Source organism: Sycon ciliatum, chromosome 2 (genome assembly GCF_964019385.1).
Source record: "Sycon ciliatum chromosome 2, ocSycCili1.1, whole genome shotgun sequence".
Lineage (NCBI taxonomy): Eukaryota > Metazoa > Porifera > Calcarea > Leucosolenida > Sycettidae > Sycon > Sycon ciliatum.
In genome coordinates, this window is record NC_088644.1 from 13,818,080 (window position 1) to 13,937,831 (window position 119,752).

Below are 119,752 nucleotides of genomic sequence, written 5' to 3' on the forward strand. Positions count from 1 at the left end.
ATGTTCAAGAGCCTGAAGTGTGTCCTACTTCTAAGTATCAAAGATCACCAGGGTTCCAGTGGTCCGAAGGTTGCACACCTGGCTCATGATTTTGGTGGTCTGACACTGGATGACGATGTAAAGGAGATCTGATGCATGCCTCAGTGCTGCTCAATAAAATACGATCGGTGTGAGTCAAGCCAGTACAATGTAGTTTGTGCCCTGCACCAGTGCATGCAAAGCTCAGTGCTCACAGCCAGTCTGGGTCTGGCTGCATAGGGTCCGGCACTGATGTCACATCGACTCCCGTGATCGGATAATCATGTCATCAAGCAGCACAGAAATCCTGTACAGGACTTGCAAAGCATTGATACCGGTCTGAATGCCACTATCCAGTCATGTACTTCAAGACAGTTCAAGTTGAAAAAGGAAAACAAAACAAGTTTGCAATTGATGATCTTTAGTGTACAAAACAGAGTTGAAGACCATAAGTCAGAAAAAAAGAAGAAAAATGCCCCCCCCCCCCCCCCATTTACTCTACACATAAGGGTTGCTATCCCATACACTGATTCTCTGGATAGCGGGTAGAGCAAACTGGTGAGGGGATCGTAGCGGATGCCTCAAATATCATGTGCAGTCCACACACTGTAGCTGTCCCAGTAACTGTATAAACTAGATTTCAGGCCAAGCAAGTGCATCACAAGTGCATGGAGTCAAGACAATTGGCGCAACCAACATGCAGTAGTATCAAATGGCATAATCAAACCTCAAGTCCCCGCAACAGGGAAGATGCTTTGTGACGGTTTTGCACTACCGGCCGAAGAATACGTTGTGCATTCCCCAGACGACTCCTTTCTGAACTACTTGATTCACTACTTCGATTCATCTTCATCCTCTTCATCATCCAGCTCCTCAATTTTACTGTTGGTTGACTTCTTTGCTGACGTGCCGAGACGCGATGCTGGGGCACTCTTGCTGCGCGCTCGTTTTGGTGCAAGGATAGATGGTGGCATGGGACGAGGGTCTGATGGTGTGTAGTGGCCAGGTCCAGGCACGGCCTGTACATGCACACAAATACACATTAGCATGCATGCACGTACTCGCACACACCCGCCCGTCCGCACGCGCACACGCGCACACACACACACACACACACACACACACACAAACACACTCGCACACACTCGCACACACACACACACACACACACACACACACACACACACACACACACACATACACACACACATACACACACATACACACACACACACACTCGCACATGCACACACCGGCACCACACTCACACACACACACACACACACACACACACACACACACACACACACACACACACACAAATGGGCATATACACACACGCATGCACACGCACAAGCGTGCACCGAAACGAACAAGTCAGGCAAATCCCCAAGGCACTCAGGATAACAAAGTGCAGTAGCCATCCCTAAGCCGCAGAACTGTAGCTATGCTGATAACAAATTAACTATGCAGGGTATCGGTTGCAGCTTAACTTCACTTTCCAGCCTGACCAGGGTTGACTCCATTCCAAGAACATTCAGTGCAACTGGACCGTTGAACTGTCCATGGCTCACTACAATAAGGCCAAAACAAAAAAATAGGCTTGTTTCGGGTCGGCAACCCCTCAAAAAGGAGACTCGGTCGGCCGGAATGAGACTTTTTTCGGATACTTTTTTTGGTTCATCAATCGTTGTGTTATTGATGAACAAGAGCACCTACACATGTACAAGTACACATGTTCAGGTATCATGGTAGGGATCAATGTCACAGTTGACTGACTGGTCTTGTAAAGCCATATTCCTGTCGTCCGAGACCCTGAGAAATCAAGCAAAGCGTTCGAGTGCTTGCAGTTCCGTTACACAAGCTCATATCGACCCCTTGGAGCCGACAGCTGAGAATCTCTGCTGTCTCATAAGTAGTTTGATTTTTGAATTCGTTTGAGATTTGACAGAGTTGTGACTCGTTGAGTGCACTTGCACACATGGCATTGGCACCTTCCGTATACATTTGGGACCAAAACAAGTTTCAGAATTTGGGGAAAAATGGCCCGGTCGGCCGACCCGAAACAAGGTCATTATTTGTTTTGGCCAAGTAGTAATATTACTATCGATACTACATGTATTATGTGCACCTGAGCAGTCCTGCACACCACGGTCCGTGACCTGGAGGTCATCGGACAGTTGGTGAGTGCGTACGGATCGCTATCGGTCGTTTTTATTATTCAGTATGTATTGCCTTTTGTTGCAGATGAACTCGTTTTTTGAAGGAGCCTATTCTATTTTGGTAAGGGGATTCTATGACAACTGATTTCCGTTCACAGCAGAGTTTACAAAGTGGTGATGCAATCCGAACCACAACTGTGTGCAGGGTAGAGCAACATGCTATGGCTTCTCCTGTGTTCATACCCCCCCCCCCTCCCCTCCCCACCCTTCTACACTTGACCGCCTGTGTATATGGGGAGCCACCTGCTGTTCAGCTTACCGTGTGTCGAGAGGGCAGCCGGGACACACCGGACATGAACGAAGATGTTCCGCTGTGTCGGGCACCAGAACTACCCAGTGGTAAGGAAAGGTCCCGGGTTGCCGGAGATGGTCCAACTTTCTGTAGACAAAGCGACGCGGCAAGAGCACCTTAAATGCACCATTGTGAAATCAGAAAACTGTTGAGCTAATTGAACAGATCTGTGAAACGAATATGTAATACATATTCGTGAGTTGAAGGAATGGAAATGAGAACTTTTACTGTAGCACTTTGAAAGTGTAAAGGAGTGGCTACCTCTAACATTTACGAGCTTGTGCTTCTTGCAGACTTTCCAAACTTGGCCTGCAAGAAATTTAAGCACCTCTACTTGCTCATCACACCGTGTTTCGGGGAAATTCCCCCTCATCAGTTGACTTTGACTAGGCTAATGCCATGATGTGCTCCAAGAGCATGCCTATAGAGCTACCTCAGCCCAAACATCACTACAGTACTACTGTCGGTCGCCGAAGAACTGGGGGGGGGGGGGGGGGTCGGCCTCCTAGCCTAGACCGTTCTCATTTCCATAGATTACAGTCTACGCACAGTTGAGTCACCGTGTATACATTGGTATGCTGTGCGAGGGTGAAATTTTAGCCTGGCCCGGTTCTTGGGCGCTCCGTTCTTGGGCACCTGACAGAACTGTAGCGAGTATACCCACTTGCAATGATGCTCCGTTTCCAGCACAACAAACACCTCATGGGGCACCAAAAAGTAGCGTGAGCCAGTAACTAGTTGGAAAAGCATAATAAAAACAACATGTTTTCAGTGATGGGTAGCCCGGGTATCGGAAATACACCAGAATACATGCACATATACTCATACCACCATATAAAGCGGAATGTGTGAAAGTCTTGTGTAATTGAGCTTCTATGCTATCTGATCCTGCAACTGCTGGATGGGAGCAGAACTCACCGGAACAAACGGTCCAGATGAGTGCCGTTTATACTTGGATTTGAAGGCAGAGTTTCTGCAATAAAAATAGGCATGCATTGAAGCAAAGCACATCAAAAGGCATACAACATTACAGCAGTACGACCCACACTTTACTACACTACATTTTGAAGGACCTACATTGTACACCACAGCACAGCACACATTCCACCTTGGACATAGAGTGACTTGGATGTAAAGCACAGATCTTTGCAGTCATCGGAGGTACACGATTACGCCTATACTAAAGTGTCACCGTATGCACGAATAGCAACTGAATGGAGTAGCTGTGCAGTGACACTTGTCTTTCCCTAGATCATATTTTTGTATAGGTACATCAGTCTATAACGGACCACCGGAAGCAGTTTTCGATTCGTCCAGTCATAACACAGCCTTCCATACTCCGACGGTGTATGATATAGTGCTTGCACATAACCTCTTCAAATGTAAACAAACGTTAGTGGCCAACAAGTTGGTCTGGTAATGACCTGACCAACCAGACCGATTGGTTCGGCGGGCCTGCTATAGTGAAGCCATGGTACTCCCTGCACCCAGTGATTTCAGAACATCTCAAACACAACCTTGACCCAGTTAAATTCGTCCTGTTAGAAATGTTGCATAGAAGCAAACGTACATAAACAGTTAGTGTGCGGTTGGTAGAAGTGAACGGGGAGAAGTCTGCACACTCTCTCTTGACTTACGTGCGCTCCGCTCTAGCTTCGGGCAGGAAGTTGACAGTGCGGTACATCGTTGGATCCAGATTTGCTAGGTGCTACAGATAAGTTACACGGTGATGAGAGACAAGAAAAAGGCAGCACCACGGTACGCACAGATGGTTAAACCGATACAAATATGGAAATTTCCTGGGGAACGTAATTTAATCTACATGTAGTTGAAAGTGCTACCTACGCCACTGCCAAGCCGGAGTCCTGACCAAACTGACTTTGGATCAAGAATTTCGGCCAAGAATCTTCCATGGATGATACCTAAACCTACTGAAGGTCTAGATGCAGCATGTTGTACACAAACGTGACCCACACACACCATTGACATTACCATTGACATTCACAGGATCAAGTTTCAATAGATGCACAAACATTCGAAAAGTGCATTGACACACAAGCCTTGTTTCGAATCGAATGACAGTATGCCAGTCTGAACATCGCCGAACCTATACGCCCATCATAAATCCATTTTCTATGCTGCTTTTCAGACTTTTCAAAATACACTCGACACGACTCAGTGCATAACGATTTAAAAATGTCAGCCAGTAAAGTACTGTAGAGGCAGAAAATTTCGTCGGTCAATAATTTCGTCCAACTCCAAAGAAAAGGAGTTCGTCCGGTTGAAAATTTCGTCCATGGATCATAAGAGTGCATAGAAAAGCTGGACAAATCGATATTCGCCCTACATTTAATTTCGTCCAAAAGCTCCTTGGACGAAAAAGACGAAATTAAATTCCAGACGAATATTTCTGCTTATACAGTATGCAGCATCTACCCTCTACTACAAACAACAGTACTTCGGAAGGAGTGGATTTACAGTCAACTTCGCTAATAACGACTGCGGATATAACGACAATTTGCGAATAACGACGGAATGTCCATGCCCAGAGCAAAGTCCCATCTAACTGTATACATTTTTAACTTCAGATACAACGACTATCTGAATAATGACAATTCGCGAATAGCGACATGCTTTTAGTGCCCCGAGGTCACATTCACTGCTTAAATAACGACTTTCCGGGCTTTTGACAGCTATTTCAAGTACCTGCCATGCAGAAGTACCAGAACCCATGGCCATGGCGATGGATAAAGGCGCATATGCAAGAAGATGCAGCCAAGGGGGGGGGGAGTCTTTTCTATTTTGCTTCAAAATACATGTAGTTGAAGTGATCATGTATATCAGCACAACTACAGTCATGTACTAGTACAGTAAAATCCCGCTGCCAGAGTGCCCCGTCTCTCCCATCCGCCCCTCCCTGACTTCTTGTCAGGGAAGATTGATTGTATCCTCGTATGACTCCGTGATGCCGTACTGTACTGCAGACTGGTGCTCGATCCGGTTGGAAATGTACGCAACAGTGCCCACCCTCTTGACCAGGGATCGCACAAACCCTGTAGTTTTGACGGGTCTGTACGACTCCTGGCTCTTGACCTTTGGTCGGTGTACGAGATGCACGAGCAGTTTTCGTAGGGTGAGTACTTTTTCATGTAGTACTGAATGCGGCAAGTAGGACTCGCCCATCCGCGCCTCCCCAACAAACGTCAAGGAGGTAGGGGCGCTCTGGCGGGATTTCACGGTAGTTGTACATGATTGTACAGTAATCATCACTACGTGTATATGTCCTGTAGATGGCTCCAAAAGGCTTATTTTTCAATCTATTTCCCTTGCATATTGACTTTATAGTTCCTCAAGTTTCAATTGTACAGTAGGTATCGGTTATAGCGTGGGTGTTTGAAAAACGACTTTCTATTCTTATTTCCGATATTTCTCACACACGATGCATCAAGTGTGACATATCATATGCATGTGCGCAGGGGCAGGAAGATCATCGTACGTGCAACGTAGTGCTGCTGTGCATGCGGCTGGTCATAGTCCCATCGGCTTACCATGTGGCTATCCAACATGAGTTACATGACCACAACAGGTGAACCTGCAGCACTACGACGCAACGCGAGTCAGATCAGAACTGCATGGGACAGATGTTATTACTACTTGCGATACACTTTGTACTAATCTGGCATGTTTCGCTACACAAAGTCCATTCTTAGGACCGATATATTATACTATGCGATAAAATTGCTTGTAAGAATAAAAGTGCACTTGAAACCGATTTTATGATTATGAAAACATGAGAGTTCATTCTTGTAGGCAGTATATTCTTTTACACGAGCACGCTATAACCGATACGCACTGTAATATGAAAATAAAGTACACATTGACATAGAGCATGAAAAGAGCTTCATTTTGATATGCATGTCATACTATACAAAAATATGGGTTCACATATACATTCAAATGGGACTTCGGGTATAAGGACACTTCGCGAATAAGGGCTGTTCTGATGCCCCGCCGATTGTCGTTATTCGCAAAGTTGACTGTACAAGTACTTGTGAACGGCAGCAGAAATATAGTGGTGAAAGGTAACCTCCAGCCTTGTAAATGTATCAGTCCTAGGGATACACAACCCCGCAACCGATACCCACACTGGGTTGTGCAGGGAGCATGGGTCGGCTTTGTTCACAAGGATTCCATTTGGCACAACAACAGACGACTCTGAGTGATAGGGCGACCACCTGTCCCAGGCAACCACCACAATTTGCACCGGCAAGGGATAAGATTTAAAGTCAAATGAGCCTAGATAAGAAAACCACCTGTACGGCACGAGGACCATACTTGTAAGGTCCTTTGAGCGGTTGGCTTTAGACAAGTGTTACCGTAGTGTGGATACACTGGCACTATTACATCCTACTCCCTGACAGATACTAGTGTGTCTTCTGTACATCGATCTTCTAACTGCTACGTCACCCAGTACTATTATCTCAGACTTACTTTGTCGCCAAAGCCATCACCAATCTTGGGTGCTTGATCACGCTCGGTGACCTTGAAGCCGTACGTCAACTTCTTGGCATTTGTCTCAGCTAAGAACGACTTGTGATCGTATCTGTACGGGTCAAGCAGTTCTCCGGACTTGCCAGGATCGGCAAGCTGGCACTCCCTCTCCGGTGCGCTGAAGCGATACGTAGAAGGCTTCTTGTCAATGTCAACGAGAAAGTCAGGCAAGTTGTACGCTCCAGGCTTGGGTGTGTCCTATTGACATATTGTGTGTGCATGCCAACATTCGAAAACATTATGAATGCATGCATCCACATTCAAGTATCATTGTTTAGTTCGATTGGTTTTGCAGCAAGACATGCAGATCCACTTTTATCCCCACAATCTTCCCTGAGCACTGTCCATTCAACACCACGGGCCATCATTTCCCACCGTAGGCTGCAGTGTTCCAGTTTCCTGTTTGTTTTAATGATAGTATTGTACAGCGTCTTTCCTGAAAGACAAGAAGTTCATCTGGAAGGATGCAAGCTAATCACATGTTTTATGTGCTTGAAATCATCCGATTCTGAAATGATGCATTTCCCGGAATTGTCTCTGAAACGGTCTCATTCACTGCAAATACAGTTCAAGAACATAATCAACTAGTTCCGGTCATATTCGCAATTGCAGCCCGTTGAACTCATACCTGTGATGGACAAGAGCCTGAAGCTTGTTCTATTTCCCAGTCATATGTCTGATTGCAGTTCTGTCTCCAAAACACCATTCATCTCTTTTCCAGTCCCTTTTCACTACAGCCTGGAGTGAACCGTTCCTGTACAGTGGTCCATCTCGCCATTGCTTACCACAACATCACGTCTCCACCATCCCTCTCGGCCCGTCTTTGGTCGGTCATAGTTCATCCACTTGTCAGGACCAGCCGCCTGCACGATGTGACAAGGAACAAGGCATCACACCATCATCATCATGCAACCAGAGCAACGGCCGGATTCAAACAACTTTGTCGAGTCAAACCAGCTTATAATTTCAACAAGCTATAGCAGACCAGGCCCGCCAGAAACGGTCCGGTCCTGTTGGTCAGGTTATCACCGGACCAACTTTTTGGCCACCAACACGGCGGGCATGTGCATCCACCATATCGATACACAAAGTATGAAAGGCCACTATACTACCGGACCAATCAAAGCTGCTGCTTCCTGGAGTCCTGCAGACATCGGATGGATAGCAGTAAGCTGGCCCACGCCACACAAAGGGCCTGGATGTTAAGCTAGGCTAGATGCAGGACAGTGGTACTCTCCATACACCCATTGGATTGGAGATTAGGCTTTCCCCCTGCCGACTTGCAGCTGTTCATTCAGCTGCAGCAGGAACAAAAACCACCTCCCCCCTCCCAATATTCTTGCTTTGCCATGTAATGTTAGTGAATTTCTGACCGTTTACACTCTGATGCCTTTCTCTAAACCCCAGTAAAGCACATATGGCAGAGTCTACAATTATGTACCCACTGCCGGTAATAATCTTGGCCTAAAGGTAAGATCTTGAGAGTGATTGACCACTGACATGCCTGCTGCTTGCTAGTAGTAGTGCCACTGACCCGGCTACTACAGTCAGTGACTGTAGTAGCCTTGGCACTGACTGTAGTAGCCTTGGCTGGGGTACTATGCTTACCCATCATGGTGCCTGGCGCTGACTGTCCTGAGAGCTTAGAGGTAGGATTGAGGACGTCTAATCTAATGGACATTGAGACACGTGCTGGGAGAGCCTGTGCTAAGGGAGCATGTGAATCATATTGCACCATATGTACAGCCTGGGAGTACGGTCAGCTTTGATGAAAAAGTAACTGGTTTCGTGGTGAACCTTTGGGCACGGTTATGTACTCCTGATGTCAGTGATTAGTTCTGTTACTGTAGTGTAGGGGCAGTGTAGCATCATGCAGCCTGCGCCAGTCATACTTCTGTGTGATACAGTACAGGCAGCTGTTGCTTGTGTAGATCTGGTAAACCAACGCAGGGAGGGGAAATATTCCCGGCGTAGTAACTACAGGCTCATGTTGATCTACATGTAATGCGGAGTTGTATTGAGGTTTTTCTACTAAGGCACCTTTACAGATACTAGCATTCTGCACGTTATCATTATTATTGTTCCTACTGGTAGCTACACTCAAACCACCTGGTCATATGCAACAGCCTATGTTTCTAGCAGGATGATAATTGTTCCTACTGGTAGCTACACTCAAACCACCTGGTCATATGCAACAGCCTATGTTTCTAGCAGGATGATCCTGCTTTGCCCGTAAAAGAGGCCTGTAATAATATTATTATTATGATCCTGCGTTCTTGGTCTGCCCCCCCCCCCCCTTTAGTATTTTGACTGACTTGAATATTTTGTACCTTCATGGCAGAGTAGGTCCTGGCTTCAACGCGGACCGATGGCCGATTGCTGCTGACACGTGCGCTGAACGTTCGCTGCCGTCGCGAGAACTTCGAGACGTCCATCGGATCGGTGGGCATGTATGCGCCAGTCGCTGGGAAGGCACTCATGGCACGACGCTGCGGAGGAGCCGCAATGCCAAACTCCGAAGCGGAGCCGTCGACACTCATCTTTTCTGTCTGCTCTAGAGATAAATCTGGTGCTGGCTGCCTCAAACGCAGGGACGGCACTATCCACTGCTCCACTAACTTCAGATGACGCCGCGATGATGCCGACAATGAAGCCGCTGACAAGTACAGTTTAGCCAAACAGTGATTCTTTCACGACCTATCAGTCGAGCTACAAGCTCATGCTGTAGATCTACGCGGTCTGTGAGCTCGAAGTCCGGGCAAATCAGCGACTACTCAGCGCTCCTTGCGCTACGAAGACGGAGGAGTGTTCGCCACGAACTTTCGCTGTGCAAGTGCTGCGCAAGACAGCAGAATAGTCATAGATGTGACAGCACCCCCAAACGGGCCAAAGCAGAAGGATAAGTCACAGGCAAAAAGAAGTACGACGCGTCGATCTACGCAAGCAGAAACGCGATGAGTGGTAACAATTATTTACATGGTGTTGTAACTAATACTTGTAGACCGGCGTATCGCGTAGTGGCGTAGACTAGCCCTCTAGGCTCTACTCTAGCTCTGGCAGGCTCTGCTTTCTTGTTTACTCACCAAACAAAACCATGACTGCACTGCATGAGAACTGAGTCTGTTCGTGTTGCGTCGGTCGGTGTCACGAGACCCATTCGTAAAGTGTCGCCGTTTACGGTTTAGGTCTTTGCGTGACATGCGCGTCCGCCTAACGACAGTACTTCACTGGGCGTAGTAAGCCCGCTGTGTCCTCGGCAAAAACGAAAGGAGACACCGGCATCTGGACAAGACTTGTAGCCCACCCTCTCACTGAGTCTCAGTAGAGCCTTACTCCCACGATCATGGTGACCGGCGTAGTACTAGTAGTCTTTTACTTTTACAACAAACCTTCTTCAGACACTCGTCAGCGGCCTGAATGTTTTACTGTATGTAATTGTTAGGCAGACGACTCTGAGACTGAGGTCATGTCAATGGCACCATGTAACCATCCATGCCATGGTCCCGGTACTCTTGATGATTGTCTACATAACCGTACCCTCAGGGCCTAGGGCTTCAGGCTCAGCAGTTACTAGCCCAGTGATTATGACTTTGTCCATGTCCATGACGACCAGGCACCGGCACGCGGCAGATTATACTCGAAAAGGTGGCAGGTTCTGCTCGAAAAGCAGTGAAATTCAAATTGGCAGAACCATACAAACCCTATGGCGGGCAATTCCTCGAATTCTGCTCCATTTCTTTATCCACATACCAAACATGCATGAAACTTACCTGAAAAAGTACTGAATTCTGCCAATTTTTCTGCCGGCATAATCCGCCGGTGCCTAATGACGACTGACTCTGCGCAGTGGTTGGTTGACCTTGTCCTACTCTGTATCCTTCGACAAGTTATTATTACTTATATTCAAGGCAAGAGGGTGCATGGAGGGTGCCTGGGGCGGGGCTCTTGACTTTATACCCATACAGAGCCATCCGGACCTGGGGAAGACTCCGGACCTTCGGAAGACTTTTGAAAGCACCTCTAATGGCCCCATCACCTGATCACTACAGTCTATGGGTCTGGGCTTGGCTCTACACAAGCTACCAGTAGCTAGCTAGCGGTGTATGCCACAGTCAACAAAACAGGGAATACTGACCATTGGCATTGGCGTTGTTGTAGTGTAACACTACAACAACGCCAATGGCAATGGTCAGTATTCCCTGTTATGTTGACTGTTTTGCATTCAACAAAACAAGGAATACTGAAAATGATAATAAACAGGCTGCATACAAAATCAGGACCCGCTGCACAGTACAAGGTAGTCTTTACTTGAAATCCAGAGCTAGGGAGTAATGAAATACACTAAAATCATTGAAATGCACTGGACCTAGACCTATTTCACTACTCCCTGGCAGATCTGCATCGCCAATAGGTGTGCCGGATCCGGCGTCATTCGCATGCCGGATGTAGTTGGCAAGGAGGCACTCCACGTACCCCATAATAAGCCACACACCTTTCCAGTTAGGATCTAGGAAAGCATGTTCTTGTGTCTATGTACACATATTTCACGAGTCATGCACAAGGGAGCGTTAAAAAATTAATAATGTACTCTTGGCACTAGCGATACGTCACACAATCTTGGTCCCAGGCCTGATTGACTGATTGAGTGTATGGACCGTGGAGGAGCACAATACAGTGAAACCTGTCTAGCTAAGCCGACCGCTCAAGGGACCTTCGAAATGTGGTTCCCGTGTACAGGCGGTCTCCTAATCCAGGATCTTTGACTGGAAACTACACCCATGGTACTAGTTGTAGTGGTCCTCTAGGACAGGTGGTCGCCGTATCAGAGTGGTTGCATTGACAAGTTTTACTGTATTCTTGTAATATGCCTTGTTGTGGACTGCGTGCTATTCTCAGGTCCCAGTCAACATCAGTTCAAACAGCGTGCAGTGTTGTACAGCTTGCACTGACACACACGCTGAGTGCATTGCATCACGGATCAATACAGAGGGCCTCGTGCAGTGTTGTACAGCTTGCACTGACACACACGCTGAGTGCATTGCATCACGGATCAATACAGAGGGCCTGCCTCACCTAACTGCAATGTCGACGAAAATCACCCAGTGATGGTTGAGAAGGCTAGCGTATCAGCGATAGTCCAGAAGCTTGCAATAGCAAATATGCAGCAACACCTATAAGGAAGAAAATAGTTTAAAGTTTTAAAAAAAGTAGAGGAGGAAAGTGGGTCCACCACTACATGTTGAGTCCAGCAACCAATAATTGCCTATGCACCCCAAGTGTCGTCGTCATCATCAAGACCATCAAGCTCATCTGCAGACAATTCGCACAGAAAGAAGACCAAGCACATACAATTGTGTTTTGCTTCCTTTCTTCTTCTTTTTCCAAACTGACACACAAACATACGCCAAGGAAGCAGGCAAAAGACACCCATAGGCCTGGCTTGCAGCATATGGACAAGAGCATGACAGGATAGGACAGGAGCTCTGCGCTGAACACCCAGGCTGACGCTAGATGTTGTGCAAGGCTCGGGGCACACATGATTACAGGGGGGGGGGGGGGGGGGCATAGCTGAACAATCTGTCACAGTGGTCGAAATCACCCATGCCATTACAGTATCACTCAGACAGTGTAGGGACAAAAGGGCAGGGCACATTTAGCCTGGTATGTTCTTGCTCCTTGCCAATCCGCGTTACAGAGCAATGTTGACATTTGGAATGAACACAGCCTGACTGTTCTTCAGCATGCCGTTCTTTGGCACATCATTGTAGTTCGGGTCCAAATTCGAAACAATCTCAAGGAATAAAATTAATATGAAAATCAGAACGAGACTTACCATACACATCCACAACGTCTAGCAATGCCTCCAGCTCCGGTGCAAGCTCTCCATTATCGTCATCATCATAGTCGTCGTCCATACCACCGGTCACAGCACCACCGGTTGTGGCCGACGCTGACGCAGATGGTCGTGATGCACCTCCACGACCATGCGCTGACTGGCGACCAGCACCGCGTGACGCTGCTGCTGCTGAATAACGACCACGGCCACGTCCAGTCATGAAAGGCTGCCGGAAGAACTTGTGCAGACGATTTGCCTGATAAGAGAGAAAACACCCATAATTCAAGATCACTGTTGACCAGCAACAACCTCTACGGCACCATAGACACACCATTGCACACTGCAGTGCTGTCACACTCAATACACATTTCGGGAACGAAATGCTCCCTGTCTTGCAGTGTAAAGTACTCGTATTTACAGTACACGGAGACCTACATAAAGACGCTTTCACTCATACCTTATTGGCACCAAAACCAGGACAAAGCGCCAGCGCTTGTGGTGAGGCATGGATGACCTTTTCCAGTGAGCCGAAGGATGAGGACAGCGTCGATACATTGGCCTTATTGATGAACCGAAGAGTTGTTAGGCAATCTGTAAGCTGAGTACAGGAAAAAAAAAGAAGAAGAAGAAAATGAGCATTACCTTTCCGGAGAATGCCGCAGTCCAATCAACAAAATACAAATATTGCATTTTCTGAAGTTTGGGCTGATCTTTACTACCGCCTGTCTCAAATAAACACCAAATCATTTCAAGGCTTTTGTATGGATATAACTAGGGGTCAAAGGGGTGTTCCGGGTACTCGGGTACCCGCCCGTTAATCTCTGGTACCGTTAGTAAAAGGGTACCCGTTTGGATTTCGATGATCCAGTCAGTACGGAACAACACCGCTGGGATCGCGCATTCCCGGCGGGAGTCAATTATTTACAACTCCACCCTTGATGTCTGCATTGTTGTTGCATTTTCGCACCTAGTAGGTCTGCCTCTGCAACTATCAGACACAAATCAATCCGCGAATCACAATGTGATATCAAAATGCATCCGGAGACCAGATACAAATGTAAATTAAAATCATTATTTATGTAAAAATGCGCAAAAATTAAACATGGCTGCTAAAGGGTACCCGTTAACCCGCCCGGTAAGAAAATTACCCGTTCGTTAGTTAAAGGTACACCCGTTTGACCCCTAGATATAACGAGACCAACGCATATGGCCGATTGGAATCATGAGGTCCCGAGTTCGAGACCCGCGCTGGCAGCAGGGAGCGTGTAAAAAGACATTTTACGAGTGTTGAACCGCGCCGACACCCACGGTCAACTGGGTACTCACAGCTCGAGTGAGGATAACAAGGATGCAGTTTACAGGGTTATGGGCCGTTACACGCCCGATTGGTTGAGAGACTCACCTCCTCTCCCCTGACTCACTTGTGAGGTCTGCATTCGCCACTAAGGTGTAAAGGCATAGTGGTGGCCTGCGGAAGCGAAGGCTATAGCTTGTGTGTTTCTGAACATTCAAGTGATGCTAACGCGGATCCCGCGAATATTATATAACGATTTTTCCATGGAATTGGGTGAAAAATCTGGGCTCGCAAACTACTGATTGCCTCGACAATTATTCATGAGTGACAGTATGGTGTAGGGACTTTTGCTTCAGCCACATCTGCCCCGGGGGGGGGGGGGGAATATGCTCAAATTTCAACAGAATTCATGGATTCAAGGAATCTGAGTGAGGTCAAACAATAGTATACGTTCTGCGCAGTTTCGCAATCTCCGCAATTTCGAATTTGTGCTGCGCAGTTTCGAAATCGAGCGATTGCGAGATTGCGCAGTACAATTTCGAAATTGGATGCTCAGCAGTCTCGCAATCTGATCCTGTTTTCATTCTTCATCTCATGTTTGCCTTGCACGTGCTGTTTTCAGTTTTTCTGCCTAACTGTTTTAACTGTTTTTGGTCGTGGTTTTCGTAACTGAAGAATGGGTTTGTGTACCGCCAGGACAGCACCGACAGATTCATCTAACCTTAGACGCATAGTCTCCCGCCACACGCTCCTTTAGCAAGTCAGCCGGCTTCTTCTCATATGCCTTGTAGGTCTCCAGATACCGCGCTGCCTCCGCATACCTGCCGGCATTGGAAACATGTCAGCAAAAAGAAGATTTTCAAATCCTCTTCTGTTATGGTTTTCCCCAAGTAATTCTCGCCTTGCTCCCTCTTATGTTCAGGCTGCCTGTTTTGGAGCCATCAGTCTCTCTCTCTCTCTCTCTCTCTCTCTCTCTCTCTCTCTCTCTCTCTCTCTCTCTCTCTCTCTCTCTCTCTCTCTCTCTCTCTCTCTCTCTCTCTCTCTCTCTCTCTCTCTCTCTTCCATTGCCCTCATCACACCCTTCCTATGCGCCTTTCATTAAGCGCGGCAACATATTTCCATGCAAAGAAAGAGAGAGAGAAGGGGGGGGGGGCTGGATTCTTGCTACTAGAAGAAACCGCAGTGCTGCTCGGTGAAATCCGATCAAGCGAGTCAAGTACGTGCTGCGAGCTGTGCAGCCCCAGGCCTGCGAACAATGGGCTGCTACATTGTGCAAGGCACAAACTTGACTCACGCGATCGAATTTCATTGAGCAGCACTACTATAACAATGGCCTTAATGGACAGTATAATTCCGAGCACTTACGACCATGCAAGGATGAGTGTGCACTCGGCAAGGATCGATATGGATGTTAGCTGCTGGAGACATGACTGAGAGTCTTTCTGTCAACAAGAAAAGAGATAGGTACCATACAACAAGACATAGAAAGCAGATCATCAACGGTGGGAAATAGGATTTCTTTCTTGCCGTCACACAAAAGGCAAAACGTAGGTGAGAACTCTAACACAAGACACAGGTAGACTAAGGACGCGTTCGAATTGTCTTCATCAACTGTTCAAACAAATTTTATAAAGAGATTAGTTGAAGTGTCCCATTAGAACAGCTTCTATCATTTTAGAGTTTTTCAGTGGAACTGTCATGCGATGATGACGTCCGATCAGTTTGACCATCTCCACGTAGAACGTGACGTAGCTATTCCAAACTCTCGAAACTAATCCACCTCTCCCATCGGATGAGGTTGTGGAGTTTCGTTTTTCTGAAGAGGCACCTCTTCAGAAAAACGGAACTCCTCGAAAAGTCGAAGAGTGACAATTCGAACGCGCAAAACCAATACATCATGACTTTGTGTCGATCAACATATTATACTACAACAAAACATTTATTGAGTATATTCAGAGATTCCCAAAGTACACTGCATTGCATACAATGTACACTTGTCCCCAGCATGATCAGATAGTGAATGTCTATATCAGACTATTGGTCTGTGACAATATCACAGCTGGTCAGATATTTACTGTCCACCTTGCAAATAGCAACCCTCGGTCTGGCACGGGAAGTGCTGTTATTCGTGAGTTGTCGTTATTCATGAGCTATTGTTACAGACAAGGTTGTTATTCAGGGGGTTGACTGTACAACCAAATATCAAAATACTGTATTCGAAATATTTGAGCAACAAACTTGGACAATGACTCAGGATTTCACACACACACACACACACACACACACACACACGCACACACATACATACACACAAACATGCACAAACACACATACATTACACACAAACACTCACAAACACACATACATACGCACAAACAGACACGCATGCATGCAACCCATACACAAGCATGCATGCACACACAAACGCACACACAAACGCACACACACACACGCACAAATGCACACACACACACACACACACACACACACACACACACACACACAAAAACACACACACACACAAACGCACACACAAACGCACACACAAACGCACACACAAACGCACACACACACACAAACGCACACACACACATACACACAAACGCACACACACACACGCACACACACACACACACACACACACATACACGAGATAGGATGCTGCTTTGCTGTGACTTCAAGTTTCATGCACGGAAGCAATCACCAGGCAGCATTGACATTGTGCATTGTTCCTCTCCTGGCCAGGATTTTACGTTATATTCTACATACAGATGGTTTTTCACCCTGGGAAATGCAAAAATGTGAGCACGCCAAAATACTGACAATAACTGACAATGACAACGGCAAACAAGAACAATAACAATAACCGATGACAACAACAACGGTGCTCACTCCCTTACCACATCCACATGGACAAGTATTACTCGCAGATCGTATCTGCGTCCCAGACTTTTCAAACGGTCGTAAATATACTCCGGGTGAAGCAGGTGATATCGCAAACTAAGGAAAGAGAAATAAAAGCATAAGCAAATCGCACAAGCGTGAACTCTGAGTTGCAATACAGTTCTGCTCCACCTTACTTGTAAGCAAAATAAGGAGATGAACAACAACTTCCTTAGCCTATTAGAGATTTGCTACATGCCAGCCAGAAAGAGATCAAAGATCATTATTACTGCCACTGAAGAAGACGACCAAGGTGAAGAGAAATCGTCAGAAAAGCACCACCACCCAAAGACGTTAAGTTATAGTTGAATACCATTCAGCAAAGCAATGATGGCCGTGGCACAGACGCCCTGCTTGCAGACATGCCGTGATTTCTGTCATCAACTGCCTAACCCCCCCCCCCCCCCCCCAACACAGTCTACAGTAGTACACAATGAAGATTGTGAATCAGAAAGAAGTCACATCACTAATGTATGGCCTTGCTATCAGGACTGCAATGCAGGAACAGGTTACAGAGCAATGCAGACACAGCCCTGGCCAGGGCCAGCGGCTGACACTACACAGTCACATAGACTGGTGCAGGCTGCACATTACATACATATGCAGGCACACACATACACCCACAATTATATGCACATGTGTGCACGAGTACGCACATGCACACACACACACACACCTCAGACCTGCCCATCGCGGAAGCGATGATAGCGAACAGCTATGTTAGACATAGCAACTTGTGCTGGGATTACACCATTCAACAGCTTGCAAGGCTGATGAATGGACCGCCACTAATTTTTAGCCTGGTATCCACCACACAGCTGATTGAAGTGGCTTTATCTGGCCAGTGAATCCCTATTTTTCATTAACGCACTCTCCACATACAGGCATGCACCCGGCTCAGAACACATTGTTTTCTGGTTGGCATATCAGGGATATTGGGCGGAGCAGCTGGCGTGCATGAGAAAGACAGGTCGGCCTGCTCTGCGCAGGAGCTGTGACCCGGTGCACACATAGTGTGTGTGAGAGAGAGAGAGACAGACAGGTCGGCCTGCTCTGCGCAGGAGCTGTGACCTGGAGCACACAGAGTGTGAACGAGAGACGGTCGGCCTGCCGTGGGCAGGAGCTGTGACCGGTAGTGATTGAAATGAGCCAGCTGCGGAGATAGACTGCCCTCACCCGATATAAGTATATTGACAAGAGTTATACTGACACTGTTATTGAGGAAATTATGGTGACAGTGACGGAGAGATAGTGATCCCCAGTCGAATGGGGTTGGGAGGGAAGGGGAAATTGACAACTGACGGACAAACCAGTGAACAGTCAAGTCGTCGGAAAGCAAAAGTGACAAAGGAGTCTCTCTTTTCTCCTTCTCTCTCTCTAAAGCAAGATTTGGAATGCACGCGTGGGAGAGTGGCGCGCGCTGCGCATGCGCATGTATAGCAATGACATCATAATCAGATGCATGATCATCAGACTAAGTATGAGTGGTAGATGTTCCACGTTCGTTAACAGGGCTTAGCGCACACGCTAAACCACCATTAACGCACTCTCCACATACAGGCATGCACCCGGCTCAGAACACATTGCTTTCTGGTTGGCATATCAGGGATATTGGGCGGAGCAGCTGGCGTGCATGAGAAAGACAGGTCGGCCTGCTCTGCGCAGGAGCTGTGACCCGGTGCACACATAGTGTGTGTGAGAGAGAGAGAGAGACAAACAGGTCGGCCTGCTCTGCGCAGGAGCTGTGACCTGGAGCACACAGAGTGTGAACGAGAGACGGTCGGCCTGCCGTGGGCAGGAGCTGCGACCGGTAGTGATTGAAATGAGCCAGCTGCGGAGATAGACTGCCCGTTCCCAATATCCCCAATATGGCATGAGAGTAATAATGAAATACGACTGGTGTATTGTGCTGTACTGACAGCAGCAATGTAAAGCTAAAGCTAAGCAGTTCAGGCATGATGTGGTCACTACCATTGATGACTTTGAACTGCAGCTAATTGACGTGACACTCGCAGGGTGTCAGCTGTAGCAGCCCGGATGTAGCGGTGGACCGCATCACTGCGCCATCTACCCATGATACGGATGATGTGTTCGGGGACACCTGCCATGGCCGCTGATGTTGCGGCGCCAATCCGGAAAGAGTGACTGGCATATGCACTCGGGTCCGTGACCCCACAGAGTGGCAGCAGGTTGCGCAGTTCAGAGGACACTGCATTTCTTGTAAGCGGCTGGCCATTAGCATAAGTGAACAGATGGTCGCCGCCGGGGCGAAACTCCAGGTAGTTTGCCATGGCCTGCACTGGGCAGATCAGTGCGTCCGTGCTGGCTCCAACCAATACTGTGTGGCCCGTGCTGTCGGGGTCCGTCTTAGATGAGCGCACGTTTACCGATAACGACCGCTGGTCAGTACTGATCGTCACATCACATCGCCTCAGGCCAGCAGTCAGTTCTCTACAACGGAAGAACCCATGAAACGCCAAGGAAAAAGCTGCCCTTAGCATGGCCTTGTCGTGAGGGTGCCGCATGCGTGGAACGGCAACATGCCGGCAGATCTCCCTGAGAAGTGGAGTGGTTATCGGCAGACGATGACGCTGTGTCGATGACGACCTGTCGATGCCCCGCAGGACCCTAGCGAGGAGAGTTGTTGGGCCCGACGGGTAAGCAAAGCCAAGTTCCACATGAAGGTTGCGGATTGCCGACATGTAGACACGTACAGATCGAGGCTGAAGAGTCCTGAACAACTCGGCAGCAAAATAGCACAAAGTAAAGTCGTCGCCCGGCAATGGGTTGCAGGCATGCACTTGGCAGAACTGGAAGTAGCGGGTCTCGGCGGTAGAATACGTCCGGCGGGAGGATGGTGCTATTGCCAGTGCTGCTAGCTGTAGCACGGAGTCTGTCAACGGAGAGTTGGCAAGACTGGCTGATCTGGCTCGGCTGCTGCTTCCGGGGCCTGGTGCCTGAATACCTGCAGCAAATTGCGAGACAATGCATCGGCGACAGTGTTAGTGACACCAGGAATGTGGACAGCTGACACCAAGAAGTCATGCTCAATACACAGCAGATACAATGCCCGGATAAGTGTCATGACTGGCGGTGAACGGCAGGTACCGGAGCGTATACAGTCCACCACGGCCTTGTTGTCACACTGAAACTGAATGCGTCGCCTGCTCCACTCCGAACCCCAGGTCGCGCAGGCAACTATGATAGCATACATTTCTTTGAACTCAATGTTCTCGTTCTCGTTCTGGGCTGTCCACTCTCCTCTCAGCCACCGGCCGTTGTAGAAGGCACCATAACCGTGAGTGCCGCTGGCATCAGTCTGTAGTTGCATGTCGGTGGCTGGCGTCCACTCATCCACCAGGAAGAATGACTTCCCATTCCATATGGTCAGGGCCTCTGCCCACCACAACAGGTCTGCCATTGCCGATGCCGAAATGCGTAGCCATTGGTGCAATGGTGTTGCTCGAGTTGCTCTGTCCAGGTCGTACAGGCGTCTCAGGAATGTGCGACCAGCTGGTACAGCTCTGGACGCGAACGAGAGTTTGCCCAATACGGAGGCGAGGTCGCGTTTCTGAACCCGGCCGGATTGGACGAGGGCCGACACGGTGGTAGATAGCTTAGTCAGCTTTGAGGGTGGAAGGCGGATCTCCAGAGCCATTGTGTCCAGCTCTAAGCCCAGGAAGGTGAGAACCGTAGAGGGGCCGTCAACCTTCTCAGGTGCAACTGGGACCTGTAAATATGCAAACAGGTCGAGCAGTAGTGACTTCTGGTGCTGGGCAAGAGGAGGACTGGGAGGCGATACATTCAGGAAGTCATCCAGATAATGAATGAGATGGGGAAGGCGGCATGTGTCCTCCAGAACCCAATGAAGGGCAGATGCAAACTTGTCAAATATGTACGGAGCTGACCGAAGGCCGAACGGGAGGACTTTTTCGAAATAGTAACGACCATCCCAAGAGATACCCAACAAGTGCCAGTCAGAGGGGGCAACAGGGCATAATCGGAAGGCGTTTCGAATGTCCACTTTGGTCAGGTAGCAACCACGGCCTAACTTCATGATATAGGAGATAGCCGAATCGACAGTGTCATACTCCAAGCTGAATGACTCCCGGGAAATACCATCATTGACACTGCGGCCAGTGGGGGAGGATAGGTCATGGATGAGGCGAAATTTGCCATTGGATTTTGGGATCAGGCCAAAACCCGAGGTTTGAAACAGCTGATATGGCAGCTCAGCAAACGGACCAGCTGTTTCCCCAGCATCGCAACAAGACTGTAGGTACAGGGTGACAAATTGTTTATTGCAGAGACTAGACGGATGATTGACAGATTGAATGCATGATACCAGAGGAGTGGTGTGACCAATCGAGAAGCCGTTAAACATGCCAGCACAATACATAATCACGAAACAGGGCATCAGGGTGAGCAGCTAGCGGTGCAGTTAGCCGAGGCACGTTGACTGGAGTGACGACGTCACTGGGAAGACTGAGAGGCCGCTCGGGTGCAAGGCTTCTTTGGGTGTTTGCCGCGGCATGACAGACAGACATGGGTCCGTATGCAGGACGGGTATGTGCAGGCGCCGTTGTTGTAATTCCGGCAGATCTGGCGGCCGTCGTGACGAGGAGCTGGGCTGGTGGCTGACTGGCTCCCGCCTGCGTGCTGCGCAAGAGGGAGCCCTCCACGAAAGGGGCAATGCGGGGCTGGAGATGGGTGCACGAGAGAACAACGCGAGCAGATAGGGCGCCCGCGGCTCGTGAAGCAGGACTGCCAGAGGTTAGGGTCCAGTTGCCGCCAGGAATACAGGTGCGGCATGGCAGCAAGACCAGCACGGAAACGACGGTCATAGGTCAGCCACGCGTCGGCCAGATAATTGTTGTTGGCCTCGATGATGTTGGCTTGGTACGCCAGCAAATCTGGAGCTTGGTCCGGCGACGCATCGACCAGGACTCTGGTGAACAAGGTGAAGGCCTCTAACCACGTCGCCAAGTCATGGACTCGGCGCTTGGAGGGCTGGGGAGTGGACGAGCTCTGCACCAGCTCAACGGACCTGCCGTTCACCAACGACAACTGCAGGACATCACTACTGCCGGACATGGCTTCAGGCAACAAGTCCCCAAATTCGACAAACTCACCTCGTGTGATACGTTCCTGTAGCCGTGGAGGGATGACGGGGAGTCCTGGAGAGCCGGCTGCGCAAGCCAAGTGCATCGGGGAAGGCTGCCCCAGCGGGAGAGGAGCTGATGCTGGTGCTGGTGCGGCAATGGGCGAGGTGGTAGGGGCGACGACGTTGGATTCCAAGCGCTCCACGCGCTCCAGGAGGGGCTGGATAACACCAGTCAGGTCGCTCAGGGTGAGAGGAGCTGGTTGTGACGGCGCAGGAGAAGTCACCTGGTCCGCATTGGCTGAAATGTGCCCATGAGCATGGATCACACGGGACCTCGCTCTCCGATGGTCTTGAGAATTCGCAGAATTCACAGCCCGCTGCGGATACGGGTAGAGAGCTGAAATTGACAACTGACGGACAAACCAGTGAACAGTCAAGTCGTCGGAAAGCAAAAGTGACAAAGGAGTCTCTCTTTTCTCCTTCTCTCTCTCTAAAGCAAGGTTTGGAATGCACGCGTGGGAGAGTGGCGCGCGCTGCGCATGCGCATGTATAGCAATGACATCATAATCAGATGCATGATCATCAGACTAAGTATGAGTGGTAGATGTTCCACGTTCGTTAACAGAGCTTAGCGCACACGCTAAACCACCATTTTTTTCCTTTTTTTCATTCCTTTTTTTTTACACACACACGCCACATCACATACTCCGGCATACACTGGCTGTTGGTAACCACCCAGGAGAATGAATGAAGAGCTAGGAGAATGAGGAAGAGAAGAAAGACGTGTGCGACCATAATCGTCGGGAATTGAACCCACAACCTCTCGATTGGAAATCGACTGCACATACCACTGCACCATATGGGACACACACACACACACACACACACACACACACACACACACACACACACACACACACACACGCACGCACGCACACCACCACATCAGAATACTTGAAGTACAGTACACGCTATGGTAAATATACACCTGGCAATATGGCTGTAAATATACGCCTGTCCACACATGCTCTCTAGGCTGCAAAGTTATTCTGGCGCAGAGCTCTCCTTCTCATCTCCACCATCATCAGTTCGCGTCCATTTGCGTGTATCAGTATTAGTTTGTGTGTATTTACCACGATACGAGTCAACCATAAGTACAGCTGCAGTGGAGTCTTCAAATTCTACAGTACGCGCTAAATCCACTAACCTCAGAAAAAGAGCACATGCCCTTTCACCGATGACGTAGTCAGGTATAATAGAGTCGTCAAATTCATGCGGGACGTTACGGATTAACGGTAGAATAGGGTTGCCTTTCTACAAACAGTTCACAGCAACAACAAGCAACAGGAAAACAACTGGATATGTATTTCACTGATGTGCCACACACCAGTGACCAGCATTTACTAGCTTGTTCTGACTCTGCACAATCACCTCCACAACTCAACAATGAGGGGAGAGACCGGGAGACAAACGACTACCGTATTTCCCCGATTATAAGTCGCACTTGATTATAAGTCGCAGCCCATTCTCACGTCCGAACCAAATCGTCTCAATGCATTCACATAAGTAAGAAGTCACACTCGATTGTAAGTTGCACCCCCTTCTTTGCCCTTGAAGTTAAGTGTAAAAAGGTGCGACTTACAATCGGGGAAATACGGTACATGATGGAACAAGACTGCGGCAAGAGAGAGGGAGAGAGAGAGAGAGAGAGAGAGAGAGAGAGAGAGAGAGAGAGAGAGAGAGAGAGAGAGAGAGAGAGAGAGAGAGAGAGAGAGAGAGAGAGAGAGAGAGAGAGAGAGAGAGAGAGAGAGAGAGAGAGGGAGAGAGAGAGAAGCGAGCAGACCAGTTGCCTCGGCCACTGCTCTCAGTGATCTAACACAATGCAATGATTTTAGGGCTGCTAGTGATAGACTTGAATGATGTCTCTTACCTGGACAGGATTGACAAGGATGGATAGCGATGATTTGGTCTTGTTCACTACAGCAGGAGCAGCAGCAGCAGAAGCAACAGCAGCAGGCACGGCTCTCTCTTTGCCTTGCTGCTTCTCCGAGGATACTGTTGCTTTAGCAGCTCCCTCCAGGCTAGCACTAGACGTCACCGTCGTCGTTGCGGATTTCGTGCCAGCTACTGCAGACGTAGATGACGCTGATGCTACCCTAGGTATGGCAGCAGTCGCGGCGGTGTCTGCCCTACTGGCTTTACCGACAGGTGCTGCACGTGCGCTATTGGCTGGCTTAGGTGATGTGCCAGACAATACCTCTTCTTCGTCATTATCAGCATCATCATCACTACTAGTAACTAGAGTGACTTGCGTAGTGCTTCCCGATGGACTGACTTTGCTTGTGCCTATTGCTGAAACAGAGGTTGCCGACGTTGAGGGTGTAGGTCTTCCTTGAACAGCAGAAGCTGCTGGAGCAGCCAAGTGTGCTCTTCCATGCGCTCCAGTTCCTACTGAAGACGACGTGCTAGCATGGAAAAGCATGCATATGCACACACACACATGCACACACACACCCACACACACGTACACACACCGGCGCACACACACCCACACGCGTGCGCGCGCACACACACACACACGCACACATGCGGTATCAAGGTCTGGGGATGTTAGCTAAGAGCCTACAACTTGATGCGGAGTAGAGTTCCCAAAAGTTCTTGTGATCAATATTTCGGCGCTTGAGGTGGGCACCTTGAGTATTTTTTGCAAGTAAACTAACGTGTTACTTGACAGTGCCACCATGCTGTTCCCTAACCTCAGCCAAGCTCCATATTTTTTTACAGTCTGGCTACCAAAGCAGTATGCATCAGGTGATGTGCCGAAAGGTCACACAGTGGCTGCCAGCCCACCGTCTTTTCTTCCCCACTCTTGGACCGAAATGTAACAAAACTCCTGCAGTCGTGGCCAGTGAGTTAATTTAACAGTGTGATCAGTACCTTGTATCACATGTAGATGCGGCAGCAGACGCTCTGCCAAACAGAAGTGTTCCTCTTTTCCCCTGAGCAGTACCAATTGCGTTTTGTTGAGAAAGGACAGGTACGACAAACCGGCGCTTTGCTGGCGGAGAATTCTCGTCTGAACCGTCTTCCATACTATTACTAGGGGTTATTCCGAGATTCGACGAGACGTCTCTATTGAAACCAGCGAAGGAGGTACATACTTGCACAGTCAGTTAGACTTAGAGTTAGACTTTTACTTTTAGTGGTCGAAAAACGATTGTATTTTTCGAAATGTGTAGTGCAATCGTTTTCAAGCTGACATCACCATTATTTTATACATGATCACGTGCATGCATGACGTCGATATCGCGCGATATAATGACATGACGCAGTTTTGTGTGGGAAAAACGTGCTTTGACTGTTTGAGTTTGAGTACGGTGTTTTTGAGTTTGACTTGTGAGTTGGCTGTGCCTTGTGAAGTAAGTTGTGTAGTGAACATAAAGTCATTGCTTCAACTTTTCAAGGGTGTTCCAGCTGTGAAGACAGATGAGAAACAAACACTTTGTTTTCATAGGGTTCGGGGAGAGAAATACTTCTCCTACAGTGAGCAGATGTCTTCTGGGATTATCTTCTTTCCATTAGCTTGCTTTGAATAACTTGCAATCACCTGAACATTCACACATTTGAAATTGATTTTGTCATCATGTATTAGAATAACAAATATTCGTAGATTCAAACACGATGAGTGGTGCTACAGATCCTCAACCAATTCCAAGCGATGGAAGGGGCCGCACTGCTACAGTTGGCTCCACAACTGCTTCGAGTGAAAGCACTGGCGCGATGCGCGCGGGCGATGTAAACAAGCTGGTCCTCAATCCGGCCATGTCTAAAGTGCAGAACATTGCTGTGTATGGGACGAAAACGGTGAGCTGCTCTCTGTGCAGTGTGCTGAGACATGTTACCTGTGTTAGGCAGCTTTGTAATATGTTAGGCAGCTTTGTAACATGTAGGCAGCTTTGTAATATGTTAGGCAGCTTTGTAGTATGTTAGGCAGCTTTGTAATATGTGTTAATCTTGTTGGTACCAGCTATCTCTATCTGAGGAACCTCGGGTTTTGTCACTTGCGCATGGCATTACAGAATGCAGTACAGTACTAGTTTCCTGATTTACAATAACAGCAAGCTATACAATATCATCAAGAGTCCATAAACAAGGCCTAGAGTATACGACTGTGGGAACGGGTTAGTGCGTGGCACGCTGCCTTCATATCATATAAGTACTGACACTGCATTATGGCATTGTGATGAGGGCAGCGCCCACACACCGAATAAAAGTCAACACCAACAACAACATCTTGCCCATAGAAAAGGGATCACAGTTGTATACGATGCGATGGGCGCGAAACCGGGAAATCCCCAAATCGCAGCCGTCTCGTAGCTCACGCAACTGCCGCAACTGGGCCAAGCTCAACTTTTGTGATGCGACAAGCGATGTGGCGTACGATTTTGACCTTTTCTGCAGCAAAGTTGTACAAAGGTTCAAGAGTTGCTTGTAGATTTGTACAAGTTGTACCAAGCCGCGCGATTACCATGGTGACGTACTCACCGCCATTGAACTTCGCGCCAAATCAGCAAGGCAACGTCGCATCGCTGACTTCTTCTGTGAATGGTATATTGCGAGTTCGCATCGCCCATTGCATCGCCAAAAAAGCTTCTGTGAATCTCGCTTAACCTTTGAACCCCTCAGTGGTATGATTGTAGGGTGTGGCGGGTGGAACATCGCTCCTCAGTTCTGTTCACGGCAACCCTGGGTCAGTTAGTCCTTTCATACTTGCAAAGCATAGAACCGGCACCACATGCCCAAATACATGTACCGCCTAGTATTATGGCTTGCACGAGTGCATTGGTCTCTATCCGCCTACTAGTACTTCGTTCGTGATACATCTATGCCCATTGTGCGAGTATTCGGTTTGGGGGGGGGGGGGGGAGCTTCGAAGGGGGTCTGGGACGAAATGAACACATTTTGTAAATTATGAAGAATTGGAAGAACATCAAGTTCGATGTGAACAGTCAGGGGAGTGAACTCTCAGAAAAGCGAGAAAAATGCCAACCCCTCCAGGATTCAACATGAGACCTTGCTTGTCATGTGTTATGGCTTCTGCTCTAACCATCTGAGCTATGGCCCAGTATGGGACCAGGCCGAACCCAAAAGATGCTGACAACTGTTTCACTCCACAGGCAGCCCACAACATGTGCCACACATACAGATGGCACTTGGGTCCTTCTCCCTCCCCCGGGGACCAACTACGAAATCATAATCATCGGTATTTACGGATGGCCCCTTTAATAACACACGAGGAAAAAGTGACCATTTAGTGGGCACCTGGAAAGGGTGTCCGATATGGGCTGGAAATTGGTAAGCAACACTGCATACGAAAATAGAATTCTTGTGCGCATACATGCTGACACAAATGTATTTGATTTTGAAAACCTCGGTCCACACACTCCTGCGGGAGCACTTGGGCATGCAGTTTACAGCCAGTAACTCAGTCAGCATGTTTTTCTTTCATGACGACGAGCCCATATGCTAAGGGTTACACCATACAAGCAGTTATTTGCATTGGCATTTGCTAGCTTCTGAACTTGGCAGCTGCTGTCCAGATGGCAGCTCTGCCAGCCATGGCGCATCCTTCCTGTTTAAAAAATGTACTTTGACAGTGAGTGTGCCTGTGGTACTAAAGCAAGAGGAGACATAGATGCATTGATGCTGTGCACACAGACCAGCAGCCCAGTATGTATCACACGGTGGAAAGTATGTGAACAGTGCTGCATCACCTCAACAGGAGGTCGCCTCTATTCATTGTGCATGTTGAGCCGCCACTTCCGGTGTGGATCCACACGAACGAAGCGCTATCAAGACGACAGACTGCTATTGCCCAGTCTGTAGTACTCTTTGCGTGTGTGTGTGTGGGGGGGGGGGGGGGTGAAAATGCCTTTCCTGATAGAAGTATCTACACGTTGTCAACTTTTTACTTTGTTTGTGGCCCTGTGCAGCGATTTTACTTGATTGGTTCCAACAACACCGAAACTGTATTCCGAGTGTTGAAAATCGACCGGACGGAGCCACGCGAACTTGTAATCATTGATGACAAGGTAAGAGACACTACAAGAAAGCCAAACCAAGCAATGTACTTACTTCAACACATACACAAAGTAACACAATGTAACTAGAGTGTATCCATGGCCATCCACGCCCATGCCATGTACACATGTATGTGCGAGCGCGCACTTACAGGAAGGAGGAGCCACTTTTATGAATATGCTTTCATTTGATGGCTTTTCTTGGTCGCCACCTGCGGTACTGGTGTGGTTGTCCTATAGTAAGCTAGTTGTGACCCTGGCCCAGGTGTCTGCATTTGAGCAATTATGTACATGGATGTGTTTGTGCAATGTACATGGATGTGTTTGTGCAATGTACATGGATGTATTTGAGCAATGTACATGGATGCATTTGAGCAATGTACATGGATGTATTTGAGCAATGTTGTATGGTATTGTACTGCTTATTCTGTTTGTAGATCAAGTACACAATGCGGCAGATCCGAAACTTGTTGACTATGATCGATAGTGGAAACAAACAGCAGCCAGGAAGAGCGTACTCCAAATCAGGTGGCCTTCAAAAGACTGCGTCGGGCTTCGGACTTCTTGGTAAGTTTCCTACTCCATATTATCATCCAAAATTATAAACCCTTTTTCATTTGAAACTCCCTGAAACGGAGGTGTTTTCTACCTTTGCTTTATCTCTAATACTTGTAGTTCCTTCATAGTAACTTCAATGAACTCTCCCTTTCTTCTTTATTTTTGAGATTTCGGCTTGTAATGGTTTGAAGGCTCTACATGCAACTCTATGCAGTCTCTAAAATTGCGGTCAACACATACCATCCGAACATCGCACGCTCTTTCTAGCTTCAAACAATGTTCTTTCACATCTTGCAAATCCATACCGTCTCCCCTTACCTTTACCATCAGTTTGCGCCTGGTTGATGGGTGGCAATATCTGCCTTGGCAGGCTGGTGCATCAGTTCGCATATGGCGCATAGTCGATGACATGACAACGGCTTCCTGGATTGCGACTCAAGTTTTGTCCCTCCTGGACTCATCTGGCAATGCCAGTTGAGCGATCTTCCATTGTCATGGGCATTGTTTGGCTGTTACATGCATGCTGTTGTTGTGTGATTATGTGTTGTCAATATGTCATCTGGCTTGTGTAGGATTTGTTCGTTTCCTTGAAGGCTACTACCTGATTCTCATCACCAAGAAAACATGGTAGGTGGATGGCTCGTGGTTGATCTCCTGTGCTGCACTCAACACGATTGCCTTGTAGACCCAGGTGCTCGAAGTCCGGACATGGTATCCTAAGTTCGTACGCCCATAATTTCGTGTTCTGTTATTGTATTCGACTCAAATATTTTATGGAGGGGACAGTGTGGTATGTTCTCCTCGCGTAGCAAGTTTCAGGGATCGACGATACGCAGAAGTCCCATACCACGCGAGTGGGTTTTCGAGTGTCCATACGAAATACAAATTGGGTTACATTTCATGCAAAAATCAACTTTGCCAAGACCGATTTCGAACGGACACAGCGTCAAACAGACCTTCACTCAATCATCAAGAGCCAGCTTAGAGCTGAGAATGGCCAAAGGAGAAGAATTTACAGAGAACCACCAATCCTTGCAGAAAGGTTGGCACTCCTGGCATCTCCACCACTGTTTTCCCGCGGTTTTCACAGCGCAGCTGCTTCTTCTCTGAGCCGACTAAAAACAGCTTGCATTTCGGCAACATACTACGCTTTTGCAAGAAATACTGGTGGAGGCACATGCCAAACATATCGCTTCGGTGATTTCGTCGTAACCGAGGGATTGCAAGTTACCAATCAGCAGAAATATGTGTGTATTTCGAGTCACCTCTGAGCAGTATGAACTTAGAGCACCCTCTGCGACACCAAAATTTGATATGAAAAATCAGCGAACTCCAGAGAAACAGATCGGATCGAAAGATGGCCTGGTTCCATCGAGCCTGGCCTCAGAACAAACTTGGACAGGATACCTTCCATCCACGAGCAGGATTCTGGCAAGTAATCATTGCTAGTGTGAGTTTCAGCTCGGCAAACACACACTGTAAAAGTGTCCGGACTTCGAGCACCTGGGTCTACAGTGGAGCTTGACGATTACCTACTCTGATAAGACGTACACTTGCTTAGTTTGAACATTGTCCGGGGCATGGATGCATTGCGCTTGATTGAAGTATATTCGGATAAGAAGTACTAGTACTCGAAGTGCCTCGGATACTAAGTCCTCTGTTCCACATTCTTGTAGGGGTATGTCTTTTCGGAGTTCCACTTTAATTGCTATTACCTTGAACTTAGATTATCAGACAATGAATGTCATCAGTCATGTGTGATGTGTGATTAACTGTCCCCCGTCCAACTCCTTCCCTTCACAGCACGCCATTATTGCTGTCTTGTATGTGTTTGTGTGTGTGTGTGTGTGTGTGTGTGTGTGTGTGTGTGTGTGTGTGTGTGTGTGTGTGTGTGTGTGTGTGTTCAGTGCTGCGTTGATCGGTGGACATGCCATACACAAAGTAGAAGACACCCAGCTGATATACATTCCGCATGAAGGTCGCGGCAGACATGATCCGAACGAGGCCAAGTAAGCCGAAACAATAACTACATGTATCTGTGAGTTCTGGTCAACATTTGGTATGTTACGAGCGATTTGTGTTCTTTGTTATGCTAGGACACCCCCTTACAACGCACATTCCAGTGTTGATTCCTGACCCATGCTCAACATCTCACTTTGACATGTGTGTGTTTGTGTGTGTGTGTGTGTGTGTGTGTTTGTGTGTGTGTGTGTGTGTGTGTGTGCACATATGTGTGTGTGTGTGTGTGTGCGTGTGTGCCTCGCAGATATGCACAGGTCTTTCAGAATGTGGATCTGTCGAGTTCCTTCTACTTTAGGTAAGGCACAGAACGCTGTGTGTAGTAGTAGTAGTACAGTCAGACCTCGCTTAACCGCACACATCTGTTTTCCACAAAAATATGCGGATAGGCGAGGTAACCGGATAACTGAACACATATACTGTATATGCATGTGGCATGTCAAAAGCAGTGACATCGTACATACATGTAGATGGGTCCTATGCAGTACAACTAGCGTGCACAGTATGTAAAACAAGCGAGAAGAATGACAAGTGCATGCAACTGAGTGCTGTCCACATGTACCCAGCAGGTCAAGGACCTCATTTGGCTGTACAAGTCCCTGATTCTAGCTTCTGCAAGGCACATGCAACCGGATACGACGAAGCTTTTTGTACACGTTTCAACCAGTTTGTACACAAAATCATGCACCGGTATGCGGATCGCGAGGTCCGGTTATGTTGTATGCATAACATATGCTGCACATCGGTAACCAGCGATTTTCTTCCGGATGGCGAGGGATCCGGATAAGCGAGGTCTGACTGTAGTTTTTTTTCGCATTTTGGTGGTGTCAACATGTGGCTGAGCCATCCATCATACATACTACTTTGTTTGCCCAATAGGTTTGAATGAGTGATGTCGGTTGGCACAGCCCATGACATAGTGTGCAAAGTGTCGACTTTTGTGAAAATGTCGCAGCACTTGTAGCATCGCAAGAAGTTGAAACTTAGGAAATAGAGAGATTTTCGCTCCGCCTGACTTTCTTCTTTCCTGGAGATCTGAGTACGGGTGTTTCCCATGCTGACTGCTGGTCTGTGCTCTGTTTAGTTACTCTTACGACATCACACATCCGCTACAGCATAACATGCGTACACGCGGCTTCTGGGAGCGTGTGCAGCGTTCCAAGTCACCGGCAATACCCTGGCGGCCGTGCTCCAAGTTTGTCTGGAATGAGTACCTGCTGGAGAGCGCACACTGCACCATGTCTGACGAATGGGTGCTGGTAGCCACGCAGGGCTTCATCAGCCAAGCCAGTATCCTCCTCAATATTGGGCAGGCCTTCCATCGGCCATATTTCTGTTTGCGCGATTGTGCTGACTTGTTCTAAATGGTAGTACACACATCGCAGTTCAGCAGGTACGATTCCCGATGTACAGTTCACCCCGCTCTCTGGTCCATCTCTTAGGGGAGAAAGAGGGGATCCACGTGGCCACTATTCCTTTGGCAGTTGTTAGATGTGTATTAGTGGAATTGTACTGATACAGCTCTGTCCGAAACTGGCATTTACATTGGAGATCAATACCATGATTCAGGAGACAGTACAAAAATACGGTAAACACTCACACACTCACTTTGACTCCATGATTGCCATCGCCATGTATGTACATGCTGAACCTAGGTTGGCCTTTTAGGGGTGCATCTGCCCCTGCCCCCCCCCCCCCCCCGACATACCAGTACACATGAGCTACCCACACCTAGGTGAAGACCAAGAACAATAAAGAGTGGGACGAGCAGCAAAGTAGAAGAGGGCTTAATGCTCGCGTGTTATTATTGCCCTTGATCAGCACTCTGTCTTCAGATATCTCCGTGTACGGCCGGCCTATTTACATCAGCCTAATAGCGCGGCGCTCCAAGGAGTACGCTGGCTGTCGTTTTCTCAAGCGTGGAACGAACGATGTGGTAGGGTGACCTTGTACTGGCGAAGTTTTCTTCAGGATCTGGTATCATTTGTCTTTCTGTATCAATCTCTCCAGTTCTTTAGTTCTTTGTGTATGACTGTCACTGAGTGTGGCTATATTATCCATCTACAGTGCTACCTGCTAGGTGTGTGTTGTTGTTTCTTTATTTGTGTGTGTGTGGGGGGGGGGGGGGGAGCATTCCGTCCTCGCCACATCGATCACGATATTATCGGTGTGGACGACTGACCAATAGGACTGTTTTTTCTTCTTCTTTTCTTTTGCTTCCTGTTGAGCAGGGTCACGTTGCCAATGAAGTGGAAACGGAGCAGATTGTGCATGATGCTGCCCATCTCTCGCACAACACAGGTCGCTTTACGTCGTTCGTTCAAGTTCGCGGTTCCGTTCCTTTATTCTGGTCACAGGTAAATCTACGGTTTCTGTCTCGTAGAATAGGATTGTAGCTGTTATGATCCAGTAAAGTTTTGTTCAATTGCTTGACAAGATCTTGACTACTCTTGAAAGCTATTATAACCTTTCTGTATGTTGTACAATCATTGTTATTTTGAATCATTTTGTTTTCGACCATGTCTGGACAGCATGTACATAACTTTCATGGTTGAATGTGTGTGTGTGTGCGTGCATGTGCGTGCGTGCGTGTGTGTGTGTGTGTGTGTGTGTACCCACGGGTGTGTATGGGTGTGTGTGTGTGTCTGTCTGTCTGTCTGTCTGTGTCTGTGTGTGTTTATGTCCATGGGTGTGCAGGATCCATCTGGCATGACTCCCAAGCCTCCCATCGGTAGTAAGTACTATGCTCAGTTGTGGCTGATCACATTTTGGTATTGTCCTCAGGTCCAGGACCTGTGTGTCCAGGACCTGTGTACTGTAGTCTAGTTGCAGCGTGCATGTGTGATAGCTAAACTAGAGTTGCTGTTATTGCAGCACCATACTCCAGGATGATCCCGTGTGCCTCCGGCCACTACCACACTAAGTCATGTGTTCAGCTGTTCATGTCTCATTTTCGCTGTGCTGTATGATGGCAATGTGGTGGGTGTGCTCTATTTCTGCCACACCGCCTGCAGAATACTAGTATTAGAGAGGTTCCGCATAACGTAATTACGTTAGTAAAAAACATAGTCGATCTACGGAAAGTCTTACATAAACTGCGTACGGGTCTGTGTTTTGCCATACGGAGTTTTCAAATCACTTAGCTGCCCTTGGCAACTCCGAACGCGGCAGTGTACGACCGGATCGACCTGGGGAGAGAGTCATAAATTCGTACCCCAATCCACTTACGGAGCACCTACGTTATCAGAGCCCTATGTAGACAACTCTACGTAGACAACTTTCCGTAAGTGGAGTGCAAACTCGCGAATTCACTGGTTTTTCCCGCCCACTAACGTAAAGTTGCTCAACTTAACGTAGTGCGGAACCTCTCTATTGGAGTTCAGAGTCGTCACTGTCATTCTTTGAGTTGTGAATTGCCAGAAAAGGGTGATTGTATAGCCATTTGACAACTTGGCTTTTTGCTCTAGCTCTCCTGTAATGGTAGCTGTGTTATTTTTAAATGTTTCCCCTTTTCAACTCCCTCAACTAATTAATGCTATTTGTCTACTGGCATTTTGTACATCAGTCAGTGCATTCACTGCAGGACAAGCAATCTCCCAGATGTGTTCTAACAGCTCAAGTGTGTTTGTGTCCTTTTTCTCTGCTTGCCCAGTTGATAGGAACGACCCGTACTTCTCGTCCGCTGCCATGCACTTCAACAGTCTTTTCGAGCGCTATGGCACACCAGTGTTTGTGCTGAACCTGGTTAAGGTGAGTTGGCATGGTACACATGCTTTGAGTGTACTGTAGGCAGGGGCGTCACAGGGTGGCTGGGAGTGGTACGACCGGGGGGTCCGGGGGTGTCCCCCGGAGAAAAAAATAAGGATTTTTCGGCTAACAGACCACGTTTTAGCACTCTACAGCCGCAAAGGAGGGTTCCCCTAGCACTTATTCGACAACCCCACTCCAGCTCCAAAAACATACTTCTCATGGATTTTTGGTATTTTCTGTACATCGTAGGTAGCCAAGCAAGGCAAATGGAACCCATTGATTCAATGATTCAGGGCCATTGCCCTCGAAAAAATCGCAAAATCCGAAGTACCAGCGTGCTGAGCGTTCTAGCGCCAGCGGCTATGCAAAAACGTACATGTATGTCGTGTCCTCCAAAAGTCTGCCGCGTCGCGTACACTATGCACACGTCCGGCCTGGACAGTCGCAAACAATTTTAGTTGTTTTTAGAGAGAGAAGAAGATCCTTTGTTTTTGTTCGGTGGGATTGAAAGATCTGCCAGTGGACCGGAGAGCTACAACAATGGAAGCAGAAGAAAGCGCTTGCGGAATCTTCTCTGTCTTCGTGGCAACAGGACTTTAGTTTGCGAGAGACTTTCATCCTGTCGTCGCGGACGAAATTCTTGTTGCTGCTACCGGAAAACTCGGGGAACGAAACGATCGTAAATCGTTATAATATAGGTGAAGCGGGTCGTGTCGGTGAACAGCTGCAGAATATTCTGCCGCCGTGGAGCAGCAGTCCAAACACTTTTCAGCTTCGGAGAATGAAGCGCTTCCCTTTTCCGTTGACAAGCGCTGCGTTCGCGGGTGTAATGCATTTTCGAATCCGCTTGCAGTAGATCGTCAGGAGCCAGAGGTACTAGGTAGGTGTCGTTGTGGAAAGAATATAATTATTATGTTGTAGCTGACAAGTGACATACATGTAGTGTCTCTTGACGTGCTGATCGCCATTGTAACATGGTAGATCTTGGAAATTTTTAGTTCTGGACCCAGTGATTGCCGCCAGCTCAGCTCTGTTTCCGTCAAGTTTGCAGTGAATGCGTCCGCGAGGAATCCATCGTCTGGTTGTCTCTAACCGTGACTCCAACCGCCTATCGTAATGGATAGCCACCTGGAGTCTTGGGCAATAACTAGCTGCTAGTGCTAGGCATCAAGTCTGTATGCTCCTTGCAATGAAAGTAACAGTTGCGATGTTTTGTACAAGTCCGAAGATCCTTGAATTTTTTTATTGCTTTTTCGGATGAATTGGGTGGACCATCCTGGACGAAAAGTGGTACGACCATGGTCGTAGTGGTCGTACCGTGTGTGACGCCCCTGGTAGGTCTAGGTCCACATTGATTGAAGCAATGGCCTTTTAATGGTGATCACCAGCATGCTCAAGGAAGCCAAACTCCAAACTGCACGTTGCGAAGATGAGTTTGAATTTGTGTGCTAGAAGGTTTATGCTTTGGTAATGCCATGTAGCATGCAACCACCGAAAAAAAACCCTCCTTGTATCTTGCTGTTCTGTGTGCTTGTAGAAACGTGAGCGTCGACCTAGAGAGTCAATCTTGAGTGACAACATGCAGCTAGCGCTGAACTATCTGAATCAGTTTATTCCTCCCGAGCTGCACATTCAGTATGTTCACTTCGACATGGCACGCTACTCCAGAAGGTGAGCTGCGTGTATGTGTGTGGGGGGGGGGGGGCGGGGGTGCGTGTGTGTGTGTGTATGTGTGTGTGTGTGTGTGTGTGTGCATGTGTGTGTGTGTGTGTGTGTGTGTGTGTGTGTGTGTGTGTGTTTGTTTGTATTTGTGCATGTGCTTATGTACATAATTATGTTGTACTAGTTTTAGTTTGAACTCTTTTGTTAAAAGTTGTTTTGCTTACTTCATTACGGTGTCTGTGAACAAGAACAAAATGTGTTTTGTCTGCGTGCTGTGTGTGCGATGTCTGGTTGCCTATGCAGCAAAGACAGCAATGTACTGGACAAGTTGGATCAAATAGCAGAGAAGGTATGGCCTCTTTTTCACAGTCGCATCTGTTGCCATGGTCTCTTGTTTTAGTTGTTGCCTGTGATCGGACTGTTTTTTTTAAACAGTCCAATCACAGGCAAAAAAGTTCTGACTGGTACTAGACTTGGGGCTTGCTTTGCTCTCACATACCGATGTATGAGTGTAGTACTTTTCTCATTTTTGTTGACCTGAGGATCTGAGGATCTACAGGGTGCCATGTGGCCTTTTCTGAAGTTCCACGGTGCATTGTACCTATCTTTTGTGTCTGCTGCCGTCCACTCAGGCGTTTGCGGAGACCGGCTTTTTCCATGCTGGACCCGAGCTGCTGTGCAATCAACACTACCGTGGAGAATGGTATGTGACTGGTTAGGCTTGACGTACTTGGACGTACATATGTGTGCATGAACCGACTGTGTTCACAGTGCTTTTATGATCGTCCTATGTCACGATTTGTGAATAGTGTTCTCTTTGCTGCTTTGTTGTCCCTGGAAATCACTTCTCTTTGCTGCTTTGTTGTCCCTGGAAATCACTTCTCTTTGCTGCTTTGTTGTCCCTGGAAGTCACTTCTCTTTGCTGCTTTGTTGTCCCTGGAAATCACTTCTCTTTGCTGCTTTGTTGTCCCTAGAAATCACTTCTCTTTGCTGCTTTGTTGTCCCTGGAAATCACTTCTCTTTGCTGCTTTGTTGTCCCTGGAAATCACTTCTCTTTGCTGCTTTGTTGTCCCTGGAAATCACTTCTCTTTGCTGCTTTGTTGTCCCTGGAAATCACTTCTCTTTGCTGCTTTGTTGTCCCTGGAAATCACTTCTCTTTGCTGTAGAGTAGGGTCACAGGTCACAAGGCTGTTGTGTCCAGGTGTATGATAATGATCTGGCGCATTGTATGCGAAAGGGATGGGAGCTGCGTAATGGTCTAGTTCTAAGAATGCAGGCCAAACAGCGTGTGCTTTGGGTCTTTCTAGACGTTTATGACTGACACTGAGTGCTGATCAGTTTCTTCTCTGTACCTTGGTATGAGGATTATGTCAGATGCTTGCTGTTGTTCGTGTCTGTGTGCATATTATGTGCCTGCATGATATATTATGCCATTGTGATGTGTTTGTGCATGTTTGTGCGTGTGCTGTACCGTGCTGGCCATCTAGCTACAAGAGAATAGGTGGTGTTGGATACCGGCCAGGACAGCCCTTCCGCCTGCAGGTAATGTGTGTTAGAATGAGTGTGCTTGTCCGACAGCTGTAAATTCTTATAGCAGTTGCCATTGTAAACTGCTCCACCAACTAGACACTCGACGGAGTAGTCACTGGCAGGGTGTACAACAAGTCTGCTAACTTGCACCAGGGTTCCGCTAGGTATCTAAACTATACTGGTCGGCGAAACCATCTCCGTGAATTCTGCTCCACATGAAACTGACAAACTTCTCTCCAGGGAAGAAGATCGCTCTCTGTGACTTACTAGATATCGTCTCAAATGGTCGGTTGTTATTTGGGCGCCTTCACTAAACTCGGAACCAACACCTTCCTTTTTTGCTTAGCTAGCCATAACTACAGAGAAGGGACCAACGCCAGGAAAACTACTCGACAAAAGATCTAAAATCGATCTCGCCCCTGATGTATACATGTACACGTGCTGTCATGCTGTGTCCACTTTGCTATCCGACCCCAAGCAGAAGATGGTGTGCTCGGCACTGTCACCAGCCAATGACGCGAGCAACCCACTGTCCTGTCTTGTTCTCTAAGATTCTGCTGCTGTTGCATCTGTTGTTGGTGTTGGTGTGGTTGTATCTTTGTCGTAGACTGGTGTGGTGCGCGTCAACTGCGTGGACTGCCTGGACCGGACGAACACGGCGCAGTTTGTTGTCGGAAAGCGTGCACTGGGATTCCAGGTATGGACCAGCATTTGTAGCCCGTTTTCCAGCAAAGATAGGCGGGTGGCAACGTGTGTGCATTGTTGTACAAATCTGCATCGCTCTACACATGGAGTAGAACAGGATAGTAGTGTGGAGTAGAGCAGGATAGTAGTGTGGAGTAGAGCTGCAGGATAGTAGTGTAGTTCTATTGTTAGTTTTAGCATGGAGCTGGCGCACTGGTCTACACAGTAGTGCCTGCATGCATGCATGCAATGCAATGCACCTGCATAGGGAGAACAGGGGTGTTGAACAGTCAAATCAAGCATTGTACAGTGGGGCTTTTGGGTAAGAGAAGGCGAGGGAGAGAAAGAGGGCGGCCAAAGCTTGAAGGAGGGTGCGGAAAGAGGGCGGCCAAAGCTTGAAGGAGGGCGCAGAACCATGTTGTTTCGCTTTGGTTACAATCCTTGGTGGACACCAGTGCACACACACACACACGCTAGTGCACACACGTCATATGTCCAGTACTAGTGGCACCCTTTCCGGATGGAATCTGCCCAGAATGTCGAATAATATCCCTGTGTGTGCACATGTACTTTGTTCTTGCCGTGTAGTTGTTTGCTCTCGGCGTTGTGGATGATCCCATTTTGGAGCTGGACACCGACTGCATGCGGTAAGGCTGTGACACGCTTATACCGTACCACCGTGCTTACACTCGCCTTGATGGCATTCACAAGTTTCACATTCAAACACCCTACAATGTTGCGGAGTGCAATGTAGGGAATACCAAGTAAATATGCATGTAGATGATTATGACTTCTGAAGTACTGAGCGCATGATGAGTGTACTGACACATGACAGAGCAGTGGTTGTGATTACAGTACCAAGTACTGTAAGACCAGTAATGTTAACGAACATTTAATTCCAACAATTTAACGAATTTAAAAAATCGCTAATATTTGAAGTCAATATGTTCAACACGATATGTACATGTACAGTTATTTGCCGGTTTGGGGACGGAATTCGTTAGAATATCACCTCGCTAACCCACAAAAACCCGGAGATCGTTAACTTTAATTTGACGTTAAAAAATATCTGGTCTTACGGTAACTCCTGTAAGGAGAAGGAAGTGTATAGAACAGCGGAGGTAGGGCTCCATTCTATTTTTTTTCTACAATGGTGTTCCATTGTAGAAATTGTAGAAATTGTAGAATTATGGACTGCTCTTTTGTGGCTTTCAGAGTACCATTGCTTTATTTACCTGATAATGGCTTCACTTATCTGTTGACGATAGCTTCATTTACCTGATGATGGCCGAGTGCCAGAAGAATGTTGTGAGCTAGAGGATCTGGTTTAGGTTTGCAGTGTTGGAGGAATGGCTATGTGTCCATGCAAGTCTATTCTTCTACAACGGAATAGTCTTTGAAAATTCCAGGCCTGTGTGGACGGTGTGTGCAGAATGCTGTCTGCATCTGTGCACTCACACCACTCCTGCGAGCAACCTCGTGGAAGTTTGTTGTAGAAATTCTTGAGTTTGTTGAAGATTTCCAATTTGCACTGTCCGCATTATGATCTGCGTGGACATGAGTGCATGTTTTTTAGAGTGGATTTGCGGGATAATTCCTCCTCTTTTTGTGTGTGTGTTGTGTGTGTGTGTGTGTGTGTGTGTGTGTGTGTGTGTGTGTGTGTGTGTGTTGGACTGTTGTAACAGGATGTTTGAAGGCCTGTATGAAGGTCATGGTGACATCATTGCACTGCAATATGGTGGCTCTCAGCTTGTGCACAGGTCAGTGAGCACCATTGTAACGTACGCACTAATACTAGCCATGCCTATTGGCTTGTCCGCATGCATTCACGAGGACCGTGATGCCCGCCTAGATACTAGAGTGAATTTGCTACAACTATCCACAAAACGATCTCAATAGTTGGGCTACCATAGAGCATCTCCATTGAAGGTTGGAATGATCAGTGTTGGAAGCTGTGCCTTTGGTTGTGAACTGTGGCAAGTGTCTCCGCTCATGGTTCTCACTGCAACCCGTGCAGCATGTGCTGCAGCTCCGCTGCCTGGTGGAAAGATGTAGATGTGTCCAGGGTCGTCAGTACTGTCACAGCGCCGTACACCCTACCGCAGAGTGGCTGACACTGGCGTCGACTGATCACCATCTCCGGTTGCACGGGTGATTCTGACGTTTGGGGTGCTGGGAAAGCAACCGGAGCTTACATTTACCTTGAAAGCAAATCGTCTTTCGCCCCCGACAACTGGTCTCCATGCTCTTTCAAGTACTTCCTGAGCATGCTAGCATTCCATTGACTGGTTGGCAGGTCGTCCAGTGCTCCATCACCACTGCTGCTCTCCTCCACACTGCCAGAGGACACAGGCAGCAACGCTACAGGAGCTGAGCGCCTGAGCCTTTGGTTCGACACTACATGTGCCATATGGGAGAGACAGTGCACGTCACCTTTGGTCCGACACGACACTACATGGGCTATATGGAAGAGACAGTGCACTTCGCCTTTGGTTCCACACTACATGGGCCATATGGGAGAGAGAGTGCGCTTCGCCTTCGGTTCGACACGACATGGGCCATATGGAAGAGACAGTGCTCTACAAGAACATGTAAACACAAGGAGATGTTTGGCTCGCCGAAATGTCGCTAGGCATTCCTAGGCCCATGCCAAGGCAAGAGATCAGACAGGCGAAACTTCCAGGCGAAATGGATTTATGCATTTTACTTACCGCTCGAGCAATTCATCTTTCCTCCCCAGCAGCCAACCTCCGCGTGCTCTTTCAAGTAGTTTTTTTTTGCTTTGGGACGATCCAGGTGCTATTCGGCAGATCAAGTGACTCCTCCAAACCACTAACACTAGCAGCAGCCTCCCCGCTTTGAGCAGCAAAGTCTCTCTCCTCCGCCATTACACGAATCAAATATATATCTATGTGCTACTTTGAATCAGCTTGCTTTGACTCGTGTCCCCTTTCTCGAACCCGAGCAATATTTTCGGAGGTGGGTTATCATTGGTGTTGGGGGTGACGGCAATGACACCGTCACACCGCAGTGAGGTGAAGGCTGACATATGTGGGTGTTGCACGGGACATGCCGGTCCCAATATCGGTGCGGCACCATCATATCCACTTGTGCTGGCTATTGAGGAAACGGACAATGTTCCAGGAAGTGATCGGGCGCGGGTATTGCCATAGTCAAGAGTATATACTCAGTAATTAAGTATGACGTGAGGCTGGACACAGAATTGTTAACATGTTCCACGCCTACAAGCCGCCCGGCTAGAACTCAGTACAAGGTCATAATATGAGCCTGGCCACGCGAAAAGGGCCCTAATGATGATTTTTGTCAAAATGAGTTTAGTGTCCAATATTATAGCTGAAGCTGTCAGGATTGCTGTGCAAAAAACCGTTCCAAAAAATGTCAATCCAAACCAGAGTTATAGTGATTTTTGTAACCTGCGTTTCAAGGTATTTTCTGAGTAAACGGCTGATAAATTAATGGAAACTAGATTATTGGACAGCGGTTCGTAATGGCAAGAATAACTCAGCTAAATTAATTAAAAAAAACCCATGACATTCAGTGAATCATAAGCTTGTTATATCCCTGTTTGTTCCTCAAGAGTCATGCAGATTCCTGTGTAAGTCAATCCGACATCTCGGCTTCTGCAGGTACGGGTTGTGGGCAGAGGTCGTCCTTGTACGGGTCAGCAACAAACGGACGGATCTCCTTGTACAAGTACTGCGCCCGGTCATCACTTATGCCACCAAGAGGAATGGCAGATGTCAGGGCATTGTGCGGCCGCCGTCCCGTGTTACGGTTGATGCGTGGCACAGGTCCGCAGTTTTTCAGGTGGTTGAGTATATTTTTCAATACTCTCTGCGACACGTCATAGATTTGCCTGAATGCTCCGGCGCATACAACCTCTCCGCGGAACGAATAATCAAATGCTGCACGTCTTCTCTTTCCTCGCTGAGCGTCAGAGCGCTACTCCGCCGACAACAGTACTCCCATCAACAGCATATCCTTTTTCTGCTTTTTCTAGTCCTCTCATCGTAAGTTGGACATCGTCCACTTCACTGGATGGGAACTTGCTGAGGCAGTTTTTGGTGCAGCCGCAGGACCTCGTTGGAGTGTCAGCTGCTGCTGCTGCTGCAGCAGCAGCCTGTCCCTCACCAGCATCAGCAACATGCACCTGAGCAGCAGCAGCAGCAGCAGCAGCCTGTCCCTCAGCAGCGCCACCAACCTGTTGCATAGGGGCAGCAGCAGCAGCCTGTTCCCCCACTGGTTCTTGATTTTCTTGAACCGAAAAAGCATTTCAGAACAAACTCATGGACGGCTGTGTCCGTGTCCACATCACCTTCCCAGTACTGAAGCGATCGCTCGTCACCGTCATCCTCACTGGGCAATCCTGGCGCATCACAGGGTTCTGAGCCATCTGGAACGTCACCATGAAGGCTGGTGGAGACACCAACGACAGCAGCGGAAAGTGGAACAGCTGATCGTGACACTCGAATTTCTTCTCCGTCAGAATCGTCATCACTCGCGCTAGTGTCGGCATTGGATTCAGATTCAGCGCTGGGCGCGAGATACTGATCCTCACTGGCGGTGAGGACCAGGCTCAGTGCTTCGTCAACAGTGAAATGTCGATAGATACTCATCTCGGCGGAGGAATAGCAAAACAAGAACAGCGATGGAAAATCGCACTCGAGAAATTTCCAAACTAGCGCAGCTCGCTCCCCGAAGCGCGACGCAAATTTTTTCGATCTCAGCCGTACATTGGCCGATTTGAAAAAGGGAAATACCCACGTAGAGCTGGGACCTTGGGCCATCGCACTGTGCTATCCTGTAGAGCCTAGCGCTTACCATACTCGCGTTGCGAGCGCACGAATACTGTGGTGTATGTGAACTATGACGTAATCGACCTGTCAACTTTCAAGTGCGTGTTACTGCACTGTACAGTGAACATCGTTAGGGCCCTTTTCGCACGGCCCGGCTCATATTATGATGTACACTTATCACGCATCAGAGAGGCAAGGATAGCAGCAGTATGTGCCGTCGGAACGGCTGCGTGTACTGTTAGGTTGCTATGGCACTGGAACGCTAAATCTTAGTACACAGAAATAGTTGAATAGTGCCGATGTGTGTGCACCATGCGGCGCTCACCGGTAGCACCCGTGCGTCTTACCTTTTAAACGGTGCGGGAGAGTGGGTAAACAATTACTGCGGCGGGCAGGTACAACAAGCAACTGGCGGGAATGTCTTTACTTGTTCCTGCCTTGCAAGGGTGGCCTTGGATGCGCCTGTGCCCAAGGCAGATAGGTGGTTTATGATGCGTTTTAGCATCTGCACAACAGATGAAAGTAGGGAATGCCAAGCAGTGGCACCGTAGAGAAAGATAGGAATAAGGTAACGTTCATAAAAAGAGACAAGTGCATTCTGGGGACAAGTGGGAGCAGTTAGACACTAGACAACCTACAGATTTGCTAACTTTTCTTGCACACAAAAATCTACCTGAGAATTCCAGAGGACAATTGCGAGGGGAAAGCGTATTTCTGTCTTCAAGATATTGGGTCTCAGATGCCAAGACACTACCCATTTATGAACTACATTGATTCCATGCTGAAGCTTCGTCCGCAGGCTTACAATGTCAGAGTCAAACTGAATGAGGGCTGCATCATACCGTGGTTGGCTATCACCCCTCTCTCGCACTTTGTGTGCCAATTGGTCATGTACCACGAGTTGAGTGAAATAAATTAAGTTAAAATATCATCAGCAAATACTACTAATGAAAACCCTTCTATACAGTCAGGTAGTCGTTTATATACAACAAAAATAGCAGCGGTCCCTGTATAGATCCCTGAGGGACTCCCGACTTCACAGGCAGTGGGTCTGAAAGTACCCCTTTGACTGACACTGCTTGAGTTCTATGTGTCAGGTAGTTCGTGATCCATGCAAGAGATGCTGGGGGGGGGGGTCAGGTTTCTAGCCTAGCCCGTTCTTATTTTTAGCGAACACAGCGGTTTCGTTCTTATTCGATGGTACAGTCTTACATGTACATTTATGCAGAGTAATACGTCTGAGTGTACATTATACATTACGGTTTCCGTTCTTATCTGGAAAAAATCCAGCCTAGACCGTTCTTAAAAATTGGTGAAATTCTAGCCTGGCCGTTCTTCGGCGCCCGACAGTGCTGTATTCAGCCAATCTTTGGACAACAAATGCTCTGGAGATTTGCTGTAGTTGAAGATTGTGTTGCTGCTTTGCATCCAGCATTTGGTTGTGATTAGTAAGTGATTTGATGTTCCTGTTTCCTTGGTCCTCTATCAGAATTCGCACGTATCGCAAGCTCTCTCAGTGGACCATCCACTCTCGTGAGATCATGAATACGATATCACGCTACTACAGCAACACATTCAACGATCATGACAAGCAATGTGCCATCAATGTGTTTCTCGGAAAGTACCAACCGGCGCGTAACCGTACTCCCATCTGGGACATGCCCACGGATTACTACCTGCATCACTTGGAGGCAGCAGGCTTCACGCCACTGCGAGAAAGGTACATGCATTCGTAGAGCGCTGCTGTTGATGCGTGCGGGCGTTCGTGTGTGTGCGTGTGTGTGTGTGCGTGCGTGTGTGTACTGTGTATGTGTGCAGTGAGTGTACAGAGATCGATGGTTTCTTGCACTGTATGAGCTACGCATTCAAGTACTGGTTTTACGCATTTGCACGAGTAGATGTACATTGAGCATTGAACTGATCAGTTTTGTGTATTTTGTCTGTGCTCAGTTACACAGCATGGCTTTCACAGCATCTCTACACATCCATTCCATTACCGTATCAAGGTAGGTTGGCATTCATAAATGTCACTTGTCTAATGTAAGACCTCGCTTGACCTGCACACATTTGTTTTGTCCTGAAGTACCCGAATGGGTGAGGGAACGGGATTTTCTCCATTTGCTGAACTCCTTCTTTGCCAGACATACAAGAACGCCTCAACCAACAGTAGCAACCTGCCAAATAGTCAGGAGGCATCTCCACATGCTTTCAGGATTTCAGTGAGCGCCACTATTATAAGCTCCTAATAGTGTGCAGCTCTGCGTATGGGGTCTATATTGGAGAAAACGAACATCACATGTTCCACTTCCGAATACGATTTGTACTGCGTACAGCAAAGGCCAGTGTGCGCACAGTCCGAATAGCTGTCATGATCGTATTGATGACTTGTACATGATGCTCAGCGGGGGTTTCTGTCAGGGACCCGGAGTGCTACCCTTATACTACTCCATGATCCACTGGGCAGGCTGGAAACGTACAACGGCAACACTACACCGCGTGACGTGAGTTTTCACCGTCTGCAGACCCCATAGAAAGAGTATCTCGAGTTGCACACTCTTGGGAGCTTGTTTACTCTTGTCTGCTCTCGCTACCTCAAGTATTGGTACAGTGAGTGCGTTCGATTGCGCACATGAATCGATTCATAAATGGAATCTCACCGTTCGATTTCTTGTCATGAGCCCTGGAATCGATTCGAAATCCATTCACCCTATTCACATGGGGTGATGTGAATAGCCAGGGACGATTCATGAATGGATTCATGAATCGATTCGCGGGCATAATAGGCGATTCAGACTACGGCCAAAATCACGTGTCAACTTGAATTTCCATGGTGATGCAGTCGTGTTTCAAAATGTTATGCACAATCGCGGATCAAATATGTCTGAATCGTAGAAACGTGGTCACCGTTGGCCGTAGTCTGAATAGCCTATAATCGAACGCGCTCACTGGTTCTGACTCTGTAGATGCCTGGTATGTTCTTGTTCCCCTGTCCATTGCTCAGAGCAAGTGGAGCTAGCGTCAGATGACAGTGACGTCTGCTCTTCGCCAGATCCAACTTCACCACTATCCACATCCCCACCATCCACATCCCCACCATCCACATCACTGCCACCGGCGTATGACTCGGCTTCTCGCCACAGTAGCCTCAGCCACAGCACCAGTCGCCACAGCACGGCCATATTTGGCGGTAAGACGGGCATGAGGTCGGGCACGTACCTGAAGCACACGTTCCTGGACCACTATCAGCCTTGGGAACTCTCTGGCTTTGAGGACTACGAGTTCTGCCACAGCATGCTTACCACACTACAGTGAGTACTACTAGCATGTTAGTCTACTCGTATGGCAACTACTGCCTGTTATGTAACATCACAAGCAACCACCAACCCACGCCTAGATTCCGTAGGCTACCTGAGCTTATAAGCAGTTTGCATGAATGTGTTCTTGCATGAAAAGCTGAAAACCCCCGCTGATTGCTTGTACGGGCACGACAAAATTATGCAAGCCCCTACGGATATTGTCACAATGTGGGTTCTTAAACTTCTTTCCCTAGTGGAGCACATTTTGTGCACACCAGGCGGATCCCTTGTCTGCACCTTTACTGTGTTCGTTTAGAAATAGGTCATATTTTCTTTCACCCCGAGTCGTATATATGGCACAGTTTTTGTTGTTGTCGTCGTCGCCATCGTCGTTGTTTTCAAATCTCCAGCTGGGCCCTTGATTATTCCAATTTTCGCCCAGCTGATCCTCACTTGTCTTGTCTCCCCTTCCTTCTGTGTTGAAACTATCTGCAATTGTTTTGGATCGGTTTTTTTTCTTTTCAGGTTCGTGCTTGCAGATAAAGCCAACCCAAGTCCTTTTGTGGTACGCAAGAAAGTCAAGAAGCACATGACGTAAGATGAGCCGTGAACGTGCGTTGCACGACCCTATTTGGCTTGGCCTGTGGGTGCTGTTGTGTATTCCTGTTCATAGGGTGGTTAGTTAACGACCATATTTGGCTTGGCCTGTGGGTGCTGTTGTGTATTCCTGTTCGTAGGGTGGTTAGTTAACGACCCTATATGGCTTGGCCTGTGGGTGCTGTTGTGTATTCCTGTTCGTAGGGTGGTTAGTTAACTTACCACAGTCCTCAACTTGCTCAAGGCTCATGTTGTTCAATTTCCACATGTTACTATGTGGTAGAGCATCGCCGGTCAAAAGCGAGTGTCCCTGGTTCGAGTCCTGGTGTTGACTTGACAGTCAATGTTTTCTTCAGAATGAGTGTGTGCTCACTCTGAGTGCTATGTAGAATTTCACTGGCAGAATCTTGTGATGAAAGCGTGTACAGATCAAGTCTTGATTGCACCAAAACCCCGAATAACTCGAGGCACACACACAGAATTTCTCGGAGAGGGGTCGGGGGGGGGGGGGGGGGGGGTACGATCATAATAATTCTTTGTGTGAAGATAGTAGATTGAACTACTAGATCTAGATTCTATGCACATTATTTGTGTATGCAAAGTTGCATGGCTGTACTTATATAGGTTATGGTATCAAAACTCCCTGACTAGTCCTGTGATTGGTGAAACTCTGATCAGACGTAGCCCAGGAGAACGTAGCGATAAGGTACAACCCTTACCTGAAGTATCAATGTACAGTGCACCTGCCCATGAACTACTTCATGAGTAGAGTAATTTGACCATGTGTGACAGTAACAGATCAAACTGAGAAACGAGACCGTACAAGACCCATGATGTAGCACTGAATGCATTCATTGTAGTCGCACTGTGACTGCTCCTTCACAGTTGATCTTCGACATGAGATATTCAACGATGCCGGGCTCGAACAGAAATGTCCGTTCATGCGAACCTCCTCGAGCCCCTGGGTACACACTTGAATTTCAACAACACAACCCGCTGGTACGAAATAGTGGTAGCGACTTCGGCGATAATTTTATAGCAAATGGTTTGCTCCCACACACTGGAGCTAACGCTTTTCAGGCGACTTGACTGACTCACGACTGACTCACGACTCGCGTCCTATGTCAAGTCGGCTGATAAGCACGAGCTTCAGTGTGTGGGGGAGCAAACCCTTTGCTGCAACCCACTGATGCCTGATGTATTGCTTTATGGCATACATGTGTGTGTGTTTGCTACACATGTCAGGCCTCAGGCCGGCGTTGGCCCACGGCGCATAGTGGCTGGCTCTCCGGCCGTGCACACCAACCAGTCGGGCAGCAGTACTGATGACGATGCTGACACTTCCGATGAAGAGCATGCGGTGGACGGTGCCTCCACTGGCCACGGTGATGATGCAGAAAAGGTGCGTGCTGTGTGTTCGTTCCGCTGTGGGCATGTGTGTGTGTGTGTGTGTGTGTGTGTGTGTGTATGTGTGTGTGTGTGTGTGTGTGTGTGTGTGTGTGTGTGTGTGTGTGTGTGTGTGTGTGTATGTGTGTGTGTTGTGCCTGAGTGTGTGCCCATGCGTGCGTGCTTGTGTATGTATGTGCATCTGTGAGTCCCGTTTGCTCGTATACCGTAAAGTCTTGTATAGAAGCTGCACTTGAATAGAAGCTGCAATTTTGGGCCCATCAAACCACACATAAGCCTGGTGTTAGTGTTGACATACATAGAAATACCTGCCGTGTATAGAAGCCTGTCTCATATAGAAGCCTGCAAAATTTCACCAAGAAAGTCATAGAAGCCGCGGCTTTTATACAAGACTTTACGGTATGTACTGTAAAACTGGAAAATTTCGGTGGAGATTTATTTTCGGTAACTTCAGTACAGGTAATTTTTCCTAAAATAAAACGTTTACCTAAAATTCAACAGTGCCATTCCACACATATGCACAGTGTGCAAAATGCATTTTTTGCCAATTTTTGGATCTGGAAATCTGATTTACCGAAATTTTCGCGCTACCGAAACGTTCTTTTTTGGGAAATACCGAAAGTATTACACTGTCCCCCGTGAATTCCGCGGCAGAATATCAGAAATTCCGTGCAGAATTCTGCGGCTGAAAACAGTAAATTCTGCGCTAATTCTGCAAATCCTTGTATATTCTGCGGCAATTCTGCAAGGAAAATGCGCGTAAAAACAGATCGAATTTCCGCAACCCCACCAAAGTTTGTTGTCCCCATAAATTCCGAACCAAAAATATGCGAAATCCTGGTCCAAAAGAATCGAAAACTCCACAATATACTGCAAGTTGATTTTAAAAGTCACAAGCAGGTTGGTTTGGCTGTGAAAACACATCGAAAATCTCCAGGAAAAGCAGTTTTTTTCTCTTTTCTGCAATATTCCGCGGGATTTTCTGAATTCTGCGGACACTACTGGATTCCGCGGAGATTCTGCAATCCACGGAATCGCGGAATTCACGGGGGACAGATTACACCACCAAAAATTCCCGGTTTTCAGTCTATGTATGGCCATTTGTAGGGTTTGGCCGCCCTTGGTATATTATGTGCAGTGGGAGCAATATCTTTCTGCTGAGACTAGTTTCATGGGTTTCCATCCATCTTGGTGTACATGATGTGTACTGTAATTGCTACATCAAGTTGTGTGTTTGGATGTTTTGTTGATTTCGTTGTTCTTGACTCTCCAGGTACCCACATTGCCTGGTGAACGTCGTGAGTTTGACCTGGCGTTTCCTAACAGTGGTGATTTCCAGCACTACATGAGGTGAGTGAATCTGCTGCTGCTGCTGCTGCTACTGCTGCTGCTGCTGCTGCTGCTGTTGCTGCTGCTGTTGTTGCTACTGCTACTGCTACTGCTGTTTGCAGTCTTTGCACCTTTCCAGAGTTCTCTACTTGCTATAAGTACATGATCATTGTACAGATGTAGGAATCCCCGTAGGTGTTTACATGCCCAGTTGTGTGTTCATTGGTGTGTTAGACATGCCCAGTTGACCAGTTTCGCCCAACGCTCAATGGCAGACTATTGCTTTTCCAGCTTCAACGCTTTCGAAAGAGCTAGTGACTAGCTCGATCTTCGTCCGAAAAACAAGGTTGTGGCATGAAATGCCTGCAGGGCACGTTTGGTTGTGTAAAATACAGATAACACAATACTATGACAATTGGGTCCTGTACATTCTGTCATTCAACTTCCAACCGGGTCTACGGGATCCTACAGGATTTCGTATGATTATGACGTTTATGTGCATAAGCATCATTGTGCAGTACTGCACATGCATACTTCAGGTAGCTGCCCAGAATCAATTTTATGAAACTTAGCTTCTTGCGAATTGGAGTTTTCAAGATTTACTACAAGTAAGGTTGTGTGAGTAGAGCTATTGTGGCTCCACCACCTGCGCTCTCTGGCCGACCTCATGTTTATTGGTAGACAGGCTGAAAGGTGCTGCTTACCGTTTTAGTAAGGTTGTATAATAATAACAATATTCATAAAACAGGTCGCGTGATGAAGCAGCATAACGATACATGTGCAAAATCATGACGCCTGGTCCGCTTCTGTCCTGGGTTCACTACCCCGTGCATTGCAGCCGGGAGCAAAACCAGCTCAGGCGGAGAGTTCCCTCCATGGTTGTATGCTTACAAAAATTAGATTAGTTGAGTAACAGTCCATTTTCTCTTTAGGAAAAACTCACTGATCAGCTGTGACACCGGATGATTTGTGTGTTTGGTTCTTTCCCTATGTAGGCATGCTGACCAGTTCACATCTGCTTCCGGGCCCAAGGAGCCAATGTCATCACCATTGTCTATGCTCAACGACAGTCTCTGGTGAGTGTGACTGTGTGTTTTAAACTTGTAAGGAGGCTCCAACCCATTGGGGAATACTATTCCCAATAACATGGAACAACCACAAGCATATGTGGGCGCGTGCACATTTGCCCATAATGATACATACGCTTACATGCACATACTCGCACTCACAAACAAGCATCCCGTGCACGCACCAGTGTGTCACACATGCGCACCGCAATAGCATACACACACCAAGTAAAAGGCATGCTCTTGAGTTTAGTCACCATATCCTGCTGTCCATGCACATACTCATGTGGAGGTTCGCATGAGGGGGGGGGGGGGGGGGGATGAAAGGAGGTCCTACACAACTACTATTACAGTGTATAGGTATAACATGCTGACAACTTGACATTGGTGGGTGGGAAGCTTGATTTGCTTGTTACTCAGAGTCTTGTTGCATTTAGCCAATCATCAGACAACATGCGAGGGCAACTTAGCTTCAACGCACTGTGTAATATGATTATAAGGATAGGATTTCTGACAGAAGCAAGTACAATGTAGGCTGCTCATTTTCCTGAACAGTACTCTGTGCCCTGAAGCAGTGCTTTTTCACGAAGCAAAACAAGACACCCCTCAGGTTCATGTTTATACGTGATCACTAGGCAAAGAGTTGCAGCGGAATATTCCTCTTTCCTTACTCTGTAGAATACTTTTGGGCTTGATTCAGCTAATTCCCCACCACCTCTGGGATAGGTTACTTACAAAATTACGTCACATGAGGTCTTAGGGTATGATCGATTGGACAAATCCCGAGCAAGTGCGCTCCGAGTGAGCGTGATCGTTGGCCGAATCAGGAGTAGGTGTACTTGGAGTGCAATCCGACCACACGGGCCCCCACAACGGGTGTGGCTGGAGTGGAAATGGAAAAAAATGTGATAGCTTTCACAGAATCTTTGTACGATATGCGTACCTTTTGCGTACTACACCCTTGCTTTGTTCGATTGGACCAATGTTGCTCGGACCACACCGCCTGCTTGCACTCAATCCTGATTCGCCGATCGATGACACCCTTAGCCAACTCTCAGTTCTGTGCTCTACCCCTACTTTTCACCAGCATACAAGATTCTCACTCTCTCTCTCTCTCTCTCTCTCTCTCTCTCTCTCTCTCTCTCTCTCTCTCTCTCTCTCCATCTCTCTCTCTCTCTCTCTCTATCTATCTATCTATCTATCTCTATTTATCTCTGCTTTGCAGGTGCACCTCTCCCGTTCGTCCATTCACAAGCACGAGCTATGAAGCCAATCAACCGATAGTGTCCATGAGTTCTTACGACACATATGCAGCGGCGGTGGATGTAGCACACCACGGCGCCCGCTACCCATCACATGAAGAGTATGAAGTGTACAAGGTGTTCTGCAAAGCTGCGTAGAGTATCAACACACTCTGTAGGTATTTCTTTGACGTGACGCTCCACTGTTTTAGTCACCAATCTTCCTTTGTACGTACATGCAGCATCTCCTGTTCAATTTTTTAAATGTATTCTATGGAAGATGTAGTTGTGTTTTGTACCGCTTTTTTTAACCAGTTTTATCAAATATGTTTCAACAATCTATTCTCCTTCAACCACCTGTGGGTGAGTGATCGTCCTGTTTCTCACCCTCTCTGCTTTGTTTCAAACTTTTTCTGATGGTGAACAATATGTACCTGTGAGCCCTGCTGTACCACAGGCTGCTACTGGCTCGCCGCTACATTATCTGCTACAATCCGCCAGCACAACATCTTCTGTGCTAATTGTGTTCCTTTTCACCCTGCAACTTACAATGGATGTGACTTTTTGCAACTCAAGCTGAGCATTAGGTAGTTAGGATTGGCGAAGTCTGTTTCCTTGCTCTTTGCCATGATTTATAATCGCTAGTGTATTTGTTATAATCTTACTCTTAGCTTTCCAGCTCCTCTAGCATTAGTAGAGTGTGATCTCGCGCACACTGCTGTACAAACCCTTGTGTACCTGGCTTTTGTCACTAGCCCGCTGATTGTATTCCACTTGTCTGCCCAACATGAAACACACAACCAACTGCTTTGGCATTTTTGCAGAATTATGTTCTTGGCCCGAGCCAGGCCTTTTTTGTTTGTAATTGTTGTATTCCCTCCCGGTGCAGTGCACTGGTATATATATTATGTCAGTTATTTGAACTTTCTCTTCATGATACAAATTTTAAAAATTTCACTTGCGGCATCATTGCCGTACAGTGTAACGGACAACCATGACATTATTTCAATCTGATACTTCAGTAAAATATTTTTCGATATATCCGTTTCAATGTGAATCATGCTATCTCTAAGCTGCTTGCTGTTGGCTGTCTGTCAAATGCTTTTTTCCCCATGATTCTCTTCCAAGAAACATCACTGTTTTGTCATGCGACTATGTTCTGCCGATCAGATTGCTTTGAACACGCGTGTGCATGTCCGGTACCCGTGCACTGATGCGGATGTGCACCAGCCCACTGACATTTCGACAGAGGGGATGGAATTTTTTAAATGTTATTATAATTATACATATATGACGCAAGCTGACACAGATGCTCTAGATCAGGCGGGCTGAAGAAAGAGAAAAGGCACTACACTTTTTGATGCAGAATACTGGGAGTTGGCCATGGCCATACCCAAAGTGTGCCATAAATCAATGATCGCAGTTGACCCCTTCCCCCTGTGTAAGTACATGTACATACTTAGTTGTTGGGTTGCTTGCAAATACATGTGCATGGACATGGGCATGGGGAGTAAGTAGATGTATTTATAAGATATTATCAAAAGTAAGATTCTGCTTCATTCTGTGCTGGAAATCAGTACATAAAGGGATAACCTGTGCTGTTACCGTTACTGCCAATACTGGGAACTGGGAGTGGGAGCAGGCGAAGCGCCAGCACCGAAAAAGAGCCCTAAAAGTTGCACTTTTATTTTCCAAATCCGACCCCAGGCCCGGGAAATTTGAAACTCAGCTCAATATCGCCAAAAAGAGACTATTTTATCCCTTGCTCACAAGAGCTTCCCTGGTGGTATCGTCTTGTTCCGAGGCAATGTTTGGGAAGGTGCGGGCATTAGCTGCCCTAAGTTTCGCGGAAAGCTCCAAGCGACATCATTTTCCTCGCTTTCTCGCCAGAGTTTTCAAGACCGACGCAACTCGTCGTCAAAAAGTACTCAGCGTGGATTTCGTGCCGAATTCCGCCCCAAACAATTTAGGCTGACCTCTCGCCACCAATCGAACCCACTGATATGTATCTACCTATACACGAGCAATGGTTTGAGCCCAAAGAAGGACAACTTCACAACGAGCACACTTTCTGAGGGTAATATTTTCTATGTATATCAGTATTAGAACACCACCAAGACGACAAATTGACCAGCAGAAAGACAGAAAGTTGCACTACAAATACATGCATACAGCAGCTGTATAAACATAAATAATTGAACAGAAAACTATGTAACTGGATCCCACCAAAAACAGTAAAGCATCCCAAATAGTATGCGCATACACATATACATGAAGGAAGGCTATGTTGCCACCATACACTGGCTACGCACACGGACATCATTCTGGAGAGCTGAGCATCAGCGTGCGCACACACCCACACACACATCTGCATGCACGCGCGCACACCCACATGCGCATGCACACGCGCGCGCGCGCACACACACCCACATATACACATGCACGCGTGTACACTCCTGCCCTGTGCTGTCGAGCCACTGCCACAAGGGTTGCGTGGGCCTCGAAGGCACCGGAGAGAGAATAGGAGAACGCAGTCCCATAGATACACACGCACACACACACACACATGTACACAACACGTGCAAGTACACACGTGGCAGCTTACTACAAGAGAACCACACAAGTTCACATGTGGGCGCGAACTGTATTCACAGTTGGTCATACTGTCTTGGGCATATGAGGGAGGAGCAGGAGAGTGAGTGATTGACTCAGACACAATGCGCTTCAACATGCTAGCACATGCACCGGTTTCGGACAGTGGCAGAACGTGACGGAGAGAGAGAGAGAGAGAGAGAGAGAGAGAGAGAGAGAGAGAGAGAGAGAGAGAGAGAGAGAGAGAGAGAGAGAGAGAGAGAGAGAGCACCAGCGTTCCAGCTCAAGCTCCAAATTTCTAGTTGCTTCTCCTGGTCACAGTAAACACAGAACAGGGCTCAGGCAGTGCCGAGGAAGTGCTTGTACTTGGTGCAGTGTCGTGAGCAGGATAAACTTCCAACATCTCTACACAGTGTAGCTCTTCAGGCGCACACGAAGACTCAGAAACCGGAATATACTTTACATGATGATTGAAAGTCCAGCAGCACAACAAAACTTCCAAGGACTGGTTTGGCACTAGCTTCCGTCTCATTGGCGTGCGCCCAGCCAGTTTTGGAAAGAAAGAGTAGACGTTCATTCCTCGTTCAACCTGCAATGAACTGGAGACAACACAAACCAACAAGACGACGATGGTTATCATCAGCTCATGTGTTCACCACCGCAGTGCTACCATTCACTTTCCTGCTCCAAATGCACTACCAGGCTGCATGGTACTACTGTCGTGGACATGGAAATCCGGTCGCACGTATAGCGGCCCCAGGGCGCTGGCCATGCAGCCGTAGCACGGTTTATCATGCGCTGCTGATGGTCGCATTGGATCAACATGTGCACTGCATGCAACGTTCTGTACGTGCTGAGGGTGCCGGCCCCGGTCAATCGACTGGATTTCCATGTCCGCGACAGTACGATGTGTCGATAATAGACCGTGATTTGCATTTTCCAATGATTAGGACTGGTATTATTTCTATTTTTCACACTTAGAAAGAAAACAAGGGGCAAGATTTGATCTGGATTATGTGGTTGTTGGCTATGTCAACATTTGAAAGAGGGTTGCAACCGTGATAGCACTGCAACATGAGTTTGCATGGTATACTCAACAGTTGGCGAGCAGAGAATTTCGTGCCGAATTCCGCCCCAAGGTTGTGCACAGCAAACAACTTGATATATCATTAGCCCTACCCTTGTGCTATACGTACCCGTTGTGCCGATCGAGCCTGAGCCCTCTACTCGACTCCACGGTCCAATGACATTCGGTCATCATGGCCAAATTCAAGTCACTCAAGTGTTGAGAAGTGTCTACGTCGTCGCACACAGCATGTGTCGACATACAAAAATATGTGTACGATAGAGAAAGAACTACTGAAGAGCAGCCAACTGGTATCAGCATTCTCCTTCAAAGGATAGGTCGGTGGCAGAGGGCCAAAGCCGGACAATAGTTGGAAATTCTCAGCGTTGAATTTCTACAGGCTGTAGATACCTGGAAAAGCTCGATTTCCCGCCACGGAAAATAAAAAAGTCTTGATTTGGGGTGCTGGGCCTGCTGGCGCTTCGCCTGGGAGCTCTATTTTCAGTTTCCCAATTTTTATTTTCGTTTTTTCTAGCCCACAGCTCGTACACTGACGTACAGTCTGTCAGTCAGACTGTCCAGAGAGTCGCAGAGACTGAGACTCAGGTCTGACCTGCCACGTGACCACTGTGCTCACGTGATTGGCTAATCCACGGTTCGGCCGACCCGCGACATTCAAAATCCGAAAATGTGTTCAAGGTTGGGATTATTATTTTTATTCGCGAAAGGCTAAAGGGACAAGCTTATCTATTTTTGCGGATTTTCTTTCATAAAAAATAAACGTCACAGGCTGCTCTTCGGAGGTGTCCGCGTCCCAGCGGTCCGGGCAAGCGACCGAATCTCAGTGGGACACTTGGCCGTGGCCTCTGTACTGGAATCTGTGGGAGAGCCTTTCCAGGGACTACAAACCTGGGTGTACCCGGGTATCGGGTATGGCTCCTTTTTTGTTCCTTTCCTTTTTATTTGTTTTTGCTGAGAAAGAAACGTTGCTGGATGGAAAGCTTTCTGTTCCCGCCATGCGCCAGCGCCTTTGCTCTAGTAAAACATTGCTGGCTGATAATGGTCATTGCTCGTGATGTCAACTTAGAAGGTGACGGGAAGCTGGGTTTCTTGCCATTTCCAACTTCCTGACTCTGAAAATGTAGCTTGAACTAAGAGCTCCAAATATTTCAGTTTTTCGATGTGCCAGACCTATTGTTACGACCTGCAGAGATGAGGAGCAAGTCAGGCGTTGGATTAATGCCAATAATGGTGTTTATGGCCCGGACGACGCCAGCGGTTTTCACTTGTCAGGAGGACAGCCGAGTTGGAGCAGGCAGATGACAGATTATTAACTTCGAGCATTTTTAGCCGAGTGGGTGGCTTGCCAAAGAGAATCGTCTCAGTTCCTCATGGTTACTAGTATCTGACAAATGCCTCTTATTGCTAGTCTGCACTAGAGCATTAGCAGAATTGATCATGTCACAAGTAGTGTCAAGACTTGATGTCCTACGATTATACTCAGATCATGTTGCTACTTCAAGGAATATTCGTCCTGCCACTGTACACTCTTCCAGAATTGCATGCAGAAGTCACATGCCTGTCACAGTGTGCAACTTTGCAAGGGACACCGCGTTTGCACTGCTTACGGATTCAAGCGGATGGAGTGCAGGCCAGATAAGAAGACATAATCCGTCTTTTCAAATAGCTTGGGCTGCTATTAATTGGCTAGACTCCTGGAAACATGGACAAGAATCTAAACCAGTCCACGGAAACAATATCACGCCACACAGGAAGCTAAATGGCAAACCAATCAAGTTCTTTGGTAATGAAGCCGTTCACCAACATTGTCCGGTTGCATGGCTAGTGTCACTCAAACAGGACCAATGGACCTAAAAGATACGCTGTTGATCAACCACAACTCCAATACCACTGAGCAGTGTCTTCTATACAGATCCAATTAGATATTCAAGAATATGAGTGGAAGTTGCTGGTATAGTCTCTCCTAATGACCGCGTATTTGGCATAATGTTCTCTATACTGCACTCTAGAGCTACTTACCTTTTCCGGCATTGAACTCAGGCAGGGACCACTCGCCTGCAGAATGAGCCAATTGACACAGAAGCTAAGTACCATGCGCATCCGTCGCAAGAGAAACACGCAAGTCTGCAAGTGAAGTGGATGGACACCCGCTGATTTTCTCTTATGCCGATATCAGACATGACCTGAGTGAAACGTATGAAGACTTGCACCACATTACTGCACAATTCCGTATAATTATTGCGAGGCCTTGTGAAATGATTCTCAATGCACACCTGGTCTACGCCACACAGAATACATCGGATTATAATCGCCAATACAGCTGCCTATGTCTCTCTCTCTCTCTCTCTCTCTCTCTCTCTCTCTCTCTCTCTCTCTCTCTCTCGATCTTCATCTATATCTCTCTATCTACCTATACCGAATCTGCGGACAGAACTCAGTGTTTCGTCCTTTGTGGACTCATCAGCGCAGCACAGAGAAAATGAGGCCGAACCTGATTGCAATGAAAAATAAAATTTCCAAAGCCAGACTTAATTCTCCACCTATCAACTCCCTTCTGTGTGTATGCGCGTGCATGGGTGCAGGGTATATGCGCACATATCTTTCTCTCTCTCTCTCTCTCTCTCTCTCTCTCTCTCTCTCTCTCTCTCTCTCTCTCTCTCTCCCTCTCTGTATATATCTGTCGGTCTGTCTATCTCTCGTCTGTCTGTCTTTCTCCTTCTGCCTGTCTTTGTGAGTTTGCCTGTCTGTGTGCCTTTCGTCTGTCTATCTGTCGTCTGTGTGTTTTTCTCCTTCTGCCTGTCTTTGTCAGTCTGCCTGTCTGTGTGCCTCTATGTTTCTCTTTCTCTCTCTCTCTCTCTCTCTCTCTCTCTCTCTCTCTCTCTCTCTCTCTCTCTCTCTCTCTCTCTCTCTCTCTCTCTCTCTCTCTCTCTCTCTCTCTCTCTCTCTCTCTCTCTCTCTCTCTCTCTCTCTCTCTCTCTGTCTCTCTCTCTGTCTGTCTCTGTCTCTCTCTCTCTCTCTGTCTCTCTCTCTCTCTCTCTCTCTCTCTCTCTCTCTCTCTCTCTCTCTCTCTCTCTCTCTTTCTGTGTGTGTCTATGTGTTTCTCTAAGTCTGAGTCTTGGTCGTTCTATCTGCCTCTCTGCGTAACTCTCCAACTGTTTCCTTGTCTCGGTCTGTCTGTTTGGCTGTCTCTGCTTGTCTCTTTATGTTTGTCTGTCTGCCTGTCCCTGTATTTATAGCTCTATTTCTCTCTCTCTGCAGCTATTCTTCTGTCTCTCTCTGTTTCTGTCTCTGACTTTCTATGTCTGATTGTCTGTCTCTGTCTGTTTTTCTCCTGAGTCTGTGTGTCTGTCTGTCTCTCCTGTTTTTCCTTAATGTTTGTCCCTCTCTTTCTGTCTCTGTCTTTCTGGATCTAATCGTCTGTCTGTTCGTCTTTGTCTGTCTGTCTTTGTCTCCTTCTCTTTGAGTCCGTGTCTCTGTTTGTTGCTCTTTATGCGCATCCCTCTGTTTCTGTCTCGGTCTTTCTGTGTCTGCCTGTCTCTATCTCTGTACCGGCCGCTGTTCTGCACATAATTTAATCGTGTGGCACCACATACGTGGCTGTATATTTACCTATGCGTTGGACATTCACACCCAAACACACACACGCACACACACACACACACACACACACACACACACACACACACATTGTCTTTGTCTGTTTTTCTCCTGATTCTGTGTGTCTGTCTCTCCTGTTTTTTCTTAATGTTTGTCTCTCTCTTCTTGTTTCTGTCTTTCTGGGTCTGATCGTCTTTGTCTGTCTGTCTTTGTCTCTGTCTCTTTTTCTCTGAGTCCGTGTCTCTGTCTGTCGCTCTTTATGTGCATCCCTTTGTTTCTGTCTCTGTCTTTCTGTGTCTGTCTGTCTCTATCTCTGTACCGGCCGCTGTTCTGCGCATAATGAAATTGTGTGGCACCACACACTTGGCTCTACATTTCTCTTTCTCTCTGAGTCCGTGTCTCTGTCTGTCGCTCTTTATGTGCATCCCTTTGTTTCTGTCTCTGTCTTTCTGTGTCTGTCTGTCTCTATCTCTGTACCGGCCGCTGTTCTGCGCATAATGAAATTGTGTGGCACCACACACTTGGCTGTACATTTCTCTTTCTCTCTGAGTCCGTGTCTCTGTCTGTCGCTCTTTATGTGCATCCCTTTGTTTCTGTCTCTGTCTTTCTGTGTCTGTCTGTTTCTATCTCTGTACCGGCCACTGTTCTGCGCATAATGAAATCGTGTGGCACCACATACGTGGCTGTACATTTACCTATGCGTGGGACATTCACAACCAAACACACGCACACACACACGCACACACATACACACACACACACACACACACACACACACACATATTCACACACACATTATCTACCTCTGTCTGTTATTCTCCTGAGTCTGTGTGTCTGTCTGTCTCTCCTGTTTTTCTTAATGTTTGTCCCTCTCTTTCTGTCTTTATGGGTCTGATCGTCTGTCTGTTCGTCTTTGTCTCTTTCTCTCTGAGTTCGTGTCTCTGTCGCTCTTTATGCGCATCCCTTTGTTTCTGTCTCTGTCTTTCTGTGTGTGTCTGTCTCTATCTCTGTGCCGGCTCACTGTTCTGTACATAATGAAATTGTGTGGCACCACAGACTTGGCTGTATATTTACCTATGCGTGGGACATTCATACACCCACACACGCACACACACACACTCGTACGCTCGATCATACAAGTACATGTAGTACTGCAGAAGTCACATCAGAGATATAATTAAAACTCTCTCTCTCTCTCGGGTGCAGCGGCAACTTCCTTGACACTGTCTCTCTCTCTCTCTCTCTCTCTCTCTCGCGCGCGCTGTGCCTGCCGCTGTGCTGTCATACAGATAGTGAAATTGTGTGGCACAGAACACGTACATGACTGTATATTTACCCACGCGTGGGACATTCACGCATGCACACACACTCACACACACACACACACACACACACACACACACATGACCAGCAGCAAATAACATTTCATAGCTACAGGACCTTCAAAGAAAGTCATGGTGTCAAGAAGATATACAATGTCATGTAGAAGGATAATTGTAAAACAGCTTGCTGTCTAGAGCATTGGTAATATAAATTATCATATAATACATGTAGGGAAACTCCTAGAGAGTCAAACTATCGCGAGAGTCTATTTTAGAGTAGAGTGGGTGGGTACGCAGACCAGCGTAAGTCATAACAAATATTAATTGATAATAAAGTGTAACCAATGCTGGTAATGGATCATGTGTGAGCGACCAAAGAGGCGTACATCACATGTCCTGTACCACTATAACCACACACAAACGTCCAGGAGAATTTCACGTACCGATGGATCTATCATGCTGCCGGGATCCCTCATATATATCATACTGTGGTACAAAACCATCGGAGAATTGCAAGGACCTAAATACGGCAAGCAAATCAGGGACATTAGGTGCAAGACCCGTTGTTCTAGTTGTCTAGACTGCACTGTGTTCTTGAAAATACTGAGCCTCCACGTTGTATCTGCATGTGGCATCCCTTGATCTCATTTGAGTAGTAGTAGTAGTAGGCATGCACTGCATTACGTTTTGATGAAAGGTTCGATAGCTGCTGAATGGGTTTATCATTTGGCTTCCTGTGTGGGTATTGTTTCTGTGGATTGGTTCGGAGCAATGTTCAGATGGTCCAGGCATCTGGCCAATTAATTATGGCAGTCCAAGCTAGTTGAATATCCGGATCACTTTCTCTCATCTGGTCTACACTCCATCCGCTTGCATCCATAAGCAATGCAAAGGCGTTGTCCATTGAAACTGTGACAGGCATGTAACTTCTGCATGCAATTCTGGGAGAGCGCACAGTCGCAGGACGAATATTCCCGTGAAGTTGCAACATGATCTGAGCATAATCGTAGGACATCAAGTCTTGTAACTACTTGTGACATGATCAATTCTGCTATGCTCTAATGCAGACTAGCAATAAGAGGCATTTGTCAGATACTAGTAACCATGAGGTGCTCAGACGATCTGCTATAAATACTCAAATAATCTGTCATCTGCCTGCTCCAACTTGGCTGTCCTCCTGACAAGTGAAAACCGCTGGCGTCTTCAGGGCCATAAACACCATTATTGGCATTAATCCAACGCCTCCCTAGGCTAGGCCCTTGCTCCTCATCTCTGCAGCTTCTAACAATAGGTCTGGCACAACGAAAAACTAAACTTGATACTTGGAGCTCTTAGTTCAAGCTACATTTTCAGAGTCAGGAAGTTTCAAATGGCAAGAAACCCAGCTTCTCTTCACCATTGGCATCACGAGCAATGACCATTATCAGCCAGCAATGTTACTAGAGAAAATGCCAAAGGCGCTGGCGTGAACAGAAAGCTTTTCATGCAACAACGTTTCTTTCTCAGCAAAAACAAATAAAAAGGAAAGGAACAAAAAAGGAGCAACACCAGCAGGCCATGCCAGGGATATTTGTCCATACCCGGTACCCAGGTGTGTAGTCCCTGGAAAGGCTCTCTGACAGATTCCAGTACAGAGGCCACGGACAAGTGTCCCACTGAGATGCGGTCGCTTGCCCGGACCGCTGGGCCGCGGACACCTCCGAAGAGCAGCCTGTGACGTTTATTTTTTATGAAAGAAAATCCGCAAAAATAGATAAGCTTGTCCCTTTAGTCCTACCCTTTTTATTCCAACTTCCAAGGTGTTCGTTCCATTTGCAGAGGTTTCGATTTGTTTTGTTGCTTGATTACCCGATCGGGTGTGTCGTGAGTGAGTGGTCACTGTGGTTCGACTGGTTCTTGTTCTGCCCACCACCCCCCTCGAATCACCTTCTTCGCCCTCTCTCTCTTCAAGAGAGACTGAGACTTGAAATTCACGGGGGCGAAAGGACACTCGTGGTTGCTGAGCTCAGCCTTCATCACCCAACTGGACCAAAGGTACTAGACTAGAGCTCCTATAATGCTATATCCGCACGGGGCATAATTATAATTTTGTTGCCAGAAGCCTCACCGACTGCTAGTCACGAATGCAGTCGTAATCTGGCACATTGTCCTACCGTATTCCTGTTCCTCTCGTATGTCGGGGAGAATGCCCAGAATCGCGAGTGATACTTCCCACCACTGGTAGATCTACCAGGGAATACTAAATACATTAGTACAGTACTCCCTGGTTCCTACTGTCCTACCTGGTTCCTACTATACTGTCGCCTTTGTTTTTTTCTGCGTGACTTTTACATTGCTGTTAGGGTGCTGTGTGTACTGTATGTGTCACACAGTGCAGTGGTCACTTTATGGGTGATAAATCGATAATTAAAAATACACACATCTCAACTTGCCCATCAGCACAGCTCTGTAGCTCGGTAGTCAAAGTTGAATAGCAGTGCATTGCAGTAGTTGGAAAGATCCATGAAGGATTTCTACCAAGATTATAACACGGAGTGTGAAATTCTGGGAGAATGAGCCCACTGTGAAGTTTCTCATTTAGGTCCATAGTGACTCACCTGTGCTGCGTATCACAACCGTTTATGCACATGGACATTTTGCATTATCAGTTTTAACCAAAAGGTATAATTATTCTGTTGCGTATTCACGATTGGTGCTTGTACAAAAGGTCAAAAAAATACATGCACGTGAATTTCCCTTTTCACCTTGGTAACACAGTAGTCTGGCCCTGACCCTATGGTATGACAGGGTGTCCTGTGATTCAAGATGACCTAAGGGAAACAACTAACTTTACTGGTATTTGTAGCATAGATGCGGAGTTGCACCTTCGGATCCGGTTTATGCGCAGTTGTGTGCTGTAGGTGAAATCCAGCCCAAAGTGCACAGCTGGCACCCTGGACCAGTTCCGATTACATTACTGTGTTTGTACATGTGTATGTCCAGCAGCATTCGCACCACTTCCAGGGCATCGATGGCCGTGCGAGTCCAGGGTGCCGAATATTCACTTTGGGTTGGACGTCGCCTAGCCTAGCTGTACATGTATCTGTAATTATTCCCGTAGCTATGCAGAAGACGTTACTTCAGTAACGTCTGGCGCTAGCCAGGGTCCACACAGCTTTAATTTGGTGTTTGTTTGTTTGTGTCACGGCTGGAGCTATCCCGTATCTGTCCCGTATCTGTGACTACAAAGGCTCTACAGGATTGTACATAACAGCTGTCCACTATATTTGCGGGCCCCTGTATCTGTCCCGTACCGTACCAATATTCGTCGTATTATATATACGACTCCCTGATGTAGAGGGAAATTTGAAAAGAAATAGGGAGACGTGGAGGAAATTAAATTAGAATAGACGCCGAATAGGTGATAGGATGCGTCAGCATAAACATACTTTGGAAGAGAGATCCCGTCGTCTCCAAAATAAGCGTGAACGAGCGATTCAGCGCCGGTCACAGGAAACGTCGGAAGAGAGATCCCGTCGACTCCAGAACGCCCGTGATCGGCAGAGTCCGCCGGTCCCAGGCAACGTCAGGACAGACATCCCGTTGAGTCCAGAACGCCCGTGATCGGCAGAGTATAAGCCGGTCCCAGGAAACGTCAGGACAGACATCCCGTCGAGTCCAGAATGCCCGTGATCGGCAGAGTCAGCGCCGGTCCCATAGCTATGCAGAATACGTTACTTCAGTAACTCATTGAAACGTTTTTGCAATAGAATGATGTAGCTTAGCAAAGGAAAAAAACATTTCCATCAGTTCTAACAACATGCACGATGAGCTAGTCAACAAAGCATAGCGCAGGGCCCTGAGCTTCCAAGCTCTCTCGTTTGCAACTACGAATGCGGAGAGCGGCAAAATATACAGGGTGTGCAGAACTGCTCTATCAGGATTCAGTCCTGCGGTGCGTGACCCAGCATCCTATGATTGCCAGTGATTGGTAACTGCTGCTTGTCCGTTGCTGTTTTATTTATTCATCTCCTGGCTAGGTTATTGTGCGGTTGTCGCTCTTCTCTTTTCTCTCAGACTGTGTGTGGGTAGCCTTGCAGCTAGCTAGCTGCCATGGATGATACCGCGGGATGGCTTTGTGAAGGTACGTGGTGACCAGGGTGACGGTTGCAGTGTTGCAACTGGCTGCGTGTGTGTTGTGTGTGTGTGTGCGCGCGTGTGTATGTGTGTGTGTGTGTGTGTGTGTGTGTGTGTGTGTGTAGTTCATTGCTGCCAGCCAGCACTCCCTGAACATGCAGATACGGCATTGACGGCGTCTCTCGCTAGTTGCTGCTTTCAGCATTGTCAACGCTGCAATCGCTGCTTCAAGTCCCGGGCTGGTTTTAACCGCCATAACTGCAACCGTGGAAAACGTCTTGCTGCAGCCGATAGGGAATCACTGCCGCTGATCTGCATGCATTGCCCAAAGTGTTTCCGACGACAGCAAGACTTGACGAGGCACCAGAAGTCCTGCCAATGACGGTGCCCTCCAAACTCTGGCCCCCTCCGGGGGTGACATTGCCCAATGGGCAGTCATGCTATAGTAGTAGTAGTAGTAGTAGTAGTAGTAGTAGTAGTAGTAGTAGTAGTAGTAGTAGTAGTAGTAGTAGTAGTAGTAGTAGTAGTAGTAGTAGTAGTAGTAGTAGTAGTAGTAGTAGTAATGTGTGTGTGTGCGCGCGCGCGTGCGCGCAGTTCATTGTATACCTTGCAACTATGCGTATGTATCTGTCAGTGTCTTCAGCTTTATGCTATGGTGTAGCAGCACATCCTACATGTTCCACATCTACACTTGTCAGAAGAGCAGATTATCATTGACCAACAGTACAGTGCCGTGTTATGTTGGCAGTCAACAACCCTCCAGTCTCGTCTCAGCTAGGATGGCCACTAGTAAACGTCTTGTCATAGGACGGGGACCAGTTTTGGTAGCTATACTATAAGTTTTGAAGTTGATTGTTCCAACTAGGAACACCTGCTTCTTGCCGAACTTGACACTTGACTGACTCACGACTGCCATCCGGAGCACACGAGGAGCACGTCGCACCTTCCACTCGGCAAACCTGCAAGAAAGCACCACTCCCTGCTCAATACACGGTGTTTCGGGGAATTCGTGTGTTCCTAGTTGGAACAATCAACTTCATGACTATTACCGCCGAAGTCGCAACTTCTAAGTTCGTATTGTTGTCCCTCACGCGGACGTGCGACTAGTTGTTGGAGGTGACAGCGTTGCGAATAGCTATACTGGCTCTCAACGTCTGTTTATCACAACTCCATGAGCGACTCTGACTCACGCTGCTACCTGGAGCTTCACGAGGTGTTTGTCGCGCTGGAAACAAAGCGTCTCTGTAAGTTTGTATCCCTGGTGATGGTTTGGCCTGGAGAGCAGTATATAAGTGGTGCTTTTCAGGCACAATCTTCCTCAGCCTACTCAAGCTCAACTGATGAGGGGTGAATTCCCCGAAACACCGTGTATTGAGCAGGGAGTGGTGCTTTCTTGCAGGTTTGCCGAGTGGAAGGTGCGACGTGCTCCTCGTGTGCTCCGGATGGCAGTCGTGAGTCAGTCAAGTGTCAAGTTCGGCAAGAAGCGTGTGTTCCTAGTTGGAACAATCAACTTCATGACTATTACCGCCGAAGTCGCAACTTCTAAGTTCGTATACTATAAGTTTGTTGTAAAAGCCACTGCATGGTTTATTGAACTGATCACACGTTTGTGATGGATGTGCTGTTTTTGTACAGAACCTGGCTCTGGTTCATTTCATGATCTGCGAGATGAAGTTGCACCACCCCTAGTGTGAGTCGACCGTGGCTTCCTGCTGATGTGCTTGTATTGTCTTGCCTCTCTTCGGCGAATCAGTCATGGTGTATATGTTACACTCAGTATGGCATCATTTCTTTATTTTCATAATCGTCACTGTCTCTATATGGCATCACCTGTTTACTTCGTACCTATATGGCTACACTGCGACTTTCTCTATGTAACTCCAGGTCATTCTCTATATAACTCCAGACGCGACTTTCCCTATATATCTCCACTCAGATTGAGACTTTCTCTCCCCCGAGTCTGTATGACTCCAACTCAGGTTTTGTATGGAGAAGTTGGCAGTCTGAGTTGGAGTCATACAGAGAAAGGCTCAGCCTGAGTGGAGACATACAGGGAAAGTCGCATCTGAAGCTATGTAGAGAATGACCTGGAGTTATATAGAGAAAGTCGCAGTGAAGCCATATGGGCACGAAGTAAACAGGTGATGACATATAGAGGAGTGAACACATATAGAGAGCTGGTGGACTACTGAGTGCTACACATACCATACGTTGTGAAGTGCTCACGTTTTGTTTTGAACACAAGCCTCCGTGTGTGTGTCGGCACTGGTGCCTCAGCTGACGCGCGGTGCAATCGATGAAAGTTCCCCTTCTAGAATTTGTGCAGTTCATGTATACCAGTATGCCTTCTTCATCACTCCATTAAAAAATGCTGCACATCAGACTGAATTATCTGCATTGTTAGCAACACCACTACGTTCATGGATCAAGACGCAGATAAAGGTTCACTAAGTACCAGCAGCGAGTGATGACTTGGTGTTCTGTGTTGTATGCAGTGACGATACGATGATCTACTCCCCTGTTGGTTCACTTGCCTCACGCGCAGGTAAGTTACGTTCCACTGCACAAGTACAAACTGAAGCTTCCCATGGGGAATACTGTTTGCACATGGAAGCAGGATTGCTTGCCTCATCGGGTGGTCGCTTAAACCAGGTTTTACTGTATATCATAGCCTGACTGGGTGGATTTGACAATTCAAGCTTAGGGGATCCAATCTCCGTTAATGCTACACTTAGTACTAGTTGCCATCATAATTTTCCGGCACGTGGCCACGTATGGTTTTCTCTACACGGCATGGAAAATATGATGCATCCTAGAGCTAAGTACCAGTGCTATTTGCAGCACCTGTATTGAATCACACTTTGGTCAAGAGCGGTTCCCAGCCGGTACACATGTATGCAAAGTGACTTTCGTACTTTTAATCTTTCCATGTCTTTTCTCTGTATCTCCCTTTTTTGGCTACATTTGCATAGGCTCTCCTAAAGGGAAGCGGCGCCGCAGTCTTCGGCAGTTGTCCCGAGTGAGCATTGCTGCTGCTGCTGTTCAGGAGAGCCTGCTCTCTGGCGACACATCTCGGCGATACAGCCCTCGTTTGGCCAGCCGTTGTAGCATTCCAATGGATTGTGTTGATGCTAATAGTGAAATTAGCAGCGGTGCTACACCTGTGCCGTCCAGGACTCAGGCCAGTACCTCAAGGAACGTACCATGCAGCGTTTCTCGGCCTCCGCCTTCGGTTTGCCGTGCTTCATCGCGAGCCGCTGCCACTCCACAATTGACCGTTCGCTCTCGACTGCCTATGAGCGAAGCCAAGGCGCGTGGTATCACGTTCAGTTTGTTCAAGACGGTAAGCACTACTAGTATCCTTGCCCAATGTTGTACTTGTATATGCATCATAGTATGCCACTTGTTATTCACTGTCTAGAGTACACACACACACACACACACACATACACACACACACACACTCACACACACACACACACACACACACACACACACACACACACACACACACACACACACACACACGGGATGCAATGGAAGAGATCAGCATGTCTGTACTCACACGTTCATGCTGCTAAACAACCACCAGTAGACTATGCTCAACACTATGCGCAACATAGTCTCCTGATACAGTGCGTATCGCCTATAGAGTTGGTCTTTGATTTTGAGCATTTCATTACTATAAACAATATTATCACTATGTCCAATACTACATGTACTATATGCAAGTGGGGTATCGAAAGACTCAGTGCGCCGTCCACAGGCACACTGTCGATTGAAGCTTGATGATTGGAAGGCACACTACTTGAACTTGAAGTAGGATTGACACCTAATACTCCGTTTTCATCCACTGTGTCCTGGCTGTCTGGGGGATAACTGTGTCTTTTCATTTATTTTGTTTGTGTAGCCGCCAAAATCAGCCGTTGGCCAAACATGCCGCCCGGTCGGACCTGATGAGGATACAGAAGACAAGGTTCTCCGTCGTCTATCATTCTCAAAACTGTTCGCCGTGGACACAAGTGTGAGTTCTTGCAATTTGTGCAAACTCGTTAACACAGTTAGAAAATGATTGTTGCTTGCGCCGAGTGTGCAGTGTGATGTGATGGTGGCATATTGCAATGCTTTAGAGTGGATGTACATGAATAGTAGTATTGTATGTACAGTGAACCTGTCTTTGCCAGACCCTGTGCCAAGCAGAATCCTGTTGGCCGGACAAATTTTCATGCACCAACGTGCTGTGGATCGAACGTACCAAGAGGAATCCTGTCATATCAGGACAGTTTGCGCTGAACCAAGGGTGTCCGGTTAGGGCATGTTTTCCTGTACTTGAAGCATAGGAAGGGCATGTATAGAGATGCACCTACTTAGCCCGGAACGGTGGGAAACACAATGCTACTTTCAGGTGAGGTGGGGGCTACTGGATTTTTTGGTTTGGATCCATGGAATTGGTGCTCGCGATCTTGTACCTTGAGCTGGGCCAGCGTATGAGGGCACAAAGTTTGGCGCCCAGCTCGGTGCAAGATCTACTGCGCAGTAGAAGTCTACGGCATGGTGTATGAGTCACATTGAGTGTACAGAGGCGCATGACCATAATGTATGTGTAGATCTATTCCATGATCCAGCAATATTGAAGTGGAAACTTTGCTGAAGTTTCACCACTACAATCATAATACTACAGTACAGGATAGGGTTCCGGTCGTGGGGGAAAACAGATGGTCGCCCTAGGCCCTGTGCAGGGGTATGGAAAAACAGGTTTTACTGTACTACAAGACCTTTGAACAAGTAGGGTAGGTCAGGTTACGCCAAGTAGGGTAGGTCAGGTGATGCCAAGCACACATCTCTTAGGCCTCGTGTACACGACAGCGATTGAAAAACGTTTTTCTTCATTTTCGCGCGAAAACGATAAACGTGTTTTTCGGCACACAATAGTGACGTGCAATAAGTTGGCCTGGTGGCGGCATGTTTTCAGTACGAGGCTCGCAGTAGTGAAACGTTTTTGCCGCGAGAACAAAACAGAACGAAAATGATTGAAAAACACTTGGAAGGTCGTTTTTCGTTTGAAACGTTTTGAACCGTTTTTCAGCATGCTCGTGTGCACGCTCCTATCAAAATCTGTGGAGGCGTGTTCTTTTGAAAACATTTTGACAAAAACGCTTTTCAATCATGTCGTGTAAAAGAGGCCTTAGGGGCCGTCCGTAATTATCGATCTTTTACACGAAGAGAAAAAGTTTCGTATATGGGTGGGTGGGTCAAGGGGAGTTTCGTTTTGAAAAATATTGATATGAGAGACATCCCCGCATTTTTGCTATCAAGTCAATCTATATTTCGTTCAGGGGGGTGGGTGGGTGGGGGAGGGTCCTAATTTTCGTTTCGTGAAAATTATCGATAATGCCGGATAGCCCCTTAGTGTGGCCCTGTGACTAGTGTGTTTTTGGCTTTTCTCCTGTGTAGGGGGAGGCATTGAATGATAGCAATAGCGTCACATCTCAGCCTGAAGAAGATAGAAGCTGCATGGCCAGCTCCAGTATTGCCTTTCCCAGTGCTGCTGCTGCTGTGAAGAAGAATGCCATAACTCCGGCAAAGAAGTAAGTGATCGACTGGGCTGTGTGGAGATTGTTGTCAGACGGGTTCTGACTTCATGCCCTAGTTCTGAATACCGTACACTTGTAAGGTTACCACAGTATCACAGTACTACAGCGGACACTGCATGCAGTAGCCTCTTACGTCCAAGACCATGTTCATGAGGCTACATGTGACCAACAGTGTAAGGCAAAGCCCTGCAAAAGAGTACAAATTTCCTAGTGATTACTGTCAATCTCACTGCAACAGGTCACAATCACAGCAGTGTATCTAGATTGACCAGACGAGCTAACTCTGATCCATACACACATGGTATCCTGTGCTCCTAAGCTGAGTGGAGAATTGACTAGAAAGAAGGACTGTGAATGCATTGGTATGTTATCGAATACAATACCTGTACTGTGTTTGCTGTTGTGTTGTGGTCTAGAACAAAGCTCTCCCGAGCAACATCACTGTCGGCACCGAGTAATCGCCACTGGCAGGAGTCCAGATCAGCCAGCAAAGTATGCCTTGTGGCTGGCTGTGTGTGTGTGTGTGTGTGTGTGTGTGTGTGTGTGTGTGTGTGTGTGTGTGTGTGTGTGTGTGTGTGTTGTAATCCCGGCACAAGTTGCTATGTCTAACATAGCTGTTCGCTATCCTCGCTTCTGCTATGGGCATGTGTGTGTCTATATGTGTGCGTCTGTGTCTGTGTGTGATTTTTAAATGACTTCGTTTGCTACCGCCCACTTGAAATACATGTAGAGTTTTTCTTGCACATGCCTTTTTTTACTTCAGGTAATTGAGATCGAGCCAGATTGCTTTGGTCCACCCATGCAGCCAGTCGTTGGAATTCGCTCATACAATTATCCACGGCATCATCTCCCCACTGTACAGCTGTAGCCCACACTTGCTGCAGTGATTTCCAGAGTGCTGAGTCGTTTTCAACAACTGTGGTTCTGAAGTTTGTTTGTGCATCTGCTGTTTGATATTGTTCTTTGTTTACCCAGACTCCTAGCACCATCCAGCGACCAGGTGCTGTCTCCAAACTGAAGAAGACCAAAGAGAACGAAGCATCATCGACTCGGTCACCTAGCAAACTGAGCCTGTCGTGGAAATCCACGACCTCATCCCGGCCAGCCGCCACGCCAAAGAAGCCCCTGGGCGACTCTAACCGCATGTGTCACACGTCCACCAAAGCATCGCCTCCCAAGAGGTCACATCTTGTGCGGTCCGCGTCGAAAGCTCAGCGGCCTTCTCAGAATTCTAATATGGCTGAGAAGATTGAGAAGAAGACTCAGAGTCGCATTGACAAAGTACTCGGCACATCTACATCGTCACATCGCAGCGGCGGCTTGGGTCGATCGCTAAGCTTCCGCCGTCCCACCAGCCTTCGGCCACTACCAGGGTCCAGTCAGACATCAGCAGTGAAGTCACCTAAACTGAAGGTGAGTCCCCAATCTCATGTGTTTATGTGGCTGGAGTGGCACAATGTATGTGGGGAAGCTAGCTCTAAAAGATGCGGCGAACTGAAACTCGTGTGCTGGTGTGATCTGCCAAGATGCCGCGTACGGAAACAAACATTCTGGGTAGATAGTACTAGATACATGTTCCCTGTTTAACTAGTATGGGGTAGTACTAGATACATGTTCCCTGTTTAACTAGTAGGGGGTAGTACTAGATACATGTTCCCTGTTTAACTAGTATGGGGTATTCCACAGTAGTGAAAAGATACTACCAGTACCGTAAAGTACCGCCAGAGCGCCCCGTCTCGCGAGAGCGCCCCACCTCGATTTTACAGCCAAGGGAAGAAAATCGTATGGCAGAATGCTACTAAGTTTGTACGATGTGAGAACCTTCGTGTGCTAAGGTCACACTTGGTATGCTTTTATGTGGAGCTCAAAGGTAAACTGGGTACGGATTGACTGCACAATGTGCAATGTTTGTACAAGGTCCGTGTCGTATGACCTACGGACAGGAATCCACCTCCACAAGGCGGCCACGAAAGGACGAAATGGTGGGGCGCTCTGGCGGTACTTTACGGTACTAGCACATGTACAGTGGAACCTGTTCTAAAGGCCGCCGGATATCTGTATGGAGTATTTGTTTGGTCATTCGATAACAAAATGGACTATTCTAATAGTGGATTTTGGGGGGTTGTTCACCACTAGTATTTCCCTACATTACCAACTGGCTGTGTACTACAATGTAGAGCAAAGTGTCAACTATTGTGTGTATTCTCTGTGCAGAGTACGCATGGTTCAACACAGATGACTGATGCAGTATCCCCAGGCGCCAAGAAGCGCAAACTCAAGGCAGCCAGCCGGGCTTCAATCTTCTGTGCTGAGCTACGCTGAGCACCGAGCAAATTCCCTTGTGCTGTTTTCTATGGCCTACCTGTACGAGTAGGTGCCACGTTTACTTCAACGGTGATCAGATACTAGCATCCATCACAAGCTCCTCTCGGGGCGTAGGTGATTCCCTACCTTTTGTATATGACCCACACAGACTACCAGGCTGCAGCTGTGCATGCATCTCAGTTTTCTTACATTGAAGTCGTATTGTCTGAAAGTATATGTGTCATCACTACGATGCAGTTACAATATAGTACACACTGCACACAGATTAGGTTCCTACCCTTGCATTATCCCCAGAATGTGTTTGGTGTCACTTACAGTCCAGTTCTTTTGGTCCTTTCTTCTTTTTCCACTTTTCTACCGCTGGTCATGGAAAGCCATGGACAGGCAACGGTAACTTTCATAATATTCCTCAAGACCTTCAAAGTTCAGACACATAGAGACTCTATTTTGATTAAAGTTTCTTACAACAGACCTGGTATTATTCATTATCTCATGTGCTGTTTTTTTCTTGTTGACAATCAGATTCCCCATTTTATCACAACGCACAGGCACTATTATAGTAATAGTATCCAAAAGCAATCAAGGATAAAAATGCCCTGCTCTATTTTTACTTGTGCTGTACTTTCGTGCTGTCATTGTCCTCATCGCTAATGCTTAGTAACAACTTGCAAGCCCACTGCAGTAATGCTGAAGCAGCATTCTGTCACCTGCTTCTATTCTTCTTCTGTTCTTTTCGTTTACATGTACATGGACCGGAACTAGAAATCCAGCTGTAGCCTACTGTTGCAATGTCCTGCGTGTAAGTGTTGTCATTATAGTACAGCGCTGAATCAGTAAAATCACCATCAAGGACTGCAAAGTGCCCATGTCCAGCACAGTTAGCGAGGTTCATGTCTATATGTCATGGCTTGTTTTAGCAAAACAAAGAGTACCCGTGCATACATCCCGCATCAGGCCATCAAGTTATTGGTATGATTCGGAGTTACGGACATTGCCCGGTCCCAGTCTGCCATGACAAACGAGGTATAATTATGTATGCACTGTAGCTGGATGCCGTAATCCAGGCTGATCATGCATAGTTATGAACTACTCCCGTAAAAGTCCGTAAATAAGTACGTATTTACTTTCGAATTTAGTGACCACACCCGTACTGACTTTCGAGCACGAACTAACTTTCAGACCTGACTTGTGTGTAGTGGAGAAGTCATTTTCATGTTGATGTGCATGCTACGTGCTGCATGTGTGCATCGCACCGGTACTCAGTGTCTGCTCCAGCGCCGGGTGAGCCGGGTAATCCACCCGGTTGGGCGGCGCTTGGACCTGGTTGAAAATATAGTACCGGGTCACCTGTGACCCGGTTGGTACTTTACACTTTCGAACTTTGAAAGGACTGACTACATGGCTTGTACATGTATGTGTCAGATACTTCTTCTTCTTTCGTAATTTTCTAATTCCTGTCCTCTCTTTTCTAAATGCGGCTTATCCATTAGCCTTTATATCATTGGGCGTACATGTGTACCCGGCTCCGACCCGGTTGAAATGGTTGCGCCAGGTACACGTGTACCCGGCTGTCCTACAATCCTGGAGCAGACACTGGTACTTATTTCGGGCAGTATGTTTATCGGGCTTGACTTGACTTCAACAGACAGAGCCAAAAGAATGAAGGGGTATTTCTTTCGGGCAGGTACTTATTAAATTTTACGGACTTTTACGGTACAGTCAGACCTCGCTTATCCCGTTCTCTTTTATCCGGATCCCTCACCATCCGGAAGAGAATCGTTGGTTACCGATTTACAGCATATGGCATGAATACATACAGTGTGTGTGTTCAATTTTCCGGTTCCCTCGCCTGTCCGGATATTTTGTGGAAAACGGATGTGCGCGGTTAACGCTTTCGTGATAAGGATGTCAGATTGGCAGAGATTGCTGCCGGGGAAGGCCAGTGATCCGGCATACGTCACCGGTTCGACAAACGAAACTGTTCTCCCCTCCCTGTAGACTCTGTTGTAAGTGGTGTGGCCGTGGTAGGTGTTGGTGACAGTGGTTATGCAGCCATCACGCTGTAGACAACAAGAATAAGGATGAAAAAGTGTTTTTATACAGTCCGAATTTCATGCACTTATCCTAAGCGCGACCATGATCACTGCGTAAAACACGTGCTTCATCCTCTTGTTCTGTTGGAACTAGCCCCGCCCTTCGGCATTGAGTACAGCAGATCGAGTTTGTTGAACAGACCCACACCTGCGCAAACCATGCCCGCCACCAGTCCAGGTGCATGCCTGTAGACGTGTGTGTAGGAGTAGTGCATGTGCATGTATGGTGTAAGCCTTGCTTGATAGTTTATACCAGGTAGATCTACCGTGATAATTCCAGACTGCCAATTTTTTTTACTTGGCCTAACCAGGGAGTAGTACATTGTACTACACCCTGGTCCTAACCAGGAGTCGTAAAATACGACTCCCTGGTCCTAACTGTCAACCATGGTCAACAAACCGGGCCTTCCTTCTAGCCAGTGCCGGTACAACATACCGTGGAGCTGCGCTGGTGGAAGTCGGATTGCCACTCCGGATTCGAAGTAGATTTGCTTCCAGCCTCTCCGAATAGACCGGATAAGCCTCTACCTCAGTATCCAGTATCTAAAAATAATAATGGTCAAGCAGCCCAGCTAGCTCGGCCAGTAGCCTCAACTGGATCCTGAAATGGCTGGCTGATCCTGCTACAAGACGCAGGCATGATGCAGTAACCACTTGCGCTGGCAATACAACTGAACGTCAGCTACTACATGTGCTGGATACCGGATCCGGAACCTGGACCAGAAGAGACAAATGTACCATGCCCATGCGCATATGCCATGGCACACGTGGATCTTTGTACCATGCCCATGCCATGGCACACGTGGATCTTTTTTGGTCACGTGGACAGTTAATCAGCCAATCACAGCTCGCCAACTTAGCTGACACGTCGTGCTAGCCCAAAAGTGAAAGTACAAGTGTGCCAACCACATTGCTCCGGCTTTGTACTCTAGGAAAAATTCAATAGGCTTGGTTTGGGAGTGTGTGTGCGAGACAAGAGAGTTCTCCTCGCCTTCCTGTAGGATGTGCCGCCTTTCTTTTCTTTTGGCTATCTGCCTTTTGGCAGGCGTAGGTGAGTGTTGGAAAGCTGAAGGTGGTTTCTCCCACTGATGGACTGGAACAAGTAAGCTTAGTTCCTGGATTCCAAAACTTTGCATGTCTATCCTTTGTGATGACGTGTTTTTTACCGCAGGCCTTTGCCGGGCTGCTGCCGAGGACACTCCAGCACCTACTGCTGAGCAGAACTTGGGAAAGAGCCACCAGGGCTCGGCCACCGATGATGAAGTTGTTGCCAGGTATGCCGCTCGTGCAAAACCGCATGTTGGAGATTGTACGAGAGAACGCGACGAATGACTATGTGTGACGTGTGGTTCACATGTTCACAAAGCATTGCAATCACTAAGTTTATCCTTTGTTTCCATGTGTTTCCCATCGCTGCTATTGCTGCTGCCACTGCTGCTGCCTCATCCTTCGTCGTTCTGTTTCATCGTACCCAACAGAGATGAAGAGCGCATCAAGGTAGGCATTGAGCTCCATCCAGGAAGACGTCTTGATTCTTATGACCTTTTATCAGGCTTTCATCCATAGCTGTATTGGGTGTATGGACGTTGACATTATGTAATAATTACTAATAAATATGCCTGGTAATAATTATCATAATAACTATGTGAGAACTACATGACTTGGGGCCGGGATTCACTATCTCACTCCACTTTGTAAGCATCTGATTTGTACAATGGGTTCAAAGTACCAATGCAAAACACACGATACTCTACATTGTGACAGGACCTTTTTCAGGAGTGATCCTCTTTTGAAAGTAACCAAATCATGCAGTTGAAAATTGTGTTTAAAAAGAATCAGCAGACCTCTCACAAGGACCTTCAGAGGTATCCCAACCTCAAACTGTGGGGTGTAGGCATACTTTCACCTTTGTATTGTTTTCTCGTTTTTTGGTGCTGTGTAGCTCGATGGCCTCAACGTTTCCCAGATCAAGGAACTCCGTGATCAGTCCGAGAAGCATGCTTTTGAGGCTGAAGTGAGCCGCATGATGAAGCTCATTATCAACTCACTTTACCGCAACAAGGAGGTAGGTATTTGGAGTTGAAATAAGATCCTCTGGGCATCATAATCAATGCGTAGATGAATTATGTAGTGGGTGCGTAATCCAGCAGAGATCACTGACATGCTCTTCAGCACATTCAAACTAGGCCCCTATGCATTGATAATTTGACTGGCTTCGTCATGACAAGATGAAGCCAGTCTGTGTCTGGAATTAAGTTTCGAGAATTTCTTCATTTTGGTGATCTCTACAGTGTAGAGATTCATCAGAAGTCATGTGTAATGGCTGCAATGGAGTTTGCCAATCCCTGGGGGGAAAGAGTGAAGAAACTTCCAGGAATACACTTATCGCTAAGGGCAGCTAGCTTGGCAACTATATCTAGCACAAGGGGAGTTCAACACTGGGCCAAATGAGGTATGGACAAGGGGTGCCGCATTAGTTTGTATTTCAAGAGTGCTGATGCAGCCAGAATGTTTCATGCAACGCGATTGCAGAGATGATAATCTTGTATTTCACACAAGATTTGGCAATACACGCTGGTCATTCCTTGCTGCGTGAACAAGAATGTTTGGATGTTTACTTTATCGTCTCAGTATGGGGCTACTTGCAGAAGGGAATGATGTGAGCATGTGCTATATGTGTGTGTGTGTGTGTGTGTGTGTTTGTGCGTGTGTTTGTATTGTGTAGATCTTCTTGAGAGAGTTGATTTCTAACTCTTCCGATGCTCTGGACAAGATCCGCTTCCTGTCCCTGACCGACAAGAACCAGATGGACTCGCAGCCCGAGACCACTATCCGCATCAAGGCCGACAAGGAGAACCACATCTTGCACATCACCGACACTGGTATCGGTATGACCAAGAAGGACCTTGTCAACAACCTGGGAACAATTGCCAAGTCTGGCACCAGCGAGTTTGTCGCTAAGATGGGCGAGAACCAAAACGAGGGCTCGCAGAGCGACCTCATTGGACAGTTCGGAGTTGGTTTCTACTCTGCTTTCCTCGTCGCCGACACCGTTATCGTCACCAGCAAGAACAACGATGATGACCAATACATCTGGGAATCGAATGCCGGTGAGTTCACCGTGAGCCGCGACCCCCGTGGCAACACCCTTGGCCGTGGCACCTGTGTCAGTCTGTACCTGAAGGAGGAGGCATATGACTTCGTCGAGCAGGATACCCTGAAGAACTTGATTGGCAAGTACAGCCAGTTCATCAACTTCCCCATTTTCTTGTGGACTAGCAAAACCATTGAAGTCGAGGAGCCTATCATTGAGGATGAAGACGAGACCCCAGCCACTGCGGACTCTGACGAGGAGGGCAGTGTTGAGGAGGCCAAGAAGGAGGACTCTCCCAAGACTGAGAAGGTTGAGAAGACTGTCTGGGACTGGGAGAAGATGAATGCCAGCAAGCCACTGTGGACTCGCAAGTAAGTGAGCATGTTGGCTATGCCTGTGATCTGTTTTAATGCTGCATTTTTTTCTGAAGCACCACCCGCTCATTATTTCCATTGGATATGTTTTCCATGTTTGCCACCTTGCTAACACGGTTTCCTAGGATTGTGTCTCAGATTTTATTTTACAACATTGCTCTGGTTACGGACCTTTCATCTTGGCTCACTGCTCATTTGTTTCGACTTCGTTCTTCTTCCCTTTTGCACAGCCCCCGAGATGTCTCCGACGAGGAGTACACCAACTTCTACAAGTCCTTCACCAAGGTAAATTACACTAGAGTATCACATGAAACTCTCAATTTACCGTATATTTCACTCCAGTTCCATCTTGCTCTTCTGTGTTGCAGTAAATGTACCTGGGGTTTTTTCACACAGTATTGCTTATATGCCAAAAGAGTGACTGATAGCAATCCGGCATGACCGGCTCATCTTTACTTTACTGTGCTGCACATGATGCACGTTTTTTGCAGGATTTTTTCCAACCGTGCTGCGACCCACAGTTAATTGGGAACTCGTGGCCTGGCATGAGTAATACATGGATGTGGCAAATGGGATCGAGGCCTTTGCCCTCTGGTTGGTGGATCTGATCTATCCTCCCCCACCGTTTAGGAGCCGCATCTGACGCCTGATCATGGGGTGGTGGCGTCCCACGGAAGCGGAAAGGTGGTTATTGACCAGGGAGTTGTACGACTCCTTGTTCTTGACCTGCCCGGTACGCGAACCCCGTCGAATTTATTTTATTTTTTACATGATGCACGTTCATTGCCTGTTCTTATACTAGTAGTAGATGTACACATGTTTGCTTTGTGCATGTTCTGCTCCTATAATAGGACAAGGAAGAGCAGGGCGCACACATGCACTTTGTTGCTGAGGGTGAGGTCTCTTTCCGCAGCGTGCTCTTCATCCCCAAGGATGCCCCCAGGGACTACGACTCTCACTCCCGTGACCCTATCTCACGCAACATCAAGGTAATTGCCTTTGTGTTCTTTCTATTTCATTTGCAGAAGACATTTTTATTTTCTGTTAATAGCACTTGGCATTGGATAAAGATGAACAGTGTTTGAATATTTATGGGTGCTTTCTATTTTTCTCTGGCCTAGGAGAAGTTCCTCCTGGAATAATTTAGGAACGGGTCTCTAAGAATTCGGAGATCCTTTGCACATGCAAAGCACCAACGGGTCTCGAGTGACATGAATGTACAGTGCTGGCAACTGAAATGTGACCCCCTTGGCGGCGCGGCGCGCCGCCAAGGGGGTCACATTTCAGTTGCCAGCACTGTAGTATGCCCTGTGCATATAAACCCGTAGCAAAAAAGCGCTCAAGATCCACACGTGACTTTAGCAGTAGTTCGTATGCACGGGTGCAGGAATCTCCAAGTTTCAACCACCTTCAGCGTGGAGAGCTTGAAGAATCTCCTAAAATTTCAGAGACGATATAATACCAGTTCTCCGACTTTTCTGAGATTTGCTGTTCATTTGGACTGGATAATTTGATTGACGTTGGGTAGACCGTGTCTAAGAAACGCTTATTCTCCATCTTCTACTTCCTACCTTGCAGCTTTATGTGCGTCGCGTCTTCATCACTGACGAGCTCACCGACCTGATGCCCAAGTACCTGGAGTTCATCCGTGGTGTTGTCGACTCTGATGATCTGCCCCTGAACGTTTCCCGTGAGAACTTGCAACAGCACAAGCTGCTCAAGGTCATCCGCAAGAAGCTGGTCCGCAAGGCCCTGGACATGATCAAGAAGATCCCCGCTGACAAGTACATGCACTTCTTCCAGCAGTTCGGCCAGAGCCTCAAGATGGGCATCATCGACGATCACAGCAACCGCTCTCGCCTTGCCAAGCTTCTCCGCTTCCACTCCTCCAACGGTACTGAGATGACATCCCTGACCGAATACCAGGAGCGTATGCAGGAGAAACAGGAGTACATCTACTTCATGGCTGCTGCCAATGTTGAGGAGGCCAAGAGTTCCCCATTCGTTGAACAGCTCTTGAAGAAGGGATACGAAGTCCTATATCTGATTGACCCCATTGACGAGTACACTCTCCAGCAAGTTGCAGAGTTTGACGGCAAGAAGTTCCAGAATGCTGCCAAGGACGGTCTCGTCATTGGTGACAACAACGACAAGAAGAAGCAGCGTGTCGAGGCACTCACAACCAAGTTCAAGCCTCTTGTCACTTTCCTCGAGAAGAATGCTCTCAAGGACAAGATCGAGAAGGTTGTTGTCAGCCAGCGTCTCCATGAGTCTCCTTGTGCCCTTGTTGCCAACCAGTGGGGATGGTAAGTACTTTTCTCAACTCAGCCATGGCCATGACCCTGCCATATAAACAGGTGCTCATGCCATAATGTGCATTTGTTATTGTAGCAGAGGTTACTCCTGTAGGATCAGATATGAGGGCTAGTAACGGCCAGCCATATGCACTGCAACTCCACCTTGCAAAATCAGGCCTATGTTTGAAACGGCCTTCTATAATTATGAGGCAATGCAGTATCATATTTTATTGAATGCCAGCGAGATAGGTTTGTAGTTTCTTGTGGTTGTATTTTTTGTCTGTGATATAGCACACAAGTTCACAAGTTATGTTCCAAAAGGAGAACTGCTGTTCTAATGTACCTGTTTCGCTTTTGCTGTTTTCTCGCTCCTCCTGTATTCAGGTCAGGAAACATGGACCGTATCATGCGTGCCCAGGGTGTGCACCGCCAGAACCGTGACTCGTAAGAATCATCCAGTTGTCTCCTTTGCTATTGTGTGTTACTCCTTCTAGAAGAAAAGGTTCACTTTATTCCTGTATGATTTAGTTCAGAATTATGGTGATCGTACGTAGTGTTGCGTGTGGTCTGAAATTGCTTTATGTTTGACAAAATCAGCCGCAACTGAATTGTTGCTGTTATTGTTGTTTTTGCTCCACAGGCATATGTTCGAGCAGAAGAAGATCTTCGAGATCAACCCATACCATCCTCTTGTCAAGACTCTCCTGACCAGCGTTGAGGTACGGCTGTGCGCTATGTCTGTTTGCTGTACATGTATTGTCTGCACTCACCAAAGGGCTCATGTACCAACACGGGGCGTGTGGATGTCTGAAGCCTTCATTTACTGGTCTGTTGATGCGATGTGTTTAATGAATGTTTTCTTCTTTTCCAACATTTCCAACCTGTGTCTTTCTTAGGAGGATCCAGAGTCTGAGCGCACCAGCGACCTTGCCATTGTCTTGTACGAGACTTCCATCCTTCGCTCTGGCTTCACTGTCCCTGTAAGTGACCAATATACATTATGGATATCGAGTGCAGTTTCTCCGAGAGTTGATCTGTAACATGAACGGTGATGATCGTGGCGTGTTGCTTTTCATATCCTGATTCTTGTTTTGACGACTTCTCCTTCCTTCATAGGACACCGTCTCCTTTGCTTCTCGTATCGAGCGCATGCTCCGTGTGAGCGCTGGTGTTGCCGAGGATGCTCAGGTATGTTCATTTATGCTGTTGGCCTGTGGTCCCAAGTCAGTACCATTCCCCATTGCATTACAGTCAGACCTCGCTTAACCGCACACATCCGTTTTCGACAAAAAAATATCCGGATAGGCGAGTGACCCGGATAATTGAACACACATACTGTATGTATGCATGACATATGCTGTAAAGCGGTAACCAACGATTTTCTTCCGGATGGTGAGGGATCCAGATAAGCGAGGTTTGACTGTATTTTCACTATGAGTGATAGCCATGTTTCCCTGGCCAGCAAGCAATGCGCATGGAGGCACATATATATGTACTGCCCAATAAATGTGCTTTGGGACACTCTAGCTAGTATGGAGAGTCATGCCCCCTAGAGTTCGTGAGTGTTTCCGTATGTAGAGTGAGCTGCCAACCAACTAAGGACTCGGCTGGGCTGTTACTCCGTTACTGTATTGGATTTGCTATAACTATTTCCCAACAGCCCAAATACGTTTTCTAACGTCGCGTACAGGCACTGCCTTCGCATCTGCCATGTCGTACACATACAGACCGGAGATCAGAGTTGCATACTTTTGGTGTTGTGCGTTCTTGCTATTGATTTCCTATGGTACCAGTTGTGAAATGTACACTCTGCAAGGCGCTGATAGGGTAAATCATTGCACACATGACGTGCAGAACTCGTTGCAGTACAGTGCGGATCTTTTCTATTGCCCCTGTTTTGCTTTTTCATTCCTCCGTCATTTGTATGAGTACATTTCATATTGTGGGGTTTGTATGCATCTTGATTTCAGATCGAGGAGGTTGCAGATGAGGATGAGGAAGAAGTAATTGAAGAAGAGGAGGTTGCTGAGGAGGAGGAGGTTGCTGCTGAGGAGGAGGAGGAGACAACCACCACCGAGGTTAGTTTACAAGCGTTTCAGTATTCAATCCGTTCCGGCTTGGCACTGGGCACAGCATTGATGGGGGCTTTTCCGGTTTCTATTACATGGGTTCCGTTAGGGATCTCAGCGTGTGAACTGCGCAGGTGAGATTTTCGATCACAAACACGTCCAGTGCAGAAGCCATGAAAAAGAACATTTTTTCGAAATAAATCAAGTTGACGAAGACGGTAGAAATGGCTGAATGTTGCGTCCAGGAAAGCACGTTCTACAGCCATCTCCAAGCTACCTATCTCTCAGAGGAACTATGGAGTGTCAAAGAGCACAATTTTTCACTCTTGGATGTAGCGTGAACACCTCTTCTTCTGAGCGCAATGTCTTCTCTCTGAGTGATAATGGTGGCAATGCTCACGATGGCTGATGCACTGAAAAAGTTAGGACAATCTAACCCGGGAAAACATCTATTTTTCTCTGAAGTGGGCTCTTGCCGCATGGCAAATTATAGGATAATTGACCGAGGCGATATCGCCTTGGCCACGCTGTCCTTTGCCGGGAATCACCATGTGTTCGAACGATGATGAAGATTATTACGCTAGTGTCTATCGTAACCATCTTTTTTTCCTAAAATCAACCATCGCCATTTTGTAGCTGTGTCCGCGAGCTGCACTCGAAACTCGATGACCCAATGTATGCGCAAACACCCTGCGCATTGCACACGCTGAGATCCCTAGTTCAGTTAGTTGTGAAGGAAAAATGAACCAGATGACCTCAGTGTATTTCCCTATAGCCCGCGTTGTTTGGTGAGTTCATGAACTTTCTTGGCGTTAACCCGTTCAAACCCCTTTTGGCAGTGGGTCCACGCATGAAATTCATTGTCGTGTTTACGTGTCTCGGGGTTTCACTATTCCAATGATGTTCTGTGGTGTTCTGACCTCTTTTCTTCTTTCAGGCTGATGCTGCTCCCGAGGAGGAGACCGCTGCCAAGGAGGAGTTGTAAGCGCTTTCCCCACTCACTTTTTTTTTTTACATAATTATCTCAAAGGCCCATTTTTGACAGTAGCAGACCGGCATCAATTTACGATTACATTGGAAACATTAATCATGCATCCGCTTTAGTTTCTGTCCCAGCATGTTTGGTACATGCTGCAGGTAGCGCAAGAGAGCAGCTAGCTATCTCTCAGTCTCTCGTAGTCACAAGCACACGCAATTGCCTATCTGGACAGAGTCCCAAAATGCAATAATAGAGTTGTGTACCATTGCTGTCATACTGCTGCTATTGCTACTGCTACTGCTGTACATGTCCTGCTGCTCTGCTTGGCCTGTGACCCCCTGCTGGTTTTCTCTATACTTGTGAGGTGTTGATCTCGTCTTATGAATTTGGTGGGCTGTTGGTGCGTGCTGAATAATGGGTGTCTCTCTGTGGGCCACTCAGCTGGTAAGCTACCAAAAGTACTCCAAATACAGAACCCCTAAACAGTGCAACTCCGGTACCGATACCGTTGATCTGCTCCTGTCAAATAGGGCTTGAAAGTGCTACGTCACAGCATAGCAACAATTTCAAAAATTCAAAAACTGGATCCACTTGGATCCAGTTTTTGTATGGATCCAAGCACATGTAACTACTCCCGCTGTAACTGTATGCACGGGCTTCTTGCCTTGTAATCTTGGGCCTGGCTCCACGTTCTCCGCGGCGGCACGACCCGATCTACTGTGCTGTCAGACTCCGGCTGAAAAATGGGGAGGATTTGAAATGCTTTTTCATACACATACTTCAGTAGTTGTTGATTGATTGATTGATTTTATTTGGATTCGCGAGACCAAACGAGCAGGATCAATAAGAATAGGAGTGCTCAATACAGTGTAACAGGGTAGCGAATGGTTGAGTTGTGCTATGTGACAATGTAGTGTGTGCGTGGGGTGGGGGAGCTGGAACTTATCTTGAAATTTCTTGCATTCAGTGAAGCATTTCGCACACAAAGCATCCTGGGTTTTGCCTTCACTGTTGTGTATGGTGGATTTGGTGTACATGTAGTTTCCTTTCAGTAATAATACCTGAGTGATCTTGGCGTTGAGTCAATTTTTTATGTTTCCACGGAAGTACGGTACATGTAAGTGGCATCAAGAGTACATAACCCCCAGACCTAGCTGGAGTTGCACACTCTTGGGGCGGGGTGTATATACTCTTGCCCAGTCTTGGTGGCACCAAGAGTACATTTTGGGTTATCTACTCTTGGTGGCACCAAGAGTAGATAAACTGGGTTATGTACTCTTGGTGGCACCCATATCCCCGAATCTCTCCCTCCTTCAGTTCACCATGGACATGGTTCACCAGGGAGTTGTCTAGACAACTCCCTGGTGAACCAAGACTCAAGATCTGGAGAATGAGAGTAGTAGTACTAATACTACTACTACTACTACTACTACTACTACTACTACTACTACTACTACTACTACTACTACTACTACTACTACTACTACTACCCCCCACAAAAGGGCACAAGGCCTCAGGGACCACCTAGGGGGGGGGGGGGGGTTACGTGTGACCAGGGAGTAGTAAAATACCGGTATTTTACTACTCCCTGGTTTGTCTATGGAGCATGGGCCTGCTATGGCACTTGTATTACTATTAGTATTAGTTGTAACAAGAGTACATAAACCAAAAGGTTTATGTACTCTTGGTTGTAATTATTATTTAACAAGAGTACATAAACCTTTATGTACTCTTGGTTGTAACAGTTGTAGTTTGGGCTGTGTGGTGCGGCGGCATGCATGGATGGTTGAGTTAGCTAGCGAGGATGTAGTCAAGTGCGTGGTAGTTTACCCGGTACTGCGGTAGCATTTTTACGACTCCCTGCTGAACTGCACATCACTCATCAGCTGATCAAGCTTGATCCTCAGGTTGCAAGGCCAAGGGGTCACAAAATGCAGTATACAGTCAACTAACTTCGCTTAGTATTAATCATGGTAATAACGACTGCGGATATAACGACAATTCGCGAATAACGACAGAATGTCCATTCCCAGAGCAAAGTACTTACCGGTAAATACATAATGAGACTTCGGGTATAACGACACTTCGCGAATAAGGACACTTTTTTGATGCCCCGCCGAATGTCGTTATAAGCGAAGTTGATTGTACTACTCCCTGGTAGACCCAGGTGCTCGAAGTCCGTACATGGTATCCTAAGTTCGTACGCCCATAATTTCATGTTCTGTTATTGTATTCGACTCAAATATTTTATGGAGGGGACAGTGTGGTATGTTCTCCTCGCGTACCAATTTTCAGGGATCTACGATAAGCAGAAGTCCCATACCACGGGAGTGGGTTTTCGAGTGTCCATACGAAATACAAATTGGGTTAGATTTCATGCAAAAATCAACTTTGCCAAGACCGATTTCGAACGGACACAGCGTCAAACAGACCTTCACTCAATCATCAAGAGCCAGCTTAGAGCTGACAATGGCCAGAGGAGAAGAATTTACAGAGAACCACCAATCCTTGCAGAAAGGTTGACACTCCTGGCATCTCCACCACTGTTTCCCGCGGTTTTCACAGCGCAGCTGCTTCTTCTCTGAGCCGACTAAAAACAGCTTGCATTTCGGCAACAAACTACGCTTTTGCAAGAAATACTGGTGGAGGCACATGCCACACATATCCCTTCGGTGCTTTCGTCGTAACCGAGGGATTGCAAGTTAGCAATTAGCAGAAATATGTGTGTATTTCGAGTCACCTCTGATCAGTACGGACTTAGAGTACCCTCTGCGACACCAAAATTTGATTAGAAAAATGAGCGAACTCCAGAGAAACAGATCGGATCGAAAGATGGCCTGGTTCAATCGAGCCTGGCCTCAGAACAAACTTGGACAAGATACCTTCCATCCACGAGCAGGATTCTGGCAAGTGATCATTGCTAGTGTGAGTTTCAGCTCGGCAAACACACACTGTAAAATTGTACGGACTTCGAGCACCTGGGTCTACGCATGGTAGATCTACAAATCAGACATACGCCTCGATTCCGCGTCGTTCCCGGTACGGTGGCAGCTACTCTACTCGATCGCTGTAACTGTACTGGAAGTGGAACACCCGCTAATGACCACCAGTACATGTATGTGCATAATGATGTGTTGCTGCACTGATCGCTGCGAAAGGTCATGTTTGCTAGAAAGTGGTTTGATTTTTATGGTTTCCTGCCCCTTGGCATTCTTCTGTTGAGTGAGGGTGCAGTTTGCAAGCACCATCTGAAGCAAAATTACCAACTTGGTTTTTGTCTTGCATGCTGCCCCTGGCCTGTGGTACAGTTGTGGGGTCACAGACCGTACACCTCTGATCTTGAAGAGGAGCGTAGTGATATTTTTAGTTTCGGACTTGACGTTAGACCATCCTCCGGTGCTTTGATGTATGGAAATGGGCTGAGCTGTTTTGTCTGCTTGGATTCGTGATCCTACCCTTCCCTGCTGCGCCTTCTCGTCAGAACAAGTTGCAGCCATGGGAGACGGTGAGGCAGAACTTTTGTCTTTAGAACTTTGGGTAGTGAATTGTTTTTGAAGTTGTGTCAGTTGTCCGAGGGCCCGTGCAAGCTTTGGCTCTACACGTGTCTGTTCTCAGTTACCTATGCTGATCCTGGTCTGAAATTGGTTCGCAGTGGATATGATTAGTGTAGCATTGGTTCGGGAGGTACCTTCGGTCAGTTATTATTCACTTGTGTTCATTGCTCAGTACACGATCTGGTTCAAATGTGTATCAGCCCCTCGTGGAGTAATCAGGTCAGCAACTGCTCTCGGCTGCGTACAGGTTGTATTCGATATGTTGGGCCGAAGAACAGTTGTTCTACATCCGCTGCTGGTCGAACGTTTCGGAATGGGCCAGGATTGGAGACCAGGGTGGCTGAGCAAAATATTGTTGAGAATTACCGTACTTACCGGTTGATGATAGGGACCAGGGAGAGGTCACTCAATTTTGGATTTCCGAATGTTGTACAAGTACTCAAATGCAATGTGTACTATGACATGCTGTCGGTGGGTGTGGTACTGAATAGGAAGCAGAACATCAGCACTTGCATTAGTGGGGACTGTGCAGTGAGGACATTGCAACCTTTGTTGCTTTATTGTGTAGTTCAGTGAAAAGTTATGATGCGTCCAACTGTAGAATACCAGCCAAACACGTGCATGTGGCTGTCACGAACTTTTTACCAAGAGTGCATACCCCCCTGCGTGTGCGACTCCACTGTGGGTGCTATCCCGGCAGAATTCAAAGTTGACGTCATTGCGCATTGTACACGTGTTTTAGACGTATCGTGAACAAATCCCCATTTGATCCTGTGCAAACTAGTTCAAGGAAACACGTGTGATGCGTTAATACACTGTACAAACGTCACAAATTACGCGTGTGAGGAGCATTGCATCGTAAACATGATGTCAGCTTGAAATTCTGTCGCGACAGCAGGGCATGCGAGAGTTGCACACTCTTTCGGGGAATTATGTACCCGTGCTATTACATGTACCACGGCACAGGCGCTATGTTACGGTATAATGTATAGTATGCTGACGTCTGCAATCACTGCGAAGACGTATTGTCGCACTGCTAAACTAGTTGAAAAAAGAAAATTTAGCTCATAAACACACATACCGGTAGATACACAACTCAAACTCTAACTCCCAGTCACCCAGACAGGTACATTCTACCAATTAGGTATAACATCACGCTGTGGTGCTAGCTTATTTATTTTTCCTGTTTTCTATTTTGTCAACACATATCCTGGGATTCGAATCCGTACTTCGCCCTGCATGCATTCCCTCAATACTCTTCGCATGCATACCCATTCTACCAAATTGCTTAACGTTATGATCCTGCCGTTGAAGCCCTATTTGAATAGTGTTGCCTGCTGTCTTTGACGGTACAGTGGTTGCGCACCAGGCATGTCGCGTCACGTTATGACGGCCCTACGACACACAGATACGAAATAAAGCGGCGTGGACCCTGGCTAGCGCCAAGCGTTACTAAAGTAACGTCTTTTGCATGGCTTTGGGAAAAATCCGTCCTCATGCAAAAAGGGATGGGTGGCGAAGAGCGCTGGCGGAATTTTATTTTTTTATTTTCCGGACACTTGTGGCACTGTATCCATGTGAAGATTGTTGATAATAATAATAATAATATCTTTATTAGGATGACCCAGAGGCTTGTCGCCTATCAAGGGGTTCACCGCTTTGAAGGATGTACATGTACATGTACACGTATGAGCTAAAGTGAAAGTAGTGAAAAGTTGTGCAGCGTGAATGCGTTGGGGAGCACACGGGGGGGGGTTATGTACATGGCGTAGGCATACCGGAGAGCGAAGCACTATGTTTGCAAGTGAGTTTGCGAAGCTCATTCTTGAAAACAATAATGGATGGTTCTGCAGTTAGTCTTGGTGGGAGGCAGTTCCATATGATTGTTGGAAGCGCTGCGATACTTGCATTGTGGAAATGGATATGAGGTGCCTTTACCTCTTTTGGTCTTGATAGCAGTAATACTGCATGTATGTGTGTATGACGGGTCAGTCCTGTTCAGATTAACTCAGGAGCCACACTTGCTGCCAGTACCCACATAACACCATGTTGTGCTTTCCTTCTTTTTGTTCTGCCTCCTCTGTGTAAGCAACTAACACGCTTGTTCTTGCTCACCTTTTCCTGTTGCTGACCCTGTGCACAGGTGGTTTTGTGAAGAATTTCGTCGCTAGACTGTAAGCACAGGTTTGAGTTACAATGGCATGGGTATGTAAAGTGTAAAATCGCAGGCAAGTGCTCACCATGGTGTTCACGAAAGGACACTGAGCTATGTGTATACACTACTTGAGCTGCATCGCATCATTATGCGGTAAAACAGTGGTGTTCGCATAGAAGCTATGTGCCAAGTGTACAGGCATAGGAAATGCCGTGGTGGGTGAGTGCTTGCCTTCGATTTTACAGGATCGTAGGGGTGTATCGAGAACATGTCATGTAAGAGGTGCACCCAGTGTAGCCTCGTTCTTATGATTATGATCTTCTCTGTCAACTAAAACCTGACATGTTTCTTTACAATCATCATCCGCAATGCGTCACGTTTTATTTTACTTGGATCAGTGTCGGTGACCCCCCCCCCCCCCCTCCCATACTCCTATGACGTAATTAGATCAAAACATCACCTACATGTGCTTCCTCACTGGTCAAGTCACTGCTTGAGCCAGAGTCACATTGTACATTTATTATCAGAGAAAGCGCTGCATGAAACTTGCCTCCACGCTTCTCTGTCATAATTGTGCAAAGTGTTCTCACTTTGTATGCTGTGTGTGTGTGTGTGTGTGTGTGTGTGTGTGTGTGTGTGTGTGTGTGTGTGTGTGTGTGTGTGTGTGTGTGTGTGAAGTCCATCCAGAGTTTTGGGGATTTCAGGGGGTGTCGGCCATTGGGCGGTTCAATAGCCAATTGAGTCATCTTTCCAAGATTCCTTTTGAGTAGGGCTGAAACGATTATACCAATTACTCGGTAATTGATCGATAATTCCTTATCAATCAAGTAATCGTTACGTTATAGATTACTCGTTAGGGATTTTGAGTCCAAAAAGTACTGAAAACTAGTGCTGAAACGATTACGTTTTTTCCTTAGTGGCTTAGCTGATACCATAACGATCGGCTTATCGGCTAAACGATTATAGTAACTACATCAGTATAAACTTTTCTAAGCACTCGCAGACTCCATTGCAGCCACTCACACATTACAGGGTACCTCACTTCAAACTCTCCAACTACGGTCTCTTCGCTGCATAGGTTCACTTCACTTCCAAAAATAAAAAAATTAGATATAAATGGAATGCACCAAATTTTCGGGCATTGCCCATCTTCAGGATGAAAAACCATTCAACGGTTCCCTTTTGGAATGGTTTTTCACCCTGAAGATGGGCCATGCCCGAAAATTTGGTGCATTCCATTTACAGTCAAATCTGTCGTAAGCGACCGCCCCTTGGTGCAAGAAAAAGCGGTCGCTTACGGCAGATGTTCTTTTACGGCAGATGTATGGTAAATCCGGCATACCAGGTATATGCTTCCATGTACTCAAATCGACGAGAATAATGTAATTTTTAATATCATTTTATCGGATATTCAACGACGACCATACCCGTATACTATAGTACGCGTATGCGACAGTAGATCGACACTACTGCCTGGACTTGAGTCGAGAGCTACAGCACAGCCTCAGTACAGGCCAGGCGCCAGTCGATCGCACTTGCAAGACAGCGCATTTTCACACTTTGCAGTTGACAGCGCACTGGCAGGTACAGTTTCGCACCTTACTGAACCTGGGTCGCGGTCGCTTACAGCAGATTTGAATGCAGCCACCGTGCATGAAATCGCGGTCGCTGGTCGCGCACAGCAGATGGTCGCTCTGGACAGATCAGTTTGTATGTGAAACCGTCGGTGCACGGAAAATCGGTCGCTAACGGTAGATGGTCGCCTACAGCAGAGGTCGCTAACGGCAGATTTGACTGTATATCTAATTTTTTATTTTTGGAAGTGAAGTGAACCTATGCAGCGAAGAGACCGTAGTTGGAGAGTTTGAAGTGAGGTACCCTGTAACTACATCAGTAAAATGTACATTCTGTGAATTTCAAAAAAATAACGAGTCTAACATCGCCAACGACGGAAAGCGGGCGCACAGATCCGATGATCCCGCAACAAGTCCGTCAGCTGTTCGGACTGACCAGACGAATACAGACAAGACAGAGGCAACTCACTGGTTGCAACCCAAGAGCTGATGGTGCCTTTTGCCTGTGACTTCGCTGACTCCGACGATGAAGTCAGAGAAGCCGGCCAGGGGTGCAGATCGGCGGATTTTGACGGATGAGCTGACTTGAGGCGCACCAACAAGCAACTACAGTCAACTTTGCGAATAACGACATTCGGCGGGGCATCAGAAAAGTGTCCTTATTCGCGAAGTGTCGTTATATCCGAAGTCCCATTTGAATGTATGTGAACCCATATTTTGTATAGTATGACAAGCATATCGAAATGAAGCTCTTTTCATGCTCTACGTCAATTTGTACTTTATTTTCGTATTGCAATTGAAAGGAACAATAAAGTCAATATCCAAGGGAAATAAATCGAAAAATCAACCTTTTGGAGCCATCTGCAGGGACATGTTCATGTACATGTATGAAGATTAATGTGCAATCATGTACAACATAGGTGCGCTGATCATTCCAACTATTTTGAAGAAAAGAAAAAGAAAAAGACCCCCCCCCCCCCCCTGGCTGTATCTTCTTGTATGTGTGCCTTATCCATCGCCACGGGTTCTGGTACTTCTGCATAACACTTGACAGGTACTTGAAATAGCTGTCAAAAAGCCAGAAAGTCGTTATTCAAGCAGTGAATATGACCTCGGGGCACTAAAATCATGTCGCTATTCGCGAATTGTCGTTATTCAGATAGTCGTTATATCCGAAGTTAAATGTATACAGTCAGATGGGACTTTGCTCTGGGCATGGAAATGCTGTCGTTATTCGCGAATTGTCGTTATATCCGAAGTCGTTATTAGCGAAGTTGACTGTAGTTGGTTTTCCTGTCTATGCTCAAAATAGGCCCAGACGCCAGGCCTAGCTCGTCGTCGAGCAAACTGGTTCGGGAACCGTTGACAGAACGGAAAACATGAAACTGAAGACCACTTTACTGTCTTTAGCTCAAGACTACTCGCACGTGGAGGGAACTCCAGCCCCTGCAGCTAGTGTAGACACATACCGAGCCTGCCAGTCCTGCATGCTGTATGTAAGAAAAGTAGTCAGCTCAAAAGACGGCAACGGTGATCGCGTCGATGTTTCTCAGATCGCGCTTGTACTTTACACGTACATCGATGTTGCAAGTGTACAGTCATGTACATATTCGTGTCGGACTCGCAACACTTTCGATGCATGCACGCTTTGTGCGATCCCCAAAAGGGGGGGGGGGGGGGAATCCCGCACCGAGCGTAAGTACCATTCTACTCGTTTAGCCGATAAAATCGAAATAACCGTTCGATATATTTCTTATCGAGTAAGTAACGAGTAATCGATATAATCGTTTCAGCACTACTGAAAACCCTCGTTTTGTGAAGTTTGAATCAGTTCCCACTGTGAGTATGCAGTTGCCAGGGACATGGTGTATATTCTGAGGTTAACAAATTTGTGGTATTATGATGGCTTAGATTTCGGAAACAGAGCAATGTTTGCACAAAATTCTGACACTATCTGCTAACGATTATAATCGATAAATCGATCGTTAAGCTCAAGAGTAATCGATAGGTGAAAATCCACGATCGTTTCAGCCCTACTTTTGAGTCTCTCTCCCCTCTCCCGGGGAGACCCACGTGACCAGTTTTTGGCAGTGAGCAACAAGTACAAGTGTGTGTGTGTGTGTGTGTGTGTGTGTGTGTGAGAGAGTGTGTGCGTGTGTTTGTGCGTGCGTGTGTGTGTGTGTGTGTGTGTGTGTGTTGTGTCACTCTTGCACCCCACTACCATGGATGTGGCCATCTCCCCATGAGGTGTGTACGTATGATCAAGAGTACATAACTCCCAAAGAGTGTGCAACTGCCTGTACAACCTCTGTCCAGTGCTGCGACGGCAGAAGTTCACCTCACGTGATATGGTTCAATAGGTTACGCTGGCAAAAAGGGCAGAGTGACCAGCAGAAAGTTGAGAGTGTGCGGGTGTGTTATGTGATGTGAAGTTCTGCCACTGCAGACCCCATAGACTGGAGTTGCACACTCTTGGGGATTCTGTACTCTTGGTATGACAATCACAAGGATATACATTATTTATAAAAAGTAAAAAGGACCAAGGAACTACAAGTTACACTATAATCCTCCATCCGAGTTCATTAATATACATTATGTATATTCTTGCTACAATGCTATTGTGTAAGTTTCTGCGCTGACTCTAGTACTTCCGTGTACTCCACTGTTGTTCTGGTAGAACGTACTTCGAAGTATTACTGCTGAGCTAGCTTCATGTCATACTTCTAAATGTTCTGCCTGAAAAAGGCCCATGATCTGCACCAGCGGCAGCGTACAACTGCAACATGTATAAAATGAAGTGGTTCACGAATTATGCTTTTGTTGTTGATTTTACAGAAACAACAATTCCAGTGGCCCGCCAGCTAGTTCCGTACCGGCCAGGCCGAACAGCTCAGCAGCCGTGTTTCCACCATCGCAGTCAAAAACTGCTAGTCAGACAACTAGTGGCGTCTCCTCAGTACGCCGTGGCAGTAAGCCACAGCATAATTTCAGGTCGAAAGAAGACAGTAAGGAAGCATGGCTCAGCGGCCATGCGTGCGTGTGTGTGCGTGTGCGTGTGCGTTCACGCTTGTATATGTGTGTGTGTGTGTGTGTGTGTGTGTGTATTTGTGCATGTGTCTGTTACTTTACAGAAGTCTTTATTTGCTTTATGATTTGCGTGTTTCTTTCTCGATAAGCGTACATGGTGCAGTAGGATGTGGCATAAGCAGAACGCAGTTACCCGTGGCATTTCCAGGTGCCTTGTATTCATTCAACTTGGGTTCTGGGCATATATTCTGATTCTGAGTCCGGAGTACTTTATCCATCCGGCTGTCCAGATGAGTTGGGTGCAGTGGCGGCATTGGAGTGCCATTCACCACAGTGACGAGTGCCTCTGAATGGGCAGCACAACGTGCAGAGTGTTTGGAAGCGGCCAGGATCATCACTGATTAGACTGAGCATTTCATTGCGCACATCTGAACCAGATGTCGTGTGTATATGGTGGACCCAGTAGCTGAGCCTGTCTCTGAAGAGGACTTGTGCGAGTTGCAGGAACGGACTGATCAGAGTTCACCCTGTTCTTGGGATGCTCTGTGCTTCGAATCTAGGTGAATCAGGATCTGTGCCATCGATAACTACCCCGTCAACAGCTGTGTCAACAGCATCCACACCAACGGTGCCTGAGCCTACATCGTCTGCGCTGTCAACAGAAACACAGGAAGGGTAAGTCTGGGCAGTTTGGGTACAAGGGGTACCACAGTTGTATTCTACCTCTGGGATAATCAGACGCATTTTTGTAATGCCATGCACGATGCGATTGCGAAGTGCCATTCATGGAAGATGTCAGCGAAGCATTGTTGCTTTGCTTGCGTCAAAGCGCAATGCGGTGTGTGCGGCTCCTTGGCATTTGCGTAGCTGGGTACAACTTGTTGCACAGATCTACAAGCAATTCAAACTTAATGTACTACTTTTACTGCAAAGAAGGTCCGAATCGCACACCGCGTCACAAAAGTTGAGCTTGGGTCAACTTCTGTGTGAGATCAGCCACTTGCGGTGGTTGCGTATACTGCTTAGCGAGTGCGATTTGGGGTTTCTGGATTTCGCGTCCGTTGCATCGTGTATCACGTTGCAAAAATCCCTATGTGAAACCCACTTTATAGCGCAACTTCTGTCCGTCTGTCTTTCTTCTCAAATCGGTTGACCTTTATGCACAGTGTTCTCCAAACTTTGCCCACAGCTCTCTATCCTTTCTCCGCACTCAGCTCTCGAACCGTTGCACTCAGTTTTCAAGTATTTGTAAACACGTCACTCAGCTCTCGAACCGTTGCACTCAGTTTTCAAGTATTTGTAAACACGTCGCTCAACCTACCTGACAAACACATGGGGTAATATAATAGCCAAAACATGTACTAAAAGACGGCGACTGCTCTTTAAAAGCTGTCCTCTACGAAGGTCCTGCTATCACAGCCTACTGTCATGCAGCAGTTGTCACATGCTCACAGGCTTGGGGTCCATGTCAATGTGGGCAGACTTATGAGCCTAACATAGATTGGACTGTCACTGGCTGTAGGGGCACGTCTGGCAGACTTGGGGAAATCAATTGACTGAATTTGTATATTTGTCTTGCCTTTTGATACTCGTACTTCCGTAGGCCAACGCAGACGCCCAGCTGTGAACTTGCAGGTGAGGTTTTCTAAACGCCCAGCATTTTTGTCTCTAGCTCTTCACTGTGGAGTCTCCCAAAGGTTACACATGCTTCACATGTGCTCTAGACAGTAGTCGTGAGTTAGTCAGTGTCACGCGTCAGTTAGTTGATTGGAGGCACGGGCTCCATCGTTGGGAACGTTGTGCAGAAAATTCATACAATCTTTCAGAAAATGTGTCATTTCCATACAGGTGAAGGCCCATTTTCGTGCCAGTCATATTGTGAAGGGAAATGGTCTGCATGCTCATGTTTTCTTTGAACTTTACTGGAAATCAGGCATCGCGGCGGTTTTATTACTTGAAGTATGTAAAAGAACGTAGTCAATAGTGAATACACTGGCAATGCACCCGAATAAAACTATGTGACGAAGTGTGTATGGTGTGTGTGTGTGTGTGTGTGTGTGCGTGTGTGTGTGCGTGTGTGTGTGTGCGTGTGCGTGTGTGTGTGTGTGTGTGTGTGTGTTCTTTCCATCTTTTTGTTCTGCCTCCTCTCTGTAAGCAACTAACACACTTGTTCTTGTTCACTTTTTCTTGTTGCTGAGCACAGGTGGTTTTGTGAAGAATTTCGTCGCTAGGCTGTAAGTACGGGTTTGAGTTACAATGGCATCAACATGTTTTAGTATAATGTAACAAAGGTGGGCATAGGAATAGGTATGTTATAGTACTTTGTAGCGTAGAATCGTGAGCAAGCGTTCATCACGGTGTGCACAGAATTTCCCAATTTGAAAAGGACGCTACGCTATGTGTATTCACTACTACAGCTGCATCGCATCAGTAGACAGGAAAGCAGTGGTGTGTGCGTAGAAGCTATGTGCCAGGTGTGCAGACATAGGACATGTTGTGGTGGGTGGACCGATGCTTGCCCGCGGTTACAGTATGGTAGGAATGTACCGAGAAAATGTCATGCAAGAGTGTAGCCTCGTTTTCGTCTGTCCTCCGTAAACTAAAACCTGGCAAGTGACATGTTTTCTGTTCATCACCACTCGCAATGCGCCACATTTAACGGAGCAAGTACCGTACTCACTTGATTAGAAGCCCCTACAAGGACTGTTCGAAATAACACAAGCCCCTCTCGAATAGAAGCCCAGACTACCATTCGCAAAGCATGGATTGACCAGGTAGTGCCGTGTATGAAGATCAAGTGCGCAAAAAACATCTCGTACATTCATATTGGTACATGTCCTGGTTGACGTAGTGTGTGCAAACTAATTCGGAGCCGAGTTGCTGTGAATATGAAAGTTTTAGAGATTCGATTGGAATACTGGTACGGAATGAAACAATAAAAACCCCTCTGGAATAGAAGCCCCTCTTGAATAGAAGCCTCCTCAAAATTGGTATTGAAAAAATAGAAGCCCCTGGCTTCTAATCGAGTGAGTACGGTACTTGGACCAGTGTCGGCATATCTCCCATACTCCTCCCATGACGTACCGTGATTATGCCCATAACACCGCATATGCCTATATGCGGAGGGGTATAAGCACACCCTCACATAATCTAAGGTTGCATTTGTTCGGTCATTCCCGAATGGGCATGGAATGACGTCGGTACCCTTCGCGGAATCGGAATGAGCGTAGCAAACAAACGCGCTGGCATGGATTCGAGAATCTGGCAAAAGTGTTGCGCCACTTTGGAAACGTATTACCTGTTGTTTCAGCCTTGCGAAGACTACTACATGCAAGTCCTGGTAGTTGATATCATGCTTCCGTAAGTTTCTGCATGTCCCTACGACAGTCATGATGAAGGAGCGGCCAGACACGGCGTGGATCAACGAGCGATCGTAACTAGGGTGCCTGCAGGCGGTGTTTGGCCGCTACGTCATCATGCTATACAACCTCGTATCAGTCACAGAAACGTCTCTGGCTCTCGTGTGTTTATTTGACAGAGACGAGGCACTGTTGTAAGAAGAAGTGAAGTGGCAGGCTCGGTGCCTCTTTGGGTCACTTTGTTCTGGCTCGCCTCCCTGTGATTCTAGAGGCCCTGCTCGACGACGATGAAGAGCTGAGGTGCGAGGGCATATTTCCAGTTCATCAACGATCCCGGGCGAACACTTTCTCAGGCAGCGAAGGGTCAAAATACCACGAACAAGTAATAGTTACTATATGCCGTCCCCAAAGTTACGGTACCAACCTATATACCCTGGACGATGTCCGCCAACATTTCTGTATATCGATAATCGCATTTGAAGTTTTGTTGGTGAAGCCATAGTATGCAGCAACCACAAACTTCACGAAGCCCCTTCTGCCCTAGGCCCTCCGCACATTTTCATTCCGCTCGGAATGAGCCCTCATTCCACTTTTTCTTAGGAATCGCTAGAATCGATTCTGCCCCCTTCATTCCGCGACCGGAATCGGAATTGCACCGAACAAACGCTGTCCAGTGCATCAAACAAACGCTCCGGAATCAAAACACGGCGGAATGACTTTGGAATGGTGGCGGAATGGCACCGAACAAACACAACCTAAGTGAACCCAATCCCATGAGACCATGCCACACTGACTGACGCCATCGAAATGCCATGTTCACAACCTCTAATGTACAATCTCCATTTTCCACAATGGCAGCACAGTTACAAGCGCATGTGCTAATGTGTGGGAACAATCGATCTGCAAAATGGCAAAACTGGCGTATAAGGCTGTCCCTGCGGGAATTTGCGGAAAAAACTCTCGAAAACTTGCGCAATAAATTGCGGCAGAAAACAACAAAAAATGCGACGAAAAGTGCGGAATGATGCAGAACTTACCAGGAATTAGTGGAATTATTTACAGAAAATTGCGGATTTGGGCCAAATCACGAAATTTGTTGCATCGTATATCTACTCGGGAGTAGTACGAGTCGTACTGTGCAAATAACCTACAGGATCATGGAAAGCACTGCGTGAAAAGTGCATAAAAAAGTGAGATATAGTGCAGAAAACAACAAAACGCGGGAAATCGCGGATTTTCCTGAAAATCGCAGGGTTGGGCAAAAATCGCGAAATTTGTTGTATCCGTGGAATCGCGATTTCCTGGAGGGACAGATAAGGGGTCGTCACAAAAGTTTTTTTTGTTGTCCGTGAAACGACCATCATTCATTGGAGGGGGGGGGGGGGGCGCAAGCCAAAATCGCAAGTCGAACGACGTACCGTATTTTCCGGGGTACATGTATAAGCCGCACTTTTTTTCGCTAAAAATCGGACCAAAATCGCCCCTGCGGCTTATACACCGAATATGCTTGCGCGAATGAATGCTTAGCATACATCAGTATGCATGCTGACGTCATGTGACATGTCATTCGACTCAGCTTCGCGCCTGTGTTGCTATCCCGGCACTTTTACTAGTTTTAGTGCGCGGGCTCCACCATACGGTACGCGTATACGGGGACTCTATTTTGCGTACTGCAAGTGCCGGTTTCCACACATCCTAGTATACAGCGATACGATAATACTACTTTTTGTGTATAAATAGTGTCGGCTGGAATCTTTCCCTGTTGTGAACAGGGTACTCCCTGGCCTGGTACATAGCTGTAACGGAACGAATGTTTGTTCCGTTGCACTAACACTTCATAATCTGATCTAACATGGTATTTAGCTCCATAACCATAATAAATTTGTAGAAAGGCCATTTGTCAATGAGTGTGAAAAATCTTGGTTTGTGGGTGCGGCTTATACTCCGAATACCAACTTTTAGTCAATATTTTGCCTCAAAAAGGGGGGTGCGGCTTATACCCCGGTGCGGCTTATACCCCGGAAAATACGGTACATGTTCATGTACATGCATGTGATTTTTTTCGTCCAGCATAGCAAGTTGTGTTCATTTCAGAGGAAGGGGAGGGGGTCCCAGTACAAAATGAATGATGTTCGTTTCAGGGACGACAAAAAACCTTTGCGACGACCCCTAAGCGTATGGGCTTTTGTGTGCGTCATTACAGTAGCTAAGTCATCTACTTACTCACTGGTCAAGTCACTGTGACAGAGGAAGATCCACAGAAAGAAATCAGGCTTCGTGATGTGCCGTATGTCTCCAGTGCTCAGTTGGAGCTTATATTATGCAGCTCTGCGAGCTTTCTGGAATGCCCACTTTCGCGAAAGTCGTCTGATCAGAACTGAAGTTATGCCCGGATACACGAAAGTTGCATTTCCTGTATGTCAATTCAGGTGGACTCTCATATGAACTGGCCACTCTATCATCTGTACATATTATCAAGCCTTTTTGTTTACAATAAAAGGATATTTTTTGTTGATTTTACAGAAACAACAATACCAATGGCCCGCCAGCTAGCTCCGTACCAGTCAGGCCAGCCAGTTCAGCAGCAGCGTTACCACCATCGCAGTCGAGAACCGTTAATCGTACTGTTAGTGTCCCCGCCTCAACATGGCCTGGCAAAAAGTCACAGAACAGTTTCAGGTCAAGAGAAGTTGGAGACAGTAAGCAAACACTACTCAGCATGTGTGTGCATGCGTGTGTGCGGGAGCGTGCGTGCGTGTGTGTGCGCGTGTACGTGTGTGGAGGGGGGGGGGGGGGTGACTGCTGAGCCGCGAGTCTACAGGCTTTCAACATTAATTTTGCAGTTTGCAAGTGATTAAGGCAAGGGTTAGTCCGTGAAAGATTGAGATGCTTTTCTACTGGGGTACTTTACTAGTCCATGGAAGATTGAGATGCTTTTCTACCAATAATTTGGATGGTTCAAAAAGGCACATGCATGTGTGCTGTACTACATGTACACTGTACACTGTACTGTTGAACCTCTAATGCACGCGTAGAGACCGCAGAGATTTGCTACTTTATTCTCTTGTGGATGTGCAGGCATTTGGCCAGCTGAGTCACAGATATCAGCATTCTTCCAATGGTTTCAGTGCATGTGGTTGTAGTATAAACTTGAATCCCTATAAGAGGATTGATCCCTATAGCAAACCTGCTTCCTATAAATGGTATACCGTATTTTTTTAGTATTTAAGCCGCACTTTGAACACTCAAAATTCACCCCGCGGCTTGCACGGCTTACACTCCGGTGATGATAAATTGATAATGGTGTGTAAAGGAATGATCATTCTTATACAGCAGATACTGCGCGAGTGCACGCTTTCCACATAGAACATTGACAGATGCAAGCTGCTAAATGTGAGAATAGTGTGAAGAGCTATTGTACGCGCTCATTGATGGAGGAACACACCATACAGGCGATGTAAGCCTTACGCGGAAATAACACTACAACTGATTGCAATACAGCGAGAATATTGATGCCACTAGAAAGTATGTTGTGTGTAGTGAGATGATGGTGCATTGTCCCGTGTGTGCAGGCGAGGCGAGACTCACTGCCGGGATCTGCCAACGCGACAGGCTCGGTTGCCGTTCAGGATTCACACCGCCCTGTCCGCCCGTCGACGGGATCGACAGTGGGAGTCCTCACTGATGCCGATGTGCATCACGAAACTGGTAGTCGCGAGTGTGATACTAGCAGGTCTAGCAGCAACCGCTGACAAACGAGAGGCCAGCTGGGGCATTCACTCCTGTCAGAGCTGTCTATACGAAGAGTCGACCAAGCAGCCCTGACTGGAGTGAATGCCCCAGCTGGCCTCTCGTTTGTCAGCGGTTGCTACTAGACCTGCTAGTATTAAACTCGCGACTACCAGTTTCGTGGTGCACATCGGCATCAGTGAGGACTCCTGCTGTCGATCCCGTCGACAGGGCGGTGTGAATCCTGAACGGCAACCGAGCCTGTCGCGTTGGCAGATCCCGGCAGTGAGTCTCGCCTGCACACACGGGACAATGCACCATCATCTCACTACACACAACATACTTTCTAGTGGCATCAATATTCTCGCTGTATTGCAATCAGTTGTAGCGTTATTTCCGCGTAAGGTTTACGTCGCCTGTATGGTGTGTTCCTCCATCAATGAGCGCGTACAGTAGCTCTTCACACTATTCTCACATTTAGCAGCTTGCATCTGTCAATGTTCTATGTGGAAAGCGCGCACTCGCGCAGTATCTGTTGTATAAGAATGATCATTCCTTTACACTCCATTATCATCATTATCATTCTCTACTGACGAGCTCGAAGGAGCGAAACAGCTGTCTTGAGGCCTAATAAGTATCTGTCAACGGATGTGTCCTTGCTGTGATGGTGTTTATGCTTCGTGCATTTATTCGGCTGAGAGCGCGTGGTGGTGACGGGTTTTAGTAAATTGGAGTATGGCCGAAAGCTCTGTCGCAATATTTAATTGTAAATAGGATAGATTTCGTGTATTTTGTTGCAAAAAAATGGGGGATGCAGCTCAAACTCCAGTGCGGCTTGTACTGCGGAAAATACGATACTTACCGAAAATGGAGCGTATGGAAGTGCACCCCTGGCCTGGATGCACTGAGTCCTGTGTGTGCAGCCTAACACGCATGACCTACATGTATTCTCAGAAAAATGGACCCGTTGCTCGTTGTTGCAGTCAGTAGTGCCTCTGAATATGTAGCACAACACACACAGTTAGGATCATTACTGATTAGAACGGGCAATCCAGTCTGCACATTTTGGCACCATGCACCGTTTTTAAATTGTACTGGAACACTGGATCGGCCATCAAACTCGGTCTTGCTTTCTTCTTGAGGATGAGTTTCGTTTGCCTCCACCAAACCCTTTGCTGATTATGTGCAGCCCAGCAGCCCTGCCAGACCCTGTAGCGAGTCTTTCCAAGTGTTATTCTCCCTGAAGCGGGCTTGTTTGAGTCGCATATATGGTCGGGATCAGAATATGTACACCATTCCATTCCATGCATGCTCTGTGCTTCAGATTTAGATGAGCCGGGATATACTCTGTCAACAACGGCGCCGGCAGCAACTGTATCAAAGTCCACAGTGACAGCGTCATCATCCGCACCAACTAAATCTCCGCCAACAAAATCCACGACAACAGCACCTGAGAGTAAAACTTCTGTGTCGTCAACAGCCGTAAAGGAACAGTAAGTTTGTTCAGTTTGAATACATGAAGGGCCATAGTTGTATTCTGTCTCAAAGGTCGTCCAATGTTACCAATTGTTTTCTGAAACGAAACGTTTCATTTTGAAAATAAGCATTGAATGCACAAAACCCCCACTCAGACTGATGAAATCAGTATGTTCCTGATTTTCGTTTTACATGCAAACGATTTGGGTGGTCTGGGCTTGGAAATACTAGCATGTTCTGTTTTGAAACTAATCAGTAAGCCTGGACAGTTGCTTAGTACCTGCCAGTGGGTGACATCTTCTTTGGCAGTTCCAGTCAAATAGAGTAGTAATGCGGACATGAGGTCGCGTTCCAAAGATTGCGCACTCACAACGTTTGCCACATTTGACCAAATTTCAGAGGGATCTCAAAGGCTTACATGTACTTTAATAGGCCATCCCATTTTGTCTGCCAGCCTTTGTCAATGCACGAACTGATGTACCAGCCTGTCAACAAGATAACGTTATCGCCACCCATTGACCAGGCACAGGCTGTTAGTGATGATGACGGGAGACATGCAGATTTGCAAGATGTGACAGAACATGATCTGCAGCTAGATAGAGCGTATGGTGTCCAGCGTGTGTTGACTGCCATTTTACAGACTATGTGGAGAGCTACATGTGGAGTCTTAAAACCATTTATTCCCGTAGCTATGCAAAATACGTTACTTCAGCAACGTCTGGCGCTAGCCAGGGTCCACACAGCTTCAATTCCGTGTTTGTTTGTTTGTGCCGTCGGCATGCCTGGCGCTATCCCGTACCTGTCCCGTACTGTACCATCAAAGACAGCTGGCCACAATATTCAAATAGGGCTTTCAAATGCAAGATCATAAATTCATAACGTGAAGCAACTTGGAAGAATGAGTATGTATGCGAAGTGTATCGGGGGAATGCATGCAGGGCGATAGTGCGGGTTCGAATCCTACATTGTAGGTTATGTCTTGAAAAAATAGGAGAAATGAAACATTTATAACATCCCTATGCTTTTTTGCCTTGGTCATCAAGGTGGTAGACGGTGTCGTATTACCCTCGAATGCAAAGAGAAAGTTTACTTCTTTCGCTCAGGGCCCGATGCTATGCTTTTTGCCTAGCTCATCATGCATGCTATTCGGACAGATGGAAACTTTTTGCAATACAATGATGTAGCCGATCAGTTCGTTGTTGTATGGTTGGGAATTGTAGCCATTATTATTTTTCTGGTTTTAGAGTTCGTATCGCAGCAGACGTTCTGCAATTCAAATCGAGCCGTCATGGTCGACGAAAAACACTATTTACATACACAGGCTCGGGGAGCAAAAGTCTCTCTGTCCCATAAGCTGCCGCATACCAACTAAATACAAACCATGCACTTCACACGCGCTGACTTGCGCGCGTGGCCCTTTTCACGAACCCAGACAAAGGGATTGGTCTATTATAATGCATGTACGAAGTCACTAGATTACACCCGCACCAGAGATGAAGGCGACAGCGCCAGACATCAATACGGTGACGATGTCGTATAGCATGTCGTACAACAGTACGATGAAATTGTGGGAGAAACCAGCGACCGCTTGGGAACGATGAGCATTGCAACAGTCTTATTGTGAGTGATAGTCAGGCCAAGTTTCTGAAGATCAGTAGTCATTGCTGATAACGTGCAGAAAAACTATATCCGTAGCCTCTTTTGCCGTCGGACAGGATGCGCATTATTGGAGACTGTAAAGTTATGTAATGTGCTCCACAGGCAACCATGCATTATTGTATTGTATCGTATTGTATGGAATATAATTTTACTTCATTGGCTCAACAGGTCAATGTATTACTACAAAAAGGCCAAAAAATCCGATTGTAAGGAGATAAAAAGGAAAAGAAGGAGCAAACCAAAAGTGGATGAAGTGAGAGAAAATAACAATCCCCAATAAATTCTTCAATTACTTTTGCCTAACTCATATTCAAACTGATTGAAACGTTTTTCAATACAATCAACAATCAATAATTATGATGTAGCCAATCAATGGAAAAAACATTTCCATCAGTTCTAATAACATGCATGATAAGCTAGGCAAAAAAGCATAGCGTAGGCCCTGACTCAGCTTCCAAGCTCTCTCGTTTTAGCCTTTGTCAAGTTTTACATTTTCGAATCTTGCCTTTTTGATACATGTACTTGTGCCCCTGTAGGGTCTCAAACAAGTCGACTACGGAGAAGTCAGCATCAGCGCTATCGACAAATGCAGCGGCCAAACCGGTGCAGACGGCAACTGCATCAACGACATCACCCGCACCAACGAAATCAATTGCAGAAAAATCCGCACCAGAAAAATCTGCACCAGCTACATTTGAACCAGCTAAATCTGCACCAGCTACATCTGCACCAGCTAAATCTGAACCAGCTAAATCTGCACCAGCTAAATCCGCTTCAACAGTGCCTGAGCCTAAAACTTCTGCATCGCCGACAGCCGTAAAGAAGGAGTAAGTTTGTTCAATTTGAATACGTATCTCAAAGGCCGTCCAATGTTACCAATTGTTTTCTCGAGCAAAGCGTAATTAAAATAGAAGACATCACATGGAAACGAGTTATGAAGCAACTATCCACGACTGTAACAAGATAATAAGCAGTCAGAAAGTGCGATAACAGGGTACAAACCTGACATGTTACTGTGACATTCAACAACCTTAGACCTAGCTCTCACACACCTCCAGTGCGCAAACCAACAGCCTTCCAGCTTGGAAGGTTCAAGGTTATGGTAAGAACAATGAGGGGAAGTCGTGGATAGTTGCTTCATAACTCGTTTCCATGTGATTTCTTCTATTAATATTATATTTATTGGCTCAGTATCCGAGTTGAAGGGGCACTCCGGGAATATTTTCGGTGGTGTGTTCTCTTCATGGGGGCCTTATATGGTCCCCAAGGAATGGGGAATTGCGAAAATTAGACCCAAAAAGTCGATATATGAAGCTAGGGAGGGCCAAGTTTGTCTCCTCTTTTGATGGTTTTGATGACGTCACGTGTGATTAGTATTCAAATTCTCTGCATTTGAAGATCTTAGTTGTTTGAATTTTCTGGTGATGAAGAACGATGTTTGGTCAACATTCCCAAGCTTCACAACTGCGACCATACTCTAAGGAACCTGAAGGACCTCCTGAGGTGCCCCTGGTAGAAGCGCAGCCTGATGAGGGCCAGGAAATTGGAGCGGACGACTTCACTGGTCGACAAGGAAATAACGATTGGTGTTCCGGCTAGAAATGTGGGGTGATGCAGAGGGCAGTCGATTACCTTCGCTGTCGAGAGAGCGCTGCAGCTGTTAGCATTGGCAGCCCTTTGACATGCGTTACACATCACCCCGACTTCGCGTCAGCTTGTCTAAACAAAACTGTTCTGACCATATGCGTAAAGAGAATTTCGGGATCCTCGTACTCGGACCAGTGAAGTCGTCCGCTCCAATCTCCTGGCCCTCATCAGGCTGCGCTTCTACCAGGGGCACCTCAGGGGGTCCTTCAGGTTCCTTAGAGTATGTCCGCAGTTGTGAAGCTTGGGAATGTCGACCAAACATCGTTCTTCATCGCCAGAAAATTCAAACAACTAAGATCTTCAAATGCAGATACTAATCACACGTGACGTCATCAAAACCATTAAAAGAGGAGACAAACTTGGCCCTCCCTGGCTTCATATATCGACTTTTTGGGTCTAGTTTTCGCGATTCCCAATTCTTTGGGGGCCATATAAGGCCCCCATGAAGAGAACACACCACCGAGAATATTCCCGGAGTGCCCCTTTAAACAAGCAACCCTCGAATGCAATGAGAGTTTATTTCTTTCGCTCAGGGCCCTACGCTATGCTTTTTTGCCTAGCTCATCATGCATGTTATGCGGACAGATGGAAACCTTTTGCAATACAATGATGTCGCCGATCAATTCTTTGTGGTATTGTTGGGAATTGTAGCCAATATTAGTTTTCTGGTTTTAGAGTTCGTATCGCAGCAGACGTTCTGCAATTCAAATCGAGCTGTCATGGTCGACGTAAAACACTATTTACATACACAAGCTCGGGGAGCAAAAGTCTCTCTGTCCCATAAGCTGCCACATACCAACTAAATATAAAACCATGTACTTCACACGAGCTGACTTGCACGCGTGGCCCTTTTCACAAACCCAGACAAAGGGATTGGTCTATTATAACGCATGTACGAAGTCACTAGATTACACCTGCACCAGAGATGAAGGCGACAGCGCCAGACATCAATAAGGTGTTGTACGGTATAACAATGTCGTATAGCATGTCGTGCAACACTAAGATGAAATTGGGGGAGAAACCATCGACCGCTTGGGAACGATGGACATTGCAACAGTCTTATTGTGAGTGATAGTCAGGCCAAGTTTCTGAAGATCAGTAGTCATTGCTGATAACGTGCAGAAAAACTATATCCGTAGCCTCTTTTGCCGTCGGACAGGTTGCGCATTATAGGAGACTGTAAAGTTATGTAATGTGCTCCACAGGCAACCATGCATTATTGTATTGTATCGTATTGTATGGAATATAATTTTACCTCATTGGCTCAACAGGTCAATGTATTACTACAAAAAGGCCAGAAAATCCGATTATAAAGAGATAAAAAGGAAAAGAAGGAGCAAACCAAAAGTGGATGAAGTGAGAGAAAATAACAATCCCCAATAAATTCTTCGATTACTTTTGCCTCACTCGTATTCAAACTGATTGAAACGTTTTTTCAATACAATCAACAATCAATATGATGTAGCCAATCAATGGAAAAAACATTTCCATCAGTTCTAATAACATGCATGATAAGCTAGGCAAAAAAGCATAGCGTAGGGCCCTGACTCAGCTTCCAAGCTCTCTCGTTTTAGCCTTTGTCAAGTTTTACATTTTCGAATCTTGCCTTTTTGATACATGTACTTGTGCCTCTGTAGGGTCTCAAACAAGTCGACTACGGGGAAGTCAGCATCAGCGCTATCGACAACTGCACCGGCCAAACCGGTGCAGACGGCAACTGCATCAACGACATCAACCGCACCAACGAAATCAATTGCAGAAAAATCCGCACCAGAAAAATCTGCACCAGCTACATCTGAACCAGCTAAATCTGCATCAGCTACATCTGGACCAGCTACATCTGAACCAGCTAAATCTGCACCAGCTAAATCCGCTTCAACAGTGCCTGAGCCTAAAACTTCTGCATCGCCGACAGCCGTAAAGAAGGAGTAAGTTTGTTCAATTTGAATACGTATCTCAAAGGCCGTCCAATGTTACCAATGCTACCAATTGTTTTCTCAAGCAAAGCGTAATTAAAATAGAAGACATCACATGGAAACGAGTTATGAAGCAACTATCCACGACTGTAACAAGATAATAAGCAGTCAGAAAGTGCGATAACAGGGTACAAACCTGACATGTTACTGTGACATTCAACAACCTTAGACCTAGCTCTCACACACCTCCAGTGCGCAAACCAACAGCCTTCCAGCTTGGAAGGTTCAAGGTTATGGTAAGACCAATGAGGGGAAGTCGTGGATGGTTGCTTCATAACTCGTTTCCATGTGATTTCTTCTATTAATATTATATTTATTGGCTCAGTATCCGAGTTAAACAAGCAACCCTCGAATGCAAAGAGAAAGTTTATTTCTTTCGTTCAGGGCCTTACGCTATGCTTTTTTGCCTAGCTCATCATGCATGTTATTCGGACAGTTAGAAACCTTTTGCAATACAATGATGTAGCCGATCAGTTCGTTGTGGTATGGTTGGGAATTGTAGCCATTGTTAGTTTTCTGGTTTTAGAGTTCGTATCGCAGCAGACGTTCTGCAATTCAAATCGAGCCGTCATGGTCGACGTAAAACACTATTTACATACACAAGCTCAGGGAGCAAAAGTCTCTCTGTCCCATAAGCTGCCACATACCAACTAAATACAAAACCATGTACTTCACACGAGCTGACTTGCACGCGTGGCCCTTTTCATGAACCCAGACAAAGGGATTGGTCTATTATAACGCATGTACGAAGTCACTAGATTACACCTGCACCAGAGATGAAGGCGACAGCGCCAGACATCAATAAGGTGTTGTACGGTATAACAATGTCGTATAGCATGTCGTGCAACAGTACGATGAAATTGTGGGAGAAGCCAGCGACCGCTTGGGAACGATGGACATTGCAACAGTCTTATTGTGAGTGATAGTCAGGCCAAGTTTCTGAAGATCATTAGTCATTGCTGATAACGTGCAGAAAAACTAAATCCGTAGCCTCTTTTGCCGTCGGACAGGTTGCGCATTATAGGAGACTGTAAAGTTATGTAATGTGCTCCACAGGCAACCATGCATTATTGTATTGTATCGTATTGTATGGAATATAATTTTACTTCATTGGTTCAACAGGTCAATGTATTACTACAAAAAGGCCAGAAAATCCGATTATAAGGAGATAAAAAGGAAAAGAAGGAGCAAACCAAAAGTGGATGAAGTGAGAGAAAATAACAATCCCCAATAAATTCTTCAATTACTTTTGCCTCACTCATATTCAAACTGATTGAAACGTTTTTTCAATACAATCAACAATCAATATGATGTAGCCAATCAATGGAAAAAACATTTCCATCAGTTCTAATAACATGCATGATAAGCTAGGCAAAAAAGCATAGCGTAGGGCCCTGACTCAGCTTCCAAGCTCTCTCGTTTTAGCCTTTGTCAAGTTTTACATTTTCGAATCTTGCCTTTTTGATACATGTACTTGTGCCTCTGTAGGGTCTCAAACAAGTCGACTACGGAGAAGTCAGCATCAGCGCTATCGACAACTGCACCGGCCAAACCGGTGCAGACGGCAACTGCATCAACGACATCACCCGCACCAACGAAATCAATTGCAGAAAAATCTGCACCAGAAAAATCTGCACCAGCTACATCTGAACCAGCTAAACCTGCACCAGCTAAATCCGGTTCAACAGTGCCTGAGCCTATAATTTCTGCATCGCCGACAGCCGTAAAGATGGCGTAAGTTTGTTCAGTTTGAATACGTATCTCAAAGGCCGTCTAATGTTACCAATGTTACCAATTGTTTTCTCAAGCAAAGCGTAATTAAGATAGAAGGCATCACATGAAAACGAGTTATGGAGCAACTATCCACGACTGTAACAAGAATAAGCAGTCAAAAAGTGCGATAACAGGGCACAAAACTGACATGTTACTGTGACATTCAACAACCTTAGACCTAGCTCTCACATACCTCCAGTGCGCAAACCAACAGCCTTCCAGCTTGGAAGGTTCAAGGTTAAGGTAAGACCAATGAGGGGAAATCGTGGATAGTTGCTTCATAACTCGTTTCCATGTGATTTCTTCTATTTATTGGTGGTTTAGCGTGTGCGCTAAGCCCTGTTAACGAACGTGGAACATCTACCACTCATACTTAGTCTGATGATCATGCATCTGATTATGATGTCATTGCTATACATGCGCATGCGCAGCGCGCGCCACTCTCCCACGCATGCATTCCAAATCTTGCTTTAGAGAGAGAGAAGGAGAAAAGCTAGACTCCTTTGTCACTTTTGCTTTCTGACGACTTGACTGTTCACTGGTTTGTCCGTCAGTGTCAATTTCCCCTTCCCTCCCAACCCCATTCGACTGGGGATCACTATCTCTCCGTCACTGTCACCATAATATTTCCTCAATAACAGTGTCAGTACAACTCTTGTCAATATACTTATATCGGGTGAGGGCAGTCTATCTCCGCAGCTGGCTCATTTCAATCACTACCGGTCGCAGCTCCTGCCCACGGCAGGCCGACCGTCTCTCGTTCACACTCTGTGTGCTCCAGGTCACAGCTCCTGCGCAGAGCAGGCCGACCTGTCTGTCTCTCTCTCACACACACTATGTGTGCACCGGGTCACAGCTCCTGCGCAGAGCAGGCCGACCTGTCTTTCTCATGCACGCCAGCTGCTCCGCCCAATATCCCTGATATGCCAACCAGAAAACAATGTGTTCTGAGCCGGGTGCATGCCTGTATGTGGAGAGTGCGTTAAATTTTATTTATTGGCTCAGTATCCGAGTTAAACAAGCAAAGCGTTTTCATCTATCATTTCAAGCACCGGATCCTGAAAAAGAGCTTGATATTCTCAATTCAAAGAGAACAGTGTGTTATATACAGGGTACTTTTATACTGAAGTTTCACTGTAAAAGTTTTCATTTTGAGAAGAAGAGAAAATCAGTAAGCCCAAACAGTCACTTGGTACATGTGGCCACCAATAGCTCACACACAATACCTCTATACCTCTTCCAAGTACAGTAAAACCTGTAATGGCGACCACTCGGTTATGGCGACCACTTTTCCTTGTCACGGATGCATTCACATTCAAAACAGCTCGGATAAGGCGACCACTCGCTCAACGCGACCGACGACCACCCACCCACGACCGCGTTGCGCACTGCTACAGGTACATTTACAAGGACGCATTGCACTGTGCACCATGCATGGAAGTCTTGGAAGACCTACACACCAGCGCAGAAAGTGTAAATGCACATCATAGTGCATGCACGACACTTGGCAGGTCTGAGGGCCCCCCCTGACACATGACTCATGAGTCGTGCATATATAATAGTAGCATAGGCGTGTCCAGTGTGATACACTGATCAAAATGATATGTCACATAATGTGTATTCTGGATATAGTCACGTGACCCACTGAACCTGGATAAGAAGACCACCTGGCCAAGGTGGCCACTTGTTCTCGTCCCTTGAGTGGTCGCCTTAGACAGGTTTCACTCTATGTAATGTTCTCCTTAGTTTGCTACCATTGTTGAGATGAGTTTCCCTCATGATAGTCTCATGAAAATTGATTAGGAAATGTGGGCACAGGTTATGCGATCGAGTCCACCAACTAAACCAGATTTTGAACAGTCAGACGTGCACAATCTAGCACAAAACTGACAAGGAGTACTGAGACATTCCACGGCATGAAAGTCAGCTTGAGCACTGCTGAAAAGTGACAGAAATTGGTAAGCCCGGACGATCACCACTATCAGTAGCTACCAATAGGTTGCATCCATCCTTGATAGGTTCAATCTGAATCAAGAGTTTGACAGAGTACGGTAATGATTGAAGTTGCATATTCGTAAGTGTTTAGTTATCAAATTTTTATTCTGCGTATCTTGCCTTCTTGTACTTGTGCCTCTGTAGGATCTGGCCAACGTTGACTTCTGGCTGTGAATTTGCAGGTGAGGTTTTCTCAATTCTGATATTTCCTGGATATTGTTGTCTCTAGCTTTCCACTATGGAGTCTTCTCCTAATTCACCAAATTTCAGTGCAAGATCCATCTTAAGGGTAGTGCAACCGGAGTGAACGGAATGGTTCTTTTAAACAAATCATCGAGTTTAGCTGGTGAGGCCACACAGCCCGGCACTCTTTTCGATCGCATTTCACATCGAATACGCCACCTACCCCGATTTCAACGGGTGTTTTTTTTGCAATCAACTACATGATTGTCATTTTTAAATGACATTTACACAAGAGAGATTGGCAGCTTTGTCACAACTCTGAGTTTCACATATTACTACGATCATCAGGCAACTGACGATCGTAGTAATACAGTCGTCCCTCTCTAATCCGGCACCTTTTGCAACGACATTTTCTGCATGATAAACAAGGGTGCTGGATTATCAAATCCTGCCCTCCAACCCGGCCCACATGTTATCATACATGTTTGTGTCGTACGTCAAAACGTAGGGATTTTCTGTGTCAAACCAAGTACTTTGTGGAATGCATGTGTATAACTGTATTAACATACACTTAGGAATATCCTATGTACTGGCATAGGATATTCCCAAGTGTATGTTGCATGTGTTGTGTATGTTACAATGGGCCCTGACAGTCTGCGATGTACAACTGCTGGATTAGAAAATCGAATTGTGTACAGTTTGAGTGATTTGTTGTAGAAAATCGCTGCTGGAGGCGGAATTCATGTGCCGGATTAAAGGGTAGAAAAATAACTGAAAAAATCCGTTTGCCAGAAAGTGTGCTGGTTTGCAAGGGTGCTGGATAAACAAGTGCCGGATTAGAGAGGGACGACTGTACGTGAAACTCAGAGTTGTGACAAAGCTTCCAATCTCTCTTGTGTACAAGGCTCTGCCCTACATGGGTATTGAGCACTCTTCGGACAGTGAAGCACACCACTTGATTACGTAAATGACGTTTATGTATACAACAGTGCTTTCGAGTTCGTGGTGTGTACCCATTTTTCACCTGTACGAGATGATCTTCAGTTACAAAGTCGTGTTACTTAACCTGCAGCTACGTTGTATTTCGCTACCCTTCACACGCCGGCATTGCTTCGAAATTAGTAACTGAAGCCACTCATCCAAAGTGGTTTGGTGGAACTCATTTCTAAAATTAATGATATCACAGTTCAGAAACAGCGAAAATGGAACCAGCCATTACCACACGTATGTCACGGTAGTAGGAATATTGCAATAATTGAAGTCTAAAAACTGTACTAAAGAGCACCATAGCTACTGTAAGGCTGCGTTCGTATTTAGCTACCTGGTAGAGTAGAGTAGAGTCACTCTACCGATAGAGGTAGATGGTAAAGGTAAGTGCACGAACGCTTTTCTACCGGATTTAGTAGTTTACACGATGTGTACGTGAAATGTTTCTTTTTTATATGGAGTTGTGTACAAATCCTTGATCTTGCTGGAAATCCCGTAGCTCTACGAACTTCTACCGGCTTCTACCAACTTTTCCTGGTAGAACTGGTAGAGGAAAGTAGAATCTACCCTTTTGAGTAGAATTTTTTTTTCAAAAAACGAACACTACCGAAAAAAGTAGTTTCTACCCAAACCTGTAGATCAAAAACGAACGCCCCCTAACTTCAGTAAGTGAAACCAAAAATTAATTCTAGATATCAGAATGTAGTGACTGCAATGTGATAGGTCAGATTTCAAACTACAAGTGACGAAAACGACGCGGCGATAAGGAATAAAAGAGACGTCGCTAGGGAAAGAATGCGAAAATCAAATCCTTTCAACACCAGTATCACGTTTGGCGTCTTGGACTGCATCTTCTTCACCACTGATGCCTGCATCAATCATATCCCGAGCGTCTTTCGCCATGTTGCCAGGCTTCGTGCATTGGATACGGTTGGTGTCCGCTGTCGTTATGCCACATGCCTCGAAACTGCGGACAGTTGTTTCACTTGAAACCTGTTCCCAGGCACGAATGGTCCAGTTCACCATGTTGAGCTTGGACGGTACCCTGGTGTTGTCGTGTGCGGTCAAGTCTATTCCTCGCCCTGGCACTTGCAGCCACTCTTCGTACAGCTTCCTCCCTCGTAGTTTAAATTTCTTGAGTGCACACACGGTGTTTTTTGTGTTTAGTTTTAGTTGACGTCATGAGGTACTATTTGGCTACCCGGACTGTACGAACTGTACTCAGTCGCGATTGAGTATCGATCTGGCGACATTTTCGGCGCATGTTCTTTGACAATCCGTTTTACTTGTATTTCTTTTTTAGTTCTTCTTCTCTCTTGCTTCAACACGGTCATGTAATTTCTTTCGTCTCCTTTTCTATCTTGCATATCCTCTGTAATCGTTCGTGCCATGTAAATAAATACTGGTCGGTCTCAGTTCCTGGAACTTTTGAGTGTAAGATACACAACGTAGTTTGTGCAAACTAACTCGAGGCCGAGTTGCTTTGATTATGACAATTTTAAAGATTTGATTGGAATACTGGTATGGATTGAAATGATAGTAGCCCTTCTCGAATAGAAACCCCTCTTGAATACAAGCCTCCCCCAAATAGTCATTGATAATATAAAAGTCCCTGGCTTCTAATTCAGTGAGTACAGTGAGTACAATCCACGGCCCGCGACCTTGCCCGTATTGCTAGTTATGAATACAGGCCGCGACGGCTGTTCAAGGAAAAATACGGTACAGGCTTCACGCCTTGTCAGTGGTGTACATAATATCGTATCAAAGTTGAATACTGCCTGAAATATAAAAATCGAAACTTTATTTCTGCACGCCACATTTGGTCGTCGAGGTAATGCCTGCGTGCGTTACTCTTCAACTACAATTGCGATATTTCCATCACATTATGCCAGCTCAAATATGTCCCACAGGTGCCAATTTTGCATATCTTAGCAAGTTTGCCTTGCGTAGTGGATGCTGAATTTGTGTTGGTTTTTCAATGTTGTCCCTATATGTAGCTCCTCCGATTAGACGCCGGCGGAATATTGAAGGTGAAATGGAGGTGGAAGAGTAAGTACATATGCAATAGCTTGTTCCAATGGGACGTCTTCCTATAACAATTGCAATTACTTGTCGACGTGCCTCCCACCACGTCCCACGGCATTGCAACACTTGGATATTTTGGCTACTTTCATGCTTGCTCCATTCAGTTAACCTTGCTGGGTGTGGGCAGCTATTTGATTCATTTCTGATGTGGTTACTGAAGTGTTTGATATGCACGGAGGAATCTTTCTTGCAGGTCGTTTTCTGGTCTACAACTACATATAATATTGTCACTTGTTGCATAACGTAGGCCTGGCACTTTGCCAAGGGCTTCCTACTAGAATAATTCTATGTTCATGTGCCTTGTTGCATCAAGAGTATATGAGCAGTATTGCGCAACTCCACATAATTATGACATTGGAAAAGCAGGATTTATCATCTCAGCAGCACTTATGAAGAGCCCTGGAAATGTGTTGTCTGCTGCTGCTTGCCTAGCTGGCACTGCGCTTGTACAACCCACGGGGTCAAAGGTTGTTGGTGTACCGTGACATCGAAGTGACATACTTCAAGTACAAGTCAATGTACATGTACATGTAAATGATGAATTCTGCTTTGATAAGCACCCACTTTAGTAGCACACTCAGCTGCGTATACATGTCATGTACAAGTACATGTAGTTCTTGGTTACCAGCTTGTATATGTATTCTAATCTTCTCTACCACGCTGGCGACTTTTTTCTTCACTTTCTGCAGGACGGAGACGCGAACGAAATTCATTGGATTTAGTGACACCGTTACCGTCTTCGAAGATGATCTTGCTGGCTCTCAGCATCTCTGTAAGTGCTGCCATGATTTGACTAGTACATGCATGTCTCTCTCTCTCACACACACACACATACACACACACACACAACACACACACTATCTCTCTCTCTCTCCCCCCCCCCCCCTCCCCATCTCCCAGGAAACTAGTTCTGCAGATACATGTATTTGCCAAAGTATCATGCCGGAGATAACGATTTTTGCAAGTGAGTGCGCGAACAGAACCTTCCTTCTTTCTTGCCAGGCCAGTTTTACGTTGGAACGGCAAAACGTTTGCACTGCGTTTCATGGCTTCAGAAAGTAGCAAAAGATGCTGACAGCGTTTTGCGGAACCTCTCTAATGATCTCACTCTCTCTGTAATGTTTGTTTGTTTCTGCTGTTTGTTCCTTACAGATCTGTTCTTGTTCAACTGGTAACGAGCCCTATCGTCGAGTTGCCTTGAGAATGTTTTGCACTAATTTGAACCGACTTCATGTGGCGGTCGCTCTTGATGTACATATATCTCTCCTGACTGTATTTGTTTCTCCTCAAGTTTCCCATTCCCATTCGTTCCTACGCAGATGATAATTATACTGCGTGCTATTATTTATGATACTACTCACCGCTGCTGAGATGGCGAAGCCCACCCGATTGTGTGACAACACTCTGTCCCACTCCCCCTTCTTCCCTTCTTTCTCTGTCTGATCACTTGTGTTCCTCTATTGTATTGTTAGCCTTGTTATCTTGTCGTTGTATTTCACTTTTCTTCCCGGACACTGCGGCTCTAACTGGTCTTGTAGTTCTACGCTGTGTCACTCATGTGCTGCCACTGTAATTCTGTGTGTGTACGTGTGTGTGTACGTGCGTGTGTACGTGTGTGTGTACGTGTGTGTGTGTGTGTGTGTGTGTTGGGGGAAGGGGCATTCGTAGCTCAGACCATTGCTGCTCATTATAAATATAATTATAATGCAATCGCATGAGGCAAGCACACGTCGGTATCTTGTTAGCACTGGGCTGCGGAATGGTGTAGGGCACAAACTCGATTCACGCGACCGGTTTTCATTGAGCACTACTCTACGTGCTCAAAGTAAGCATGGCGTCTCCAAACTTTATGCAAGTCCTCCCAGAGTGCACCATTCGGGCAAGTATCGATGTACTTCATGACTTGTACATGGCTGTACTGAGCAATGCCGCCACATGTTTGGCCATTGATTCCTGGAATTGCACACTGTGCCGGGCACTACAGCCCACACGTTTATTCGGAAAACTGCACGTTGCGCTGCTGCTTGAATCGGATGTCCCTTCCATGTTTCATTAGGCATATGCACTGTAGATCCACCTGCACGGCAGTGTTGTCAAGTTTCTCACGACAAGCACAGTGACTATTGGACCAGGAGATTACTGACTATTGGACCAGGAGATTACTGACTATTGGACCAGGAGATTGCTACAGTCACAGTGTATTCGGGCTTAGAAACAGCCAGTGAGATTTCAATGGGAAGAGAGGTGACAAGAGTAAATTCTTGCACTTCACATATGCACACAGTTGGCTATACATGGTAGACTCCTCCCTACCCCAGCCCTAGCCGCTTACGTATTGCCTATTATTTTTACTCTTCCAGTCTAGGTGAAAGTCTTCACGACTCCATGGCATGGGGCTGAGGCTGATCATGTACATGTCTGTAGTGACAGCTACAGGCCTCAGTCACCATGGTCACAAAGGACTTAGCATCATCACTCATGCTACAAGTAGTCCACCGTTTGCTTTCGACCAGGCGGTCGTATAACCCCGACTTTGCTTTATTTGCTTTGCATTCAAAGATCATAGCACATGCACAATGTGACTGTAGTCTACCATACCGGGCGCGCATGTATGTCTGTCAGTCTGGAATCTTGATGTCATGAAATCACCGGTCCGGCTCCGACTTCATGGTGGATCCTTTACCAGTAAACAATTTTTCCCTGTGACTTCGCTTCGCGGCGGGTCGAATGAAAACAGTCCTCCTCTGTTTTGACGACAAGCTCAATCTCTGAGCGATATAACCAACAACGACGACGACGTGCGGAAGGTCACACCGTACCGGCGCACCACGCAGGTATTAATAATCGACCTCCCCTCAGACTGGCGCTCTCGCGCGTAGAGCGGCAAAGAACTGTGCCTTCACTACAAGCATTGTTTTAGTTGCTTGAAGGGAGCAGCGGTGGAATTGAGACTACATGTAATTGGGAGTCCACTGTGGCACACTGAGCCCTGTGAAGCGGGTTCTACACCGCTGGAGATCTGCGACGCAAGAAGCCCGCCTTCTGAAGCAATACCACGCGATCCAGCTGAACCATGGCGGTCAGTTCTAGGAGGCCAAATGTGGCTACTAGCCTTGTCGTTTTGACGGGGATTCTCATGCTCTTCATGAGCAGTACTGCTGGCCAGGTCTTCACCGATTTCATCAACGATGCCGGACAGCCGTTCGACTTCCAGTGCGGCAAGCAGACGCCATTCTACGGTTACGGAATGAGCGGTATTGCCAGCGTCTTTCAGTAAGTGATGAGGAGGACCCTGCTTCGTTGTGGGCATTGCATTGTGTTTGTTGCCACTGTTTTGTCTCTGTCAAGATGCGTAAAGCCGTTATAGCCAGCTTACTAGTAGTTCGTTGCTCCTCAAACTGACCAAAGACTTCTTAGCATGTTAGCGGTTTAGCTCGCTGAACGCCTAATCAGGCTAACGAAGGTACACTGCACTAGGTCCTTCGGAGAGTCTCGTCACCTGGTCACAGAGCTCGACAAACTACACGTACAATGCTTGTACGTACCCGTACAATATTCGCCCATTCAGCAGAGGACACTAAAATGTCTCCCATTGCCTTTTGTGGATGTGTTCCAGCTCCACTACAGTTCATAGTAGATACTCACCGACACTACAGCCAGTACAGGTATAGATCCATTACGATACCTCCGAAGCTCAAACCGGCGACATGTTTAATCGAAGATGCGTCTGTGTGGTGATCTTGAAGATTTTGGACGATTCAAGCTCTGGAGGTTGTGTGGTGCATATGATATAGCTTAGTGGTGGATCGACCTGACCGATACATGAATGGGTGTGAGTTAGAAAGCCACATTTCTTTATAACATCCGAGTGTTTCAACCCTTCTATAAAAAGTTTTTAAAAAACACTGCTTGATTCTAGCCAAATGAGAGTGGGAAGGTGGCGCACTGCTATCCTATTTGGATGGGGAGCCGCTCCTGGGAACCTGAAACCAGGCTCCTGAGTGGGATATAGTGCTGTGCTGAACTGCGCGGCATGCAACATAACCACAGTACATGAATAATATAATTAATCTCCGGACAGCTAGTTGTTTCGACCTTGCCAGGTCTCGTCAGCAGGCAATACGATAGTCATCTCCCCCCGCCCTCCCCACACACATACACATACACCCTCCTGCAGATCTCCTTAGCTAGAAATCTGCACTGTGGAAGCATGGATGCGATTTTATGTGTCTTTATCTACTACGGTACCAATCCCCTGGTTTGCTCGAATAAATCCCATGACTGTCTTGAATCATCCTTTCCTCTCGACATCCCCTGCCCTCTCTCCGTGTGCAATAGATCGACAAGCTCACTGAGGGACCCATCTGATCGACGATGGAAAGTACTATGTTCACCGGCAGAGACATTGGCCCTAGATGCCGGCGCCCTGGTCTGCACGGAGTACGGGCCAATCAACTCCGCACCGGGGGTGGACCCGCTGGTATTCAGGTGCCCCGGGCAAGGCTTCCTGTCCGGCTTCCGGTCGACGTATGACAAGGACATTGGCGATCGCAGCTGGTGGCCGTTCTGCTGCAGACACAAGTTTGGAAGTGTTGTGGATTGTGACGACCCCGTCAGGTATCTCAACACACATGGTAATGACTTCAGCTACACTATACCCAGTACACTGTCGGAGAGCACACGCCGAGTGCTCGTCGGCTTGGAAGGCTCCTACGTGGGCATTGTTCCGTCAAGAAG

The 119,752-nt window shown here is 46.8% G+C and overlaps 7 protein-coding genes across 10 annotated transcripts in view; 5 read left to right on the forward strand and 2 right to left on the reverse strand.

Annotated features, from left to right (window-relative positions):
* Positions 1 to 323: 323 nt before the first annotated feature.
* LOC135808843 (protein STPG4-like) lies at positions 324 to 10,186 on the reverse strand. Its single transcript, XM_065322073.1, has 7 exons — positions 9,414 to 10,186; positions 7,869 to 7,946; positions 7,024 to 7,281; positions 4,170 to 4,240; positions 3,451 to 3,505; positions 2,500 to 2,619; positions 324 to 1,037 (listed from the first exon to the last, which is right to left on the reverse strand). Exons 1-7 carry the CDS (start codon positions 9,621 to 9,623, stop codon positions 852 to 854), a joined length of 978 nt encoding a protein of 325 aa, XP_065178145.1. The 5' UTR covers positions 9,624 to 10,186; the 3' UTR covers positions 324 to 851.
* Positions 10,187 to 11,583: 1,397 nt separating this feature from the next.
* On the reverse strand, positions 11,584 to 25,463 carry LOC135808844 (DNA excision repair protein ERCC-1-like). The gene is made up of 9 exons (XM_065322074.1): positions 25,198 to 25,463; positions 24,191 to 24,725; positions 23,468 to 23,574; positions 17,114 to 17,213; positions 15,579 to 15,655; positions 14,935 to 15,034; positions 13,377 to 13,517; positions 12,917 to 13,175; positions 11,584 to 12,393 (listed from the first exon to the last, which is right to left on the reverse strand). Exons 1-9 carry the CDS (start codon positions 25,350 to 25,352, stop codon positions 12,347 to 12,349), a joined length of 1,521 nt encoding a protein of 506 aa, XP_065178146.1. The 5' UTR covers positions 25,353 to 25,463; the 3' UTR covers positions 11,584 to 12,346.
* A 206-nt stretch (positions 25,464 to 25,669) lies between these two features.
* Positions 25,670 to 53,466, forward strand: LOC135808845 (polyphosphoinositide phosphatase-like). The gene is made up of 26 exons (XM_065322075.1): positions 25,670 to 26,124; positions 28,254 to 28,352; positions 28,778 to 28,907; positions 29,471 to 29,525; positions 30,806 to 30,907; positions 31,165 to 31,215; positions 32,002 to 32,207; positions 32,753 to 32,853; positions 33,149 to 33,274; positions 33,615 to 33,651; positions 34,570 to 34,667; positions 36,205 to 36,338; positions 36,633 to 36,678; positions 36,962 to 37,032; positions 37,817 to 37,871; positions 38,467 to 38,556; positions 39,132 to 39,190; positions 40,229 to 40,303; positions 44,850 to 45,080; positions 45,311 to 45,366; positions 46,362 to 46,668; positions 47,182 to 47,250; positions 48,499 to 48,655; positions 49,934 to 50,010; positions 50,985 to 51,065; positions 52,282 to 53,466. The coding sequence occupies exons 1-26, from the start codon at positions 25,942 to 25,944 to the stop codon at positions 52,454 to 52,456; spliced, it is 2,871 nt and encodes a 956-aa protein (XP_065178147.1). The 5' UTR covers positions 25,670 to 25,941; the 3' UTR covers positions 52,457 to 53,466.
* A 9,228-nt stretch (positions 53,467 to 62,694) lies between these two features.
* On the forward strand, positions 62,695 to 73,705 carry LOC135808847 (uncharacterized). Of its 3 annotated transcripts, none has more exons than XM_065322076.1 (10): positions 62,695 to 62,929; positions 64,915 to 65,018; positions 66,647 to 66,701; positions 67,507 to 67,556; positions 67,984 to 68,354; positions 68,922 to 69,035; positions 70,466 to 70,599; positions 71,022 to 71,097; positions 71,581 to 72,018; positions 72,820 to 73,705. In XM_065322076.1, exons 2-10 carry the CDS (start codon positions 64,988 to 64,990, stop codon positions 72,925 to 72,927), a joined length of 1,377 nt encoding a protein of 458 aa, XP_065178148.1. In that variant the 5' UTR covers positions 62,695 to 62,929; positions 64,915 to 64,987; the 3' UTR covers positions 72,928 to 73,705. The 3 variants fall into 3 exon arrangements, with proteins under 3 accessions (XP_065178148.1, XP_065178149.1, XP_065178150.1); XM_065322077.1 differs by having other exon boundaries at positions 64,952 to 65,018; XM_065322078.1 differs by lacking the exons at positions 70,466 to 70,599; positions 71,022 to 71,097.
* Positions 73,706 to 75,941: 2,236 nt separating this feature from the next.
* Positions 75,942 to 84,217, forward strand: LOC135808848 (endoplasmin-like). The gene is made up of 14 exons (XM_065322079.1): positions 75,942 to 76,074; positions 76,195 to 76,297; positions 76,502 to 76,520; positions 76,966 to 77,088; positions 77,749 to 78,488; positions 78,722 to 78,776; positions 79,343 to 79,480; positions 80,070 to 80,797; positions 81,173 to 81,232; positions 81,429 to 81,507; positions 81,685 to 81,768; positions 81,905 to 81,976; positions 82,759 to 82,866; positions 83,795 to 84,217. Exons 1-14 carry the CDS (start codon positions 76,026 to 76,028, stop codon positions 83,840 to 83,842), a joined length of 2,406 nt encoding a protein of 801 aa, XP_065178151.1. The 5' UTR covers positions 75,942 to 76,025; the 3' UTR covers positions 83,843 to 84,217.
* Positions 84,218 to 86,993: 2,776 nt separating this feature from the next.
* Positions 86,994 to 116,572, forward strand: LOC135808849 (uncharacterized). 2 transcript variants are annotated; one of them, XM_065322081.1, is made up of 15 exons: positions 86,994 to 87,341; positions 89,534 to 89,564; positions 93,955 to 94,124; positions 94,707 to 94,821; positions 95,750 to 95,781; positions 96,350 to 96,380; positions 100,029 to 100,204; positions 102,559 to 102,727; positions 104,906 to 105,196; positions 107,654 to 107,944; positions 109,481 to 109,726; positions 111,905 to 111,942; positions 114,928 to 114,979; positions 115,705 to 115,787; positions 116,168 to 116,572. In XM_065322081.1, the coding sequence occupies exons 1-15, from the start codon at positions 87,332 to 87,334 to the stop codon at positions 116,188 to 116,190; spliced, it is 1,758 nt and encodes a 585-aa protein (XP_065178153.1). In that variant the 5' UTR covers positions 86,994 to 87,331; the 3' UTR covers positions 116,191 to 116,572. The 2 variants fall into 2 exon arrangements, with proteins under 2 accessions (XP_065178153.1, XP_065178154.1); XM_065322082.1 differs by lacking the exon at positions 104,906 to 105,196 and having other exon boundaries at positions 86,995 to 87,341.
* Positions 116,573 to 117,707: 1,135 nt separating this feature from the next.
* LOC135808850 (uncharacterized) overlaps positions 117,708 to 119,752 on the forward strand; it is a 29,087-nt gene continuing 27,042 nt past the window's right edge. Inside the window, exons 1-2 of the mRNA XM_065322083.1 lie at positions 117,708 to 118,288; positions 119,354 to 119,752. Coding sequence (XP_065178155.1) covers positions 118,089 to 118,288; positions 119,354 to 119,752 — 599 coding nt within the window. The 5' untranslated portion in view covers positions 117,708 to 118,088. The remainder of the gene's footprint in view (positions 118,289 to 119,353) is intronic.

Coding starts and splice junctions, on each gene's coding strand:
- LOC135808843 (XM_065322073.1), bottom strand. CDS start 9,623: ATGAGTGTCGACGGCTCCGCTTCGGAGTTTGGCATTGCGGCTCCTCCG. Junction 7,947..9,413: donor GGACCTACTCTGCCATGAAG/GTACAAAATATT, acceptor CACATCGTGCAG/GCGGCTGGTCCTGACAAGTG. Junction 4,241..7,023: donor GTGATGGCTTTGGCGACAAA/GTAAGTCTGAGA, acceptor ACTTATCTGTAG/CACCTAGCAAATCTGGATCC.
- LOC135808844 (XM_065322074.1), bottom strand. CDS start 25,352: ATGGAAGACGGTTCAGACGAGAATTCTCCGCCAGCAAAGCGCCGGTTT. Junction 24,726..25,197: donor GCATCTACATGTGATACAAG/GTACTGATCACA, acceptor TTTCCATGCTAG/CACGTCGTCTTCAGTAGGAA. Junction 17,214..23,467: donor GCATGTGCTCTTTTTCTGAG/GTTAGTGGATTT, acceptor CTCTTTCCTTAG/TTTGCGATATCACCTGCTTC.
- LOC135808845 (XM_065322075.1), top strand. CDS start 25,942: ATGAGTGGTGCTACAGATCCTCAACCAATTCCAAGCGATGGAAGGGGC. Junction 36,679..36,961: donor TGGATCAAATAGCAGAGAAG/GTATGGCCTCTT, acceptor CCGTCCACTCAG/GCGTTTGCGGAGACCGGCTT. Junction 37,033..37,816: donor CAACACTACCGTGGAGAATG/GTATGTGACTGG, acceptor CTGGCCATCTAG/CTACAAGAGAATAGGTGGTG.
- LOC135808847 (XM_065322076.1), top strand. CDS start 64,988: ATGGATGATACCGCGGGATGGCTTTGTGAAG. Junction 65,019..66,646: donor CGCGGGATGGCTTTGTGAAG/GTACGTGGTGAC, acceptor GTTTTTGTACAG/AACCTGGCTCTGGTTCATTT. Junction 66,702..67,506: donor GAAGTTGCACCACCCCTAGT/GTGAGTCGACCG, acceptor TGTTGTATGCAG/TGACGATACGATGATCTACT.
- LOC135808848 (XM_065322079.1), top strand. CDS start 76,026: ATGTGCCGCCTTTCTTTTCTTTTGGCTATCTGCCTTTTGGCAGGCGTA. Junction 78,777..79,342: donor TCTACAAGTCCTTCACCAAG/GTAAATTACACT, acceptor CTCCTATAATAG/GACAAGGAAGAGCAGGGCGC. Junction 80,798..81,172: donor GTTGCCAACCAGTGGGGATG/GTAAGTACTTTT, acceptor TCCTGTATTCAG/GTCAGGAAACATGGACCGTA.
- LOC135808849 (XM_065322081.1), top strand. Junction 94,125..94,706: donor TTTCAGGTCGAAAGAAGACA/GTAAGGAAGCAT, acceptor CTTCGAATCTAG/GTGAATCAGGATCTGTGCCA. Junction 109,727..111,904: donor CCGACAGCCGTAAAGATGGC/GTAAGTTTGTTC, acceptor GTGCCTCTGTAG/GATCTGGCCAACGTTGACTT.